Raw genomic sequence first — 140029 nt, 5'->3', positions numbered from 1 at the left:
GCCTGAGACCACAGACTATACTAAATCCTCTATGTATTGTGTATTTTTCCCTGTGGCTACATACCTATGGTGCATTAAGGTTAGACATTAGGCACAGTGAGAGGTTAATAACAACCAATAATAGAACAATTACAGACAAAAGATTGGAATAAAGGCCATGAGAGTGTGGCCATCCCCCCCTAAAATATTGTTCATCATATTCTCTGACCACAGTTGACTGTGAGTAACTGAAACCACAGGAAGCGGAGCCGTGAAGCAAGGAGAACTCTAGTAGCAAAAATGTGGCTAATGCAACATGCTGTTGTGTAAGAACATGTGACCTGTGGGGCCAGATCGGGAATACAGTGGGTAGGACACTTGCCTTGCACACGGCCAACCCAGGTTTGAACCCTGGCACTCCATTTGCTTCCCTGAGCCCTGCAAAGAGTGATCCCTGAGAGAGGAGCCAGGAGTAAGCCCTGAGCACCACCAGGGTGGCCCAAAATCAAATGAAAACAATTAAAACAAATAAATTAAAAAGAAGATGAACCTGACCAAGAACCAGAGTAGAGGAAAAGGTGCAAGGCAATCCAGCGTTGGTCATAGATCATTGTGGATCATTGGGTAAATGTTGTGGACTCAGGAATGGTCTGGGGACACGGGAAGCAATTAAGTTGGGCTTTTATTGCTGATGCTCTTACTTCCTGAAAAGAGAATTCAGAAGGGAATTTTTATTTTTTATTTTTCGGTGGCTAACTGTCGGACTTGCAGGGAGTACTGGAGTAAAGGCTTTTTGGTTCAGCTTTCCTGAACGACTTCCCAGTCCACAGTGTGGAACTGAACTGCTGTGGCAGGCGCTGGGGCCGTGGCTCTGCAGTGGCCAAACCACATCACCCCTGTGAGGGTCTGTGGTAGTGACTGTGCTGTCATCTGCTCCATGTGATGCAGTTATGCGAGCTGTGTTTGCATCAGTGTTCTACGAGTGGACACCAAGATGCGCTTAGAAGACAGGAAACTCCTGGGGGAGACACAGAGAAGGGGTAAGACTCCCAGGGAGACCCTTCAGATGATGCCACAGATCTGGCAGCTCTGAGAAAAAGGGAGAAGGAGGAAGGAGTGGGTCGAAATGGTCGAAATGAGGCTGCTGGGAGAAAGTCTTGGACACCACAAGCATTGTGCAGAGGAGTCCATTAGGTGGGAAAGAAATGTTCAGGACCCAGTTCTCTCTTTATTCTCAGTCATAAACATCGAGTATGGCAGATAGCAAAGAAATCTAAGTGCAGGCTCTCCACCATATATTAAATACCAGGTTCCAAGGAGATTCTGTAAGGTAGACGGGACAGACAAAGATGCATAGGAATTTTGGTCTGTCCAACCTATAGTACGCATCCACTCTAGACCCCTACCTTCCACCACATACACCATGTATAAAGCAAATTTCAGACAGATTAAAGAGTTGCAGGTAAAAAACTTTTGCACTCATTAGAAGAAAATGAAGAGCGTCTAGGGATCTATTTCTGTAACTTTCAATCTGGATGGCTCCTTTAATTTAAAAACACAAAATCTAGAAAAACATGGAGGCATTTAAGATTAGCTTGTATTCATTTGTTTAAAAAAGTAATTCTCACCAACAACATACTTAATGGTGTGAAACTAGATACTTTTTCTAAGGCTGGGAATAAGACTTCTCACCAGTTCCATTCTGCATGCATCATGCTGAAAGAACTAATTAATGCAATAAGACAAGAAAAAGGAAATATAAAAGACACATAATAGGAATGAAGAAGTCTTTGTGGATATCTGTGGCCATCCAAAGAATCGACAACCCCGCCCCTCCCCATAACTACTAGGTCATTATAGCATGATTGCAAGATACAAGATTAATATACAAGAGTCAATTGGTTTTCTACATACCAGCAGTGAGTGAATAATTAGAATATGACACTTTAAAAAATACCATTTACCTTAGCACCATAAAATGTAAGGAAATAAATACTTATGTGTAGGATAACATTGGGTTTATCCTTTTAGCCTTGCCGCAGGGAACTTAGTTTACCTTAGAGCAATGTCCTTTTTGTATGGACACAGGAAGACAGTTAATATTATACTTTGTAACTTGGGAGCTGATTGACTCCAGTAATATTTACTCTTGGGCATCTGCTTTCTAAACTCAGTTGCCCTTAGTTCCTAGCACCCCAAAAGCAGGTTCCTGATGAGGGACAGAATGGACCCAGGGCAAGCTGTGAACTACCCTGGCATCAAAATGGGCCAGGCCAAAGCACCACAATACTCAACTATAAGTTGAGAACATGGTCATAGACAAATGTCATGATCCAAAAGTAACGACGAGACTAGGACCCTGCTGGGATTAGGAAGACTAACCTGGCCTGAGGACTGTGGTCTGGAATATATAGTGAATGTCCTCAGGAAGAACCAAACTTTAAGTTTGATATATCTCTTACTGTGCTCATACAGAATTACATGGCTAGAAATATTAGAAGTAAATTTACTATAACTATTTAAATGTATTACTAGCTGAGGAAAGACGAAAGCGACACACCCTTGTTTGGATCCCACACTTGAGCGGATCTCCTAGAATCTGGAGTAATCTCCTTAGATGAGATTTTGTTAATCTCCTGGAGGAGTGGTCTTACCCCTCTTTGTTGATTTGTTAATGTTCAACCCACCTTTGTGTCACCACCCTATGTGATTGCTATATAAACTAAGACTATGGGGGAAGAGACGGAAGCATCAGAGAAGACAAAGAAGTGAGAGAGAAGACACAGAAGTGAGAGAGAAGACATAGAAGCAAGAGAGAAGATACAGAAGCGAGAGAGAAGACACAGAAGCAAGAGAAAGACACAGAGGGGAGAAGACACAGAAGCAGAGCACAGAGTGAACGAGAATCATCAGAGCCAGAAACAGGGGAAAGAAAGAGCACAAAGTGAGAGAGAAGTGAGAGCGAGTGGGGCTCCAGAGACTGAAGCAGAAGGGCTCTGGAGAGAGATCAGAAGAAGAGAGATCGGAAGAGACCAGAGGAGAGACGACAGACAGAGAGAGGTCAGAAGAGACCAGAGGAGAGACTACAGAGACAGAGACAGAGATAGAGACAGACAGAAGAGAGCACAGTGGCACACACAGAAGCAGAGCACAAGAAGGAGCCATCCTGATCCGGTCCATACACAGCGGCTTGAGAGCAATGAATGTGAGCGGCGAGAGAAAGAGAGAGAGAGAGAGAGAGAGAGAGAGAGAGAGAGAGAGAGAGAGAGAGGGAGAGAGAGAGAGAGAGAGAGGGAGAGAGAGAGAGAGAGAGGGAGAGCGCCGCCCACACATCACATCATCCACCTCCCGCGCGCGCTTGTATTTTTTACACTTACATATAAATATAACACAACATACACAGGATATAAATGGAGAAGTCTGGAAAATTCCAATGAGAGAAATAAACAAGACTTATGTTACTAGATAGAAAGACTCAATATTGTTAAGATGCCAATTCTTGGGGCCAAAGTGATAGTACAGCTGGTACTTGCCTTGCACAAGGACAACCTGGGTTCTATTTGTGGCTCCCTATGTGGCTCCCGGAGCCGCTCCAGGAGCCAGACCGGAGGGCAAAGTCAGGAGTAAGTGCTCTATGTCACTTTTCACGTGTGGCCTGAGAAGTTGGTTCTTCCCATATTGATCCAAACATTCAATACAGACACTATCAAAATCCCACCAGGTGATTTTGTGGGTCACAAACTGATCCCAAAGTTTCTACGGAAAGGTGAAAGACCCAGAATAACCATCACACCATTGAAGAACCAAGTTGGAAGACTGATACTTAATATCCAACTTTGAGATCTTAAAAAAACTATAGTGATCAAGACATCATGAAGGTGAAAGAATGAACCAGAATGAAAATAAAACTATAAACAGACCCATAGATATATTGTCAAATAGCCTTTGAAAAAGGAACAAGAGAGAAAGAATAGTCTTTTCAACCTTGTGATGTTGGAACAACCAGATATTTCCATACAAAATAATGATTCTACACTCAGACTCAAATCTTTCACAAAATAATTCAAAATTGATTGTAAAACTGAACACAAAATTCAAATTAAAAATTTGAGAGGACAATATAGGAGAGAATCAAAGTGCCCTTGAGTTTGGCAAAGAATTTTTTCTAGATACAATATCATTTCATAAAAGAAAAAAATTGCCAAATTGAACTTCATTAAAATGAAAAAAATTTTGTTCTTGTGTCCTGTAAAGGGCAAGAGGATGAAAAGCCATGCCATGGGCTAAGAGAAAAAAATCTTTGTAAAGGACTTGTATCCCAGTATGTAAAGAACTCTTAAAACTGAATTAACCAACCAACTCAACTTGAAAACAGGTTAAAGATCTGAATAGTTACCTCAACAAAGAGGAAAAGAAAGGGCAAATAAACACATAATAAGATGCTCAATATCATGTCACTAGAGAATTTCAAATTAAAATAACAGTGTAATGCTACTCCATACTTTTAAAATGTCCAAAGTGGGCTGGAGCAATAGCACAGTGGGTAAGGCGTTTGCCTTGCACGCAGCCAACCCGGGTTCAATTTCCAGCATCCCATATGGTCCCCTGAGCATCGCCAGGGGTGATTCCTGAGTGCAGAGCCAGGAGTAACCCCTGTGCATTGCAAAAAATAAATAAATAATGCCCAAAGTGAAAAACACCAGCAACACCAAGTGCTGGCGAAGGTGTGGAGAAATACAATTTTCTTTCACAGTTAGTGGTATGCAAATAGAATGACTACTTTAGGAAGACAGCATGGTAGTCTTTTGCACAGCGAAAATAGATTTATCCTACAACCCAAGAGTTCCATTCCTAGGTAATGACCCAGATGAATGGAAAACTTTTTGTTTGTACAAGATCTTGCACAAAAACATTTATAGCAGCTTTGTTGATATTTGCCAATAATGAAAGCCACCATATTTTCCTTTAATGGGCAAGTGGATGAACACACCACGGCACAGCCAAACAGTAGAATATTATTCAGCAATACCAATTAAGAATACCAATTATCAACTCACAGAAAGGCACAGAGGAAATGACATAAAAGCTAAGTGAAAAGGCTAAGTGGCTCTGAAAAGGCCATATACATTCAACGAGATGGCGTCCTGGGGTAAAAGCAAGACACCAGAGATGGTAATAGTGTCAGTGGTTCTCCGGGATTCTGAGGGAGAAAGGAGGGATGGTAAGGTGGAGGACAGGCAGTGTTTAGGGCGTTGACGCTTGTCTGAAGCATACGATCATGGTGGCAACCTGTCAGGATGCATTTGCTAAATCTATTGGACAGCAGAACCCAGAGTCAATCCTACAATCCTAATGTCAACTATGTGTTTTTGTTAATAATCATAAACCAGTTTTTGGCCCATCAGTTGTTACAAACGTGCCACAGTAACGAAGATGTTAATCGTGGAAACAACTGTGCATGTGTGGTTGAGCAAGCGAGCGAGCGAGAAGAGAGAGAGAGAGAGAGAGAGAGAGAGAGAGAGAGAGAGAGAGAGAGAGAGTTTCTATTTTTCTATTTACAGGAACTCTACTTCATGCTTGATTTTTCTGTAAACCAAAAGCTATCCCCTAAATAAAATCCATTATAATTTTGCAAGTAATGAATACATTTGGAGCAATTTGGCAGCAAACACAACAGACGATGGTCAGGCAGCCACAGCATCTAATATTCCCAGGATATTCCTGGCCTAAGCTTGCTGTTCCAGTGTTCCACTTGGCTTAGTGTTAGCATGACCGAAGTGTCCTGGTTTAAGCGATCAATTAAATGGCCATCACAGACAAATGGTCATTATTGATACTATCTAAAGAATTCCTAGAAGAGCAACACGAAAAAGGTACTCAGTCCAGGAGAATAATGAGCACTCTAGATGAAGTGGCATATTTATTTGGTTCTCCCTAACGAGCGTGCACACTGGGCAGCTCCCCAGCAGGGCTTCATTCTCTCACAGCGGTTGGGCATGAGTAAACGTCCAAGTTCAAGGTGTTGGCAGGTTTGGTCTCTGTCCAGACGCTTGGCTCTGCCCCTGTGTGCACAAGGGCTTGCTTTGCACGCATGCACACCTGTATCCTGAGCACTTCTTCTCATGAGGTCTAACCATGAGGAGTTGGAGGGACCACGTGCATGTATTAAATCCCTGAGGACCTCTCTGAAGAGCCTGTTTTCAAAGAGCATCCTAGCCAAGGGCGGGGGGCGGGGGTGGTGGCTGGAGAGATCGTACAGTGGGTAAGCTAACGGTCTTGCCTTGCTGTGTCTGACCCACATTCATGGCCCAGGTATTCATGGCTCAGATCATCCTCCTAGCTCAGCCAGGAGGGACCCCTCAGTACAGAGCCAGGAGTAAGTCCTGAACACCAGCTGGTGTGGAAAACAAAAGCAAAGACAGATAATCAAATCTGGACTCCACTCTGTGAATTTGGGCACCCGGGGATGACTTGAAGGCAAACCTGAGGTCGTTGAGATCACGAGTTCCAACACGGCCACCGTCCTACATACCCACATGTCTCTCCAGAGCTCCGCCGTTTGGCCCCAGAGCCACTGCACAGTGTTACAGCTCTGGCTCGCTACAACCAGAGTGTGTGCTCACACAGCTAAGTGTGACCCCCGCCCCACACGCTGAGCTCTGTCATAGAAAACGTGAGCAAGAGCCACGAGTAAAGGATGCAGCCTGCACGGGGCTGGGGGCACCACGGCCAAGTGCTCATCCTTCTGTGTCTCTGTCTCTCTGTTTGCGCTTCAGTCCTTACAGCAACAATAGCTACAAAAGGGAGGGAGAATTTAAAATATAGTTGTATCAAAACAACAGAGAATGTGAACGCATATGTGTGTGTTGGGGGGGAGGGCAGGGGGCAAACACTATTCAGAGATGACATCGAACAAGTCACAGAAGTCTAAACGGTCCTTGAGCACAAGCCTAGATGTCAACTATTCGCTAAACCCAGACACTGGCAAATTAGAAGTGATAAGAGCTGATCCCCACCCCACCCCCAAGTAGAAAGTATTGGAAAATTCATTTTGCCCAGGGCTGGTAAGGACGCAGGAACTGCTCATTGTTGGTGAAGCAAACCGCCTTTGCCCTCTGTGGTGAACCTCCACAGTCTGTCAGAGTGTGCAAAGCACATGTGACCCACGTTTTTATTATTAGTGTTATTGAATCACCGTGAGATACACAGTTACAAAGTCGTTCATGGTTGGGTTTCAGTCGTTCAACGCTCCATCCCCCATTCCTTCACCAGTGCACATTTCCCACCACCAATGTTCCCAGTTTCCCTCCCGTTCACTCTCCTTTCCTCAGCTGCCTCTGTGAATGACATTTTCTTCTCTCTCTTTCCTTTTGGACACTATGCTACTGTAAGGTTATCATGTTTGTCCCTCTACCCACTTTCAGCACTCAGTTCTTGTCCAGGGTGATCATTTACAACTACCTTTGTCATAGTGATCCTTTCTCTATTTTAACTTCCCTCGCCCCACCACCACTTGTGGCAGGCTTCCAACTGTGGACCAATCCTCCTCGCCCTTGTTTCTACTGTCTGTGGGTATTAGTCTCATACTATGTGTTTTTATATCCCACAAAGGAGTCCAATCATTCTATGTCTGTCCCTCTCCCCCTGATGCATCTCACTGTACGATACTCTCCTTGTCCATCCATTTATATGCAAATTTCATGATTTAATTTTTTCCTATTGGCTGCATGGTATTCCGTTGTGTACATGTGCCATAGTTTCTTTATCCAGTTATCTGTTCTCGGGCACTCGGGTTGTCTCCAGATTCTGGCTATTGTGATTAGTGCTATTGTGGTTACTGTGCTTTCTGGATATTGTGAACATAGAAGTGCATATGGCTTTGGGGACCACGGGGCATATTCCCAGAAGTGGCATTGCTAAGTCAGATGGAAGCTCAATTTCTATTTTTTCGAGGAATTCCCATAGTGTTTTCCCAAAAGGCTGGACCAGTTGGCATTCCTACCAACAATGAAGGAGAGTACCTTTCTCCCTGTATCCGTGCCAGCACTGGGTGCTTTTGTTGTTTTTGATGTGTGCCAGTCTCTGTGGTGGTGTGAGATGATATCTCATTGTTGTTTTGATTTGCATCTCCCTGATGATTAGTGATGTCGAGCATTTTTTCATTGCCATTCGGTCATTTGTATTTCTTCTTTGGGGAAGTTCAGTTCATTTCTTCTCCCCATTTTTTAATGGGTTGGATTTTTTCTTGTAAAGTTCTACCAGTGCCTTCTATATCTTGTATACTAACCCCTTATCAGATGGATATTGGGTAAATAATTTTTCCCATTCTGTGGGCTGTCTCTGTATCTTGGTTACTGTTTCTTTTGAGGTACAGAGCTTCTTAGTTTAATGTTGTCCCATTACTTTGTGTTTGCTTTCACTTGCTTGGTCAGTGGTGTTGGAAGCCTCACTTCTGAGATGTGATCTTATAGACTAACTCCTAATCTGGAGAGAGAGTCCAAGGGGTACTGTGTTGCCTTGCATGCAACCCACCTGGGTTTGATCCCCAGAACTGCATTGCTAAGAGTGATCGCTGAGCACGGGGCCAGGAGTAAGCCCTAAGCACAGCTGGGTGTGCCCCCCCCCAAAAAAAAAGCAAAAACAATATTCCCAGAGGTACAAAAAGGCGTGCACAGAGAGGTATCTGGCATTTTGGGTAATATGTGAAATTTTAAAAACATTTTTTTGGTTTAGTTTGTGAACCATACCTAGCAGTGCTCAGGGGCTACTCCTGGCTCTGTGCTTGGGAGTCACTCTTGGCAGTGCTCCCGGGATCATATGGTGTCAGTGATTGAACCTAAATTTGGACTCCTGCATGCAAAACACGCGCTCTAGCCCAAGTAACTACTATGAATTAGCAGATCAATAAACCCTGATAAAGTCATACGCTGGTGCATTATTATATTGGGTTTGTTAGAAAGAATGAGGCAGATGCAATAAAGCAAATATCAGGTGAGATCCGGGGATGCAGTAGATCTGTGATGAAGTGGAGTGAGACATGAAACATATTCGGTTACTCCACAAAGAGAAAACAGAGAAGAAAGGACAGATCAGAACGCGGGGGCAGAACGGTAGCCCCAAGCACAACCAAAGCAGCAACCAGATTCAAGGTAAATGCTCTGAGCTGTCGTCAGAAGGCAGAGCTGAGGAAATTGGAGTTTTTAAAAGATGCGTGCGCCAACCCGTGGGATCTAGGGCAGGCTGCCCCCAAAATACGCCACTTAGGCATATCGATTATTTTAAATTAAAGTTACTTGAGAAACAGCTGGTGCAAGAAGGCCACTGTGACCTTCCTCTGTCCCTGGAAGAGAGATAAGTCAGCCACATGAGAGGGGCCCTCCCTGAGCTGGGAGGTAGAGAGACTTTATCACGGGAGACAGGGAATCTAGTCTCCTGTCACTGAATCAACTCACTGCTTTTTATATTTTATTTTTTTTTCCATTTCCGGTTATGCTCAGGGCTTACTCATGGGTTTGCACTCAGGGATCACTCCTGGTGGTGTTCAGGGTACCATGTTGGGTGCCAGGGATCAAAGCCAGGATAGCCACATGCAAGGCAAGTGCCCGAGCTGCCCGTTCTATCTCTCCAGTCCCTACCATGGCTTTTGACTCCTTAGTACCCAAGCTCAAGTTGTATGTGTTATTTCCTTGTCCAAAGGAATGAAAAACTGCCTGGTTTGGCCCCTTCTCAGAATTCTACATCTGTGGCATAAACAGGAAATTGAATTGGTGTTTGCCCGCTCCTGTTAATCTGTTTCATGTCCATTTAATTACTAGACCAGTCAAAGAGACTGGAAGGGGATATATAAAAGCAATTGTTTCTTCCCCTACATGACTGCATACTGTCTACAAGAAATCCACTTTATTTATTTATGGTTTGGGGGCCATACCTGGTGGTGGTCAAGGTTTGCTCCTGGCTCTGTGCCCAGGGATCACTCCCGGCAGGATTCAGGGGACCATACCTAGTGCCGTGGATCAAACCTGCTTGGCTCCATACAAGCAAGTGCCCTAGCTGCTGTACTATCTCTTGGGTCCAAGAAACCCCCTTTAAATACAGTCTCTAAGTAGAACCCCCCCCCACACACACACACTATGTAAACAGTCCAGCTTCACCGCTTCCCAACTATTCTCAGAAGAGATGCCAAGCCAAGCCAATAAAACTCCAGGTACACCGGTCTTCAGGCTGAAAACTCTGGCAGTGCTCGGGGGAACAGATGGGTTGCTGGGAATGGAACCTGGGTCTGCTGCATGCAAGGCAAGTATCCTGCCCATTGTACTATGGCTCTGGGCCCTTCGAAATTTTCTTTTACTGACCTACTTTTTGATAATGCCACTTACCGTTTTGTTGTACTAAAGCACTATAAAAGAAACTATTTTTGCCTGCCAAAGGGACAGCCTTGGGGTGGGGGTGGAGGGTGGAAAAGGTCACCCAGGTGGTAGGATTGGTGTTGGAACACTGAATGCCTGAAACAACTATATGATGAAAATCTCTGTAAACTATAGCGTTTAAATACAGTGTTTAGATTAAATGTTTAAAGTTTTTGAAAGATAAATACAGTCATAAGTAGATTAAAGTGAAAGTTGGCATAAAATATTCTTGCTACTAGAGAAAAGGTCACACTGGTGGTGGGATTGGTTTTGGAACGTTATAAACCAGAAACAACTGTGTTATAAAAAACTCTATAAACCTTTGAATAAAGTTTTTTAAAAATAAATAAACACAGTCATAAGTAGATTAAAGTGAAAGCTCACATTAAAATATACCTGATATTAGGAGGTATACTAGGGGCTGGAGTGATAGCACAGCGGTAGAGCGTTCTCCTTGCACGCGGCCGACCTGGGTTCGATTGCTCCGCCCCTCTCAGAGAGCCCAGCAAGCTACCGAGAATATGTCACCCGCACCGCAGAGCCTGGCAAGCTACCCATGGGTTATTTGATATGCCAAAAACAGTACATAATGGAGACGTTACTGGTGCCCACTCGAGCAAATCGATGAGCAATGGGATGACAGTGATAGTGACAGTGACTAGGAGGCATAAGAAAATGAGGGTGATTATATTCACAGACAAGACAGGTTTCAGAACGAAGGCTCTCTCTGGGGTCAAAGAAGGCCATTGAATAGTGAGAAAGGAATCGATTCCTCCAGAGGACTTAGTTATCCTAAATAGAGATGTGTCCCTATTTATCACACAGGCAGAGCAACAGAGCTATGAAGAGTGAGCGACAGACCCCAAATCAGAGATGGCAGAGCCTTTGGCGCTGGTTTCACAAGTGCCTCCTCCGCTCTTTGGGTTTCTATGTGTTTGAGCTCATCTTCAAACACAAGGGTTTATCCAGATCACGGTCAGGCTCTCATCTCTCTGGGCTACAAGATCTCAGCTGTGGACTCAGTGGGAGGCCTGGCCTGGCGCCGGCCTTTCCCCTCTCTTTCATCATTTTGTCCAAGAGCTAATCTGTAGCAGGGCTAATTTGTCCTGACTTTGGAAATTCTGGCCTTTGGCTTCTTAGAACTTGTGATGGGGTAGAGAAGCAGGGTTGAACTCTGATTTCCTCTTTCAGATTTGTTTCTTAGACGGTGCCTACGGACAGTTAGAAGGTGCTTCTGCAAGGTCTGCTCTCTGCCTTAAGAGTTTTTTTTTCTTTTTCTTTTTCTTTTTTTGTTGATTCACCGTGAGGTACAGTAACACAGCTTTCATGTTTGGGCTTCAAATATACAGTCATCAAACACCCTTCCCTTCACTAGTGCACGTTTTCCACCACCCAAATCCCCAGTATCCCCCCGCCACCCCACCACCCATTCCACACCTCCCCCTGCCTGTGTGGCAGACAATTTGCAAAATACTCTCTTTCCCTACTCTAGTTACCTTGGATATTTCGAGCCCAGTCCCACCACCACTCAAACCTGCAGAAAATGCAATGCTAGACAATGTGTTTTGTATTGCTTGTTATGGACACAATATAATGTTGCTCTAGGAATTCTAAAAATTTTAGTAATTAGGGTCTGAAGAGATCACTGCAGCAAGTTGCTTGGGTCTGAGATTCGTTTGTGTGTCTCTGGATCATGGCTGTGTGGGAGCTTAAGTAGATGGTGGCCGGTTGTGGTGTCATCTCGGAGTCCCATTGGGGTGGGGGGCAGGTGGGGGGAGGAGAAGGGCCGACTCCTCCCGTCCCGTGAGGCCTGTCTGTCTGCCCTAGGAGTTGAGGCAGCTATTGTCTCAGCACCGGCCCAAGCACTGGAGTTTGAAAACCTCCATTAGAAAGCTCAGGCCAGGCTCTGGGTCAAGCGCCCAGGCCTGTCGGTTCTGGGTTCAGTGATACCGGGGGAGAACTGGACTGAGTGAAGTGGAGCAGGTGGCCAGAACCAGGGCACAAAGGGGTCTGCAGGGCTTTCCAAGAGCCAGACTTCCTGTCGGCCATGGGGAGAAGAAGGCAAGATGGGACTCGCTCAGACTCCCAGCAGATAGAGAGAAGCAGAATGTCTCCTGGACGTGTCCACAGTTGTCGAGGCAACACCTCTTCCACCCTCTGTGGTCGCATCCCCTCAGGCCCGGAGCCCCACCAACCCTCAGCACCCCTGACCTCCGCCCACAGGTTCTGGTTCAGGAAAGAGTCTGTGACTCCAGTTCAGGCCAGTGAATCGGGCCCGGAACCTTCCCCATAGAGCTGCCGGGAAAGAGCCTGTCTTGGTCTCAGTGCCCTAGACGGTGGCAGGCCGGAGTCCAGGCTCCTGGAGAGAAATCGCCCGGGAGATGGCAGCAGGCCGAGCCCCGAGCCTGGAGGTGAGGCTCAGCGCACAGTCAAGGCATTTGTGCAAGTTGAAACAGGAAGTTGGAGGCGCAAGAGACAGAGAGCACCCCAAGGGGAGGACTCGGCCAGCCAGGCCTGCTGTCCAGGGCAAGGGCCCGCACGTGTGGTGCTGTTTGGGTCCTGTGGTGCCAGGAATTACCCAGGCCACCCCAGCAGTGGCCTCCAGAACTGTACCCTGTGTTGTTCCAGGGACTGTGTGGTGCTGGGAATCAAACCGGGGTCAGCTGCACACAAGACACACGCCCCGGCCTGGCCTCATCTGACTCTGATTTGCTGCCTCCCTCTTGGCCGTGAGCATTTGCGACAGGTGTGGGCGCTGACTTGCTCTTCCCTAGAGAGAGACGAGCACTTCCGACCGTGCATTTGGCACTCGGGATGGCTCCCAGGGCCCCTTCTCCAGACTCCTGTCCCCGGAAGGCTCTCTTGGTGGGGGCTGTCACAGCGAAGCACACGACGGACTTGCCCTGACGAAGCTGCGCGGGGCCCGTGCGCCTGGAGCCGGAGTGCTGGGGGCAGGCGGGGAGCTCCTGGTCGTGCCAATTTAGGACTTGAGGTTCCGACTTTTTTCCACGGAAGAGGAAGCCACTTGGCTCGACCTCGGACTTCTCAGAGGCCAGAACCTCAAGTGACCTCCGTTTCTCCGGTAGGAAGGAGCGTATTCTGGATTATGGCCGAGAGGACTCCGGGACTGCCCTGAAATGTAGATCAACCGGCTCTGTCATGGTCACTGCCCTTCACACGGTCACTGCCCTTCACAAGCGGATCCCTACTGGACAGGTGGCTCTGAGCAGGGGCAGGAGACGCAGGACAGACTGACCGGCTCCTCTCATTACTTGCAGGGGGCGTGTTGTGTGGCCCCTCAGTTAGTGCATGTTGTGGGATGTGAGATGTGTGGTGTGTGCGATTATGCCGTGTGTATTGCGTGTGCATGCACATGTTGTGTAAGTATTGTTGTGCCGTCTGTTGTATTGTGTGTATACGTGCCTGTTGTGTTGTGTGCAAGCTGTGAGGTGCTGCATACATTGTGTGTGTGTGTGTTATATGTGTGAGTGTGTAGACGGGAACAGTGAGGTCACACCCTTCTGGATGAGGCTGTCCAATCCCTGTGGTCTATGCAGGCCTGGCAGAGGACAGGGTTGGCGCTGCCCAGCTTACAGTTCTCTGTACCCCACCAGAAGGCTGCTCTGAACCCCTCTGAGTCCTGTTTCTGTTGGTTCTTCTTCTCCCTGGTGGTTCTTGGGGATGGTTCAAGTCTTTGGGCCTCACTGCATCTCCTAATCTTTAAATATTCCATAAATATGGACGCCGCCCCCCCCCCCCACCCGCCCCGCCACCAACCAGGATCTACCATCGGAATCTCAGTTTCCGGTGACACACTTCCGGGCATTTGCTCTCATGCCCCTTGGTCTCATCCTTTGATTTCCTCCTCTCCTCCCTCCTTCCCTCCCCACCTCCTCCTTCCTTTCTCCTCCCCCATTATCCTCTTTCCCTTCTTGCCTCCAAGTTTGTTCTCTCCTCTCCGTCTTGCGTCAAGACAGATGAAGCAGAGGTCCTTTTTTGATCCCCTGAGAAATGCCAGCTCAAGCACATGTGACGTGTCCCCCCACTGCACTGAGAGGCCGTGTGCTGATCTCAGCGCAGGAAACACCATGAAGTGCAGTATCGGGCTCCGAACCCGCCCCACGCAACATCTTGTCTCCCTGGACACCCCCCAGAGAGGAGATTTTCTCCAGCAGGCCAGCGCCTGCCCCCTGACACCGTGTCTGGCGCAATCTCGGCCTGCCCAGGAGGCGGGAGCCCGGCTCCATGATGGACTGTGCCTTGGATCCACCCAGAAGCTGCGCCCTGGCCCCTGCACTGCCAGTCTCCGTGGCACGGGACGTTCTTTATCTCTCTGCCACGGCTTATGCCAACACCCGCCATGGCAGGGGGAAATGGCTGAAGAAATCTGTCAGCTGGGCTGCAGCTTTCCTCTCCCGCTGCTCGAGCTCCACCCCTGCCAGAGACACCGCCGTGACCTGGTCAGCGCCCCCCTGTCCCCCCTTCCAGGCCCTCGTCTCCCACTCAGGCTGGCCCGAGAGGCCGGGAGCCAGACAGGCCAGCTTCTCCCCACCCCAGGGCTCACTGTGAAGCTGAGGGGCTCGCAGGGTGATCAGAGCCCTGGGTGCCAGCTGATGGAAGCTTTCCAGAAACTTCCATTGATCTAGACCACAGATCCCGGGTGTCCCCAGCCCAGGAAGTGGTCGAACCTCACACCCAGCTCTCTCCTTCTTGGGCTGCCCTGTGGGCTCTGGCCACCCAGGTACGGCATTTGGGCTGCTCCGTCCTTTTAGCTGTGCCCCAGCTCTGAGCGGCAAGAGGAAGGGCCCAAAGCAGGCCGCCTGCTCTCGTGACCAGGCGTGTGTGTGTCTGTCTTGTGAGTGTGTGAGTTTGTGGGTGTGAGTCTGTGTTGAGGGCATTAGGTGTGTGGCATGAATGTGTGAGAATGTGTGCTGTTTGTTTGTGAATGCATTGGTGTGAACATGGGGTGTTTTGTGAGTGTTTGTGAATGTGTGCCATGCTGAGCATGGAGGAGGATGTGGGTTTGAGTATGTGTGTGTGTGTGTGTGTGTGTGTGAAAGTGTATGCTATGCTCACATGTGAGTATGAGCCTGTGTGTTTGAGTGTGTGTGAGTGTATTTGTGTGTGAATGTGTTGAGCGTGTGTTTTGTGAGTGTGAATGTGTTGCAGTGTGTTTTTGTGAGTGTGTGAATGCATTGGAGTGTGTGCTTGTGAGTGTGAATGTGTTGGAGTGAGTGTGTGTTTGTGGGAGGGAATAGTGTGTCTTCTTCCTTGTTGATGGGCTTCTTTAACCCCCTTGGCCAAGGAAAACTGAGCACCTGCCTTGGAAGCCATCTGGATTTTGCTGTAGACTTTTTGTTTTTAACACAGCAAACTCTGCAGATCTGGGTGTGCAGAGGGGTCCGGGGTGACTTGTGGGTGTGAGCCCGGTGTGTTGTGTGTGGTTCGGGCTCGAGCTCAGGGGAGGCATGTGCTTTACAACGAGCCGGTTCCCAGGCCTGGACTCCAGACCTTAGACGGGGAATCTCCTCACCTAACGAGATGAGGCCCAGTCCAGGGGTGGCGTCTGCAGGTGGCCTTTGGGGGCATAGTGAGGCCTGCAGTAGAGGTTCGGGGCTGGAATTCGGGCACCCCAGGGGAGACTAAGGGAGTTACAGGGGTTGCTGTGGAGCCAGGAGGCAGCCGCAGAGGCCGTGTCAAGGAGCCCCCGCTGGCTGGAAGTGCCAAAAAAATAAAATTAAAATTCAAGTTTTTTCAATAGGACCCACCTGATTCTTTTTTTTTTTTTTTTTTTTTTTTGCATTTTGGGTCACACCTGGCGATGTACAGGGGTTACTCCTGGCTCTGCACTCAGAAATCACCCCTGGCGGTGCTCAGGGGACCATATGGGATGCTGGGAATCGAACCCGGGTTGGCCGCGTGCAAGGCAAACGCCCTACCCGCTGTGCTATCGCTCCAGCCCCCCACCTGATCCTTTTAAGCATGTGGTTTTGTGGACCAGGGGGCGGGGAGTGGGGAGGAGGGTGGACCTGTCCCTGGGGAGACTGGTGCCACGGTCCAGGCATGAGAGGAGGGTCCTGTGGGCAGGGGGAAGCAGCATCTGTGTGGGAGTCAGGGGGGCGGTGGGGAGGATGCGGGGAGCCACTGGGAATCGGGGTCCTCCTCTATGTCAGCGGGGGCAGGCCTCTGGAAGAACGGTGCAGGGAGAACCCGGCCCCCACATTCCCCTCAGCGGCACCAGGAAAGGCAGGAAGTGGTAGGAGCAGCGGGTGGGGGCCTCTGGGAGGGAGTGTGATGCCTCAGTTTGCCTTGCATCCGGGACACCCCAAATGTCAGCCGCTTCCGATCCCTGAAACCGTGTCAGTTGCTGTCCGTCGAGGCACCAGCGTGAAGCAGCACCCCTCCGGCCAGTCTCTGGGTTCAGGGAACCCTCCTCTGCTCCCTCCATGTGGGGGGACGGGGGCCAATTTCCCACCGCAGGGTCCCTTGAGGCAGGGAGATGAGGGCTCCCGCGGGGGAGGCAGGTAGGGCGGGGCGGGAGAAGGGGGGCTCTTGCTCAGCGAGGTGCAAAGCCTTGCCACGCTTGCTGCCAAGACCGGGAAGAGGCTGATGGAAACCATCTGTCTCTCCTAAGTGGGGCGAGGGTCCTGCTTTGTGTGCGCCCGTGAAGGACGCGGCTGTGGGCCCACGCAATGGAAAAATCTCCATTCTAAAGAGGACGATGTTAAGAGGCTCTCCGAGCCCGGCTGCATCTCCCAATTAAGTCATTTACACGGCCAGGGAGGCAGGACAGAATAAACCAGCTGCAAAAGGCCTTGCTCAAGATCAGCCTTTGGTTTAAAAGTCAACTGCAGGGGGCTGGAGCGATAGCACAGCGGGTAGGGCGTTTGCCTTGCACGCAACCAATCCGGGTTCGAATCCCAGCTTCCCATATGGTCCCCTGAGCACCTCCAGGAGTGATTCCTGACTACATGAGCCAGGAGTGACTGACCCCTGTGCGTCACCGCGTGTGACTCCCCAAATAATAATAATTATAATAAAAAAATATTTGCAGCCCTTTTCTTAAAATAAAAAAAGAAAAAGTCAACTGCACCTCTCTCTCTGTCTCTCTGTCTCTGTCTCTCTCTCTCGGCATTATGGTTTGCAATACAGTGCTAAAAGGTTATCATGTATATCCCTTTACCTACTTTCAACATAGTTCTTGTCCAGAGCGATCATTTCCAACCAGTGTTGTCATAACGGACCCTCCTCTATCTTACCTACCCTCCGCTCCCCACACCCCTGTGGTAATTTCCAACCATTGACCAGTAGAGGCAGGCAGGGTGGGTGGGGTGGGTGGGAGGGAAACTGGGGGCGTGGGTACTGGGAAATTCCACTGATGGAGGAAAGGGTGTTGTCATGCTCTATTTCATGGTGATTCAATAAAATAAAATAATAATATAAAAAAAACCTCAAGTCTGAAATGGTAATGCCGGCTTATTCTATAGTTTTCAGGAAAATCATAAAAAAGGTGAGCCTTGGTGAGTGGAATAGAGAAGCAATTAAAAACACTTTAAGTGCAGGTGCGGAAATGGCATTTTCCTGCTAAACTGTCTTTTTTCATTGTTATTGGCCTTCATGTGCACAAGGCAAGTGAGCTACACCCAGTGGCAGTCCAGACCCTGAATACTGTGGCCTTGGGAGAAATGCAAGTGATGGATTTTGGGCCCTTTTCCTAAACTGACCCTGAGGCAAACTCAACCCCAGTGGGGGCTCCGATAAACCCAACTACCGTTAGCTCTGCAGAAGGGAGCTCGGGTTCTTCCTCCAGAATTCAGATTCCGACCCAAAGGGCCCGAGACCTCATGCTGCTGAGCTCCCTCTGCGATCTGGGGGGGTTTCCGGGGCACTTACCCGCCCCAGGGCCACCGATCCTTCTCCCGCAAGGTAGAACAGCGAGTGTCTCTGCAGGGATGTGCCTTTCCAGTCTCTCCTCAGCCCTGCCATTCCCAGCAGGTTTCCGTGCTCTGGGACCATCCTTCCTGGACCCTCGGTCCAGGTTTTGGCAATCTGCTGGTGCTGTGTGTGTGGTGGGGGACACGTGGTGCCCGGGATCCAACTCAGGGCCTTGGGGGCAGCTTCTGATGCACGGGAGAAGCTGCCCTTGGCTGTGGCCATTGCTACTCTTTTTTTTTTCTTTTTGGGTCACACCCGGCATTGCACAGGGGTTACTCCTGCCCTATGCATTCAGGAATTACTCCTGGCGGTGCTCGAGGGACCATATGGGATGCTGGGAATCGAACCCAGGTCGGCCGCATGGAAGTCAAACGCCCTCCCCGCTGTGCTATCGCTCCAGCCCCCATTGCTGCTTTTCATCAGAGGGTTTCTTGTGGCTTTCTGGAAGGCCGTCGGAGGATGGCAAGGCCGTCCTGGTCCAGCCGGGCTGGCAGCTGGCTGTCTGGACTCGGCAAAGCCCCAATCGCTTGGCCTTGTCTCTCTTCGCCACTTGGGCTGGGGAACCAGTACCTCAAAAATGAATTCTCCCGAGACCGGAGCGACAGTCCAGCAGGCAGGGAGCTTGCCTGGCACACAACCGACCTGGATTTGATCCCCAGAACCCCATAGGGTCTCCCGAACCCTGCCAGGGGTGAGCCCTGAGCACAAAGCCAGGAGAAAGGTCTGAGCACCACCGGTTGGGACCCAAAAGCCAATCAGTAATTGTCCCTTCTGTGCCTGGCTCAGGCTCCAGCAGGGGAGGCGAGGGGGGGTCTTCTGTCAGAACCCCCCCCACTCACTGCAGCAACATCCCTTCCTCAGCCCGTCATGTCCCCTCCGCCACCGTGGCAGCTGACGGTGGCTCGGGGGTCGGCGGGTGCAGGGCCTGCCCCATGGTCCCTCACGGTCCCTGCAGAGCGGCTCGGCAGTCTCCTCACACCCCTCCCGCTGCCGGGCTGGCCTCCTTCCAGCACGTTCTCCACTCACCCCATGGCAGGATGCTCCCTGAAAGCAAGACTCTGGTGATGTCATTTCTCTGCAGGGCACCTGCAATGACACGACTGTCACAGAGAGCAGAGCCGAGGAGGAGAGGCCCGGAGGCTCCGCGCTTCTCGCTCCCGTCCCCACAGTGCCAGACACCCCCCCCCCCACATCAGACCTTCTCACTTGCCCCCCACCCTGTCCCAGGCTCCTGCCCCCCCACCCCGACTCTCTGATTCCTGGGAGTCGTCCAGGCCTGCTCCAGCCCTAACTCTGCTCTGCCTCTCTCCTTCCAACCTTGGGGTCTCACCGAAATGCCTCCCGATCTGAGGGGAGGAAGAGGCGGCCTCGAGGTGACATCAGGACAGTGGCGGCGGGGAACAGTAACAGGAAATCACGACCTTAAAGGTCAGCACTACGGGAACCATGTTAAAAGGAAAGAATTTATCTAAAAAATTAAATAATGAAAAAAAGTCCCCCACACGCAGGCACCTCCCTGACCCTCCTCAAATGGCCAGGGGGGTCCCCGAAGCCACAGTCACTGTGTCCAGCAGCACCTGGGCCACACTCTGCACAGAGATGGGGGTGCTAGGGAGACCCAGAAACGCTGCTTTGAGTCAGTGAACAGAATCTGGACCATGACATTTGCCCCCCGACCCCAGCAGTGGCACCCCAAGGCAGGTGTGTGGGCAGCTGGGATGGAGTGCTGTTAGGGGAGAGAGACAGAGACAGAAACAGAGACAGAGAGAGGGAGGGAGACAGAGAGAGAGAGAGAGAGAGAGAGAGAGAGAGGGACAGAGATAGATACAGAGAGAGAGACAGAAGGAGAGACAGAGAGAGACAGAGATAGATATAGAGAGACAGAGATAGATATAGAGAGACAGAGAGACAGAAGGAGAGAGAGACAGAGAGAGGGAGAGAGAGAGGGGGAGGGAGGGAATGGGAGAGGGAGAGAAAGGGAGAGGGAGAGAGTGCACCCCTACAATGCAAGGACCTCCATCTACCACTAAACGTCACACCTGCAGATCTGGTCCGAGTCCCAGCTCGGGTCTGAATGAATCCCCACCCCAGCAATGGGAACACGCCCCAGGGGACGAGTCCTCCCCACAGCAGGCTCCAATCGGCTTGTCACCTCCAGCCAGTGGCTGTGAGAGCCAGGAGAGAAGGGGACATGCCACTGTCCCGCCTTACCACCCCCCTGGGCTCGAGGGGGTCATGCCTTGTGCAGTAAGTCAGGAGGAAGGGCGACCTGTTGAGAGCTTCCCTAGGCCTGGAATGTGAGACAGCAGGTGAATGAGGCGGACCAGACCCAAGGCCCTCCTGGGGGCAGGGAACAGATGAAGGGGCTAGCAGAGGAAAGGGGCCAACGGGTGACGCGGGGAAAGGAGGGGGGAGGCGGGGAGGGAGCTAGGGTTCTGCTGGAACCGGGTAGAGTGACTCTGAATGGCACTCAGGAGTTCGAGCTGTCAGACCAGGGCTACCCACGGTGTGCTGGGAGCCCACGAGAGCACCCCCCCACCCCCCGAGATGACTTTGTGGTCCTTGGGCTGGGCCTGGACAGGCTCTGGGAACCTCTCCGTGCCAAAGGTGGACTCGGGGCCTCATGCACATGGTCTGCACCTTGTCCGTTGAGCATCTGGGGGGGGGCCCTTTAAGGGGCTTCGTTGATCCTTAAGGGGCTTGGCTGCTGGCTCTTTTGTGTTGCTTTTGGTCCACAGGTGGCTGTGCTTAGGGCTTACTCCTGGCTCTGTGCTCAGGGGTCACTGACTGGGCTCAGGGGACCACATGGGAGAGAACTGAGGTCAGCTTCATGCAAGGCAATGGTTCTGTCGCTTCAGCCCGCCTGCAAGGTTTATCTGTGAACACTTAGAACCAAAAGCCAAGACTGTGCCAGTTCCAAAGCCCAACCTTTGGGGTGCTCCTTCTTCCCAAATGCCTGCTCCCCACTTTGCCCAAGCAGCAGGCAGCACCCGATACATCCCAGCATTCCACGGGTGTCCAGGGAGTAGTGGCCACTGCCACTCTCTGCGTTGGCCGGAGCCCCCAGGGCACGGTTTGTCTGGGCAGATGGTGGGGGTGGGGCCCGGGGCAGATCAGGCTAGAAGTGGGCTCTCTCCAGGTCACCCGGCCCGCTGAGAATTCCAGACCCCTGGAACAGTGGCCAGAAGCTCCCAGCCCATAAGGTGGTCAGTCCCTTCCCAAAGTGCCTCCTTGAACTTCCAGTTTGAGGAGGGGTCCTGGGGGGACAAAATCACTGAGGACCTTGAGGTCACACGTGGAACAAGGCTGACGCCTATCACTTGAGCAGTGTTGAGGTTGGGGTGGGGTCGGGGGGTGGGGGGACGTGGGAGCTGGGCTCTAACACGAAGGGGCAGGGGCACCCCTGTCCTGCCCCATGGAGGACACTGCCGGGGCTTTGCTCCCAGCACCCCCATCCTCTGCCGGCCCAGCCCCCTCCCTGTGGGCCACTGAAGTGGGGAGAGGGGTGTCCGGCGGGGTCCCACGGAGCATCCCCCATTGACTGGCTGGAGCGAGTCCCGACTCCCCGCATCCTTCCTCTCCACTTCTTTACACACTGCAGGTTTCCTGCTTTCCCTTCCGCTTCGAAGCTCAGAAGTCCGCTGTGTGAGTGAGAGAAGAGACCGTGGCAGTCGGAGCGGCTGGGAGCCGGGCGTGCCCCGCTGTCTCCCTCCAGCATGCGGGACTCACGGGAAACTGTGCAGAGAAAACGCAGGTTTCGACGTCAAGGTGTCATCCATCCCCATCCTTTCTCTGCGAGAATCTCTTTTTGGTGGGGGCAGGGGCTCCTATGCAGAAGGTCTGGGGACCCCACAGGCCATCCCTGGCAGAGCAGACTGGCAGGTCAGCGTAAGGGGCCGAGTGTGCTGGCTCTCCGGGGCCCACCCTGCCGTTGCTGGGGGCCTCAAGGGCTGCACCCAGCGATGCTCCGGGAATTAAACTCGGGGATCGCATGCACAGCGCGTGCCCTGACCGCAGAACCATCTCCCGAACTCTGGGCGAATCCTTTTAGCCCCTAAAGGAAGGTCCCGCTCTGGGGAAGGAAGGGGCCGCTGGCCTTCAAAGCGTTGGGTCTGGGTCTCTAGTCTCCTTATGGCGCTCACCCACCCACACCGCCCAGGGCTGCGTGATGGGCGACGGGGGGCTTGTGTCCCGGGCTCCCGGGCGGTCACCTTGACATCCCAGACCCAGGGCATGCTTGCTATTCACGGGGCCTGCTCAGACCGCATCTGCGCCTTCCCGACGAGATGAGTCAGGATGGGGCCGGCCTGCCCAGACCAGAGATGAGATTAGCGGGCCGCGCCTCCGCGCCAGATGATGATGTAACCCGCCTCGCGGCAGGGAGAGGGAGCCTCCGCTCATCCCGGAGAGAGGGTTCCATCGATCATGTGCACGGGAGGAAGTGCCAGCGAAGACTCCGGCTGGGGGCTCAGGCAGCCTCCCTGGGTGCCCCCCCCCCCGCCATTGCAGCCCCTTGATGTGACAGGAGGGGACACAGCCCCAGGACGCTTGAGGCTTAGCCAGCAAGAGACCCTCTCAGACCCCCAGACCGGGCCCTTCCTCTGCACGGCTGCTGACGGGTCCCCGTCTAAACTGGCTTCTGAGTCCAGAGCTCCCCTGAAGTCTGGGCATTGTTCTAGTGAATTCTCAAACCTGAGGGCCTCTCGACCACTTGGGCACCCATGTCTGGGTGGTCTGGGGCCCCAGGATCTGCCGCTGGAGAGTGAGGTGAGGAGGTCTGGCCTTGACCCTGAAATGGCAAGGTCAAGGCCACAGCCCATATCACTTTGAGGGACCTGCCTGCTCCCCCCAACACACACAGCCTGGGGGTCCCACCCATTTCTCAAGATGGGGTTCAGGCCTCTCCGTACACGGGCCTGAACCCAGCCACCCCCAGACACAGATGGGCACTTATCAGGGCCTGTCTAGCATAACCAGGGGGGCACATGCTGGGAGCAGCTGGTTCTCAGTGTGCGTGTGTGTATGTGTGTGTGTGTGTGTATGTGTAAGTGTATGAGTGTGTGTAAGGGCGTGTGTGAGTATGTGTTTGTGTAGGTGTGTGTGAGTGGGAATTTATGTAGGTGTGTGTATGTGTATGAATGTGTAGGTGTGTGTGAGTGTGGGGGGCTGTGTGTGAGTGTATAAGTGTGTGCAGGTGTATGTGAGTGTATAGATGACTGTACGTGTGTGTGGGTATATGAGTAGGTGTGTTTGGGTCAGGGTGTGTGTATGAGTGTGAGTTTTTAAGTGTGTAAGTGTGATTGTGTGTAGGTGTGTGTGGTGTAGGTGTGTATGAGTGCCATTGTCTATGAGTCTGTGTGTAGAGAGAGTGTGTGAGTCTGTTGTGAGAGGAGTGTGCAGGAGTGAATGTGTGGGAGAATGAGTGTGTGTGAGTCCATATGTATCAGTGCTTGTGTGAGTCTGAGTGTGAGTGTGTGTGAGGCTGTGTCTGCGTGAGCGAGTGTACACAAGTGTGTGAGTGTGTGTGTATGTGTATGTGGTATGTGGGTGTAGGGTGGGGTGGTACCTGGCCGTCCCTGCCCCAGGATCTGGGCCCCCCCCAGCTGAGGGTCCTCCCCGCTCCTCCCTCTCGGCCCCCCTCTCTCTGGCGTGCGCAGGGCAAGAAGAGCTCCCTGAGGGGCTGGAGCGATAGCACAGCGGGGAGGGTGTTTGCCTTGCACGCAACCGACCCGGGTTCGAATCCCAGCATCCCATATGGTCCCCTGAGCACCGCCAGGAGTGATTCCTGAGTGCAGAGCCAGGAGTAACCCCTGTACAATGCCAGGTGTGACCCAAAAAGCAAAAAAAAAAAAAAAAAGAAGAGCTCCCTGAGCTTTGGGCCTTTCCTCAGCTGCTTCCCCCGAGACTGGCCTTCAGCAGTATTTCTCCCAAGGCGAGAGATTTCTTCCTCATTCAAATATTCACTGCGCCCAAAGTTTGTTGTTTCTGTGTCCTGTGCTCCAGAAATAGCTCTCTCTGCCCTGACCTTGTACACGGAAACCCCAGGGCCTCTGTAGGTGCTCTTTTGGGGGAAGCATCCATTCGCCTCAAATGGAGCATCTCAGCGGTGCCCCTTGCCAGGGTCTGGGAGCCCGAGGGTCGCTCCTCTTCGGGGGGAGGCATCCAGGGCCCAAGCTTGTTTCTTGGTTTTGCAGGATTCCCATGAGGCGGGTGGGGCAGACCCTCCTGGCCTTTGGGTGATGTGCTGGCTGAGCCCCGGGTCTCTGTGATTTCTGGACATGCCGTAGGGACTCTTTCCCCCAGCCAGGCCTCGGGGGACTCTCCCTCACGCCAGGAAGACGAACCCACCCTGTTCTCAGCTTCCTGGAAATGGCCGAGAGTAGCAGGCAGGCTTATCCCCTGAAGCCCCCCCAACTCCATATCACGAGGTCTGGAAGCATGACGCAAGCAGGGGCCCCAGCTCTCAGCACCCAGTGGTGTTCTAGGCACCCGACACCCCGACCCTTGGGGAGTGATTGTCTGACCTCCCGGTTCCTAACACCATCTGCCTCTCTGTTTCTTAAGTCCCATGGGTAAATTTTAGCCTCTTCCTTCTGGCACAGGGCACCCTACCCCCAAACTACCAACTGCACCCCAAAGCCTGCTTCTGGCCCCTCCCAGGAGCCGGTACAGCAATCTAGCTGTAGTGCCAGAAAGAGACTGGCTTCAGGGTATACCCCAACCCCCACATCCAGTCCTGTGGTAGGAAGACCACACCCCAAACTCCCCAATTCCCACCAAACACTCCCAGGCAGTGGAAATTGACCTGAAATAATTTCTAATATCCCTAACATGCATGCCAACGGATATTTATGGGGTATCCGAGAGCAGGCACTAAGTTAAGACATAAATACTCCTCAAAATGACTTTTAATAACCGCTTGATTAAGATATGGTTGACATACCATACAATTCACTCGGAAATGTACTAGATTTTTTTTTTGCATATTCACAGAATCTTATAGCCATCACTACCATCTAATTCATTTTGGAATTTTTTTTCTTCCAAATATTCTGCAGCCCTAGGCTTGCCTCTTGACACCTGAGAGGTTTTCCAAAGAGCAACTCCATGTCCAGGCATGCACTGATCCTGCCCAGAGCTCCTGGCAGCCTTGGTCTCTCCGTGGTCTCTGGATTTGCTTGTTCTGGACATCACCTTTGCACGAATCACACCAAGACAGCCTGGGCATGTGCACCCAGCCTCACGTTTCCGAGACCCATCCGGGCCCTCTCTGATTGTTCCTGCTAAAGACCAATAGTTGCTGGTGTGGCAAAAAAACATTCTCTTTGGCTTGGTTTGGTTTGGTTTGGGTTTGGGTTTGGGGCCACACCGGGTGATGCTCCAGGGCTTACTCCTGACCCTGCACTGGGGAATCACCCCTGACAGTGCTCAGGAACCCATATGGAATGCCGGGGATCCCGGTTTGGATACATACAAGGCGCCCTCCCCACGGTGCAACCTCTCCGGCCCCCAAAACTCATCTTACTCACCTGTTCGTTCACCCTGGGTGAGCTCTAGGACCTCGTCCACTATTTGGCTCTCATGGGAAGTGTGACTGTCACATCCGTGAAGATTTTCCTGGGGATAAAGGATTTTACATCTCCGGATCTCGGCCCTGGAGTGGAGCTGGCTCGGCCTCTCGGCAGCCTTTCGAGGAGCTGCTCACTGTTCCCCGGAGGGGCGGCTCTGTCGAGCTCGCCGCCAGCTGTGCTTGAGAGCTGTGTCGCCACAGCCCGGCCGGTGTGGGCTTCTGTCTTCTTGAGTTTGCCCACCTGAGTCTGGGGCTGGCATCCTCCCGGGCTTGCACTTGCTTCTCCCTGATATTCATGACTTGAGCATCATTCCATAGGCTCCTCGACCCCTCCTGTGTGTCTTCATCCCTATTTGGGCGCCCGCCAGCAGTGCTCAGAACTATTCCCAGGATTGTCCTGGGTAGGACGAAGCTGTTCCAGGTGGTGCTGGGAGACCCCGTGGTTTCAGGGAGGGAGCCTGGGCGTCCTGCATGCAAAGTGTGTGCCCAGCTCATTGAGCCATCTCCTGGGCCCACTCCGGGATCTGCCTTGGAGAACAGATCCTTTGCCCGTGTTTGAGTTGATTTGTCTTCTTGCGGGTGAGTTGTAAAGCTCCCTTATATATTGTGGATTCAAGATCCTTTTTCAGTGTTGAGGAGAAAGTCAAGGCTGGGGTATGTGTGTGCACATAGGCATGTGTGTGTGCATGTGTGTATATGTATGGTGCGTGTATGTTTGTGTGTGTGCAGGTGTGTATGTATGGTGCCTGTGTGTGTACACAAGTATGTGTGTGTGTGTGTGATGGGAACATACACACACTTTTGTGGAGGGATGCTTTGGCATCATGGGTGTGACCCTTTGCCACCTGTATAATTACGTAGTTGATGTTTTCTTTAAGCGGGCTCCTATTTCTTTCCATTAAACAACTCTATTTATAAAGGAAACTTGAGATCACAGTTATAAATGGCAACTTTAATGGGCAGCTTTAACGGCAGTGAAGTTCCTTGAGGGTGAGAGAAACCTCGCAGAGAATGCATTCCTTCCCAGCCAGGGGGCCGGTGCCACGCGGCAGGCGGGATGGTGCCTGCCCGGGCCTGCCATGCTCAGTGGCACCCACTTCAAAGCCCCCTGCTGAAGAGGAACTGGAAAAAATGAACAGGCAGAAACAGGTTGAAGGCAGAACCATGGCAAGATTTTTTTCTTCCCTTTGTTTTAAAATGACTGTAAGTTTTTTATTCCTTCAGCAAATGAGACCATGCTTTAAAAAAACCTGACATTAGAAAGAAATTTGCAAATGGAAGGCAATCTTAATGCCGTTATGTGTAGGAACCAATAAAAACCAACCCTGGATGAGATAAATGAGTCCTGGTGTATGTGTGTGTGTGTGGGGGGAGGGGTGCACGCATGTGTGTATCATGTGCATGTGAGTGTTATGCATGTGTGTATGTGAATGTGATAAAAACATAGTTTGAAAACCTTGATTTGAGGGAAGGGGATGCTTTGGGATCGTGGCATGTTCATTTCCCACCTGCCTAATTGGTGGATGCTTTCCTGAAGTGGGCTTCTACTTCTTTTAATTAAACAGCTACACGTATAAAGGAAACTCAGAATCACGGTTATAAGCAGCAAACATGCCTCATTTTCAGAATGCGAGTCACCTATGAACAAACATAATGAAAACCCAAGTGTTATTAAGTTCCAGCTGACGCTGCTGCCTCGGGCCAGGAACAGTCTCCCATCCTGCCCGGCCCAGCACGACCCCCTCTCAGCGCTCTGCTCCTCCCAGGCCCAGCCCACCCCACCCCTGCGTCCTCAGCCTGGAACTTCGAAGGACCTCTCTGGGGGCGCAGCGCCTTGCTGGGGAGGTTGTTTCTAGGTGTTGGGCCATGCTGGGACCCTCTTACTCCCCAGGTAACAGCTGAGTGTGTAGCCATGAGGCCTGAGGCTCCTGTGTTCTCTCATGAGTGGGTTCCACACACGTGTTAAAGGCACACACGAGCCAGCGCCCGGGGAGCCTAAATGCACTGGGGGCGGCAGCAGCAGCTCCTGGGCTACGGCTCCAAATCTCACCTGCACCCTGGGGACCCCGCTTTCCCCACTTGCCGTTGCACGAATGAAAGGGGCCGTCCTTCTGGACCCCTCGAGGTTCCTCAGAGCCTGGACAGCAGGCAAGGTCGCCTCTTGACTCAGGGGAGAGGCCAGCAGAGGGGGCACAGCGGGCCCGAGACTGTCTAAGGCAGAGAGTGCACTGGGAGAAGGGACCCGCCCCGCAGATGCCTCACCCCGAGACGGTCTCTCTTGGCGGGGGGGACAGAGGGGACAGAGGGGAGCGGCCTTCTCGGGGAAACGTGTCCTTCTCAGGTCACTTCCCCCCTGCCTCAGGGCCCCTCCCAGGCAACCCGCCTTCAGCCGTAGACGTATTGGGGTGCCAAAGCTCTGCACCCCGACACATGGGGCTCAGCCCCGAGACGGACACCAGCAGGAAAGCGTGGGGCTGCTGGCGCCCTGCCCACCCGCAGGGCCGCGGGGAGGCACAGGGCGCACACTGGCCGCCGGCGGCTGCCCAGAGCACCGGAGGCTCGTGGGCTTCGCAGGAGCCGGGGCTGAATGGCGGCCCTGCCCGCTGCCAACCTCCCCTTCCTCCCGGCCAGGGCGGCAGACCAGTGTCGTCAGCCCGCGTGCCCGGCTTCACCTCACCGTCCGTCATCCTAGAAGTGACGTGCTAACACACCCATGTCCAGACGGGGAACTGAGGCCGACAGCCGGCCCAGGGCACTGTGACGGCCCTTAAATGCCACTGGCAGTGGCCACCTTAGCCGCCTTCCCTCTCCTAAACCCTCCAAGCTCCATCTCTCCCCTCTCTGCTTCCTCTCCCCAGGGACATGTGTGATGTCTATGTGAGTGGTGTGTGTGATGTGTGTGTGTGTGTGTGGCATGTGGTGTGTATATGTATGTAGTGGGTGTTTGTATGTATGTGGTATGCACATGTGTGTGGTGTGAATATGTGTGTATGTATGTGTGTAGTGTCTGGTGTATTGTGTGTGGTGTATGGTGTGGTATGTGGTGTATGTATGGTATGTGGTGTATGTTTGGTGTGTGTGAGTATGTGTGTGGTGTGTGGTGTATGTATGGTGTGTGTGTGGTACATATGTGGTATGTGTGGCAAATGTGTAGTGTGTATGTGTAGTGTGTGTGTGGCATGTGTGGTGTGTGTGGTATGTATGGCATATGTGTGGTATGTATGTGTGGTGTGTATATGGTATATGTATGGTACATGTGTGTTTGTATGAGGTATGTGTGGTATGTGTGGTGTATTATGGTGTGTGGTATATGTTTGGTGTATGTGTGGTGTGTATGTGTAGTTTGTGGTATATGTGTGGTGTGTATGGTATGTGTGGCATATGTGTGGTATGTATGTGTATGAGTGCTGTGCATGTGGTGTATGTATGGTATGTGTGTGGTGTGTGATGTATGTGTAGCATGTGTGGTGAGTGGTATGTGGTATATGTATGTATGGTGTGTGGTATAATGTGTATGTATGGTATAAGTACGCTGTACATATGTGTGTGGTATGTGTGATATGTGAGTAATATATGTGTGGGGTGTGTATGTGGGCTGTGTGTGTGTGTGTGATGTCTCCTTGAGCTCTCAGTGGGACAGTGTCCATGTCGTCACAGCCCAGGCCCGGGCTCTTGGGGCTGTTTTCCTTCATTTCTGAGCCTGGGGGCTGTGAGCTGGTGGCAGCAGTGATGGGCACAGCCGGGCACAGGCAGCTTCCGTGGCCGCATTGAGGAGGTCGGGGACAGTGGCCCTGGCTCGGGAAGGGCCGATTCTGCCCTGCCCTGCAGTGTCCCGCAGTCCCTGCCCAGGTCTCTTCTCGGGCCCGTGGCTGCGCGTGTGTCCGTCTGCTCCTGCCTGCAGCGGGCCCGGGGGACGGGCCCTTCCTATCCCCCGCGGGCCGAGCTGAGGTCAGATCTTCGCCCCACTAACGGCGTCCCCTGGCACTAACACTGAACCCTCGTTATTGCTAAATATTTCAGTATTTATTTTGGTTGGGGTTACACCTGGCTGGGGGTTCCCTGGCTCTGCCCTGAGGGTACTGTGGTGGCGCTCAAACCCGCACCTCTCTCCTGCAGCCCCTGAGCCGTCTTCCTGGCACTAAGTTGGCACTGTGCCTGTGTCCCTCAAACCACCCGAGTGGCGGCCCCCGAGGGGGAATGTGGGCGCAGAGGTGGGGTCGCTGGCACAGGGGCAGACGTGGGCCTCGTGGCCGGGCAGGGGTCCCTGAGCCAGCAGAGCCCCCTCCTCCTACCACAGCTGCCTTTCTGGGTGGGGGCGGGGGTCCGTAGTCCTGGCCACCCCGCCGGGCTCGGGGAGAATGTGCAGAAGGTGGAATGGTGCTTACCACGGCAACCTGCCCCTCTGGGAGTCGAGGTTCTGCTGTGGGCATGGGGCAGTGTCTGAGGCACCCCATGCTCTGGGAGGACCTGGAGGAGTACCAGGTGGACAGAGCGGCCGGCGGAGGGGCGGGCGAGTCTCAGAGCCGGTTTCCTGGGTGGGGAGGTGGGGCCTTGTCTGGCCAGACCTGTATGCTGTGTCACCACCTGCCCCCATCCTACCCCCTGTTCTGGGTCACCCCAGAACTTCGCTCTGGCATCTCACCCCTCCCCCTCCCACAGCTGCCTCCTGACTTGGGGCAGGAGGGCAGGGCACCCCCAGCCACCACCACGGCACAGGCCAGGAGCGGGCACCCACTCTCCCACTGGGGTCTGAGCCCACTGGGGAGCCCCCACCCCACCCTGCCCTGCGCAGGCAGCTGACTCTCTCTGCTTCCTGCAGGCACTGACCTTCCTGACCAGAAATGAGATCCTGTGGTGAGTGCGGGCCCCTCTCCCCTCTGAGCTGGGGGCCTACAGCTTTCCTGGGCCCTGTGGTTGAGGTCTCGACTTGAGTGAGATGTCGGGCGTCACGCTGCAGTGGGGACAGAGCTCAGTCAGTACCTCAGAGTCGGACGGGCCAGCTGGAACGGGGAGGGGAGGGAAGGCTTGTGGCGCCATTTTGGCCTTTGGCTGACTGGAGGGAGCGTCTTGTCCTTCCTTCCTTCTAGCCTCTCCTAGAGGCCGTGTCTTGGCTGACCCTGGGCCAGCACCAGGTCACAGGTCGCTGGTGAGTGGGTCACAGTCCTGTCTGGAGGGGAAGCGTTTCCCTTAAAGAGCTGCCACAGCCCCCTCAGCAATGTGAGGGGAGACTGCGCCCCAAGAACCTGCAAGATGAATGAGTGAGGGAATCGCTTGAGACCCTCAGGGCGGGGCATCTCCTCACTGTCTCCTCTAGGCTCCCCTTCTGCTCTATTAGGGCCCCCTAAAAGTCACCTCCAGCCCAGGGGTCTCAGCCTCATAAACTCCCAGCAGGGACAGAGAGGGAGAGGCGGGCGCAGGCAGCCGTGGGGACCGGGGACCCTTGGGGCGCTGTGGTTCTCCTCTGACTCTTCACTCGCCGCTTTTCATGTTTTGTCAGAAAAACATGACACCGCTCCAAATGACCTCTCTCCTGCTTCCCACTGAACCCTTACTGACATCTCTAAAAAGCAACGCAATTAAGAAGTTTTAAATATCATCTGTGAGAGGCCTGGAAAGTTCCAACGGCCTAGGAAGTTCTGAATAAAAAGTAAATCTCTCTCTCTCTCTCCTCTTCCCAGGCCTGAGGTAGCCACTGCTCACAGACTTGCCCTGGGCTCTCTGGAAAAGTCCTCGGCACTAGACCTACAGGGGTTACCCTCAAAGATGCCTCTCTTTCAGGGTCGCCTTCACCACAGGGCACACCTGGGTCTGACTCTCCACAGAGAGGGGTGAAATCCACACAGATGCACCTCTCTCCCACTTCTTTTTTTTTGAGGGGGGGTCTTTTCTCCCCTGCTGGAGCGATAGCACAGCGATAGGGCATTCGCCTTTCACGCTGCCGACCCACATTCGATTCCTCTGTCCCTCTCGGAGAGCCCGGCAAGCTACTGAGAGTATCTAGCCCGCACGGCAGAGCCTGGCAAGCTACCCGTGGTGTATTGGATATGCCAAAGACAGTAACAACAAGTCTCACAATGAGAGACGTTACTGGTGCCCCCTCGAACAAATCGACGAGCAACAGGATGACAGTGACAGTGACAGTGACAGTCTCCCCTGCTGTAGAGGAACCCTAACTCATCTTACCATCACCTCCAAAATGAACTAGAGAGCAGGAAATCCACAGGAGAAATTTCTAGTCCCAAAATGTGGGCTCTGAGGGGCTGTGCTCAAAGGTTCAATAGTCCCGAAGACGCTAACACATGGGTGGCACAGTTTGTTCCCTTGCCCGCTGGGCATGCCCACGCCTGCTCCTTTGGCCACTCCAGATGATTCGAGTTGTATTCTCCGGTGCCCAGGGAGCCTGGCACATAACCCCACGGGCGGCCGAGGCTGAGGCTGGTGGGCGGGAGAGGGTTGAACACCGCCCCTCCAGCTCCCCGGGCTCTGGGGAGCTTCCCGAGGGGGAGCCAGGCTGGGGCAGCGTGCCCTCTGGACAGTCGCCCAGGCCAGGAGCCAGCCCCCTCCCTCCCCTCGCTGCCCTGGGATCTGTTTCCCACCTGCTCACCCGCCTCCCAAGGGAAGGCCACGTTGTTGTTCTGGGGAGCCGGTGCCAGGGAGAAGGGGCAGGCAGGGAAACATCTGCTCACGTCCCCGAGGGGGCCCCGGGGCCTGCTGGCCCTTCTCAGCCTCTGCTGCTCGGGAAGGGCCGTGCCCACACCGGGCACTGCTGCCCAGACCGCTGCTGCTGAAACAACTCAGGGGCGCCCCTTTGCTCACAGACGGTAGAGAGGGAGGCGCGGGGGGGGGCTCTCCCTATGTCCCGCACATGGGGGGCTCGAGGACAGGGCAGGGCGGACAGGGAGCAGGGCAGCGATGCTCCAGTGAGCGTTCAGGTGCTCCTGGCTGAGTGCTTCTGTATCGAGGACCACATCTGGGAGGGGCGTGGGGCCCGCTGAGGGTCTGGAGTGGCAGCGGAGAGTCAGGGAGAGTGGACGGAGCCCGGGCAGCTGTCAGGCGGCTTCAGGCCGGGACAGATGCTTGGCCTGGCCTCCGCATCGGCATCGGGAGGGCCCGACGCAGTCGTGCCTGAGAACGCTGGGCCAGGCTCTCTGTCCGGGCGGCGCCAGCCCCGAGGGCTACGGAGTAAGGACAGTGCAGAGCGGGCAGCGGGCAGCTGGCCTGTGGGGCACAGGGGCAGCACGTCACAGAGGCCCGGCAGGATCTGCAGTGGCTCTGGGAGCAGCAGACACGTGGTGCCAGGGGACAGTGTGGCCGTGCCAGGGTGCCTGGGCCTGGGATGTCACGGGGACAATTCTCCTGCCAAAGGGACACTTGTGATCCAGGTGGTGGCACAGCTGGGTGGACTGAGCTGGCTGCAAAGGGATCCAGAACGGGGTCCAGGAGAGAGGGGGCACTGAGGGGCCCTTGGACCACACGCCCCCACCATTTGGACCCCTGGGGCCCTCTTGCCGGGGCTCCTGGGTGTGCCGTCGCATCTGGGGACCCATGAGGTCACTCTTCTCCCTGGCCCTGAGCACCCCCTGCCTCCCAGTCTCCCCACCTGGGCTGGCTGGCAGCTCCTGGTGCTGGGGGCCAGTTACGGTCACGGTGGTGGTGACAGGCTGGCCACTGGGGTTGGTGCTCAGCTTCCCACTTGGCTGTGTGGGCCGGGTTGGGGGGTCCCAGGATTCCCCCTTCCACATGGGTGGACTGCGGTGTCCGGTCCTGCAGAGTTGGGGCTTGGGGCAGTTAAAGAAATGCCTGTCAGGAGTCAAAGAAGCGTTTCCTGGTGTCTCCGTGTCTGTTGGGCAATGGAGGCCAGCACTGGTCATGACTTCATGGCTGGGCAGTGAGGAAGGAACCAGTGGCTCGGGGCACTCTGGACATGGGGTGAGCCCGGGCAGTGGGGCCGGGGCTCTGTGTACAGCACAGAAGCCGGAAGCGGCAGGACCAGCCGGGCCTGGGCCCTCCCAGGCCTCTAAAGTGCATCTCCGAGGCGGGGCGCAGGCCTTGGACAAGCCGCACACTTGATTCTCCTACGGGTCCCCCTTGATTCTAATTTAGTGGAAACTCACTAGCGAGGAGATTGGGTCCCAGGGCTGTGTGGCAGTTACTGGTTCCCCAGAGCGTGAGCAGTGGAGTGACCTCCCCCTCCACCCCTACAAGGCCTCGGACAGCACGGCCCCTCACCTTGTCCGCTTTGTGAGGAAGGCAGCCCCCCGCAACACCCCCTACCCCTGCCACCGAGGGCCTGCTGGTTTTCTGGCAGGCTGAACGTGTGAGTTTTGCAAATGGCTGGTCCTGGTGAGTCCATCAGTGATTAATTCCGAGTTGCATCTCAAGCCGCTGATCCGTATTTAGAGGCGGGATCGTCGTGTGGCTGAGCAGACGCAGTCACCGCTCCCGTGCGGGCAGCCCTCACTGGCAGGCTGGGGTGCAGCCGGGAGACCCTCCCCTGGGTAACAGCGGAGGGGAGGCAGCTAGCCCCCTCTGTCTCTCCCCACCCACGTGACTTGGGCATTACCCTCTTGCTTCCCTGAGCCTCAGTTTACCTATTTATAGACATGCTCATGCCACCCACCCTCTTCCCGGATGGTTGGAAGTTTGTGGGCACCTCGGGCACAGAGCCTGGTGAGGGCTAGAAGGGGCGTCCTCCCACCCCAAGCCCTCCCCAGCAGGCAGCACAGGAAGCTCCAGTCCCTGACCTCAGTTTCCCCAATTGGAAATGACAGTGGCTCTGTGAAAGTGTTCCTGAGAGTCTCTGTGAGGAGCCTCAGAGGGGGACACAAGGGACAGTCCCCCACCCGGGCCCCCATGTGGGTGTATGACCTCAGGGGCAATAGTATCCTGGGTTCAAATCCCGCCTCCTCCCGACTTGGGCATAGGGACTGGTGGGGCCTCAGGCCTCCCCGCAGCCCTCCCCGGCCTCCCCTCCCGGTCCCCCCAGGCTGCTTCCCCAGCTGGAAACGAGGGCTCTGGGGTTTGTGATAGTGGGCATGGCAGGTGTGTGCCAGGCCACAGGGCACATCCTGCCTTTGCACCCGGCCTGCGGCAGCCAGGAAGCCTCAGCGACGCTTCTAGCAGGGTGAACAGTTCCCATCTCCCTGCGTCCGTGGCTCTTAGCTTCTCTGTAGGAAGCCGGCGGGAGAGGGGCCCAGCCTGTCACATCTCTCCGCAGCATCCACGACACCTTCCTGAAGCTCTGTCCCTCCGCGAAGTACTACAAGGACGCGACTCTGACCGTGGACCAGGTCAGCTCCCTGCCGGCCCTCCGGGTGAGTCCTGCGGGTGAAGCGATGGGGGTGGGGTGGGGACAGAGCTGAGGGCCCCGTGACCCTCCAGCCCCAGGAGGGGCCCAGCTGTGAGAATGTCACATGCCTGATGCCACCCGAGGCCACACTGGTGACAGATCTCTTGGGTGGGCTGTCCCGGGCCTGCTGACCCACTGTCCCGTCCTCCGGGGGCTGCGGGTGTCTTTGAGCCACGCTGAGCCCCTCCTCCTGCCTGGCTCTCCCTCTCGAGCTCTTGGGCCCTGACCTAGGAGTGGGAAGGTGGAGGGGTCCCCCGCGGGAGCAGGCCAGCCTTGGGAAGCGGGGGGTGACCGGCCATTGCCCAGGCCCTCCTCAGTCCTCTTCTGCCCAGCTGCACTGGGAGCCTGGGCTTGTCTAGAAGGACAGAATCTTCTCAGCCTCTTTGCTGAGAACCAGGAGCAAAGTCTGGAGCTGGGGAGATGGGCACCCCACCCGCATCCTCCAGGCAGGAAAGGAAGGAAGCCCCCTCGCTGGCCCCCAGCACTTCCGGGAGCAACCCCGAACTCTGAGTCAGGGGCAGCCTCCAACACACAAACAATAGTGAAATGAGTCTAGGGGCCGGAGCGATAGCACAGCAGGTAGGGCATTTGCCTTGCATGCGGCTGACCCGGGTTCGATCCCCGGCATCCCATATGGTCCCCCAAGCACTGCCAGGAGTAATTCCTGAGTGCAAAGCCAGGAGTAACCCCTGAGCATCGCTGGGTGTGACCCAAAAAGCAAAAAAAAAAAAAAAAAAAGTGAAATGAGTGTCTGCTCCACCCCTGTCCTCATAAGCGCACGCCCCCTCACACCCCTTGGGGTGCCCCCCCTCTCTCCCTCCCGTCCACCCCGGGCTGCCCTGTTCCTGGGGTTGGGGGTTCTTGTAACCAGAAATGTCAGACTTCTCAGTCTAGTGGCCATGGAATGCTCCTGCCCAGGTTCTACCTTTCGGAAAACAGGTCGGGGAGGGCTGGGACTGGCTCCCGGTCATGGGTCAGGCCATGGGGACCCTCACTTCCACGCATCTAACCAGGCCTGGCTCATGGCCCGCGATGTCCCTGAGTGCCCTGACAGTGGTTATTCTGGCACGGGGGTGCCCCTGGCGCGTGCTCCCCGCCCTCCGCATGGACCCAGGGCACTGGCTCTGTTCTGCGCCCAGAGGAGCAAGCAGCCACCTGGGTAGGAGCAGGAAGGCTGGTCTGGGCCCGGCTCCATCACAGCCAGGATGACACAACTCCCTTCGATGCGTCACTTTCCTCCCCGTGAAACAATCTGCGCGCTGTGCTGGGGAACAGCCGGCGAGGGGCGAGCCAGCATCCTCCGCGCCCTGCACCCCACCCACGCCCAGCTCGGGGGAGAGCGGCAGGTGCGCTGGGGGAGAGGGGTGCACAGTTCCAGGCAGCACACACAGCGACCCCGGGGACTGGGGCGGGGGTCTGTGGTGAGCAGGGTTGGGGCCCCCTCGGGCAGCAGACAGATGCAGCAGGAAACATCAGGTTGCTGTGGAGAGGAGTGAGGGAAAAGCCTTGCCAGGGTCTGCGGCAGGCCACGCCCAGTCCGTGACTGACCACGCCCAATGCGGCAGGCCACGCCCATGGCGCGATTGGCCACACCCACGGGGCAGGGTCAGGTGGGGGAGCTGAGGTGGGCCATTTCGGTTTCTCTAGGAGCTGCAGACCCCCAGGACCTTGTTTACAGGACAGTGGTCAGGAACTGAAATGAGTTTTGGGAAGGAGATTAATTTTACTTTTCTTATTACATTTCTCTCAATGGTCATTATATAAACTAACATGCCAGTAAAAAACAGATTATTGTAGAAAAGCTAGGAACCAGAAAAGCAAAAATATGACAAAGCCATCTAGTAGCCCACCTCAAGGGATGGTTGCAATTTTGCCTGGTTTTCTTCAGGGTGTTTTTCCTTTTCTGTGAATCTAGAGAAATGTTTATTGGAGCCACACTTAAAAAAAAATATTGCCATACCATTTCTGTTTGTTTCCTCTTGCATTTCTAATGGCTCTGAGCAGTCAGAGACATCTCATGAATAGAGGCCTCCAAGCTGTTGCCATACCTAAAGGAGTGGGAGAATCAGGCTTGAACTCAGCTAAGGCTGAGTTTGAACTTGTTAGCAAAGTGATTTTAGATAAGTTCCCTCTGAAAGGAATGACTGGTGCTGGGCAGAACAAATAAAGTCCTACCAAAGAAGGCAGGATGGCAGGGGAGGGGTGTGGTGGCAGAAGGTATGGGCTTCTCCTTGGTTAAAGCTTACAGCGGGGAGGCCAAAGCAATCGGATAGCAGGAAGGGCTCTTGACTTGCGCAGGATTGCACAGGCTGGACCCCGACATCCCATATGGTCCCCTGAGCCCTGCCTAGAGTGATCCCTGAGCGCAGAACCAGGAGTAAACCCTGAGCACCACTGTGTGCAGGCCCCCTAAAATCCCTTCCCCCAAATAAATCAAAAGTAAAGCTAGGCATCAGATGCCCAAGGTGGTGGCCAAGGCCCAAGCAAGCAAGTGTTTGACAATACTGGGAAGTCGTGTATAGAAGAAATGAGGTCCTTGTCACTGAACGGTACGGAGTTGGCACATGGTCGGCCAAGTATTTAGTTAGAATGTTCTAGAACACACAACCATCACAGGAAGACTAGAAGACAAGCACTGATACCCTCCCTGCCCTCTGGATTCATTTGTATTGTCTACCACAGAATGTTCCAGACTTTGGATTCAAATAAAATTTCTCCAAAACATATTTTTGGAGGACAGAGTAGAGGTGCCAAACTTTTCAATTTGGCCAAGTAAGGACATTTTTTAAAAAAAAAAAATTGTCATCTGCAATCACCATCATTTCGTTGTCTGGTTTTGTTTTTTAAACTTTGTTTTAGAACACAAGTATTAGAAAGATTTGAGAATCATTCTTTCCCTACACATCCCCTTTGGACCCTGTTTGCTCGCCTTATGCCAGATGACCAGGAAACTTATCACTGACTGTCGCTTATCCTCAGACTGGCGTTGGGGAATTTAGATCTAGGATTGCTCTGTTGTGTGTCCTTCCATCCTGGCCAGGCTCAACGCCTGCTTCCCCAAGCGAGCTGGGAGATGCTGGCTGCGAGGCAGGGGCCCCAGAGTTCCTGTGTCCTCTGAGCCCCAAGGTCATTGCTGTGTGAGTCACACTGCCCAGATACCATCTTTGGAAAATCTTTGAGAATGGGGCCCCAGGGAACGCTGGGTCCAGCACTGACTTGGCTCAGGGGCTTAAGTGGTCTGGGAAGAAACTTCTGCTTCCTTAACTTGGATTCACTCGTGGAAAAAGTAGGTTGGTTAACACTGGGAAGGGTCTGGCTGTCGGAGGACAGGATCCGGGCAGTCAAGGGCCGGGAGATAAGTGTGGCGATGAGAATGCCCTGCCTTGCCTGGACACAGCACCCCTTTCTCACTCAACAGTTTCCGGGGTTGTTTGAAGTTCTTTTTTTTTTTTTTTTTGGTCTACTGATCTGTTTGATATATGTGAATGAGTTCAGTGTTTCTGTCCCAGTAAATAATGATCTTGCTTTCTGCAAACACAGATGAGTAGTGGTGTGTGTGTGTGTGTGTGTGTGTGTGTGTGTGTGAATGAGTGAGACACCAGAATTCTGGTTTCCAGGCTCAGTTGGGGAGATGGCAGGACCCCAGGGAAGATGCAGACTGTAGCCATGCCCAGTGCTCCTGGCCTTCCTTTACAGGATGTCCCTATACAGCTCGACCGATCATTATCCCAGCATAGCTGCTAGAAAACACAGCATTTCCGGATTCCACACGGGGTGTGAGAGGTCCGAGCATGGGGTCCTGAGATCTCAGTGGGACCCGGGTTTCCGTCCATCTGCTGTTTCTCGGGACCTTTCTGAGGCTGGCCTCGAGGCTGGGCCTAGGAGAGCTCTGGAAGAAGCCAGGCTTTCTGCGACCAAGAAATCCTGCGGCTGGAGAAATGGCGGGGGATGAACGGCAGGGATGGGAATATACTTTCTCAGTGTTTTAACTTTATAGATCAAAATGATTCATGCACGCCCAGAGTCGAGTTGCCGGATGAGTTTACCCCCTGTGCTTTCCCTGGAGACAACTATTCTCAGCTCTTAGCCAATTCTGGCATTTGCTTCCACGTATCACAAGAACACACTTACTGCCCCTGCTCCCAGCTCAGCCACCGACTCCCCCCAGAATAGAGCTCCTTCCCAGCGCCCCCCAGCACCCCCACAAGCATGTACCCAGCACTACCCATTGTCCTGCCTGGCTTTACCAGTCCCGAATTACAGCCAGTGAGCGGAGCTGTGTCTTCCTTGCAAGTTTTTTGGTGTCATTCGCATCTTTCCTGGATGTAATCGTTGTTTTAAACAGGTAAAATCCTGCTTACCTACAAGCAGTCAACACCAAAGCCCTGCCAGCCCCCTTCATCTCCCAAGGGCCTTCAGAAGTGAGGTGTTTCCTACACATCCTGGGTTCCTGGCGTATTTTCTCTTGTGGCTGCTCTGGTAGGGGCATGGGGCCGCGTTTGTCCGGGAGCAACTGTCCTGCTCGACTCATCGCCTTTCCAGTTCCACATTGAACAGAAGCGGCCTCATAAGAGGGGCCGGGGCCGGGGCAAGGGGAGGAAGGGAGCACAGACACCTCGAAGCTCTAAAACAGTCTTTTGTCTCCTTCTCGCTTGACTGAGTGTAGAGCAAGCTGGGTCTCGTTTTTCTTTGGAAATTAGGAAGTACCGCTCGGCTGCATTTTCACGTCTACTGATTTTCAAGAAGTCCGGTCTTCCTCTTGCTTCATTTTTGCTATGGGACTACTGTTGTTCGCCTTTCTGGAAGCCCCTCAGCTCTCTTTGACCCCTGCATTAGGAACTTTCCTGACTCATGTGGTGCTTGGGCCCCTGAGCCAGGCCCTGGAAAGCGGCGTGTGTGTGTGTGTGTGTGTGGGGGGGGTGCTTCAGTCTGGGCCCCCACCTTCCATTCTGCTGTTTCGTGCATTTCACTCTCATTTCCAGGAGCTCACAGTTCTCAGTGGACGTTCCTCTGGAAACGTTTCCTCTGAGCTTCCCTGCAGGTCATTCCCACCTGCTTGGTTGTCTGTCCTTGGATCTCACAGGCTCGGGCCGGTGCTGAAAAGCTCGTCAAAGCAGGAGTCCCAAGTGGGGCTGGAGTCTGTGGGGAGACCTGGGGGCCTAGAGAGAAGATGGGAGTCAGAGCCCGCCTCGGGCTCTCTGGTGAAGTTGGGAAAGAGGGCTGGGGGCCTCCCAGCTCAGCACGGCGTAGTTATGTTGGATGCCCAGTTTCCTCAGGGTGGCTGACACCCCAAGGCAGAAAGCCTCCTGCATTTCCTTGCCCCCCACACCCAGGACAGCCCCTCTGGCTTTCTGTAGGATCGGGGAAGAGGTGATTAGCCCACAGAGTAAGTGAGGCTATGAGGGAAGCTTCTAGAACCCCAACTGCTGGTCAACACTTTCGAGCTCCCAATCACAGTGTGAGTGAGGCTATGAGGGAAGCTTCTAGAATCCCAACTGCTGGTCAACACTTTTGAGCTCCTTTTTGAACAACTTCTGCTTCCCGTGGGAGTCGGGGATTCTGTCGGAGGATTCTGAATTGTCCCTCGGGTGGCAGATCCCCACGCGGCACCCAGTGTTCCCTGAAGCTCCAGGTCCTGCTCCCCCAAGGTTGCTGGGCTGCGCCCCCCACAACCTCATTCCCTCCACCAGAGCTGCTCAGGCTGTCTCGACTTCTTGGTTTGGTGTTAAGTGGGTGTTGGGAGAGAAACAGCTCAGGCTGCTGTGAGGCACCTGGTGACTTGGTGTCAGGAAGCGTCTCAGAGCTCTGTCCATGCATGTGTCTGTGTGTGCCCACATTCGTATCTACTTGTGTGTCCACCCTTCCGTCTGTGTATGTGTCTACACGGGGTCTACCTGTATGTCCCTGCTTGTCTGCCCATGTGTCTGGGTCACGCCTGGTGGTGCTGTGGGGTTACTCCTGGATCTGCCCTCAGGAATCATTCCTGACAGTGCTTGGGGGACCATATGGGATGCTGGGGATTGAACCCGGGAATCGAACTCAGGAATCAAAACAGGTCAGCAGCATGCAAGGCAAGTGCTCTCTCCACCGTGCTACCGCTGTGGCCCCAAGCACTTACCTACTTGTGTGCCTGTGCTCATGTCTACATGTCCACCCTCACGACTATGTGCTGTATGTGTCCCCATGCTCATGTCCATGCGTGTGTCCAACTCAAGTGCACATGTGCATGGTCTGTGATTGTGTCTACATATACACCCATGCTCTCTCTATGTACATGTGTGTCTGCACTTGTCTACAGGTGCATCCATGTGTGTATGTACACATGTGTCCATACGTGTATGTACATGTGCATCCATATTTTGGTGCATGTATATGTATCCTGCTCATGCGTACATGCTTGCCTACATGTGTCTACATGTGTGTGTCCATGCTCTTGGATACATGTGTGTTTGTGCTCGTGTCTATGTGTGTGTCGGACAGGAGGGGAGGGCAGGAAGCAGCTCGTGGCTCTGGGCCCTGGGTGTCTGAGCTGAAGGGCCTTTACCACCCCTCGCAGCCAGCGGGGCTGGGGCTGGGGTGCTGTGCTGAGTCTCTCGGGGTCCTTCCTGGGAAATGTCTGACTCCCGGGTCCCCGAGCCAGGACTTTGGAGTGGGAAAGGGGAGAGGCTGCGCACCCGAGCTCCGCCTCCCAGGGTCCCACCCCACCTGCTCCTCTCTGCAGGCCAGGGGTCACTGGGTGCCTGTCGTGTGTCAGTGACGGCACCCTCCCCCAGGAGAATTGCCGGGGGCCACAGACCCAGCGCCACCTGAAATGGAGCTGCGGAATGGAGCCTCAGCTCACCCCAGACTGCAGGCTGGGCCCCCCACCCCCCATACTAGGCGGGAATCTCCTCTGCACTGGTGCTGGGCTTGCTCGGTTCCCCAGGTAGCCAGGTCAGGACCCTCCTTTACAGCCGGAACCGAGGATCAAAGGGGTCCAGGAGCCCTCAGCAGTCTCCCAGCTGGCCAGCGGCAGGCCCTCCCGCCCCTCCCCGCCCAGCGCCCCCCCTCCCTGATGCAGAGTCAGAGCTGGGAGGGCAGTTCGACAGCTGGCTCACGCCCTGCATTTTCAAGCATCATTAGATCTTTTTCTGACAACTTCATCAGTTAGCAGGGCTCGGAATTGGCAAAAATCCTTATTTAGACATTCAGCCAAAGAATTAAGAAGTGGTTGCTTTTAGAAAACGCTCCGTGATGTAGGACGCAGTGGGGCTGGGGCGATGCCACCGTCAGCAGACTGAGGGCGGGCCTGGGGGGAGGCGCTGTTCTGTTCCAGCCTCAGTTTCCCAGATGCGGGTGTCTGGCCGCTCGTCTTCGCTTTCGCCCCGAGAACTGACTGGCTGGAGCTGACACCTTCCTGCTCTCTCCTGGGCCTCAACTTCACCTCTGGACCCCAAGACAAGGCCCAGATGGCCGGAAGCTCTTTCTTGGGGGTGATGGGGTCCTTGGGGCGGGACAAGGGCAGCCCCCACCCCCGCCTCCCGGTAGGGGACTCTGTTTTGCAGGGCCAGTCTGTGTGTGGCCCTTCCAGAAATGGGTGGTGGGAGGAGCCCCACTGTTGCCAGCGTGAGTGTGCCCGGCCCCTTCCTTGAGCCCCACATTCCTGCTCCCCTGGCTTCTCCCGCCCCTCCGCCTCTCGCCCGGCTGGACCCGCAGGTCCTGACCTGGCTGCAGCTCTGACTCGTGATTTCCCTCCTCAGACATGGAGAGGCGGGATTGGGTCCGGGCCCCGAGCCCTTCAGGTCTGTCTGGCTGCTCCTCGGGGCCGTGAGGTCCCATACCTTTAGGTACGGGAGCAGCAAGTTGTTGTCAGACACCCCCCACCCCCAGGACTCTGGGAGTCACGTGTTGCTGGCCTCCCTGGGCCCGTGGGAGGCCAGGCAGGAGTGACCAGGCCCCTGGACGGCGCAGGACTCGAAGGCCGGGTGGTGTGTGGGTGGATGGGTGACCCCCAGTCTACGGTGAGAAGCAAATCCACGCTTCCTTTCCAAGCGGCTCCGCCTCCCTCCGCACACCCCCCGTGGGCTCATTTGCCCCCCCTAATTCCCGGGGGGCAGCCAGGGAACAGGCCTCCCAGGGCTGGGGGACATGCCCCTCCGGCACCCCGGGCCCAGTGCTCGGAGCTCAGATCACAAGATAAACAAACTCCATCTCAGATTTTCGAGTCTCTGCTCCCAGGGGCCCCGGCGGCCTGCTGGCTCGGGGCTTTATTCCGCTGTTTCTTTACTGATAACTTCATTTGTGCCCCCAGAGACCTCAGACGGACTAAAATTAGAAAAACAAACAACCGTTGTTTCTGAACTAACCCCTTGCTCACTGGGGAGGTGCCAGCACCCCCCCAGTCCCCTGCTATGTTTCCAGGATTTGCAACCCCTGTAAGCTGCCCCAGAGGGGACAGCGCCCCCCACCTCCGCCCGCCCCAGCCAAGCCTGAGTGCTGGGGAGACGCACTGTCACCCGTGTGGAACAGCTGGCACCGCGGTTCCACGTAACGGGGGTGCAGCACCGAGACACCTCGGCCCGGAAGGCCCAACGGTGGGGTCTGGTGGGAGAAGGGGGTGTCAGCCCCACGTGAGCCATGGGCCCTCTAAGCGCCTGCCCTAGAGAGGGTCTTGGTTTGGCCCCTCACATCTCCCAGACCCACCAGACTCGAGCCTGCTGTTTGGAGACCTCAACATCCCCCGCTGAGAAATGGGCCCCATCACGGCACCCCTACGTGTCTGGGAGGGTCGATGGGGAAATGCGGGGACCCCAGGAGGGTGAGGGATCTGTGGCGTGTGTTGAACCTCATATTAGGAGGTCAGAGGGCAAGGGGCAAGGCAGATGGCAGGACCAGGTCACTGCACTGGGACAGTGGCTCAGAAAGGAGGGTCGGGGTCTCACTGAATAGAGACTCAGGGGCACAGAAGCCCAGACCTGCCTGTGCTGGGGGGGCGGGAAGGATTCGGTTTGTCCCAGTGCTAATGATCCTGGCCCTTTAGGCAACCTCTCCTGTTTGCTTGGTCGGTTTTGGTTTTATCGGCCACACCTGGTAATTCTCAGGGCTTACTCCCGTCTCGGTGCTCACGGATTATTCCTGGTGGTGCTGGGGATGAAACCCAGGTCACACGTATGCAAGGCAAGATCCCTGCCTCTTCTGTCACTCCAGCCCCCCCCCCCTTTTTTTGTTTATTTTTAATTCTTTTATTGATTCACCATGTGGAAAGTTACAAAGCTTTTAGGTTTAAGTCTCAGTTATACAATGCTCAAACATCCATCCCTTCACCAGTGCACATATTCCACCACCAAGAATCACAATATACCTCCCCCCTTCCCCCCACCTCCCCAACCCCCCACCCCGCATGTGTAACTGGTAAATTTCACTTTACTTTCACTTTACTTTGATTACATTCAATATTTCAACAAAAAAATTCACTATTATTGATTTGGAGTCTCTCCCCCCTAAAGTCGAACTGCTGAAAAGAAAGCATTTGGTAATATATTTTCCATTGCTGAGAATGAAGAGATATGAGGTCCGGAGGCCGCACTAGCAGCTCCAGCCCCCTTTTTGTTGCTGTTTTTTTTTTTTTGTTGTTGTTGTTGGGTTTGGCTTGGGGGCCACATCCAGTGGTGTCCCGGGCTTACTCCTGGCTCAGGGATCACTCCTGGCAGGACTCGGGGGACCAAATGGGGAGCTGATCTAATCCAAGCTGGATCCATGCCTGGCGAGCGCCTTACCTGCCGCTGTCCTCTCTCCAGGGAGGCAAAGCTTCCTGCACCCCGAGCTCTGAGGCTGAGGACGGGCTTCCTGTCCAGGGCACAGCTGGCTGAGGGCTGCAGGCCCCGGTGGGACCGGGGAGACCAGGCAGAGCCTCAGCGTGGAGCTGTCACTGTGCCAATGTCCCGCTGTCCTCTGGGTGTCCCCTCATCCCCGGCACCGGCCTAGCTTCCTGGGAGGACTCACCCCTTCCTCTCCCTGAGGCCATTGCCAGTGCAGAAGGGCCCCTACGAGGGCCTGGTGCAGTGGTCTGACCAACACCCCACCTCTCAGGAGCCAGAGAAGGCGACAATCAGAAGCAGGTTCTCTTCGGAAATGGCAAGAGGCACCATCTGGCCTCCCCCCTGCCCCTCCTCTTACCCCTCAGGCAGGGAGTGCCCCCAGGGTTCCGGTGGGTTCTGCCCTTCGGGAGAAGGCACTTGGCCTCCAGGACTAGGGCCGGCCAGTTGTGGTGGCTCCACTTCCACCCTCAAGTGCTCAGCCAGCCGGAACCGGAAGTGGGGTCAGAACTGGATATAAAACCAGAACCCGAAGCCTCAGCCCAGGTGCTTTCTCAGGCGTGCAGCTGCAGAGAGACCCCAGGAGACGCCAAACCCTCAGGAGCATCGTCAGGATGTGAGAAAGGCACAAGGCCTGCTAGGGACGAGCATTGATTGACCAGAGGGCACTGGCCAGATGGACACAGCGGAAGCTTCCAGAGAGGCAGAGACGCGCTTAGCACAGTCTGTGGGGCAGGGTGGGGAGGTGGGGCATGGGGTTGGTCTTTTATTGTGTGTCTCTGAGCGGCTTTGAGGGGGGGTTTTGCTGTCTGTGGGCGAGTCCATCTGGAAGGTGAGTGGACAGGAGACCTGTGGCCAGTTTAGGGAACTGAGCAGCAGAACTGAGCCGCAGGTGGCCTCTGGCGTCCTCTGGGCTCAGCTGATGCTGGGGAGTTGCGCGGATGGGCTCAGCCCGCTGGGCACAGGGGACTTCAACTAGGCAGCTTGCCAGAGCGCGCCAGCATGTGTCTGAGAAGGCACGGGAATGTGAGATGAACCAGGCAGCCAAGCCCCCGTGTCCTGCCCCTCAGCCTGGGCAGGAGACCCCCAGGGCCCTCGCCCGAGGAGGGCAACGCTGAGAAGACAAGCCGAAGCGCCTCCTTTGGCCGCCTAGGAAGGAGAGCTGAATGGCTGGGCGAGTTCTTTGGAAGCCAGTTTCCCTTTCGAATCTCATTTTTGTTGTGAAAAGAGCGTATGAAAATTAAAATGCATTTTCTCGGGGCTGGAGCGATGTGCAGTGGGTAAGGCCTGTGCCCGACCTAGATTCGATCCCCAGATCCCAGGAGCACCACTGGGTGTGACCCAAAAACCAAAGAAAACAGGAAGGAGAAGGCCCAAGAGAAATAAAAGCACGCCCATAAAAGATTGATAAAAGGTTGATAAAAATAAACATTATGAATTTTTTTTTAAATGCATTTCCTGAAAACTAGCTTCTGGGCATCCCAGCCTCCCAATCTTTTCCTTTTCCCACCTTTTCCCCACGGGCCCCTTTCTTTCACAGCACTATCGACTCTCATAGACTGGCTTTTCCCAGCAGGCGGACGTGTTCTTCCACATTGCTATACAGTCTGTGTCATTAGCATTTCCAAGGGCGCCTAATTGCTCTGAGTTCCGATCTACTGGGCTCTCCCTTTGGGTGTGGCCCTGTTGGGGTTCTTCGCTGCTGTTCTTTTCTGCACCTAATCCTACTTCTGCAGTGAATACCCGCGCACATTAGTTTCTTCATTAAAAACAAACATGTGTTTTCTGAGTTTCGATGTCTTGGTCGGGCTCAGAGGCACCAGCCGGGGCGGACCGTGCTCGGAATGTGAACTATGCGACTATTAAAGTCATCGTTATCCTGGCACTGTGGCAGCAGAGAGACACACACACAGCACAACAGCCTGGGCTCTCAACACCCGCAACCACGTCCCGGAGCCCGGCTGCCTCCGAAGTGGCCTAGATTCACCGACTCGGCTTCCCCTGGGCGGCCCCTGCTGCGGCCGATCCACCTCCTCCATCCCTTGCCCAGATGCGCTCTCCATTATATCAACATCTGCTGAGCGTCAGCACCCCCGGCCACGGGACACCCCCATCCAGTGCTCTGCAGCAGGCAGCAGCCTGGGCAGGGTTGTTGCTCACCCTCCCAGGACAGGAAGGATGCTGTGGCACCTCCTCTTGGTCCTCTTCCTCCTCCTCTTCCTCCTCTCCCTCCTCCTCCTCCCCCTCGTCCTCCTTTTCCTTCTCTTCAGACTCCTTCCTAGGCGCCACCTCCCTGCCCGCATCCCAGAGAGTTTTTCCATTTCGATGCAGCAGCTTCCAAGGAAATTGCCCCAGACCTTCCCTCAGAGTCTTCCTCTCCTTCACCCGAGTGACTTTCCTTCATCTAAATATCATTTAGTACAAGCCACCCCTGGGAGTGTCCATGGAGACCCGGAGTGACCCCTGGCTACAGAGCCAGGAGCAGCCCCCTGGGCACTGCCGGGTGGGGCCCAACCTCCAATGCCCCCACTAAGAACAGCACGAAGAACAGAAGGGCCAGGGCCAGAGAGATAGTGAGGGGGTGAAGTTCTTGCCTTGAACAGAGTTGACCCTCATTCCCTCCCCAGCACCACATATGGTCCCCCTGAGCACTGCCAGGAGTGATCCCTGAGCACAACGTCAGGAAAAAGCCCTGAGCACTGCCAAGTGTGGCCCAGCCACCCCCTCCAAAGAAGCACAGGGGCGCTGACAGGTGGGACATGAGGCCAGTTCGAGTTTCAGGCGTCCCGGGGCCTGTCTGCGGTCCCTTAGGCTCGGTGCCTGAGGTCCGGCCTGCCATAGGTGCTGATGGACCAGGCACGGCTGGGGGCTTCACAGCCAAGGGCAGCCTGCTGGGGTGGGGCTGAAGGTGGGGGACACAATCTTTTCAGGACCCAGGGAGACAAGCAGGGGTTGGCGTGGGGGTGGGGGAGGGGTGGAGGTGGGGTCCAAATTCCAAACATCTGCGCTGTGGGGTCCTGGATGATCAGGGTTGCTTCTGTCTGGGCCCGGTGGGGTTTCATGGGGGCTGAGCCTGGGGTGGGCGGCCGAGAGCTAGGGGCTTGCTCTTCGTGGGAGGCGGCAGGGGGGCCGATCTACTCTGCTCTTTATTGGGGGGAGCTTGTGAAGGACAGAGCAGAGGAGACTTCAGGCCTCTCGTCCACCAACACTCTGGGCACTGCCTGACACGTGACCCCCACTGAGGGCTGGGTGCGGGCAGGCAGGGGTCTTAGAAAGGCTGCCACACACCATTCACTCCCCCCACTGCTCTCTCTACCGTTTGAGGGCCCCACCTATCCGCCCATCTGCGGGCAAACAGCTGCTCTCTCGAGTCAGGCCACCAAGAGAGGGGTCTTCCCACGCACGGAGTCACCCCTACCCCCGGGCTGGTGGCTTGCTTGCTCTCCTGGTAACTTCATCCAGCGGCAAAGCTCAGAGAAGGGTTGAACCCAAGTGTCTGTCAGAGAGAGAGAGAGAGAGAGGGAGAGGGACGGAGGGACGGAGGGAGACAGAGGGGGAGGAGAGAGAAGAGAGAGCCAGGCGGGAGATGCAGAGAGCCTTGTTTACCGCTCAGGGCTGCTGGTCCAGAGGAAGATGCTGTGTTTCGGGAGTTTCTCCCCATTCCCCAGCGCAGGGAGGTTCCCCACAGAGGAAACTTGCCCACTGGAAGCGTTTGCCACTTGGCATTTGGCTTGGCAATGGCCACCTCCTGACTAAGAAAAGGAAGACAAAATGTATCTGGACTTTGGGATCCTTACAGAGGAAGAAGTGCTCTCGGCACGGGATGCGAGCTGAGAGAGACGGGTGTCTGAGACAGGCCGTTGGCGGGCCCCGGGCAGCTGCAGGGGTCTCAGCCGCTGGGTGGGCTGCCAGGGGCCTTCCCGCTCTTGAGACCTGACTTTAGAAAGGGCTCTGCAAAACGGCCAGATTCTGGTCTGCACACACGGGGGAGGGGAGGACAGTGGGAGCAAAGGGGTTGGCCTGGCGCGGGCTGGGGGTCTGCTGGGAGGCGGGAGGAGAGGGGCGGGAAGGGCACATTCTGGAAAGAATTCTGTAGGGATCACGGGTGTTCAGTGGGGTAAGCCGGGGAGCAGCTGGGGGCGGGGGTCCCCCCTGCGCCTGCTGTCCTTTCTCTGTCTTCTGTCACCAGTGACTGAGCACACCCGTCATGCACATTCTGGGACCCTCCTCCTGGGCTTCCGGCTCAGACACCCCTGGCCGGGGTCCCAGGAATGTGGGCTCGGGTTGTGGGGGGGGGGGGCTGAGGGGTGCCCGACCTGTCTGCTCCCCTCACCCTCCTATTTTGAGGGCCCTGGAGGACTCATGTGAACACAGTCTCACAGTTAGCGACTCACCCCAAGGCCACCCTACTGCTGGCACCCACAGGCACCAGCGCTGACCATGGGCACTGCCCCCCCCGCCCCCCCCACCACCAAGCACATGGGCCTGTTCCTGGGGCAGGAGGGGTGTCAGAAGATCCCCGGGCTTGGGATCTTCCATTTACAGGCTGAGTAGGGGGCCTGGTGATGCTGACAGGGAGCAGTGAAGATGGGGTGGGTGCAGCTGCTGGGAGGTGGGCTGCCAATTTTAGGGGTCTGGCCAACACGCAGAGTTGTGACCCATTTTGTTGTTTACATTTTTGCTTTTGGGGTCACACCCGGCCATGCACAGGGGTCACTCCTGGCTCTGCACTCGGGAATTACTCTCGGTGGTACTCAGGGGACCATATGGGATGCTGGGAATCGAACCTGGGTGCAAGGCAAACGCCCTCCCTGCTGTGCTATCGCTCCAGCCCCATGACCCATTTTACAGCTGGGGAAGTGGAGGCCATCTCCTCATGCGTCTCCACTGTCGGTGATGTTTTCCGGCTACCTAAATTGTTCGGTGGGTTCGAGGATCTGGTAGAGTCGATCTCAAGCTGTTAAAAATGACACGCTTGCCAGTGTAGACATGACGGATGTCACTAGCCAGGTGGGGACAGTTGGCCTCGTTGGGGAACGGGTATATTCAGTGGAGGAGAGGTGAGGTGTCTGTGGACAGCGACCCCGGAAGAGTCAGCCCAGGGATAAGCATGTAACCAAACTATAAGTTCATTCGAAAAGAGTAAGTTGCTAAGGGGGTAGGGAGGAGGAGGGAAACTTGGGTCCCTGGTGGGGGGACCCTGGAGCTGGTAATGGGTTCGGGGTTGGTACAATATATGCCCCAAACTATGTTACCAGCACCTTGGTCGATCTCGGTGCCTAAACAGAAAGAGAAGGAAGAGAAAAATGAGGCCATAAACCTCAATCGCTACAAGCTTGTGGCTGCCAACGGAAAAATTTGCCCTTCAGACCCCCCAACCCTCTGCTCCCGCCCGCAGCCCAATGCCCTGCCTCAGGGTCACCCCCAAAACCAAAGCCTCCGGCCCCAAGCTCCTCTGTGCTGGCAGCAAGCCCGTCTGGAAGGTTCCTGGGGACATTGGCAGGTCCCCGTGGACCTGGAATCTGGGAGGAGAAGGGCCTGGTGGTTCCGCGCCAGCTTCAGGCCACGTGCTGCCCGAGTAGCATGGCTGTTTAATAACATCGAACATTTTTATGGCCTCGCCCGCCTATTTGTTCCATTAGCAACCTGCCTGCCGCTGTCGGCAGGACACATCCTCGGCCACCCTGCCAGCCCATCTGTCACCGGCAGACAGCTCCCTCACGGGCCCCTCCCCCGGGCTGTGTCAGGAAGATGTCACCTAACACTCAGGGACCGTCCCTGTCCTGTGAGGACCTGGCGCGAAAGCAGCCTCGGGGGCTGGGCCCACAGAAGGACACTGTCCCCCGCCCCAGCCCCCAGCAGGCTCAGGCTTCTTGGCATCCAGTGAGGCTCTTCCTTCTCATCTTCCTCCTCCTTCTCCTTTTCCTCCTTCTCCTCTTCCTCCTCCCCCTCTTCCTCCTCCTCTTCTCCCTCATCATCCTCACAGTTGGCTCCAGCTGTGTTCAGGGCACACTCCTGGCTCTGTGCTCAGGGATCACTCCCAGCTATCTTCTGCCGCTCACAGGCAGTGCCAGGGATCGAACCAGATCCCTTAACCCCAATACTATCTCTCCGAACCTAGTTTCCTCCTTGTACAGATCAGAATAGAAATATATGACCAGGTTATACATAAGCCAGAGACACCTTAAGTCTAACCAGAACCTTGCTGGCAATTGGTGCTCACTCCCATTGGTTTGTGAAATGACTGACAGACTTCAGCTCAACACTGCCACCTTCTGGTGGAGTATCTCCAGTGCCGGGTGGACCAGAACTTCTGCTGTGGAAGAGAAGACTTCCCTAATGGGGCGTCCTTCTCGTTGGTCTCTGTTCAGTCCAGAACAGCCCTCTGGCTTCCAAGACACTAGGTGATCTCTGATAAGCTCATTCACATCCTGAGATGCAGCCACATTCCAAGGATGCCCAGTGCCCGGACTGGAGTGAACTCCATACCATAGATTTCCAATTCCTGATCCCCCTCTATTTCCTTTTGGTGCCCCACACCCACAAGAAATGAAGGAGCTTTTATTTTCAGTTAACTAAACATTTCCCTTATTTCTTCTCTGTAAGAAGCACTTAATGCTTGTAACTGCCTGAGGCACATTGCTCTCCGGAACCCTGCAAGTTTGGCTATGTTGTGGTTCCATTTTCACTTAGTTCAAATTATTTTCTCATTTCCCTTGCGATTTCTTTATGGATTTTCAAAATATCCTCTATCGTTATTTCTAATTCAATCTTGTTGCGACCAGAGAGCCTATTTTTGTATCATTTCAATCTTCTAAATTTGTTGAGATGTGCTTTATGATCCAGAATATGGTCTGTTGTGAAAATGTCCTAAGTGCACTTGAAGATAATGTCTGTGCTACTGTGTTGGGTGAAGTATCAAGTATGTCAAAATGATCAATCGCCTTTTCAACTTTTTAATATCCTGATGCATTGCTTTTTGGTTCACTCGTTCGATTGATGTCTTTATGGCCTATTACTGGTGATGTCCACCTTAATCAGTTAGTATATTTCCAGGTTTCTCCAGGTAAAACAGAACTAGAATGTGTGTGTCTTAATCTCCACATCCCACACACTGGTATGATTTTGGTGTGTATTTATCTTTTATATATGAACACCACAAGTTCATACTGATGTCTCTAACCCAGCACCACATCTAGACTCCACTTGTGCCTTTATGAATTTGAGTGTGTGTGATGCGAAACTTTATCTTCCTATCTGTTCTTATGTCTTAGTTCAGCCCAGCATCCAGATTGTTTCAGGGTTGTCAATCCCTGCCCCTGTGAGAAAGGTATTTACCGGAGAGAGGCCAGAGTTCATTTACGGCTCTCTTGGGCTTTAGACTTAAAATCATCCCATCAAAAGTCTTTAAAAGTCATTTGGTCTGCCCCTCTTTTCCTTTCAGTGACATTGTGCCACCCTTTGGAAATGTAGTTACTTGTACTTGTCATGATCTGCATTTTGTCCTGGATTCAGCAGCCTCCTGTGGTTTTAAGGTTTTAATTCGCACTCAGTTAACTTCATTCATAGTGGTTTACGGTGCTGTGGGTTCAAACAAAAGCACTAAGGCATGGTCCGCTGCCACGTTTAGATCACCCCCGCCCCATCCCTCCTCAATTTCCTTCTGAGTAGGGGAAAAGGCTACACGGGTCCAAGGGAATGTAGTGGAGGGATATGGCCCTCGGGCGGTTGGTGTTATCTCAATCAAAATTAAAAGCAGATTAATAAAAACCCGGTGCACACGGGGCTGCTGGGCATGAAACCCAAGTCGCCATGTGCAAGGCAAATTCCCTACCCACGGTCCTATCTCTTGGTTACTCAGGGATTATTTTTTTTTAATTTTTTATTCTTTTATAGAATCACCATGTGGAAAGTTACAAAGCTTTCAGGTTTAAGTCTCAGTTATACAATGCTCAAACACCCATCCCTTCACCAGTGCACATATTCCACCACCAAGAATCACAGTATACCTCCCCTCCCCCCGAACCTCAGGGATTATTTTAAAATAAATTTTAGTCATGATTTCATTAGGAAATCCTTTCTTCTGCTTTGTTTGTTTTTGGTTTTCGTTTTGGTTTTGGGCCACACCCAAGCAGTGCCCAGGGGCTATTCCTGGCTCTGTTCTCTGGGGTTGTCTCCAGTAGTGCTCTGGGAAGTGCTGGGCCTCCGACATGCAGATATACTTAGTGTATGCTCAGTCCTCAGTCTGAATTTAGCCTTTAATCTTCTTTCATGTCCAGGGTCTGAAGAGATAGTACAGTGGGTAGGGCACTTGCCTTGCACACAGTCGACCCAGGTTCAGGCACCACATATGGATGGTCCCCCAGCCCTACCTTGAACCCTGAGCACAGAGCCAGGAGTAAGCCCTGAGCATCAGCCCCTCAATAAAAAGACCCTAAACAAACTGGACATGGTTTACATTGCACCTTGGCTGCTCCAGTTTTCCAGCTAAGTTTTGCATTAATATAATATACATATACATTATGTATAGTAATATACATATACGCTCCCTGTGGCGTGTATGTATATTCATATCCTAAATACAGTAACAGATATATACATACCTCTTGGAGAGCCTGGCAAGCTACCCGTAGCGTATGCCAAAAACAGTAACGATAGGTCTCATTCTCCTGACTCTGAAAGAGCCTCCAATCGTGGGGAGAGACGAGTAAGAAGAGGCTGCTAAAATCTCAGGGCTGAGTGTAATAGAAACGTTATTGGTGCCCGCTCGAGTAAATCGTTGAACAACGGGATGACAGTGACAGTGACAGTGATAATAAAAACCCTGACATTTGTTCCCTAGCAAGGTTCCTTTGTATTCTATTCCTTCCCCTCCTCCAGCGACTAGCAGCCCCCCAGTCTGTTTTCTGTCCTCATAGTTTTACCAGGTCCAGAATATCTTACAAACGGGTGCCTAGCGCCTGTTGATTATAGCCCTTTGGGTCTGATTTCTTTCCCTTGGTAGAATAAGTTGAAGCATCACCCACATCATTGTAGGAATGAAGCGTTTGCTCTTTTTGCTTGCTGGGAAGTATCCCATTGTCTGGATTTGTAGTGTTTGTTTATCGATTCTCTCTTGAAGTGTGTATTGATTGTTGTGACTTGCCTTTTTCTTCTCTTACTGGGACTTTTTGAATGGTACAAATGTGTGATTTTAATAATTTCAATTGATGAAATGTTATCACTTGTGGCTTTTCTATTTTGCCATTGGTAGACTGTCAAAGAATCTTTGCCCCAAGGTCGTGAAGATGCTTCTTGCTAAAAGTTTTCTTATTAGTGTCCAACATTAAACCTGTGGCCAATCTGAATTTATTTTTTTTTCTTTTTGGGTCACACCCGGCGATGCACAGGAGTCACTCCTGGATCTGCACTCAGGAATTACCCCTGGCGGTGCTCAGGGGACCATATGGGATGCTGGGAATTGAACCTGGGTCAGCCGCGTGCAAGGCAAATGCCCTACCCACTGTGCTATGTCTCCAGCCCCAATCTGAATTGATTTTTATGTATAGTGTGAGGTTGGAATCAAGACTCAATTTTTCCTCCACACGGATGAAGCTCTAAACCTAACACCATTTGCTGGAAAGACCCACCTTTCCCCTAACCCATTACAACATCATCTTTCTTATAAATCAGGCACCCACATATGTGCATGTCTGTGTCGAGAATCTCTACGTGGTCATCGGTATGTTTGTCTCTCCTGGCATTAGAACCACACCCCAGAATTGATTACTAAAGTTTTCGTGTAGATCCAGTAGTAGAAAAACTTCAAGTTTGCCCCTATTCTTTTAGACTGCTGTTCTTTGACCTTTGTGTTGTCATATGTTTAACATCTATTTGTCAATTGATCTTTGATCTGCCAAGTTGGAAGACTTGAATTAGAACGTCACGAATGCCGCAGATCACTTGAGGACGAATCACTATCTTGAGAATATTGAGTTTTCCAGTCAATAAATATGGTAATAGCTGAAGGATTTTTTTTTTTCCTTTTGGAAATGCACAGGGGTTACTCCTGTCTCTGCACTCAGGAATTACTCCAGGAATTACTCCTGGCGGTGCTCAGGGGACCATATAGGATGCTGGGAATCGAACTCGGGTCGGCCGAGTGCAAGGCAAACACTCTCCTCACTGTGCTATCGCTCCAGCCCCTGATTTGGTTGGTTTTGTAGTGGTGGAGATCTAGCCCAGGATCTCGCACACAGAAGCTCTCCCGCTGAGCTGCTTCCCCGATCCCTGAGGAAGTGGTTTTATTTTCGGTTTTATTTAATGAGAGCACCATGATTTACAAAGTTATTAACAATTGAGTTTTATTTTTTTAATTTATATTATTATTATTATTATTGCTTTTGGGTCACACCCAGCGATGCACAGGGCTTACTCCTGGCTCTACACTCAGGAATTACTCCTGGCACTGCTGGGGGACTATATGGGATGCTGGGAATCGAACCCGGGTCGGCCACGTGCAAGGCAAACGCCCTACCCGCTGTGCTATAGCTCCAGCCCCCACAATTGAGTTTTAGACATACGATGTTCTAGCCCTGATCCCGACACCAATGTCAACTTCCTCCCACTGGTGTCCCCAGGTTCCTTCCCCTACCCTCCTCCACCCCCAATCCACCACCCCATGCCTCCCCCGTCCCAGCCTGAAAGCTCAGTAGTTAAATTTTTGCTTTCTTGATTTCACTGCTGTTGACTCTGTGGCCGTTTAGCTCCGTCATTCCTTCACACCATCCATGTATCCGAACCCCCTTGACCCCTGCTGCTTCTCACGTGTTCCCCCGCTCCTTCTATTTCATTCCTTCTCCTCCCTATACTCTGAGGCTGAGGGTGATCTAGGCATCCCCAATTAAACCATTCATTTCCTCATCCAGTTATTCTAAATACCACATGTAAGTGAAATAACCCTGTGTTTATCCTTCTGCTTCTGGCTTACTTCATTTACATGATGTCTTACAGTTCTATCCATGATGCAGCAAATTGCATGATTCCATCATTCCTTAGAGCTGTGTAGTATTCCACTGTGTATATATATATGCCACATCTTCATGATCCACTGATTTGTCAGTGGATATTGATTGTATTGAGCGCTGTAATGAATACTGACATGCATATGTTCTTTTGAATTAATGTTTTGGCACTAAATCTCAAATCTTGCTCCCCCCTCTTTCCAGGACTCAGGTATTTCTTGCCTTGGTTTGAGGGATCTCTAAGACCACCCTACCTCAGTGAGAATTTCTCCACCAGAAGCCTCAGGTCTGCATCTAAGACCTACGAAGGGATGGACACTTACATCCCACGCCCCACAGACACCTCTATCTGCTCTATTCCTGGACAGATGCTGGACATCAGTCCAAATGTTTACAAATATAAACATCCATTGTATCATCTTAGTAAGAGTTGGGAGTAGACAAAAATGAACAAAAAACAGAACCTTGTTCAAGAATAAGCACTAAAAGAGACAAAGATGAATTAGCAATGAGAAATTTTAAATAAAAGTATTACTTGACCTTAAAGAGAGAGGAGGGAGGAGAGAGAGAGAGAGAGAGAGAGAGAGAGAGAGGCCCCCATGATGTCAGTACTGAATCGTTCATGTATTTTGGTGCGAATTTTTTCCAGCAACTGTAAAAATCTCTTTTTGACTGCTCTCATTGGAGAAATGGTGAAGAGATATTTTTAAGCTCAATCCAAATATTTTCCCTCTGACTTTCTTCAAATCAAATCTCTTGTTCAATAACTTTGAGATTTTTTTTTAAGCCTGAATAATCTCCCTCCCTTATTTTTGGACGGGGACTGCAACCTTTTTGTTCTCAACACTGTAGTTTCTGCTCCTCTCCCCTGCCCCCATTGGGGGCTTATTTTCATCTCCCGTTGCTTGGTTGGCCGTGCTGTGAGGTCACACTCAGGAGCTACCTGTGTGAATTCCCATGAGGACAGACATGTTTAGCATCCCTTGTTCCAGCCACCGCCCCGCCCCCCCTCGCCCCCCAGGGTGTGCGCTATCCCTAAAGGAGAAAGGCTGTGCTCTCTGTTGTCACCTTCTTCCTCCTCTGAGAGCCCTTCTAAACGAGTGTGAAATTTAATGCAGACTGTAACTCTCTGGATTGCTCCCAAAACGCTTTGGCAAAGGCTTCAGGTTGTTAAGAGACACCACAAAAGTCTGGAAGATGCACCGCGCTGGGCCTGAGCAGGCTCCGCGCTCGGGCTGCTGCCTCTGGTCCTGTCTGCCTGGCGGTGGGGCTGGGCCGGAGGGCAGCAGCTGGGCTGGCCCTTTGCTGGGACACACGGGGCAGGGGAAGGCAGAGCAGAGCACGTTCCAGTGACACTTGTCGCAAGAGAAGTCTGTGTCCTGGCCTGTCCCGCAGGCAGCTGTGACGCCGGGAGCCTGGGTGGAGGGTGCTGACCGCGCTGGAGTGGACACAGGCCAGGCTCTCTGCCTGTGCCCCACGTGGCCCAGACCATCAGGCCCTCGCCCTGTGGCCTGACCTCGCCCCGGCACTCTGAACCTCCCCATTGCCCCTCCCACCCCCCACCCCCCATTCCCAGGCCAACTGGCTGCTTCCTGCCTCACCTCCAGGGGCTCTGGTGCAGTTCCTGCGTCTGCAGCCAGGCACAGAGCAGCCAGAGGCCCAGGCTCTGAGCCACTGAATCTAGGCTCTGCCTGGTGCACTTTCTATTAAACAAGACCCTTTTCTCCTTCCTTGCCAGTAGACTTTTTAAGAGGGCGCCGCTTCTTTATTGGATTTGTTTTGTTTTATTTTATTTTAGGAATTTCTCGAGTCGTGCTCAGTGGTTCACTGTGAGCCCGAGGATGTGGTGCTGGCCAGGACAATCTGGACCACACCCAGCAGTGCTGGGGACCGCCACCAGGACTGCACCTGGGAATGCCAGGGGACTGGATGGTGCCTGGGACCAAAGTGGGGTTCGCCACATGAGAGGCACTGACCTACCCCCTGTATTATCGCTCCACCCCCCACTTCCATATTTTAATGGGCTCCTGCTTGGCTTCGTCCTTTGTCTCTCTCTTTTTTTTTTTTTTTTTTTTGCTTTTTGGGTCACACCCGGCGATGCACAGGGGTTACTCCTGGTTCTGCACTCAGGAATTACTCCTGGCGGTGCTCAGGGAACCATATGGGAAGCTGGGATTCGAACCCGGGTCGGCCGCGTGCAAGGCAAATGCCCTACTCGCTTTGCTATCGCTCCAGCCCCCTTGGCTTTGTCCTTTGGCACAGGGCGCCTGAGTGGGAAGGGGGCAGGCGACCCAGGAGACCAGGTCTGAGGCCTCCCCTCCCCTCTGGGCATGCGCTCTCCAGTCCCCAGGCTCCCTGCCCACGCCTGCGACGAGAGATTAGTCTCCATCAGCCAGCTCGAACCTTCTGCATCAGGAAAATGGCTTAGGCACCTGGGACGCACAGATACTCCTTTATAAACCGTGCGCCCCTCTCCTCCAAACCTACCGTGTTGCAAAACAAACGTGCCAAGTGAAAACCCCTCAGAGCTCAAGAATACATGAAGTATTTTGAAAAGTAAAGTTCTCTTTATGTCGCACAGCAAAATGTCCTTTTGTGTTCTCCTGCTAATAGTTAGGAACAGCAGGTAGTGAGCAAGCTATGCTGCTGGACCCACATGGGTATTCTCTGAAATCTTGCTTGAGCACTCCAAGATGAAGTCAGTTGGAAGGTCTGGTTCAAGTGGGTTTATTTTTAACAGCTGTTAGAGCTGATCCAAAGTGGAAAAATGAACCATCAGTTGCATGTATTAAATTATGAGACTCATTTTCAGCCCCATCTACCAATTACAGGCTTTTTGTTGAAATTAAGCAAGTAAATGTCCATCTTCCTTTCTGCCAATCAGCGACTCTTCTAAGCTAATTGGGAAATGCTGTCTTTTGCGTATTTTCAACAAATGGACTCAGAAGCCCTGGTCACTCTTCATTTGGATGATTTTCAAACAGTTTGGAGAAATCTTTATGTAATATTTCCAGGTGTGATTTTATAGGAGGTACCACATTGTCAACAACAAATGAATTTCCTTTTCCACTGATTTCCCCCCCGAAGCACAGTTTCTTTGGGAAAGCACGGACTTTCTCACTCGTTGTCAAAACAACTCACTGTCACCTCGAAGAGTGGTCAGAAGAATTTAAGTCCATTTTTGGTGGCTTTCTGCAAGGAAGCAAAACTGCCAGCCGTCACTTGTCATCCTAAGAAGCTCAACAAATTGCCTGGACTCATCGAGTTGTACAAAAACATCTTGAATTTCTCTTTTAGTCTGATGGTTATTGGAAGCGCTCTGTTGAAATAACTAGAAAACCTTGTGATTCGAAAGATTTGCATAGTCGCTTGTTTTTGGTGAGGGAGAGGAAACCACATCTAGTGGTACTTGGGGCTCTGTGCTCAGAGGTAGTGTTTGGGGGACCATTCAGGACCAATCGTTGGTATGATTGAACCCAGGTCCAGTACCCTACCGGCCGTACTAGCACTCTGACCTGTTTGTATTTTTAATTTTTTATTTTTTATAATAAATTATATGTGTAGCGAGAGAGAGACAGAGAGTTTGGTTATTGGGTTTTGGTTTGGGGCGATATTGGGAAGTGCTCGGGGCCTACTCCTGGCTCATTGCTTTGGGATCATTCCATGGGCCCTCGGGTGCCTGGGATAGAACCTGGTTGGCCACACGCAAAGCAAGCATCTTACCTGCTGAGTTGTGTCTCCGTGTGGGCCTCAGCCTGTCTCTCACACTCAGTCAAGCTCAGCATGTTCCACCAGGCCCACAAGGGGTCGAGGAAAAAGTCACCAGGCCCTGTGGGAAGATTCGAGGTTTTCTGCTAGCCCCCCACCCCCACCCCGACCACTCCATCACTACCACCACCACCACCCCCGGAGGTGGACATTGCCTTGGATGTTGTCTCCAAGTTGTCGTGATGTCGCTGCCTGGTTTGGGGACCACACCCAACCAGGGGGCGGGACACACACTATGGCACTCTAGCGCGCGTGGGGATTGTTTGTCGTCTGGGGCTGTGGGTGCTCTGGGGCTAGTCCTGGCTCGGTGCCTTTGCAGTTCCGCCCTGTCCCAGCCCCAGCACCCCACGGCACTCTGTATACTTGGGAGTCCAGCATCTTTGGCTTCGTCATTTCCCTTTTTGTTGTTACTCTCGGGCTGGAGCGATAGCACAGCGGTTGGGTGTTTGCCTTGCACGCAGCCGACCCGAGTTCAATTCCTCCGCCCCTCTCGGAGAGCCCAGCAAGCTACCGAGAGTATCGAGCCCATGTGGCAGAGCCTGGCAAGCTACCCGTGCGTATCAGAAATGCCAAAAACGGTAACAATAAGTCTTACAATGAGAGACGTTACTGGTGCCTGCTCGAACAAATCAATGAGCAACGGGATGACAGTGACAGTGACAGTTGTTACTCTCATGATAATCAGGTGCACGCTTGGTTCCCGGGCTCCCGCGTTTTGGTTGTGGTACTCGTGTGACTACAGGGCGCTGGCAGTCACACACACCTCAGCGTGGCCCTGGGCTCCCAGCCGGCCTTTCTGCGGCCATCTGGCTCCACACGTGAGGCCGTGCTGGGGATTGAGCTTTGGCCTCGGACTGCAAGGCTGAGCCACGTCCCTGTGCCTCTGGGTTGAGCTGTCGAAAGCCAGGAACCCGCAGACAGCCCCGCCGGGAGGGTGGTTTTCATGCTGTCCTGCACCTGGCCCCGCGTCGCTCTCAGCCCCTGCTGCTCTGTGATGAGGAGCAGCCGTCTCCACATAAACGACGTTCTCACGAAAGCAATGCTGTAGGCCCGGGCCCAGTGCGCCTGCCTTAGCAACGCAGAGAAACACGATTCTTCATGTGCTTCATTATGAAATAGAACCAAGACAAAGCACAGTAGAAACCCGGGGCTCTCTGCAGCACCTTCTGCACGGGGAGATTTGTCTTGAGGCGTCTTTCTCTACCTCTTCAACATGCCCACTGCCTCGGGACCAGAGCAGGCAGGGGAGAGAGAGAAAGAGAGATATAAAGAAAGAGAGAAAGAGAGGGAGAGAGAGAGAAAGAGAGGGAAGACAGAAGGAGAAAGGGAGAGAAAGAGGGAGAGATAGGGGGAGAGATAGGGGGAGAGATAGGGGGAGAGAGAGGAAGAGAAGAGGGACAGGGAGAGCAAGAGGGAGAGGGAGAGAGGGAGAAAGGGGAAGAAGAGAAGAGAGGGGGAGAGAGTGAGAGGGAGAGATTGAGAGAGAGAGAAAGGGAGAGAAAGGGAGAGATTGAGAGAGGGAGAGGGATAGAGAGGGAGAGATTGAGAGAGGGAGAGAGGGAGAGGGGGGGAGAGAGGGAGAGAATGAGAGAGGGGGAGAGAGAGGGAGAGAATGAGAGAGGGGGAGAGAGAGGGAGAGATTGAGAGGGAGGGGGAGGGAGAGAGAGAGTGGGTAGGGCACTTGCCTTGCATGCATCTGACCAGGCTCATTCCCTGGAACCTCATACAATCCCCAGAACCCTGCTAGGAGTGATCCCTGAATATCTCCAGATGTGACTCTCTCCCTCTCTCCTTCTCCCTCTCCTTCTCTCCCTCCCTCTCTTTCTCTCTCCCATCCTTTCTCTCTCTCTCTCTCTCTCTCTCTCTCTCCCTCTCCCTCTCTCTTTACCTCATTTCTCCTTCTGCACAATTAGTTCCTGCGCTTACCATGTCGTGCTCCACAAACTGTTGTTGTCACCACTAGCAGCCTACTGTCCCCTTCTCCAGTGAGACCAGGCACCTGTGTGGATAGCAGTCACGTGCCATGTGTCTCAGGCAGGGTGGGTGGGCTCCCTGGCAGCCAACCCTGCCCTCCACCTCTGCCAGCAAAGCCCTCGGGAGACACCAGGGAAGGGAAGCTCGGAACCCCCGGGCACTCTCTTCTGGTTGGCTCTGAAGCCCCAGGAGAAGACTCTCTTCCCTGGACTTGCTATTCCCTTGCCGGCGCAGTCTAAGCCTTGTCTTCCACTGCAGTTTGCTAGCAGGAAGGAGTCTTGCTTAACCTAGTTCACTGTAAGAATGAACTGACTGAGATGTTGGCAAAGTACTCTGTAAAGCCACTTAGTTCTGCCCGGTGATCCAGAACCTTCCCAGGAGGTGACCCTCGGCAGCATCACTGAGACCATCAACCTGCGTCTTCCTGGTAGGGGCTGGAGTGTGGAGAAAGAACCGAGGACGGGGCGGTGGTTGCAAGCACCTCCTAACAGCAGGCAACCAGGATTGTCCTGGAACACATACATGTGCATGTGTGATTTTATAATGTGTCTAAAGTGGCTCACTAGCAAAGTGCAGAGCCAGGGTTTCAACCCAGACCTGACATCCACATCAGGATGTGGGTGGGGCAGAAGGGGTAGCTCTGGGTGTGCATTGCAGACAATTGCTATGCCATTCTTTGCATCTTTATTCCATTCTTTGCACTTTGGGGGTGAACATTAATTTTCAACTTTTATGCATAGATAAAAATGGGGGGAGGGGCTGGAGCAATAGCACAACATGTAGGGCGTTTGTCTCGCACACAGGTGAGCCGTGTTCAATTCCTAGCACCCCATATGGTCCCTTGAGCACCGCCAGGAGTTAATTCCTGAGTACATAAGCCAGGAGTAACCCCTGTGCATCACTGGGTGTGACCCAAAAAAGCAAAACGACTAAGAGGACCCCAGATGATCCTTTGCCAATGCAGGAGGAGAGTTGACTCCAATAGTTGAGGTTCTCGCTATTCTTTTCGTCTGAGACCCAGGCACTGTGCTCGGGAAAGGACAATGAGGCAGGCGGGATGGAGAGACGGTACAGCGGGCAGAGAGTTTGCTGTGCACACAGCTGACCCCGGTTCAATCCCCGGCATCCCTTAGGGTCCCCCAAGCCTGGGAGTGATTCCTGAGAGCAGAGCTAGGAGTAAGCCCTGAGCACTGCCAGGTGTGACCCCAAAACAAGAACAAACAAAAACTGAAGGAGGCAGGCCAGCCCCTGACATTGATGGGGCTCCTTCCTCCTCCCCCTGCCCCGCCCCACCACTCCCCCTGCAGGTCAACCCTTTCAGAGACCGAATCTGCAGCGTCTTCTCCCACGACGGCCTGTTCTCCTTTGAGGACGTGCTGGGCATGGCGTCAGTGTTCAGCGAGCAGGCCTGCCCCAGCCTGAAGATCGAGTATGCCTTTCGCATCTACGGTAGGCGCTGGGAGAGAGTGGGCTCACTCTGGGCTCCACCCACGGCGACACCTCCGTGGGCTGGTGGCTGTCTGGGCTGGCTTGGGTACAGGGGTTTGTATCACGCTGCTCAGTCGCCACGGATTGAAAACAAAACAAAACAAAAAAAAGATAAAAGGAAGGGGAAGGTGAGAAGGGGCTAGATTCTGGTGGCTGCAGACTCACCTCTGCCTTGAGAGAGACGAATGCGGGTCCCGTGTGCAGTGAAGCCCGTTCCACGGACCGATCAGAACACGCAGCTAACTGGCTCCTAACGGGAGGGGAACCTTGGGGGAACCAGTACACATGCGCCTCACCCGGGGACAGTCGAGTTTGGTTGATCCGTCAGTCTTCTTCCTGCTTCACCTATTTCCTAGAGGCCCAGCGCGTTTCCAATGCTTACATGCAGCCAGCCAGCCCAGATTCTGTCTCTGGCATCCCATTTGGTCCCCCCGAGCACCACCAGGAGTAACCCCTGAGTTCAGCTGGGAGTGGCCCTTCAGAACAAAAGCAAACAAACATGAAGAAACCCCAAAGCACTTCAGGACCTTAGGAGAGCAGCAGGATCTCCTGAGGCTCCAAGGCACCCGAGCAGAAGTGTGTTCAGCTCAGGAGATCTGCCTTCCTTCCCAAGCCGTCACACTGCAGGGCCTGAGATCAACGAGGATCAGTCCTTGCTACCTGTCCCCACTGTCTTCCCCTTGGTCCCCCATTTACCCATGCGGATCTCTTCCACCTTGAGCTCAAACACAAAAGCAAAAATCCGAGCCAGAGCGATAGTACAGCAGGTAGGGCATTTGCCTTGCACATGGCCGAACTGGGCTGAATCCCCGGCGTCCCATACGGTCCCCCGAGCACCACCAGGAGTGATTTCTGAGTGCAGAGCCAGGAGTAACCCCTGAGCATCACCGGGTGTGACCCAAAAAGAAGGGGAAAAAAGCAAGCAAAAATCGCAAAGTCGGGGCTGGAGCAATAGCACAGCGGGTAGGGCGTTTGCCTTGCACTCGGCCGACCCGGGTTCAAATCCCAGCATCCCATATGGTCCCCTGAGCACAGCCAGGAGTAATTCCTGAGTGCATGAGCCAGGAGTAACCCCTGTGCATCGCCGGGTGTGACCCAAAAAACAAAAATAATGATAATAATTCACAAAGCCTTTGGAATGGACACCCCCTAGGGGTTCATAAACTCCACGGCTTCCTGAGCTGGACCCAAACAACCAGACTTCTCTTTGGGCTGCAAAGTCTTGTTCTGCTCTAGGGCTGGCAGCACAATTAGGATCTGACCATGCCACTCTCTGAGTCTGGGGCCTGGCCAGGAGACTGCTGAGCAAAGAGAGGGGATCGTGATGGTGTGAAGGAAGAAGCGGAGGCAAAGGAAGGCAGCTGACACGGCGAGGGGAAGGGCAGATGTCCTGGAGAGGCTCCTGCAGAGCAGCCTTTGTCACAGTTCAAGGACGGAGCTCCGAGCTGACACAGGACCCCGCCAAGAGGGGCCTCTGTGTCAGCATTTCTCTGCATCGAATCCATCTGCACTGCCAGGAGACTTGGAGGAAGGCAGAATCTCAGCCCTCAGCACTCACCGAGACAGAATCCGCATTTGAACAGGAGCACAGTGACCCCTTGGCACCTTCATGTCTCAGAAGCGCCCAGGGTGCTCTGAAATCACCCGGGAAGTTTCTGTGGGTGAGGAATGCTTGGCCCCCCACTGCGGAGGTCTGATGCCGTGATGTCAGGGGGTCACTACCAGAAGCCAACCGTCCCTGTGGCAGGATATTCTGATGGGGAACACTAATGAGCCACTAGCACCAGAGTCACCCGCCAAAACTGCCAGAAAGACTCAGACACGGAGGCAACGGCCCCTACCTGGCAGGAAGTGGCTCAACCAGCCAGAGTATTTGCTCTGCGTGCAGGAGCTCGGGATTCGATTCCTGCCACCACAGGGTCCCCCAACCATGGCTAAGGGACACCCAGGCACTGAGCTGGGAGTAGCCCCTGCACACCACCAGGTGTGGCCCTGGAACCTTCCAGGCCAGAATCCATCCTGAGGGATGTATATGCCTCACCAGCAAAGATTCTGAACCAGACGACATCCGGGCACAGCCAGGGATAACAAATGTCCATTCCTCTTCCAAGACAGAACAGGGTCCCTGGAGGGCCTGGTTTGCTTCTCTCCGGCTGAGCAAACACCTTACTTTGAAGCACATGAGTCTCATCTGAAATAACTCTCCTGAGAGAGACACAGCCCATATGAGGGCATGAGAGGGGGCGGGGGGCTGGGGTGGGAGATGGGGCTCCCCTGGAATGATGGCATTGTGTCTAACCTGGGACTGGGTTTTTGCAAAGCTCCCCGTGGGGAGTCCCCAAGTTCCTCCACGTTTGAGACCCTCTACTAAAACCTGCCCCATCAGTCTGGATTGCATTCAGCTACGTGCGCGCGTAACTTGATTGTTTGGTTGTTCAGGGTTCAGGGGCCACACCTCTCGGTTCTTAGGACCTACTCCCAGCTCTGTGCTCGGAGCTCACTCCATGGCGTTCCGAAGACCATGCAGTGCTAAGGGTGGGACTCAGATCTACTGCACTCGAAGTCTGTGCTCCCGATCCTGGAACCATCGCCGGCCCAGGGACCATGGTTTTTAAAATACTGGAGTCTGGAGATGGGTGGGCTCCAGCAAGGAACCCAGGGACCCCGTTCCTTGAAGTCTCTTTGCTCTGAGACGACAGTGCTCCAAAGGGTTTCTCTGCTGCAGCCGTCTCCTCTGAACTCCAGGCAGGAAGGAAAAGAAATAGAGGCGGGGTCAGGACACCGCGTACACCGACAGCACAGATCAAGTCTATAACAGATTTTCCTCAGGAGCCTCGCCCAGCATCTCTGCCTCACGCCGCCCCATGGACATGCGCAGATGCAGGGGAGCTTGGGAAGCCGGGCTCGGAGGCTGAATGCAGTTGCCCCGAACAAGAATTGCAGGAGAAGGGGTTGGAGCGATAGCACAGCGGGGAGGGCGTTTGCCTTGCACGCGGCCGACCCGGGTTCGATCCCTGGCATCCCATATTGTCCCCCAAGCACTGCCAGGAGTAATTCCTGAGTGCAAAGCCAGGAGTAACCCCTGAGCATCACTGGGTGTGACCCAAAAAGAAAAAAAAAAAAGAATTGCAGGAGAGACCGCTTGGGGGAACGGAAGGGGCCAGACCATGGCCCAAGGATGCCCTTGGGCTCAGCTTCCGCTTGGCAGGACACTCAGGACCTCCATCTCGTCCATCCCCGACTCCCCACAACCTCAGGGCAGAGACCGGATGCCGTCCTGTCCTCTGCTCCCTCCAGCCACCCCTCAGGCAGGTGCCCCAGGCCGGTGCAGCTACAGGGGGTGAGGGGCGTGGCCTACCTCGCTCAACCCAGCAGCTGACTTCTGTGACCGCGGTTGGCGTGTCGGAGGGGACGTGAGGACAGCCCCGAGAGTCGTCCTTGGGAAGCAGCAGAAGAAGCCCCTGCGCTCCCCGCACGCCCAGAAGCCTGACCGCAAGCGTGAGAGTGCTGAGGCTTCCGGGACTGGCGGGGCCCCAGCACTCCCCGTCCCCGGCCCGTTCCCAGGCTGCTCTGCCCTCGCACCCCCAAAGGAGACCGGCTGCCCAGAACCACATTTCACTCCAGCAAAGCGCTCTGTGTCCAGATGGCTTGCGACCAAAGTCGTGTCACTTTACTGCAGTCTCCGCATATGGGAACGGGGCCAGCGGGACGCCTGGGGACACTGCGGGGTCTCTGGGAGAGGCTCAGGGTCTCTCCCCAGCAGGGTCCCTCTGCCGGCCACCGCCTCTGAACCGAGCTGACGGGGCAGCTGGGGCAAGGCCTCGGGTCCTAGCCGCCGCTCGGCAGTGCCAAGAGGGGAAGAAGCATTCTGGACTGTTTGTACCTCATACTTCACCTCCCACCTTGGGGCAGAGCCCCCCAAGGCCTGGGCTGTACCACAGAAGGATTCTGGGACATCAGTCACATCATTCTGTCTCCCCCTCCTGGCCCCCTAGGCCCAGCACTCATTCTTCAAACCTTACACCATTTCTTTTATTTATTTATTTATTTATTTATTTATTTATTTATTTATTTTTTGCGTTTTGGGTCACACCCAGCGATGCTCAGGGGTTACTCCTGGCTTTGCACTCAGGAATTACTCCTGGCAGTGCTTGGGGGACCATATGGGATGCCGAGGATCGAACCCGGGTCAGCCGCGTGCAAGGCAAACGCCCTACCCGCTGTGCTATCGCTCCGGCCCCCATTACACCATTTCTAAGGCTTGAATTTGGAATGGGGGCCACTCCCCAGCAATACCAAGAATGGAGCCCGGACCTCCCACATGCAAAGCCTGTGCTCCAGCCCTTTGACCTGCCTCGACCCAGAAGGGCCCAATGGGCCTGACGGTTGAGTGTTCAGACCCAGCGAGGCAGGGTGCACCCAGTGGTGCTCAGGACTGTGTTTTGGGGGTGTAGTGCTGAGGAGTCCAACGTGGGACCTTGTTGGACCACGCACTCCATCCTCCCTCTAAGGCAGAGCCCAAACTCCGGAGTTTGTGTTTTTGGCATTTAACAGTCACCAAGGGGTGCAGGGTGCAGCCTGCACGGTTTGTAACAAGCAGGGGCTTTGTTTGTTCCTTTGGTTTTTGGTTTTGGGCACTCAGGGATCTCCTGGTGGGACCATCTGGGATGCAGGGGAGCAAACGCAGGTTGCCACCTGCAAATCGAGCATCCTGCCCTCTGACTACCGGCCCAGCCCCTCTCAGATCAGCAGTCTCTGCACAGTCTCCCAGACCTGGAACCCCAGGCCAGCTGCCGTGGGGCCTGCAGGGCCCTCCCTGGGGCATGCTAGCGCTCTCTGTTTCCTGAAGAAAAACTGGGGCTCAGTTGACAAATCAGGGTTAACCCTGGCAGAAAAAAAAAATACAGGGAGGCCAAGTGCTTGTCTCCAGATAATGTCCGGGCCACTGGAAGCCACGGCTCTTCCCCCAGCAGGCAGTGTTCCGGGGGCAGCGGCGCTGTGGCCACGCAGTGTCCGGAACTCAGCCGCATCTGCGGCATCATCGTCCCCCACACAGCTGCGGGAGCAGAGGCGCCGCCCGACACAAGGGTTACACGCTCTCTGTAGTCATTTATTTATTTTTAATTTTAATTGAATTACCATGAGTTATAAATGGTAATTTATAACCATTAATTATAAAGTATAATCAGAAATATACACTGTGAAGGGACAGGTGTTAGAACATTGCATGACGGAAACGCAGCCCAACAGTATTGCGATGTTCCAACGCCTGTCCCTTCACCAGTGTATATTTCCCACCACCCATGTCCCCAGTTTCCCTCCTGCCTCGTCACCCCCCCGCCCCTGCCTGCCTCTACAGCAGACACTTATCTCTCTCTGTCTCTGTCTCTCTGTCTCTGCCTCTCTCTGTCTCTCTTTCTGTCTCTCCCTCTCTCTCTCCCCCGCCCCTTGGGCCCCCATCCTCCCTGCAGACCCTGTGATCCCCGAAGCTGTGCCAGGCGGGGCCCTTCCCCAGATTACTCTCTGCTCAATACCAGGGTCCTGATGTAGGTAATATAGGCACTGAGAGGTTATCATGTATGTCCCTTTTCCTACTTTCACCGAGTGCTTGTCCAGAGTGATCATCCTAACCACACACTTTCCCTCTAAAGACATTTCCAGAAGCTTTTGAGGGCCTCTGCTACTTACATCTCACTGGGCAGAACTTAGTCATGTGGCCATGCCCAGCCGAAAGGAAATCTGGGAAATGCAGTGTTCATTTAAGTGGCGCCAATAACCGGCGAGCGCCTGGGCATTGCGTGACAATGAAAGCAGTCACGTGGGACTGGGGACATAGGCTGCCCACAAACTGAGACCACGGATGTCCACTCTTGTCACCATCACTCACTGATGCGTGACTCTAGGCGGCTCATCCGTTCACGGATATACAAGGCAGAATACCATAAAGCCAAGATGCACTGACTACCGTGGGTGCCTAGAAACAAACATCTCTGGCCTTGTGCAATTTGCTTTTCGCCAGGGGAATAAAGGAGCTGATAAGTGAAGTGGGCAGGTGGGGAGCATGGCTAGAGGCGCTGGGGCAGGTCAGACCCGACCTTGCAAAGCGGCCCAACGGGAGGCACCCCAGAAGGGAGTATTGGGGCAAAATTGGCAAGAACAGGGTGTCAGCACCAGGTGTCTGGCCTTGAGCCTCATTCCACTCCTAGTCACATGTGCCCAAGACACAGAAACTGTCACATTCGCTTAGCAAGTCATCCTAGCCACGGCACCTAGCCTCACTGGGATTGGACAGGGCAGAGCAGGAAAGGTCACAGGCCAATAATGCTGAACTTTATGGGACTGGACCTTCCTGTAAGCCGAGACCCTCTATAAAATGTGCATTTGGCAATGAGGTGAACAGCCCTCGGCTGCTCCCGGAGGGTGTTTTCTCCGCGCACCCGGCATCCTTTGTGCCGTGTCTGCCCAGACCCAGTACACAGCGTGTCCGGGCACGTTGGGGCAAAGTGCTCCCCAACAGACAGGGTAGTAGGTGTGGCCGGGCTGGGGGTGGGGGCAAGAAGGCAGGGACAGGTGGGAAGAGGAAGGACCCTGGAACTGAGCAGAGAGTACTCCGGGAAAGGGCCCCGCCTGGCGCAGCCTCGGGGGGTCACAGTCAGGGTCCGAGGGGAGGATGGAGGCCCAGAAGAAGAGGCACAGTGGGAGGGACACAGCACGATGCCGACCTGAGCGCGAGAGACGGTGTGGCTGGTGACGGCCATCCTGCTCTACCGCCCTGTCAGGCCACACGGAGACCCCGCAGGTCTGCTCCGCCTGGGAGTGGACCCCCCACCCCGAGCCCCGGGGAGCCTTGGCTGGGGTGAGGCAGGAGAGAGAACGCCTGGCCCTACCCTGGGTCCACAGTGCTGGTGCGACTCCTGAGAGCAGACGCGGAGGGAAAAGATCGCGGGCGCTGCTGTGAGCTCCTGCACAACTGGGGGTGAGGCCTGGCAGCCCCAGGGGAGCTCCTCGGGCTGCACCCCCAGTCCCGCCGAGCTCGAAGCCTGCCCCCTGAAGCTCAGGGGCGGTGTCTCAACCAAGGACGAGTTCTGGCTCTTTGTGGAGGACGCGGGGAAAGGACGCGGGGCTGCCCGCACACAGAGCCGGGCTCGGGGTTTGTCTAGAGAGAATCCCACGCAGCAGAGTGTTGGCGGGAGTGGAAAGATCTGTGGAAACACACCGGAAAGTGAGTGACAGCTGGGCTTGGGGACAAGGGGTTTAGGAGAAGGACAAGGGACAAGGAGACATGAGGCTTGGCGATACCCTCCATCTGTGCGAGCTGTAAGAACAACCTGGGTACGTTCCTCCGTGGCCAGGGAGCCTGTGAGTTAGCGCAGACTTTGGGCATAATGAAGAGCAAAGTGAGGTGGGGGTCAAGGTTCTAGTCTCTGCACACGTTCTAGGAACTGGCTGCGGGCGGGGGGGAGGGAGTTTCAGGGGTGCCACCTCACCAGGAAGTTGGTGATGCCAGGCTGTGAGGCTCAGGGTCCCACTGCCTTTCTTCCTCCGGTCCCATGAGGCCACACCTTTGTTCTCCACACCCCTCCCCAACCTCAAAGGGACAGAGTCGTCAGGAGGCTTCTGGGGGCCCCTCCGGAGAGCTGGTGGGGGATGGGAGCAGGGCAGGGGAGGGGGAAAGCCCCCAAGGCCCTGGAGGGGCAGCTGGAAGGGCCTATGAGCTGTTAGCTGGTAGAAATGAGGGAAGGGGACAGCAAGAGCCACCCTGCCTGGCCACTCGTGCAGAGGACCCCAAACTTATTCACTGCCACTGTTTTAGAAAACAGAAGGTTTCACCCAGCGCTTCCTGGAAATCTACCTTCTTTAAGAGAACAAGCAGAGAATGTTCCCATATGACACCCAGAGTGACTACAGACCCCCCAAGCCCCGTCGGTCAGCCCAGCACCAGCCACGAGAGTGTTGCCCACTAGGGAATCACTGGGACCCAAGAGAGAGAGACAGAGAGACAGAGACAGAGACGACAGAGACAGATGCAGAAAGACACAGAGAGAGAGAGAGAGAGAGAGAGAGAGAGAGAGAGAGAGAGAGAGAGAGAGAGAGTGCAGTAGGGAAGGCACCTGCCTTGCATGCAGCCAACCCTGGTGGCAGCCCTGCCACCGCCTACGGTCCCCAGAGCCGGGAGAGATCCCTGAGCAGCCCCAGGCACTGCTGGTTGTGCCCCCAAGGACTAGAGTGTTGGTTGCACCTTTGCTAAGGACACGGGCTGAGCACAGCGGGTGGCGTCTGGGCTCAGGAGGCTGAGTGGACAGGGCAGGAAGGCAGGCGGCACTGGGCACAGAGTCCAGGAGAAGCCGGGCTGGTGTGTATGTGTGTGTGTGTTGGGGGGGGGGTGTTTGGGGTTTGAGCAGGTGGTATTTAAAGGCCAGAGGCGGGAGGGGCACAAAGGAAGCGTTGTGTGTTCATTTCCAGCCCGGCTGCCTCGGGTTGGGCATCTGTGTTATGAGAAGCGAACGCAGGGAGGTACCAAACACCCAGACTGTGGTTTGCTGCCGTCGTTTTTCTTACCTGGTTTATTACACACCAGCTGGCTGGCGAGCAGCTCGGGAGCTGTTGGGTGCTCGGGGCAGCTGCCAGGAATATGCACACGATCGTCTCAGCCGCCGGCAAGGCCCTTTACAGCCTCCGTCTCCGAATCAAGCTCCGACTCTTTCTCCTACAGCTTCTCACACTGGGCTGGGCTGCTTCTCCGCTGCCCGCCTTCCCTGGGCCACCAGGACCCAGCCTTTTACTTTCCCTCTCATGCTTCCTCCTCCTCCAAGAAGTCTTCCTCACTAACACCCTCACTCCCCCACTGACATGAGTGCACGCATCTGGAAATCCTCGGTGTTCGTCTGATTCTCTCCGCCTCTCCGAAGCCCAGACCCCCCATCTGGGGAGCTCCTAGTGGGCAGGACCAGCCTGGTTCCTGTCTCACCCGAACCCTGAGTCCCGTCTGCTTGCAGGGGGCAGCAGAGAGCAAGTCTGGAGAATGGGGGGGGGAGGGGCGGTGGCCGGAAGTTGGGAGGCAGGCAAGGCTCACTTTCACTTGGGGGAGAACAGCGCCTGTCTGGAGGGCCTGAGGGGGCTGGAGAGACACTAGGGAGGGAGGAGTCCACCCCAGGCTGCTTTCTGCAAAGGCCGGGCAGTGGGATCTGGGACCATTGGCCACCTGCGGTCACCCAGGAACCCCTGCCACGTTCCCCATAGCACACAGGGAGAAGCCCCGGTCCTGGAATGAAGATATCTTTTTTTTTTTTTTTTTTTTGCTTTTTGGGTCACACCTGGCAATGCACAGGGGTTCCTCCTGGCTCTTCACTCAGGAATTACTCCTGGCGGTGCTCAGGGGACCATATGGGATGCTGGGATTCGAACCCGGGTCGATCGCGTGCAAGGCAAACGCCCTCCCCACTGTGCTATCGCTCCAGCCCCTGGAATGAAGATATCTTAGGCTCGAAAGGGGACCCCGGTCCGGCTGGCGGGGGGCGGGGGGGTTCTCGGGGAGCAGAGGCCGAGGCTTGTCCTCAGAACCGAGGGCCTGAGAGGGACTGGCCCTCCGGCACTGTGTCAGCACGCCAACTCGTGTCACTTCCCACGGCTTCCCGCAGCCTGCCCTGCCCCCACGGCACCCGGCTCTAGGCTTGGGGCTCAGGGTGTCCCCTGGACACCCCCCGGAGCAGCCCCCGCCCCGCGCTGACCGGGAGGACGGATCCAGCTGTGGCAAAGGTGCTTGCTCCCAGCTCTGTTCTCTTTGCTGCTGGTTTGCTTTTAGGTTCCTACCTTGGTCCTGAGGAGCTGCTCACAGCTGGGTGCTCAGGAATGACTCCCGTAGGTTCAAGGGCGGGCGGAGCTGCTGTTCCCGCCCACCCCACAGCCCCGCTGAGTCCGTTCCCCCTCCCCGCTGCAGATTTCAATGAGAACGGCTTCATCGACGAGGAGGACCTGCGGAGTATCGTCTTCCGGCTCCTCAACAGTGATGACGTGTCGGAGGACCTGCTTACCGGCCTCACGAGCCATGTGTGTGCATGTGTGCATGTGTGTGTGCACGCATGCATGGGGCTATGTGCTCATCTAGGTGCATGTGCCTGTGCACATGTGCATGCCTATGTCTGTGCACATTTGTCTGTGCATGTGTGTCCGTGAACATCTCTGTGTGTGCCTGTGTGTGCCTGTGTATGTGCATGGCACAAGCATGTGTCTGTGCACATCTATGTGTGCGTGTATGCCTGTGTGAATGACTGTGTGCCTTGTACACTCACATGTCTTCTGCATGTGTGCATGCTTGAGCACTCGTGTGTGTGTGTGCATGTGTAAGTTCATGTGTATTTTCGTGCTCCTCTGTGTGTGCCCGTGTGTCACGCCTGTGTGCGCATGTGTGCCTGCATGGCGCTCGGGCTGCGGGGGGCTGGAAGTGACCCCCCAGCCTTCCCCAGCATCACATCCCACATGCCTGGGCCACCCGTCTGACCCTCCCTGCAGACAGGGCACCCGCCCACTCACACCAGAGGGCATCAGAGTCCCCTTGGGTCCGGGTGCACCTGTGCCCCACTAAGACAGCTGGGGGTGGGGGGCAGCCCCAGGGGGTGGGGCGCTATTTGTGTTCAGACCTGGGGAGTCCGCTAGGGCTTGGGCCTTGAGGGAGCCAAAGCAAGACAGAGCTGGAGGCTGGCACTGCCCCGCCCGCACCCTGCAAGGGACACTCTGCGGCCCAGGCCTGGAGCGGGTGGGGCACCAGCTGGTCACCCACACCCACTCTCAGGGCCCAGCTCCCCCAGCACCCACCCCAGACACCCCATGGGGCTCCTCCCACTCTACCCAGCCCCGCCCTCACTCTCTGCTCCCCCTGGAGCTCCCCCTGCTCCTATGCAGCCCCCACCCCCTCTGCCCCCAGGTCCTGAGGGAGTCGGATCTGGACGATGACCACATGCTGTCCTTCTCGGAGTTCGAGCACGCCATGGCCAAGTCTCCCGACTTCATGACGTGAGCTGCGCGGAGGGGAGGGGAGGGGAGGGGAAGGGTGGGGAAGGGAAGGGGCAGGGAAGGCCCCCAGCCTCCCTTGGTTGGGGGCTCCTCTCTTTCCCCAAGGGGCCATGAGCTTGTTTTAGAGTCAGCCAAACTGGAGCTTCTGGGAATCGGGGGTCAAGGGGCCGGGTGGGCCCCAGCCTGGGGTTCATGGGGCTCCCCCTCTCCCACCTCAAGGAGTTGGGGGGAATTGCATGCTCTAAAGGCCCTGGGGGTTTCCAACCTCTGTTCCGGGTATAAATGGGCCTTCACCCAGCCCCCTGCAAGAGATGGACGGACGGACAGACAGACGGACAGACGGGCTCCAAATCGGCCCTTTCCCAAGGCTCACCCTGCTGGCCTGGTCTGCCACCCCGTCCGCCTGAGCCCGGGGGTGCTGGGACCCCGGAAGGGCATCGTCAGGATGAGTGAACACGGCAGAGGAGACTGTCCTCTCCCGCCTCTGCCCCTCCCCCATCTCTCCGGGCTCCCTCCCCTCCCCCCCTCCCCTCCCGAGCTCTGCCTCCCCAGCTCCTCCGCTCCCACCACAGCCTCTCTCTCTCTCTCTCTCTCTGGGTCCCAAGTCTCTCCCTCTCTCCCTACTCCGGCTTGCGCCCCCTGGAGACACGCCTCCCCTTCCAGTGACGCCAGCGGCTGGCCTCGGGCAGGCCCCCTAAAAGAGGGTCACACTGGGGCCTCCAGCCCCGGGGCCTTACTCTTCCTGACAGCCTGACACACAGTTGAGCTGGACCTCTTTCCTCCTTGGGGTGCCCCCCACCGGCCTTCCCCCCTCGGGCCCAGACACCCGCCGGCTTCCTCCCGAGGCCGCGCTCCCAAAGGGCCGGGTGCCCACGCAGCCGGGAGCCGCACGTGAGGCCCCAGGGTAGTTCCCTGAATTCTCTTCCAGCTCCTTTCGGATTCACTTCTGGGGATGCTGACGGGGTCCCAGCAGGCCGCTGGGGGCCGAAACTTGACGTTCACGCCTCACGCCCTCACTCCTGGGGCCACGTTCCTGCCCCCCGCCCCTCCCCCACCTCCTCGTGTTACCATAATAAAACCAAAGAAATACGGTTCCGCCTGATGCGAGTGAGCGGGGGCCAGGGCTCCGGGGACGGGGCGTCCGGCGGGTCCAGCAGGCCTAGGCCAGGGCTGAGGCCCGCGGGGACTCTCAGCCTTCCTCCCCTCCCAGCCTGTCTTCCGGGAAGGCCCGGCTAGACACAGAGGGTGGGGTTCCTAGGGCCCCGTCTTCACAGAGGGCGGGCACCTCTCTCCACCCCCCCACCGGACCGCATGGCAGCAGCTGGGCTGCGCTCTCGGTGCCACTCAGCCTGCGGTAGATTTGGCCTCCACGGGACCACCCTTGGGTTGCAGCTTGGACGGAGATTCTGGAAGCCAGGAGAACCTTCTGGGGTGCTCTGAGAGGAGCTGCACCGCTGGCTTATCTCACTGACGCTGGCTTAGGGGTGTGGGGTCGTTCACCGCCTCCCCCCTCCGCCCCCGGACTTGACTCCCTGGCTGGCCCCTTGAATGATGGAGACCATATCCAGAAGGTTCTGGAAAGTCGGAGAACTCCTGGGGGGTGGGTCCACGCCTGCCCCGAGGTGCCCAGCCCAGACCCTCAGTGTGGGGGGTCACCCACTTGCAATCCCCAGGGCACACACCCCAACCCCGGAGGCTCCTGAGATACTTTCTCCCCCCCAGAGTGGCACCGTCCTGGCCCGGCCCCGACTGTGGTTCAAGGCCAAGATAACCCGCCTACACCACCTAAAGGTGGCTGCTCCCCCCTGCCTCCTCCCTCGGGCTCCCGGGCTCTGTGGGGACCCCACATCCTGGGCCATTCCAACCCCTCAGTCTCTGGGACAGGGCGGGACTCAGCAGCCGGCAACCTCTCCCAGCCCCGGTGCGGTTCTCAGTGTCGGGGGACACAGCCCCTCACCTCCCGGCTCACAGGGCTTCTTCCCTGGTGCCTGTGGAAGCAGGAGGGAGGGGGCTGGAGTCCCCCATTTCTCAGTCCCGGGCCAGAACCCTGGGGCGGGTGACCCCAGGCCCTTTGCCCGGCACCGTGGGAGCACAGTGCCCATGTCAGAGACGAGAACTGGAAGGTCTGGGCTAGATTTTATTTCCCACGGCCAAGGGGCTCGCGACCGTCATGCGCGGAACTCAAAGTAAAGGTTTCTTCTCCTTCGCTCCTGCGGGGACACCCTCTTCCCCGACGGGAACGTCTGGTAGGTGTGCAGGTTCTCGGGGGACACTCTCAAAATGTGCCACTTCTCCTTCGAGGTCAGGGGAGGCCTGTGGGCGGGCGAGGACAGAGCTGGCGTGAGGCTGTGTTTCCCGGAGGGAGGGGCCAGGCCCCGCTGCCAGCCCCGGCCATGCCAGCTCACGGCGCCCAGAGGCAGGGATCGGGACGGCCTGTGTCTGAGCCATAGTCCACGGGAAGAGGCCGCGTGGGTGCGAGACGTGCCGGACGCACCCTAGCTCACTCCTGCTAAGAGTCCCCTGTGAGGGTTGGGGCGGTTCCGGCCCTGGCAGCCCTGGAAACCCCGAGGAGTGAGGCACGGACTTAGCCTGGCGCTGGGCACGCAGCGAGCACCCGAGAGAGTGAGGGGAAATGGGTGAGGATGGAGAAGGGGCAGGTCACTGGTCACAGTGGCGACAGTGGTGGCGAGGATGGTGTGACCGACCGTGACGGCGGTGACGGCGGGGGTGTCAATGCCAACAGTGGTGGGCACAGGGCTAGGGATGGTGACCTGATGGAGACGGGGGCGCTGTGATCATGGCGGTGACCGAGACGGGTGATGACAGGAATGGTGACGGGGGTCACGGTGGTGATTATGATGGGAGGGTGGGGACCAGGGGCGGGGATCATGGGCACGGTGGTGGCTGTGATGATGAGGATGGGGATGGTGGTCATGATGGGGTTGGTGCTCCCTGCAGCGATGATGGGATGGTGGAGACTGTGGTGATGGGGATGAGGGTGACCAGAGATGGTGGTGATAGGTGAGTGAGGATGTTGAGATGACGGGGAGGAGGGTGAGTGGGGATGGTGGGTTGGGGAGGAGGGTGAGCGGGGATGGTGAGGGTGGGGAGGAGGGTGAGTGGAGATGGTGGGGGTGGGGAGGAGGGTGAGTGGAGATGGTGGGGGTGGGGAGGAGGGTGAGTGGTGATTGTGGGGTGGGGAGGAGGGTGAGCAGGGATGGCGGGGTGGGGAAGAGGGTGAGCAGGGATGGCGGGGTGGGGAAGAGGGTGAGCGGGGACGGTGGGGGTGGGGAGGAGGGTGAGTGGGGACGGTGGGGGGGATGAGGGTGAGCGGGGATGATGGGGATGAGGGTGAGTGGTAATTGTGGGGTGGGGAGTAGGGTGAGCGGGGATGGTGGGGGTGGGGAGTAGGGTGAGCGGGGACGGTGGGGGCGGGGATGAGGGTGAGTGGTAATTGTGGGGTGGGGAGGAGGGTGAGCGGGGATGGTGAGGGTGGGGATGAGGGTCAGCGGGGATGGTGGGGTGGGGAGGAGGGTGAGCGGGGATAGTGGGGTGGGGAGGAGGGTGAGCGGGACGGTGGGGACGGGGAGGATGGTGAATGGGGACGGTGGGGGTGGGGAGGAGGGTGAGCGGGAATGGTGAGGGTGGGGATGAGCGTGAGTGGTGATTGTGGGGCAGGGAGGAGGGTGAATGGGGGTGGCGGGGTGGGGAGGAGGGTGAGCGGGGATGGTGGGGTGGGGAGGAGGGTGAGCGGGGATGGTGGGGTGAGGAGGATGGTGAACGGGGACGGTGGGGGCGGGGAGGAGGGTGAACGGGGGTGGTGGGATGGAGATGAGGGTGAGCGGGGATGATGGGGATGGGGATGAGGGTGAGTGGTAATTGTGGGGTGGGGAGGAGGGTGAATGGGGGTGGTGGGGGTGGGGAGGAGGGTGAGCGGGGATGGTGGGTGGGGAGGAGGGTGAGCGGGACGGTGGGTGGGGAGGAGGGTGAGTGGTGATTGTGGGGCAGGGAGGAGGGTGAGCGGGATGGTGGGTGGGGAGGAGGGTGAGCGGGGATGGTGGCGTTGGGGAGGAGGGTGAGTGGGGATGGTGGGTGGGGAGGAGGGTGAGCGGGACGGTGGGTGGGGAGGAGGGTGAGTGGGGATGGTGGGGTTGGGGAGGAGAGTGAGTGGGGATGGTGGGTGGGGAGGAGAGTGAGTGGGGATGGTGGGTGGGGAGGAGGGTGAGCGGGACGGTGGGTGGGGAGGAGGGTGAGCGGGATGGTGGGTGGGGAGGAGGGTGACTGGTGTTAGTGGTTTTGTTGATGGTGGTGGTGATGTGGATGAAGACAGCAGTGTCGGTGCTGGAACTTGGGGCAGGGAATTTCCGCAGGCTGCAGAGTCCAGGAAGGAAAGGACTGAGCTGAGCACTGAGCCCTCCTCCAGCCACCTGGCGGGTCCTCGGAGCCAGGTGTGCAGCTGCGGGTAGCAGTGCAGCAGTGCGGGCTGCGGGTGTCGCGGAGGACGAGGGGGGCTGGGCGAGCTGCCCCGCCCCGGGTACAAGCCCCTGCCCAGAGCACCCCTGAGAACAGCTGTCCTGGGGAGGGGCCCCCGTGCCTCAGTGACACAGTGACTTCAAGCCACCCGAGGGGTGGACATGACCACCTCAAGTCCTACGTCTGGCTTCAGGGGCCTGCGTTCCATCCAGGGACCCTCCAGCAATACGTGTCCCCTGCCAGCCTGTCCCCTGCCCAGTTCCAGAGGCTCAGTGTCATTCCAGTCTCAGTTTCCCCTTCCCGAGGCCCCATCCGACCTTCCGGAGGACCCTGGAAAGGCGGTCGCACCCATTTCCCTGAAACGCCCTTCAAGGCTCCAAACAGGGGTTGCTTCTGTGTCAGTACCAAGGACGGTGATGGGTCAGAGAGACACAGCGGGCAGGGCATGTGCCTTGCATGCAGCCACCCTGAGTTCTACCCCTGGCATCTCCTAGGGTCCCCCGAGCACTGCCAGGAGTGATTCTTGAGTGCAGAGCCAGGAGTAACCCTGAGCATGACAAGGTGTGACCTCAACCAAACCAAAGTAAATAAATGAACAATAACAAGGATGGCGAGTCTTCGGGTTCTCAGAAAACGGGGTCTTCGTGGACCGGAAACTCAGCGCTTGCCCTTGGAGCCCTTCCACCCCTCCCCCACAGTGAGCTCACCCACTTGGTGCCAGGAGAGAGGGACGGAAACCAAGGGCCCAGATGAGCGAGGCGGGCGGAGCTGCCCTTCCCTGGGAACAGGAGCTGTCCCATTTGCAAGCAGGAGGGCCAGGTGGCCAGGCGCTGCCCCGACAGAACTCTGGAGGACGGGGACAAGTCCTCGGAGCCCTGCTTCTCAGTCCAATCGATCGAAGGGACGCGATCCCGCCCTTGCAGTGCTCACTGGGTCCACAAGAGGGCAGCAGCTCCTCGCCGCTCCGCGTCGTCTCCTCTGCCTTCAGCAAGGGTCGCGCAAGGCCGCCCGGGGAGCTGCCTGCAGATTCCCGCCAACCCGGCGGGGTTGCCGCCCACCCCGAGCAACCGGGCGGAAAACACCCTCCGGTTCCCTGCACGGGCTCCCTGGCATCTCTCCAGAGCTTGCCCTGCCCCCAAAGCCGCGGCCCCAGCCTCTGGCCACCACCCTCTGCACCCCAAGCTGGGTGCCCGCGTGGGCGGGGACGTGTTTGTGGGGAGCACGGCTGGGGGGTGGGCACTCACAGGTCGGTGGGGAGGGGGTACCGATCCTCCTCCTTCACGGGCAGCACGAAGTAGGGGACGCGCGGCACAGCACCCGTCTGGTCCAGGTACTGTGTCCGGTGCTGCTGGACTTGCTGCAGACCGGAGAGACCCATGGTCAGCGCGGGCACAGCAGGGCTGCGCCACTGCCCCACTGCTGTCCACTCCTGTCTCCCCACCTCCCCCAGCTCCTCTCCCCATCTGGCCGTGGAGCCACTGGGACTCTCTGCCCAGGGGTCGTGTCCTGGGATGGGCAGGGGCTGGGGGAGCTTCTTGAGGGGACCCAGGGGCCAGAGGGTACACAGGTGTGCCTGGGGTCTACGGGGGCACACCTGGGCAGGGTCCAGCCAGACCTCGGAGCCCAGACAAGGACGGGAGGGAGGGTCCCCCTCCCACTCGCTTCTACAGTAGCTGGGCTCCATGAGGGCGGGCTGGACGCAGGCACATCCGGGGTCTGCAGACAGGGAGGGGGAAGCAGTGGGGTCGGGAAAATGAGTGTGTCGGGGGCTGCTGCCTCTGACTTGGGAGGCAGCGAAGTGATGAGGGTCCCTACAGCCCAGTGGGGGCAGAGGGGAGGGCGTGGGCACACCCAAGCCCAATTCTGCTTGGGGACTGAGTCCTGAACACAGCGTATACGCGCGTGCACACACACACACACACGGGGATCCCTGCTGGCCCTTACTTGTAGAAGTGCGTGGACACACCGAAGCCCCCATTCCACTCCACCGCGTGCACACACACACACACACACACCACACACCACACACACACACACACACACACACACACACATCCTGGGCCCCTGCTGGCCCTTATGTGGTAGAAGTGCGTGAGCTGCCCCAAGCGGCGCCTGCACACACACACACATACACACACACACACCACCCGGGGCCCCTGCTGGCCCTTACGTGGTAGAAGTGCGTGAGCTGCCCCAAGCGGCGCCTGCACATACACACGCACACACACACACACACACACACATCCTGGGCCCCTGCTGGCCCTTACGTGGTAGAAGTGCGTGAGCTGCCCCAAGCGGCGCCTGCACATACACACGCACACACACACACACACACACACACACACACACACACACACACACACACACACACACACACACACACACACACACACACCCGGGGCCCCTGCTGGCCCTTACGTGGTAGAAGTGCGTGAGCTGCCCGGAGCGGCCGAAGTCGAGGTTGAAGCGCGTGTGCGGCCGGTAGGGGGCGCTGAGCAGCAGCGCGGGCGCGGGCCCGGGGACGGCGGGCAGGCGGCCCTCCCGGGAGCGGCGCGAGGTCCTCTCCATGGCCGCCCGGCGCTCGTCCTGGAAGTGCTTGAAGGTGGTGGAGCCGTAGGGCGAGCCGAAGGAGAAGGCCACCCCGGGGATGTGGCCCTGGTACCTGCGGGCGCGGGCAGGTGGCTGAGGCCGACCACGCCGCCCCGGGGCCGCGACGGACCCACCCGCGGGAGCCCGCTGGTGCCCGCGCCCCTGACCGAGGCTTACGGGGCGCTGAGCTCCTCCCCTGGGGGTCCCACCCCACAGTGCTTCCCCACCTCTTCCAGGTCCACCCTCTGATCTGGGGCATCCGAGCCCCGCCCACCTCCGGCCACAGCTGCTCTGGGCTGCCTGCCCCCGCGGCCCCCCTGGTTCCCTGGGCCTCCCGGAGCCAGAGGCAGGTGGCCTCACCTTGCTCATCCCTGCAAGTACAGGCATTGGGCAGGGCCAGAAATCCCGCTGGCTGATGAGCCAACGGTGCCCCGAAGGGTCACATCCCGACCTCCACCCACACACCAAAGGTGGGCCACTCAGCGGGAGCACAGAGCCACCCGCGCCTGAGTGAGGCCCCAGCCCTGCACGCCTGGAGCACTGCTGGGTCCCAGCACTGAGTCCGGCCCCAGGTGGGCTTGAGCATCACCAGGAGTGGCCGGAGAGGGGCAGGGAGGGCCCCACTTCAGGCCAGCCTGAAGAGGGTGAGGCAGATGGATACAGAAATACACACATGCTCGGTAGAACAGAACCAGACTAGAGGCACTCAGCCCTTGCCCTTCGACCCAATCCTTCCACGCAGTGGGAACTCCCCACCGAGGTGACCGTGTCCCCACGGAAGTGACTGTGACCCCACAGACATGAATGCATTCCCTCCCCCCCCACCCCCCGCCACCTGCTCTCTCCATGAGCAAAGCGAGCATCTGACTGGCAGGTGGAGGGTAAGCCTGGGGGTTCTTTCCCACCAGCTCCCCCCGGGAGCCAGAAGCCAGGCTGACCCTTGACACCAGGTTTGAGGGGAACATCCTGTCCTTCAAGAGGAAAACCTGCCCGGCCCAGCCCCGCTGTCCCCTCCTGGGGGGTCAGCATCACTCCGTTCTCCATCACCCTCTCGCCTTATTCCTCAGGGAATGTAAGGCATGAGAGATGCTGGTCACCAGAAGCTGCCGGGCCCCAGTAAAGGAAACAGAGACAGACAGACAGACAGACAGTGCAGGCACACGGCTCCTGCAAGTAGCCCTCCGTCCTTCCCGAGCACAGGAGCCCCCGCTGGCTCGTCTCAAAAGCAGGGCTCAGTGATGAGATCCCGCCAAAAAGAGACGATTCAAAAGGAACCCGGCACTCGGGAAGCGTGGAAGCTTCGTGACTGGTGTGGGGAGTGTCACGTATCTCTCAGATCGGCCTGGGAATAGCAACTAGGTGAAGGCTGCGCGCTGCACAGAACAGAAATGGCATGAAACCTGTCAAAGGAACCGCTATTTTAAGCAACAGAAATTGGGGGTGGGCGGAGGGGGCCGGGCGTGTGCGAAGGCAGAGAGTCGACGTCTGTATCCAAAATCGAACATGTCGTTTTAAAAAGCAGTTTCATTGCTCCCAGCCCTCAGTGGCTACTGGTCTTTTTCCCTCTTTCCCTCTCCTTCCTTTCTCTCCGCCTCCCTCCCTCCCTGTCCTTTGCTCCTTGGCAAGGATCTTGTAAAAACTAGTATTTCATATGACAAATGAGCATCGACCCAAAGCCTCGCTTTCCGTTCATGGTCCTGGAGGGCCCTTCTCTCCTGTTAAGTTCTCGAAGATTCAATTTCATGTTTTTCCTTTTCAAGGCATAAACATGGAATGGTCCTATCAATAAATGTGCAGGCTCTATCTATTCACCCAAAATAGACATATTTTATCTGAACACACACCTAAAGAGAACCCTAGAATGAAGTTCACCAAGTACTAGCCCTGGTGAATCTCAGTATTTTGTTTTTTTTTTTTTTTTCCTTTTTGGGTCACACCAGGTGATGCTCAGGGGTTACTCCTGGCTCTGCATTCAGGAAACACCCCTGGCGGTGCTCAGCGGACCCTATGGGATGCTGGGAATCGAACCCGAGTTGGCCATGTGCAAGGCAAACGCCCTCCCCGCTGTGCTATCACTCCGGTTGCATATTTAGTCAGGGCAGGAGAGAGAACAGCACTTACTTCACTTGCATCTCACCCCAGTTGACCCCCAGGACTATGTCTCCCAAGGTCTGCTGGGAGCAAACCCCAAGTCCAGAGCCAGGAGAAGTCCGTGAGCACCACCAGGGGTGACCCCAAGTAAAGAAATGCATAAAAGGAGAGAGTCGGTGGTGTGAGGAGATGCATCACCCAGAGCCTACTGTGGGCGTGGGCAGTGTGGCCAGCATCCAGCCCCGCCTCCAGTCTCGAGCCTCCGCATATCATGGAGTTGTGTGGGTGGGTTCCGGTGCCCAGGGCCCCGGGACTGTCAAACACAGGGCGGGGGGGGCTATTCCCAGGGGCGCAGCACTGCTGGGGTCCCATGGAGGGCTGTTTCTATTAGGGTGAGATTAGGAAGGCGTCCCACTGGGGTGGGGAGTCACATGAAGGGGTGCCAGGGGGCGGGGAGTCCCATGGAGGGGTGCCATGGGGTAAGGAGCTCCCACTGGGGTGAGTTCCATGAGGGGTTTCCGTTGGGGGGTGGGTCCATGAAGGGGTCTCCACTGCGAGGAGGCTGAGGAGAACCTCAGTGCAGAGGGACCAGGCTTCCCTTGGTGTCCCCTATGTGTGGGTGTCACCCCTGTAGTGGTCTTTCCCGGGACCCCACTTCCTTGGGGAGTGCTTCTAGACTCCAGTGCCCAGGGCAGCGGCTCCGTGTCTCTGCCCTGCCTGCCACCCCCGCCCTGTCCCCCGCCTGCAGCCGGGCCCTACAGCCAGCCGACTGTTAGGGCGCGGATCAGGATCTCCCCACCCAGGGCAGTCCTGCTCTAACCCTACCACCCAACTCCACCAACCCTGTGAGACCCCCAGCCTGCCCCGCCATCTCCCTTCCCCCACCCAGGTCTGCCAGCCCCACTTCCTCCCGCTCTGGCACTGGTGCCAGAGGCCCTCCCCAGTCTGATGGCCTTAGTTCACGTCCCCCTCACGGTCTGCGGATGCCCTGTGCCCCGGAAGCGCTTCTCACAGCTGGCTAAGGAAGCCTCTGAGCCTTCACACGCACTTCCTAGCTCCTCCTGCAATTGGAGGGGTCCCCCTCCCTATGCCCCTCACCCTCTATCCCATTGGAACCCCCCTCCCCTCCACCACACACACTCAGCGCTTCCTTCAGGCCGCCAACTTCCCTCCTGCCCCTGGCTCCTCAGCACCTACACACACTTGACACAGATTCCCTGGGGGAGGGGCAGCGGCCCAGGAACTCCAGGAAGGAGGGCTGTTTTCAGGGGGGCTACCGCCAGGTGCAAGGTGGTGGCACAAAACTCTCTCTCTATGCACAAAGGCCTTTGCACACCCCAAGAAAGGAACTAGAGCAACTAAGTGATGAATCTGCCCTCCCCTCCCCCCCCATCCCTCCCCTCTCCCCACCAGCTCCCATATTTGCATCCCAATAGGAGACACCCCTCCCCCCACAGCCACCTGGTTCCTTTCCACTCCTTAGGGGGAGGGGGCGTGTGAGGAGCTGTGAGGTGTGTACGTCTGTGTGTGTGAAATGTGTAGGTCTATATGCACATATGTGCATATGTGAATGGTGTACACACACACCATATGTGTACATGAACACACACGTGTGTGCTGTACATACATAGACACTTTATGGATATACATATACATGTATGTATGTGTGTGCGCACATGCGCAGATACACAAGCTCGCATTCCTTCACTGCCAGGGCCCACGCCTGGGCCTCAGGGCCCTGTCCTTGCATTTTTGTCCCCTGAGCTCCCAGGCGGCCTGGGTGGGGAGGAGCAGCAGGGAGGACGGACAGGGCTCCACTGAACAAGCCCCTCACTCCTTCTGCTTCCTGCCCCTCCCCCACTGCACCCCTCAGGAGGGAGAGTGCTCTTGCAACGCCTGAGCCCACGTGTGACAGACCCCAGGAGGCCTAGAGTGAATGACAGGGACTCTATCCCAGGAGTGGCCTGATGAGCTCATTGCCAGTTCCCAGTTCCCAGTCCGCCCCCCCTCCCCCGCACCTCTGGCCCTGGGGTGCAAGGGTGCAGGGCTGCAGCGGAGCTTCCTCTGTCTTCTCACCCCCGCGGGGGGCTCGGCTTTCTCCCCAGTAAAGGGCCACCCAGTGTGGCTGGCCACACTCCCCCCAAACGCTTTCCCAGAACCCCCACATCTAAACGCACTTTCCTCCCCTAGCCATGCTTTGAAGCACCCCCTTCCGCGGGACCCCTTCCTGTGGGACCCCCTCCCAGCCCTGTGAGTTCCAGAGCCCCCCCCCCCCCCCGGGGGCTCTGCTCTGGCTGCCGCTCGCTCTCCCCGGCCTGGAGCTGCATCTTCCCCCGGGGACTTCTGAGCGGGGTGTCCCCCGCTCTGCTGAGCTGAGTGACACGGAGGGAGAGGAGGGCCCTCCCGGGCACCAGGTTCTTCTGAGGGGTCCCTGTCTGGACTGGTGAGGCCTTCCCCTCCCCACTGCCCCCGCCTCATTCCCCAGTGACTCTGGCCCAACAGTGGGGGCTGCAGCCCCATCCAGGCGCCTGCGCAGACAAGCAGTGGCTGCAGAAATGCAGCTGCCCAGCCTTGTCCCAGGAGACGAGGTCTCGCGTGCCGTGGGCCGGGGTCCTGGCCTAGCCTGATAAATCTGAGCGCCCCGTTTGCAGGTGTGTTCCGAACCAGGCACTAAGCTGGAGGGGCCGCGGGCTGGCCCAAGGGTGGGGGCAGAGCCGGCGTGAGGCTTGGGCTCGCGTCTCCCAGTGGGGCCGCCCTACGCACCTACACGGTCTGGGATCACTGACCAGGTGTGGAAGAGCGGCCCAGGGAGCCCGGTCTCATCCCTGAGAGCCTGAAGGTGTCGGGGTGCCCAGATCTTGGTCCCCGCAGGGGCGGCTCCCAGCTAATAAGGCTGGGCTGCACCCCTGCCCCCCCCACAGCCAAGAAGTTAGACCCCTGCACCTCCGGCACCTCATGCCAGATCATGGGCCAGGTGGGAGCAGGTTTGCTGGGGTGCAGATAAGCCTGTCACAGTCCCGCACAGCCTCACCCCTGCTTGCCAGAGAGGGGAGTGAGGCCAGGAGAGGATCATGAGACATAAACGGCCCCGGAATCACAGCCAGGGAGCCCGGCGCCAGCTCTACTCCGTGTCCTCCGAGCCACCTGCTCAGTGGGGCAGCAGCTGAGGGTTAGGAGGGGCTGGGAAGGTCGGCGTGGACATCCCCCGGCCCCACCCCGGTCCCGGTCCCGGTCCCACGGGCAGTGTGCCGGACGGTCACTCTCACTGGGGTTGTCGTGAGGGTTGTAGGTACCGGAGCTTGCAGAGAGGCTGGCAGAACCTGGCACATGGTGAGTGATTCGGGGTGCTCCCACGGACTGTAGGAAGCTGCCCCCAGCCCAGCTCTCGCATCATCAGCCAGGGGCTTTGGCAGCCCCCACCCCGCCCCAGACCTCAGGGACCCCCTCCTGGAGGGAGGGGGCAGGGCTTCTGCTCTGAACAAAACTGGTAAAAGGGAGAATGAAGTGTCGGAGCAGCTATGCTCACCAGCCCAGGGGACGCTGGAAACACGCAAATAGGGGCAGAGCGATAGGACAGCGAGAAAGCCTGCATGCAGCCGACCTGGGGTCAATCCCTGGCACCCCATATGGCCCCCTGAACACTGCCAGGGGTGATTCCTGGGTGCAGAGACAGGAGCAACTCCTGAGCACAGCTGGGTATGGCCAACAATGAAATGGAAAGGAAAAGGAATTATGATCAAGTGTGGTAGGGGGAGCTTGGATTCTTCCAGAAACAGCCAATGAATTAGCCTTTAGGAACACAGTCCAGTTCAGTGCAGTTCCTGCCTTTGGACCTCTTTCAGGGGCATCTCTCCCTTCTAGAAAGATCCAGCTGGGGCTGGAGCGATAGCACAGTGGGTAGGGTGTTTGCCTTGCACGCGGCTGACCCAGATTCGATTCCCAGCATCCCATATGGTCCCCTGAGCACCGCCAGGGGTAATTCCTGAGAGCAGAGCCAGGAGTGACCCCTGTGCATAGCTGGGTATGACCAAAAAATAAAATAAAATAGAAAGATGCAGCTAAGAAAGCAGGAGGACCGGGCACAGCTGCACAGTGGCTCAGCCTGGCCCTGTCCTCGCCTGGGGTCTTATTTAGGCCTCGCTTGTCAATTTCTAGATCAATTGTAGAGATGGGCCTGCAGGGCACTGTAGACAAGGAGCGGGTAGACACTCCCGCTGGGGTCACATCCCCCAACCCGAGACAGGGGGGGGGGGGCCTCAGCCCAGAGTTTTTAACTGGAAATTGTAAAGACTTAAGAGAAGAAACAGAAGAGGAAGACTGAGAGCCAGCGAGACAGCTGGTGCGTTGCCTTTGCTGAGCCTCGACTCTGCCATCACACGTCCCTCCAGCACGTCCGTGAGTGGGCCTGAGGACTCCAGGCATCGGGGGAGGGGGGCTGGTGGTCCCTGGCACCAATGGGCCCAAGTAGCACCACAATCTTTGAACCAACTAACTTACTCTTCAAGAGTAGCCCCAGAGGGGCTGGAGTGATAGCACAGCGGGTAGGGCGTTTGCCTTGCACGTGGCCGACCCGGGTTCAAATCCCAGCATCCCATATGGTCCCTTGAGCACCGCCAGGGATAATTCCTGAGTGCATGAGCCAGGAATGACTCCTGTGCATCGCCTGGTGTGACCCAAAAAGAAAAAAAAAAGAGTAGCCCCAGAGAAGTCCCCAAGCCCCCCAAATCATTTTTTTAAAAAAAAAATAGCTCATGATAATCCCCCGAAGGTGGCATGAATGCCACTATCCAAGGCTGCTAAGCGGAACCTGGTGATTGAGCCGGTCACCCATGTGTCCAGCACATCCCGGCCGCTTGCTCCTTCTCTCCTGGCCAGGGCGGCGCGGCAGTTTGAGAGTTAGATCCTGAATCCTTTTCTAAGGCACTTGGCTTCGCGCAGGGAAAACCATCGCGGGGGTCAGCCTTATCTGATGAGACTCGGGGAGCTCTGGGGCAGGTCCCCGTGTGCTGCCACCAAGCATCCCTGACCTTCCCGCTGGACCCGCCTGTTCTGCAGGCTCCTTGCCCAGCGGGAGGCGACAGCCGGCTTTAGCCTACACGGCAAGGTCCGCAGGGCTTCTCCAGCAGGTCCCTGTCCTTGTCTCAACCCGGGAAGCAGCGGCTGGGTGGAGAGGGGACAGGCTGGGCACGTGGGAAAGCAGCAGAACAGCCTCGTCTTATACTCTGGGGGGATGAAAACACCAAGGAGCCGAGAAAGAGCTTTGCTCTGAGTCTTGAAAGCTGGGCGGGAGGGCCACAGCGGAAGGCAGATTCTGGGGGCGACAAAAGGAGAACTTATGCTTGGAACCAAGACCCCGAACCCTGGGGCCTGATTAGAGCCAGGGCGCCCACCTGCTTCCCTTCGCCTCTGAAATGCAAACACTAATCTTTGCGCAGACCTTGGGGGTCGGAGGCTGGGTGCCCACCGCCCCGCCTTCCCCCAACGCACACACAGCACAGCCCTCTGCCTTCTGGTGGGGTCCCCAATACCGCCCCTGCTCGCTCTCCCTGCCCGATGTGTGCTGGGGATTGACACCCTACGAAAAGGGGGGTTCTGGCGAGCACCGTCCCGCAGAGCCCGCGGCGCGTGGGGGGAGGGGCGCAGCCTCGGGGAGGGGCCGGGGTTTGCGACCCCCCTGAGATCCGAGGAGGGCGGCGGCCTTACCCGGGCATGAGGCCGGGGGGCAGGAAGGCGGCATTGAAGTCGGTGAGCAAAGTGCCCGCGCTGCGGAAGGCCATGGTAGCTGCGCGCCCCGCCCCTGCGCTCTGCACCCGCCCGGCAGTAAACAACCCGGTTACCCGGCAACCGCGCGCCTGGCCACGCCCCCGGCCGCGCGCCCCGGGGTCCCCCCCCCCTCCCGCTCCCCAGCCAGGCCTCGCTTTCGCTCGAGGACCAGCTCTCTGCAGGCTGGGCTGGGACGGGGCTTGGGTGGCCCGGCTGGAGGCAACCCGGGTGACCTTCTGCAGGCCCCGCGGTGGGCCCGCTCGGAACCTGCTCGCTCGGGCGGGCGAGTGGCCGTAGGGTCATCGCTCCCCGCCCTGAGGCTGCCCCGCGCGCGCGGCCTCTGGTCCCCAGGGAAGTTCCCTTTCACGGATCACTCCTGCCTCTCCGGAATTCTTCCTGCTCGCCTCGCCTTGCCCAGCAAACTGGCCTTGCAAACGTGGTTCTGGAGATCAGGAGCAAGGAGCAAATTGTGCTGGCCGGGATGGGGGGGTGAGGTTGGAGGCGTGCCCCAGTCCCGCTGATGTAACCCTGGACGCACCCTGAGGGCGAGGGTTCCCCGTGGCCGGGTGCTGGGGGGTCGGGGTGACAGTCTCCCAATCGCATGCTGTCCCTGACAGGAGCCCTGAGCTGCCTCCCCCGCCGCCCTGGAGCGGTCCGGGTCCCCGGAGGGCTTCGCACTTGCCCTTCCTGCCAGGCTCGCCCCCACCCGCCAGCGGAGAAGGGTTGTGGACAGAATGACAGCGGGTGAGACCAGCCCCGGGAGCTGGCCTGGCCTGCATCCAGCCTCTCCCTGACAGATGCCGATGGAAAGGAGACCCAAGAAGCAGAACGGTGGCCTGGGGAAGAAGGAAATGTGATAGGAGCTTGCGGGACAGCTGGATCAACCCAGATTTCCCCCCATGGCACACGCTGCAATAAGGAAAACGCCCCCAGATCTCCCCGCCCTCCTAGCCCTGCACCCCCACCCCACCCTGCGGGCAGGGGCGCCCACACGTCCGTCCTCATCCCTAATTCTGAGCCCCTCTGCCGCCAATCCTTCACCCTCAGTTCAAGGGTGTCTGTCTCTTCTATGTCTGGACCAGTCCTGGGTCATACTTGTCCCTAACCCACCAAGTATTCCTGACACTGCCTCTGAACGCATCACAGCGGGTCCGAGGCACCCGTGGGGGAGAGGGGGCCTGGCTTAGAGATCAGCCAAGGGGTGCTCTGCATGGGCCCACAGTAGAAGCTGAGATTTAGTGTAGCTGGTTGCCTGCCTTGGACAAGTTTATGGATTCTTCTGGAAAGATGGGCATGCAACCCCTCCAGACCTCCACGGGACCTCGCGAGGTGGACTGTTTTCCCAATGAAGTGCCACCAAGCCCCACAAACACAGATGGATAGATAAAAGATGTTAATGATTTTTTTTTAATGACACATTAAATGATTCTGCTTCAGGGCCGGGGCAATGTTTGCCTCTCACACGGCCCACCCAGGTTTAATCCCCAGCATCCCACGCGGTCTGCTGAGCCCAGTCAGCAGTAATCTCTGAGCATAGGACCAAAAGCAAGCCCTGAGCATCACCTAGTGTGGCCCCAAAACAAACAAAAAAGTTTCTATTTCATTACAACTGTAGACAACTATTTGCATCTGATCAATACACTATTCTAAATAGTCTTTCTTTCAATTCGGTGAAATGAAAGTTGAGGATCAAGGGCCAGGCTTAAGGAAAGAAGGAGAAGGAAATAGAACATAAACAGAGGGGGGAATGGGACCATGGAGCAAAGAAGCATCTAGAAGGAGGGGAGGGGCTCTGTGGCACCCTGCAGGTCACTCTGGGTGTGGACTGGGAAGGGCGTGGCTTCTTGCTAGCAGAAAGTTTCTCTAAACCCTGAGACCCTGTTTTAGATTGGTCACCCCGATCTTTCTGCTACCTGATGGGGGTGTGTGCATGGAAGGTTCTAGGGTCTCTTGGAAGGGAGGGGAGCAGAGAGATGAGGGGTGAAGGCAGAGAGAGAGAGGACCCTAACCCCATCCCACCGTGGGTGTGGGGCGCAGAGCACATCTGGAAGAGACAGCGGTGGGGTGGAGGCAGGGGTTGTATGAGCCCCAATTACAGGAGCAAGGATACAGGACCCAGGGGACGGGGACAGTCAGGTCCTTTCTCTCAGGTTCCCAGGGCACAGCTCAGCTGCAGGGTCCTGGGCTGGGCTTCTGCGCCCCCTGGCACCTCACTGGCACCAGCAGCCCCAGTGCCCAACTGGATTCTGGGGGAGAGGCTCCGAGCAGCAGCCCTGCGTGGGCACGAAGGTGCTCAAGTTCCCTGGGCCCCCCTCCCCCCCACGTGCATGCCAGCTCCCCCTTCCCTTCCCTTCCCTTCCCTTCCCTTCCCTGCAGAGACCGGGAGAGGTGGGCCAGGGGCCTGGCATTGGGGAGACCCGAGAAGTCGCTGAAGTGGTGTGGGCGCTGCTGAATAATGAATCCTGGGTGGCTGCACCCCCTGCAGGGCTGCACACGCACACGCGCGGGCTGGCAGTGGGAGGGGCGGGGGCTGCGGGGCTGCCAGTCTCCTCGGGAGTAGCTGGCAGGAGCAGCTCAGCTCTGCTCCGTGGCTGTGGTCTCTGCGGGGGGCAAGTGGAGGAGGAGGAGGAGGAGGAGGAGGAGGAGGAGGAGGACTCGGCAGCTGCGGAGGAAGAGGAGGCGGTGGAGGTGTGCGGGTGCTCCCAGCTCGCTCCTTCCTCCTCGCTCCCTCCCGCCTCGCCCGGCATGGCTCTGCTCGTGCACCTCAAGAGGGTCTCAGAGCTGCGCGGCAGGGGCGACCGGATCGCCAAAGTGACTTTCCGAGGTAGGGATGCCCCTGTCCTGTGCTGGTGCTAGGGGTGGGGGGGGAGGCCCCAGCCTGGGCCATGGGACGGGGCGGGGCAGGGCAGGAAGGTTTTATGCGAAAAGTTTCAGCCAGGGGGGACGAGGCTTTCCCCGAGCCAGGCTCCAGCCCTTGGCCCCACTGGTCTTGGGGGCCCCTGGAGAATCCGCCCTGGCTGCGTCCATGTCCGGCTCCTTTGCGACTGTGCCGGTGCCCCCTGGGGATGCCGAGGTCTGTCTGCGCAGGGGGAGGAGAGGGGGGGTCTGGAAAGGCGGGAGTAAGGACCCCCAGCCCGGGCTCAGGGAAGCCCCACGGTGGGAGCCTTCCAGGGTCCTGTCTTCCCTCCCACAGGCTGGGGGTGGGACCTTCAGCCTGAAAGACGCCAGGAGGCTTCTAGAAACGGGCAGCCAGAGGCTGACTGGGACGGGGTGGGGACCCACAGGCTCCCACAGCCCTAGTCGTGAACAGGGATCCTCGGACCTTCTCGGCTCCCCTCCGCATCCATGCACCCAGCGGTCCTTTCCCCGGATCCCTGTGCAAGGCTGGGGCAAGGAGCACATCTCTCCTCCTAAGTGGCCCTCGTCCCATGGGGCAGGAGGGCTAGTGGGAAGGCAGGAAGGCCTGGTGTATGGTGTGACACGAACAGGGACGAGGGCAGCATGCAAGCTACAGTGTGCTAGCTCCTGGAGTTAGATGTAGGGTGGTCAGGGAAGGCTTCCTGAAGGAGGTGACACTTCAGCTGCAGCACCAGGGACCAGCAGGAGGTGTGTGCATGGAAGGTTAGAGGAAGGTGAGGTCAGAGGAGGCTGATGGGGGACAGATGTCGAGTTTGGAAGAGTGGCTGGGAATACGGGGGCTCTAGGCTGGGGGGGGCCAGGGAGGTGCCAGAGCTGAGTGTGCGGTTGGGGGTTGAAGTCCAACAGAGCCAGGCGGTGAGGTCGGCCTTCACCCCATGGACAGTGGGGAAGGTGGGCCAGGCTGGCCACTGCTCTTCAGTCACCTCAGCTTTTGCCTGTCCCCAGCTCTGTCCCCTGGCCCACAGCCTCCCCTCGGCCCATCTCCCAAAGAGGCAGAGTGGGGATGAGCCGGAGGAGCCCCCTCAGATTGCAGCGAGCCTTGGGCCGCTGGACTCACACCTCCCCTGTGCCAGGGGGGAGACGGGGCCCCTCAGTGCTCCCCCAGGTCAGGTCAGCACTGGGCATGCTGGTCTAGACCGTGATCCCAGAGGTGCTGGCCCAAGAAGCGAGTGCATCCTTCATCCAAGGTTGCCGTGGCAAAGTTCATCATTGGTCTTTCAGCTATGCGGGGCTCCAGGCCCTGGAAAATCCCCCTTTTGTAGCCAGAGAAACTGAGGTCTGAGACACACACCTGCACGGTGAGGCTGGGGGCTGAGGCAGAGGCCCCAGCTCACACAACCTCGCGCCTGCCCTGGAGCCGCGTCCTGCCCGCCCCTGTCTCTCCTCTGCTTACCAGAGGGTGGTCCGCGGTGCCCACCTTGTTCTCTGAGCAGTGGGGCTGGTCCTGGGCCCCCCACTCTGACCATTCAGAGATACCCCCAGTGTGTCCTTCTGGGGGCCCGGAGACCCCTTCCAGCTGGGAGCCAGCGGTAGGAGGCCAGACGCAGTGCCCTGGGGAAGGGGTGGCCTGCAGGATCAAGAGGGTCTCCAGAATGATGCAAGCTACATCTCTGTGGCACCAGAGAGGCCGCAGCCGGCCGCAGCCACAGTCAACAACCCCAGAGACATCCTCCCCAAAGGCCAACACTAAGAGGAATTGGGAGGAATTGGATCTATCCTAGAATGTTCCACAGCATCTTCTGCACCGCCCCCCGCCCCCAACAACCACTGACCTCCCAGCAAACACTCTGTAATGAGAAACGAGACACAGGAGAAGAGTCGGGCGGAGAAGCAGGCCCAGAGCTTCCTGGGCCCCGGAGCGAAGGCCAGCGTGGGTCAGGAGTCCGAGGTCAGCGGTGCCTCCTGCCCCGCTAGGCCAGACCACCTCGGGGACAGGCACCCTGACTCAGGCCAGACACCTCAGGGATATACACACACCCTGACTCCGGCCAGACACCTCAGGGATATACACCCTAACTCCGGCCAGACACCTCACGGCTCCTCGGAAAGAGGTGTGGCTCTGGTGGGGAAAGTACTAGATCGGGGCTGGGAAGCCCTGGGCCTGTCCTGGTTCTGCCACTTCTCCTGCCCCTCTGAGTTTCTGTCCTTGGGGTGAGAGTAGAGAGAACAGGAGGGGGGCGCTGAGGACGGGGTCTGGGGGAGAGCCGGCGGGGGTTCCTGCATCCTCTCTCCTCTCCCCTGTGGGGTCCTCCCTGCGGGCGTCATCCTGTCCTGCAGGGAGGACCCTTCACAGGGCTAAGGAGGGGACACAGCCGAATGAACAGATGCAGAGCCAGAAGGAGGAGGAGAGAAAGAGAGAGTTTATTCTACTGCAGTTAAATACTTATACCTCTTGGTGGGAGGGGGTGGTATGCATGCTTGGACCCCCATAGGAACAGTAGTAAAATGTTGATCAGGCATGGCCGTTGGCTAGTGAGACAAGTGGTGAAATGATAAGATCACAGGAATCCCAAGCAGCCGATAAGAGCCAAGCTCTGTAAGATGGCTCCCTACATCTCCCCCAAGCCCTGTGGTCAGCCAGGAGTGAGCAGGGGTGAGCAGAGCTGCAGAGTTCTGAGGGAAGCGGGAAGAGCCAGCCGGCCTGGCCTCTGCTCACTAGCAACGCGGAGACTCCTGGGTTAGGTCATTCCTGGACTTCTGTGGCCCGGTGGCTGCTGACCAGCGCTCTGGTCCCTAACCCCCTTCCTGCACCCCACTCTTACACGGCTCAGCGCCCCTAGCTGCCTGTCCGGCTCTCCTCTCTGTTCCCACAGCCCCTGGCGTGGCCTGCTGCACGCGTGTGAGGGCCTGACCCCAGCAGCACAGAGTCACGGTGCTCTGGGTCAGGCATGCATCAGGCATGCGGCATGCATGGAGATCCAGGCTCGCTGGAACGCAGAGGCCACACCAGGACCACTGGGGGCCTTCTGGGAAGGCGCCATCCCGGCCACTAGGGTCAGAGCTGTTGTAACCAGCCCCGACCCCACCCCCAGTCCCTCGACACCCGCGTCCTTCGCTCGCACACATTTCTGCTCAGGGCCTCAGCGGCTCCTCGCCAGGCCTGGACAGGAAGTGGCTCCAGAAATCAGGAATCAAGCTGCCCAAGCTCGCTCCAAACAGCCCACAGCCTGGCGGATATTCCGGGGCGGCACAGGGAGGCTGGTCGCCTCCTCCAGCACATTTGGGGGAGTCCAGCTGGTGTCCACAGGCCAGCAGCAAAAGGGGCTACAGGCACCCCACCCTTCCTCCCATCACCCCATTGGCCCACAGCCCACAGGAAGGGGTGGGGCTTCTGGGAGCAGTGCTCTCACAGTCTGATGGAGGAGGTATGAGTGTGTGTGTGTGTGTGTGTGTGTGTGTGTGTGTGTATGCACGCGCGCGCGTGCGTGCGTGCATGGGGGAGCCCTCAGGGCAGGTGGACTGGGAGGAAGCAGAAGTGGCCACTGTGGTAGCGGGAGGGCAGCTGGGTCCCAGACATGAGGGAGGTTTTGTTACCGCAGACAGGAAGAGCAGGGAAGGGGCTATTCCCTCAGCCTCGAGGTCACATTGATTCTCTCCCATAAGATGGGGCACTGCTGCTCTCTCTCTCTTTCTTTCTTTCTTTCTTTCTTTCTTTCTTTCTTTCTTTCTTTCTTTCTTTCTTTCTTTCTTTCTTTCTTTCTTTCTTTCTTTTCTTTTCTTTTCTTTTTTTTTTTTTTGCTTTTTGGGTCACACCTGGCAATGCACAGGGGTTACTCCTGGCTCTGCACTCAGGAATTACTCCTGGCAGTGCTCCGGGGACTATATGGGATGCTGGGAATCGAACCCAGGTGGGCCGCATGCAAGCTACCCGCTGTGCTATCGCTCCAGCCCCCAGACTTGCTTTCAATGTGGCAGGTCTGGGATCCATCCCCAGCACTGCGTGGTCCACCGCGCGCCAAGCCAGGAGTAACTCCTTCACACTACTGGCAAGACCCCAAAAGCAACAGCAAAGGGGAGCTGTCTCTCCTGACAGTGAATAGCATTTTGGTTTTTGTTATTCGTTTTCACCAGCTGTGCTCAGAGTTTCCCCCTGGCTCTGTGCCCAGGGACCACTCCTGGGGGGGCTGAGGGGACCCTACGGGGTACTGGGGACTGGGGTTGAACCCAGGGCAGCTGCATGCAAGGCAGGAGTCTCAGTCCCGGACTACCAGGACTTGTAGCTGAAATATTCTCTGCCACCCCCGAGCAGGAGGCAGAGTACCCATGGCTCATGCCCAGCTCTGAAGTCCTGGGGGAAAGCTAGGACCCCCATACACAGTTTCCTGGACCCCACCCCAGGAATTAAAGGTGGCAGGCAGGACTGTGCAACCCCCAGAGTGCATGACAGGGGCTGAGCTCTGTGCACGCCACCCAGGGCGGGACCCACCTGCTTTCTCTACACAGGGGACCCTCAGCACCCCAACCCCATCAGCTCTGATGGCCCCCTTCTCCTCTCTCCAGAGACACAGGGGAGATCCCCCAGCCCCTGCTGAGATGAGCCCGGAGCGTTTGTGCGATATGGAAATGACCATCCAACCATGACTATCTCTCCAGGGGAGACGCAGTCGGGACAAGGGAGAACAGTCCCGACTGCACACTGTCCCCTTCCCCGAGCTGCTGGCGGGGTTCCGTGCAAGGTTCACAGGCGCAATGCTGCACAGGCCTGGTGGCTCTGGGGACAAATAAGCTACCCCAGTGATGTGGGCTCTCCAGGGCTGCACTATGGATGCTTGAAGGACTGTGTGGTGTCAGGAATCAAACCAGGGCCAAACCAGGAATCAAACCAAATGCATGCTAGGCACTTGCCCTAACTCTGCACTATCTCCACACACACACACACACACACACACACACACACACACAATTAATGTACTAAAGGGAAAGAAAAAAATTTATACTCATCTTTGAAAAAAAAAAACCATTGTACTAGCTGAAAGAAGCACAGAGAGGGGGGGAAAAAGATGAGCTATCACAGAGTTCCATTTAAATGAAACGCCTATAATAGACAAATCCATGGAGGCAAAAAAAAATAGATTAGTAGTTGCCAGTGGGTGGGAAGAGAGAATGGGGAGTGACTGCTAATGAGTATGGGGTTTCTTTAGGGGATAATACAAATATTCTGGAATAAAAAGTGATGACAGTTACACAACTTTGTGAATATGAATTGTGCAATTTAAATGGGTGAATTTTATGGTCTGTGTATTATGTTTCAGTACATAAAAATAAATACATTCAATCCCCAGTACCTAAAAAGAAATGAAACCCAAGGAAAGCAAAATTAAAGAGAATAAAAGAAATAGAGGACAGACAAAAAACTAAACCTAAAGTTGTTCTTTTAATTAATAAATTAGATGAAATGCAGTTAGAAAGACACAGGTTTAAAAAAAAGGCAAGAAAACACAAATTGCCAGTATCAGGAATAAAGAGGAGATATATAATGATATTTTTAAAAAAATTAGGGAGTAGGGAAATAGCTCAAAGGACTATAATGCCAGAGTGATAATACAGTGGGTAGGGAACTTGCCTTGCAGGCAACTAACCCAGGTTCCATCCCTGGCACCCCATCCTCATATTGTAGTGATTCTTGAGCACAGAGCCAGGAGTAAGCCTTGAGTACCACCAGGTATGACCCCAAAACAAGCAAAAAAAAAAAAAACCTCATTGGAGGTTCTGAGCAGCAGAATAACAACAGTTGAGGAAAAGATTAAGCAGCTCTAAGGTCAGATAATGGAAACTTCTAGAAAACAATGGAGATGGAAAAAACATCTGAAAAGAAATGAACAGCACACCAGAGAATTCTGGAAAGAGCACATGAGGAGCAAATTAAGATTCCTTAGTGTCCAGGAGGCATTGAGGAGCAGGAAGGCAAAATGGATGAGAACCATAGTTAGAGAGATTGTAGTTAAGAAGTTCCCGGAGACGAGGTATACAAGGAACCAAATACAAGAGGCCTGATGGGTCCCAGCAAAAATAAACTCAATGTAGAAAAGCCCAAGACACACTGTTCTCAGAATGACAAAACCCAACGACAGAGACAGAACGTTGAAAGCAGCAAGATTGAAAAGACTCAATGACATGAATATGTCAGCAAAGATTCTCTGTCCAGCTAGATAATCCCTCTGACTTGAAGGAACAAGACAGAGCTTCGTGGACAGGCAACAACTCTGGGGATTCATAGCTTTTAAACCATATTCGCAAGAAGCAGCAAGGAGATTCTTGAAAAGAAAGACAGGACAAACTTCCCAGCATGTGTTCTGCGCCTGGCACTCGCTCCTGGCACTAACGGCTGTCTTCTACTACATTGAGAAAGGTCTGTTTACTCCTAACTTGCATTTTATACATATTCAATAATGAATTAACATCTCATTTTCTGTTGTTTTTTGGCTTTTGGGACACACCCAGCAGTGCTCAGGCTACCTCCTGGTTCTGTGCTCCGGGATCACTCCTGGTGGGATCGGGGGACCAAATGGGGTGCTGGGGACCGAACCCAAGTCAGCTGCATGCAAGGCAAGCATCTTACCTACTGTACTATCCCTCTGACCCCTTAATGTCTCAACTATATTGAATGTCCTATGTCTGATTGGGTTTTTATTACATCCATAGTGTTTTTTTTAAACACCGTGATTTACAAAGTTGTTCACAATACAATTGTTTCAGGCATTCAACTTCTCAACACCTGTCCCACTACCAACGTGCCCTTCCCTCCACCAGCATCCTCAGTTTCCCACCCATCCCCAGGCGTGCTCCCCTGGCAGGGACAGTTGTTCCCCTCCTATTGCTTATTATAACACATATCTCGTCGTGATGTTGCTGAAGTCATGGCCTGAGGGTTGACTGAGCTGTCAGATGTGACCTGGGTTCTTTCCTGTGCGTCTGCTCAGCTCTGTGAAGTTTGTAGGTGTTGCATGGCTGCGTGTGTGGCTGCACGTCCCAGGGGCTTCGGAGCTGGGCTGAGCAGCTGCAGGGGTCTCTCTGGTGTCTCTGAGATCAGTCCTGAAGCTGGCCGACTCTCTGGCAGCGGCGGGAGCCAGATGTGGGTGGGTGGAGCTCTGAGGCCGCCATGTTTTAATCACATGTCCAGAGAGATTTTTATTACAATCCTTTATTTAATAATCCCGAAATTTAATATATTAAATATTAAATTTAATATTTACTATATTATTTAACATAGTATTTTCTAATATAAAGCCAGTATACCTTTTCTTAGGCTAAAACAGTACTTTACAAATCTATTCAGATTTTTCCCTTTAAATTTTTGAAGTTCTCTCCACTCTAAATAAATTTTACATTTGTAGGATTTACATATTTCTTATAAACTCTAACATACATTAGCACAGAATTATTCATAATGTTCATTTTTTTTAATTGAGTCACTGTAAGATACACAGTTACAAGGTTGTTCACGATTGGGTTTCAGTCATGCAGTGTTCCAACACCCATTCCTTCGACAGTGTACATTTCCTTCCTGCTACCCCTCCCAGCCTGTCTCTGACAGATACTTCTCTCTCTCTCCCTCCCTCTCTCTCTCTCTCTTTCTTTCTCTCTCTCTTTCTCTCTCTCCCTTCCCTCCTTTTTGGTATTCATAATATTCTTTAAATTTAAATACTTCTTTAAAAAAGATCTAATTTTGAAAAAATATTTATAATTTTGTGGAGTTTCAGATTAGCTCTATTCATCTCTGTGTGTGTGTCACCACCTCCACAGGAAAAGAGGGGAGAGAAAGAGAGTGGGATCACTCCTGTGTGGGGGACATAAAGAAACGTAGCAAGAGAACAACAAATGGCCCAAGTCCTCAGAACTGAAGATTTTGTCTCTCTAACTGAGCTTACTTGGGAGTGGGGGCAGGTGGGGTCCTTGGGGACACAGTGGAGGGAAGTGACTCTCTCATAATGGGTCTGGTATTGGATAATGTATGCGTAAAAATGTTATTAACTGTCTCATAAATCGTGGCACTCAACAAAAGAAATGGTTTTTTAAAAAATTAAAAACTTCTACTCATCCAAAAAAAGAGTCACATTTAAGATTGTAAGAAGCAGGTTGCTTGCCTTTCATACAGCCAACCACAATTCTATCCTTGGCATATATAGTCCCCCTGAGCACTGCCAGGAGTGATCCCTGAGCACAGAGCCAGGAGTTAGACCTGAGCACCTCCAGATGTAGAAGTGCTGGCCCCCTGGCCCCCTCAAAAATATGAAGAAGCATCAGGTGAAAATATTCACAATGCATTTTAACAAGTGGATTAGTAGTCAGTCTATATAAAGAACCCCTATAAAGTCACCACAACAATAAGTCAGATTTTTAAAATAAAGACTTGAGTAGACATTTTATACGTGGAATAGACTAACCACACAAAATCGTGATGATGTCATTAGTCACAAGGGAAATAGAAATTAGACCCCGGCTAAGAAACCATTTCTGTGTACTAACATGTGACCGACCATTTGCCCACAGCTGACACTGTGAGCACGTGGTTCCTGAGGCTCCTTTCTGTTGCCATGAGATTGTAAATGGTGCCACACTTTGTAAAGCAGGTGCCCTCTTCCACAGCGAAACCTAAATGTGCTCTATGGTCCGGAGACATTGTGTTGCTCACCTAAGAAATGAAAGTGTATGTCCACGTGAAGCACTCTTACCTGTTACTCTGAAAGTGCGTCTTTGGAAGCAACCTCAAGGGCATCACCAAGAGGGTGCCCCAACTGTGGTGGTATATATACGCACACAAGGGAATATTCCTCTGGGACGAAAATGAATGAATCACTGAAACACACGATAATATGGATTCATCACAAATTCCACTGACTGAAGAAGCCAGACACACACAAAAATTGTTCTTTTTTTGCTATGATGTATGCACAGATCAAAACAGGCAGGACTAAATTCTGGTAAGAAATCTGAGCCAGGGCTGGAGCAACAGCACAGCGGGCAGGGCGTTTGCCTTGCACGTGGCCAACCCAGGTTCGATTCCCGGCATCCCATATGGTCTCTTGAGCACTTCGAGGAGAAATTCCTGAGTGCAGAGCCAGGAATAACCCCTGTGCCTCACCAGGTATGACCCAAAAAGCAAAAATAGAAAAAAAAAAAAGAAAGAAACCTGAACTGTGATCTCTTGAGTGATCACCTTGAGTGGGGGCAGGCAGAGGTTGATAGGGAAGGGAGGGGGAGCAGGGGCCATTTGGAGGCAGTGGGCCTGTTTGCCAGCTTATGTGTGTGGTGAAGATGCCGACATATGCTTTGTTGGAGCTCACTGGCACGCTGGCTGGAGGGAGATCTGTGAATGTAAATCTTACCAAATTGAGAGTCAATCGCAAACGCCTAAAATCCCTAAAGCTGGAAGTGTTATATAAGATGAAGAGGAGCTTGCTCTTAATTACACGCTGCCGAAAATAAGCTACAAAGACGTGAGTCAGAGGAGACCGTTGTTCAATTTAAATTATAAATGTCAGAAGGAAAACCAGGACTCAACTGGCTTCACAGTCATTTCCCATCGGGGGTGAAGTGTGGAGCAGGGTCCACGCTTGCTCGTGTCTTTGTTTGTTTGGGGGCCACACCTGGGGCTGCCCACAGCCTACTCCTGGCTTTGTCCTAGGGATGGGTCCTGGACCCAAATCATGTCACCCTTGTGCAAGGCAAGCTCCCTGCCCACTGTACTCTTGCTCTGGTCCCTGCTTCTTATCTTATCATTGATGAGAAAACCAAGGGACATCGAGTCCCCTTCCTCTCTCTGTACATGCCAGTACATGGACGGCTGGGGTCAGAGCTGGGGTGGCCTTGCCCCTGAGCCTCACCCCAATCCCCTGGCCTTGCATTTTGAGGTCTTGGTGCTTCATTACAACAGTCTCTTTTGGACCCTCTCAATGGTCTGGGATGTCGCTGGCCCAGGGTTCAGAGGATGACCTGAAGGCCCAGAGATCCCTACGACCCCCCAAACTGCAGCCCAGGCCAGGCCGCAAGCCTGCATGTGCTGGTCCTTTTTCTGTTCCGGGGGCCAGCAAGAGCCGCTCACGGGAGCCTTTGGCTTTCCGGAAGCAACAGGCTGATCTGAGCTAGTGGGGAGGAAACGGGAGGCCCGGGCCCTGCAGAGTGCCCGTGAGCAGACTGGGGGGCTGCGGGCCCTGCAGAGGGAAGGGGTGCAGGGGAGACAGGGGTGCTACATCTCAGCTCACACGGGAAAAGAAAGAAGCAGAAGGTATGTAGGGGCGCGGCCGGAGGGCTGGATCCTGAGGCCTCCCCTGCAGCCTGTCCTCTGGGAAGCTGGTTCCAGACCCCCAAGGCCCCCAATTCTGTGCCCTACCAGGATCCCAGGAGCCCCTAGGGTGGGCGGCTCCCTGGGGGAGCCCCTTTCCCTCTTGGCCTCCACCCTCAGGACTCCATTCCCAGCCCCTTCCCCACTCTGCACTTCACACCTCTGCCCTGCCCCCCAGTGTTCTCGCCTGGATGTCCCTTCACCCCAGTCTCCACACCCGAGGGCCCGGCGGCTCGTCCAGAATCAGTGCTCAGCCTCGCCCCGTCTTCCTTCCGTTCTGCTCTAGGAGTTCTCACTTTCCAGGGACAGATTTACCTTCTACTGAGGTCTCTGACCAAGGCCCCTCGGGGACTGTAAAACAGTGCTCCAGGCCATGTGCATATCTAAGGGGTCTCTGCAGCACCCCAGCCCAGCCCCTGCCCAGGGCAGGTGCTGACAGAGATGAGGAGACCTTCCCACAGGTGGGCATGAACAAGCCCCCCACCCCCATGCTGCCTCTCCCCAACATCTGGCCCCTGTCGGGCCACTGTAGCAAAACTGGCTCTTGGTGCAGAGCTGACCTGGTGCCCCTTAAATCGGGTCGCATTAAGCTTAGCGTTTCCAGATGCATCTGAGACACTGCTCCTTCCCCTGGCGGTAGCTGCACTTTGAAAATGGCATGTGAGGGGCTGGAGTGAGAGATAGCACAGCGGGTAGGGTGCTCGCCCTGAATGCAGCTGACCCAGGTTCAATCTCCAGCATCCCACGTGGTCCCCAGAGCACCACCAGGAGTAGTTCTTGAATGCAAAGCCAGAAGTGACCCCTGAGCATCACCGGGGGTTACCCAAAAAGAAGGAAAAAGAGAATAAGGAAAAAAGAAAGAAAGAAAAAAATGAAAATGGCTAATGACTTAAAAGTGCCTTTGAATAAGCCTCAGGATTCTTTTTTTTTAATTGAATCACCATGAGGTACAGTTACAAGCTTTCATGTTTGGGTTTCAATCATACAATGATCAAACACCCATCCCTCCACCAGTGCACATTCCCCACCACCAGTGTCCCCAGTACCCCCCACTTTCCCACCCTCCCCCTGCCTCCATGGCAGACAATTTCCCCCATACTAGCCTCAGGATTCTTGAGCTCCCCCTTACCCCACCCCCAGTGTGGGTACATGTGAGGTCACAGGCTCTCCACTGCCCTCACCGTATTGACCAGATTCCCCAATGGAAGGCGGATAACCGATCCATCCCCAGCTCTCATCCCCCTGTCCGCAAACGCTTCCTCCCCTCTGCGGGAACACGCCATTTTCACTCTCAGTCCTAATGCTCTGTCTTCCTGGTGGCAAGGAAGGGGACTGGCTATTAGGGGTTAGAAACAGTTTCGTCTGGAAACCTCTTTGAAATGTCAACAAGAGGAGGAGGACTGGAGTGGACGTTCTGTGGAAATGAACCTGAGCCGTTCAGGTTCATTTCCACAGAAAATGAGGTCGCAGCTAGTCTCCCCCTCGGAGACCTCAGGAGGGAGGCGGGGGTCCCCGGGTTCTGTCCTGCTGAAGAGGAGAGGGAGGCCCTGGGAAGGCACCTTGTGGCCGTTTATCTAACCTGTCTAAAAGGCGGCTTTTCAGAAAGGCCACGGAGCATTCTGGTTTCTTAATAAGATGCCCTTTGCACTGTTTCTGTGCAATTTATTTGACTTGTTTCTGTGAACCGTATTTTTCCTCCCAGTATCTAGAGTTTAAATCCTCTTATTTGACAATATTCACCACATTCAAATCCCCAGGGTCTAAGGCAATGAGGTTTTACTGCATTAAGAACAGAGCCCTGATGTTTAAATTGTGCAGTGGTTAATTTCACTGCATTTCACTTCCTGTCTAACGAGACTACAGGAAACAGACAGGTGTGGGCTCCTTCAGCCTGGGGCCTCCTGGCCTGTCCCCCTACCCCCTACCCCCCCACCGCAGGGGAGTCTATATCCCAGGCTCATTTGTATCTTCAATCATGAAAAGACCTTTGATTACCCAGCACAACTCGTCCTGGGAGAAGCCTCGATACACGCATGAGCTCACCTGATTCTTGTGGGCATTGCTCATCGCCCATGGGAGAAATTATAAGGAACTCAGGTTCTATTGCTCATGCTGGTTCTCCTCCCCTGGCTGCTAGGGTTGAGAGTTTTTTCTTTTTCCGTTTTTCGTTTGTTTGGTCCCCAGTTAGTGCTAAAGAACCTTCCTTTCCCAGCTGCCTACTTCATACCTAGTTTCTGTGTACGTAGCTTCTGCTTTATAGCTTCTCCCCCCATTAAGCTTGGATGCAACTTCTTCCCACATGCCCACATGCTCCAAACACAAGCATAGACACACAGGTTATATATACATGCATGCATATACACACAGGTGACATATGCAAGCATGCATATGGTCATATAGGAACACACACACACACACACACACACACACACACACACACACACACACACACACACCCCTTTTTCATACTGGAGAGAAAAGGGACTTTCTGTCAGCATCCTGGCCCTGCAGGTACTAGTCATACAGTCTTCCAGAATTTCTGTGCGAGAGTGGCAGAGCGGTACTTTGTGTCCCCTCGAGTCCTGCCTCGTGCAAGGCAAACGCCCTACCCGCTGTGCTATCACTCCAGCCCCTAGAGCACTAACCTTAATCTTTCACTGTCACTGTCATCCCGTTGCTCATCGATTTGCTTGAGCAGGCACCAGTAACGTCTCCATCTTGAGACTTGTTGTTACTGTTTTTGGCATATCGAATACGCCACGGGGAGCTTGCCAGGCTCTGCCGTGTAGGCAGGATACTCTCGGTAGCTTGCCGGGCTCTCCAAGAAGGACAGAGGAATTGAACTCGGGTCTGCCACGTGCCAGGCAAATGCCCTACCGCTGTGCTATCAAGAAACTTAAACTTAATCTTTGGGGCATATAAATCAAGGTATTGAATTATAAGTTGGGGCATATGCTACAGATACTGAATTATATCAGGACTGCACATAGCTGGGTTCTTAATCATAACTTGGGGTGCATACTGCCGGGTGCTGAATCATACTGCAGGGTACTGAGACCAAGTTGTGCCTCGAGGTGCTGGTTGCAGGATATAAAGTTGTCTTGGGGTGTGTACCATACGGTCCTGGCGCCCTTGTTCACTGCCCCTCCTAGGTGTAGCTTCCTGAGCGTGGGGGCTGTGCCCTTCATTCTTCTCTTTACCCCAAGTCCCCAGGGTGGGGCCCCACATCGCTGACTCCAGGGATTGCTTCTCAGTGACGGGACCTGGGCTGAGGCTCCCACACAGCCCACTCAGCACCCCGCCCCCTCCTCTCTTGCTTGGTTCCGACTGGGTGGCTGGGAGAACTGGTGTCGGCCGCTGGGTGGGGCCTAGGTGGGGCTGGCTAGTGAGGGGCTGTGTATCCTTCTCACGGCGGTACCCACCAGTGAAGGGGCCCAGGTGTGCTGGGAGCGACCACATCTGGCTTCCCCTCTGTGCAGGCTGACAAGAAAACCGAGGGGCAAGTGGAGGGAAGCAACCAGGTATGACCCCAGGACATGGTCCAGGCATGGTCGCAGAGGGACAGACACCATCCTGGGGACCAGGGAAGGTCAGCAAAGCAGAGGAGACTGCCCACGAAGCCGAGAGAGCCTGAGGAGAAGTGCAAGGGGTGTCCCCCACTGTCTCCCTCACTGGCTTGTCCATCAGTCATGAAGTGGGTCACCTGGCCTTTGACCACTGCCCTGTGGGGCTGGGGGGACTTGCCGTTCTCTGGGCTCAAGGTCTGAGGCCCCAGGCTGAGGTGACGGCGGTGCTAGGCATCCCGGTGGGGAGTGGCTGCCCGGGCCTGACCCAGGAGGCTGACCCTGACCCTGACTCTCTCTCGCCCAGGCCAGTCCTTCTACTCCCGGGTCCTGGAGAACTGCGAGGATGTGGCGGACTTCGACGAGGTAGGATGCCCTGAGCCAGCGGGAGCCAGAACATCCTGCGTCTCCTTCCCCACCCCCCTCCCCCAGCCAACTCACACCCTCGGTGCCTCCTGAGGGGAGAGGGTGGGATGGAGGAGGCCCCCTGTACCCCCACCCCCACCACTTTAAGGGACCTCAAACTGGATGAGCCAGTTCCCCACCACGTTCCATCTCCCCACTCTGGCAGCCTGCCCCCACGCCCCACACGCGGACACACAATGTGCTCCCACATGCCTCCTTCAGAACAGCAAGAGCACTGCTCTAGGAGCTCCAGGGAAGGGTCTGGTGTCCGCTGGCGCATTTCACCAGTCCTGCGTGGTCCCCTGCCCCCAGCGGAGAGAGTGGACTCCTGTGTCCCTCCTATACCTGGGATTACCCAGGCTGGGTTTCTGATTTTCGCAGACCAGCAGGGAGCTGTCATTGTTCATGTCGGGACACGTGTGACACTTCCCCTTGGAATTCGCGCTTCCCCATCCAGCTGTCCTATCCCCACTGATTCGCAAGCGCCCCTGGCCTGTGGTCAGTGCCAACCCTCTGCCGGCCTCGGCTGTGAAAGCAGCTTCTCCCAGCTTCCATTCACCGACGGACGGTGTCCCACGTGATTCGAGCTGTTTGGTCCCAGTGTGCTTCCCTCCCCATGGCTGTAGTGCATGTGCCTTCGTTATCCGATGCTGGACCTCCGATGCCTTTTATGCTGCATGTGGTGTTACACTCGAGTCCCATTTTCTACTCCTTCCGGGAAGGAGACGGTTCTAACATGGACTCGCTCATCAGTCCCTCATTGGCCTTCTACATACTGTCCAATTCCTCCTGAGCCTTCTTTTACACACCATTAGTCTGCCCTTAGACCTTCCCATACTATGCACTGTATGGTGTGTGTGTGTGTGTGTGTGTGTGTGTGTGTGTGTGTGTGTGTGTGTGTGTGCGCGCGCGCGCGCGAGTTAACAAGTAGTGAGGCCCATTCCCTCTCTTTCCTCTTTCACAATTGATTTATTTTGGGCTTTATTCTTCCAGCTAGATTTTAAAGTTTATTAAGTTCCTCCAATAATGCAACAAGATGAGGGCACATGTCTAGAATGTACTTGGTCTGCATTCAATTCCCAGCACCATGTGGTCCCCCAAGTGCAGACCTGAAAGTCCCCAAACACATTATTTTTACTTTATTTAAACACCATAGCTTACAAAATTATTCATAATACAGTTGTTATGGGGTTTTGATGTTCCAACACTAATCCCACTATTGTCCGTATTTTTCCTACGACCCCTAAGCCTGCCCCAGTAATGGCACACAATAATTTGTTTTATATTTCTTGTTATAAGAAAATGGCTAAAAGAATTATCAAAGATAATTCAATTGAAAAATTTGTGAAAGTTGTCATATCTAACTATGGGGTTCTTAAGTCTTTGTCTGAAGATTCACCAAGCTGTTCGTCAGTAGTTGAGTTTTCTGTGCTATTGGTTTTGTTTGTTGAGGTTAGTTGCCTTCCTTGTTACTTTCCCATCTAACTTGGTGGGTTCCTTCCGGGATGTCAGTACTGTCGTGCAGCTGCGTATGTGGTCACACGGTTCAGAAGCTTCAGGCTCTGTAGAACTGTGATGAGCAGCGTGAGGCTTCTTAGTGAAGCCTGGGCAGGGGCCTTTGGCGTGGCAACAGCAGTGGGATGTGGATGCAGCTTCCAGGGCTTCTCTCCCAAGGGCGCCGAGAGTTCGCAAGCGAGAGACCAGAGTGCTCATGAATTTTAGCTGTTTCGCTTGCATCATCTCCTTGGAGATTTAGTTCATGAACCCGAAGAGCAGGGCTGGTGGGTTAGTCAACATGGTGGCAGCTATGGGAGGTGGGTGTGGCTGCCCGGGCTTCCAGAAGTACCCAGGGACGAGAGAAGGCTGTCCATCCTCACTCCAGGGAGCCCCCAGAGTTCTCAGCCCAGCACTGGAATGCCCCGAGTTTTCTCGGTTTGCGTGTCTGCAGAGATTGCTTTACTGAGGCCGTGCCCCAAGCGCTTCTGTCACTTCTGATCCGTCTCTTCCTTCCTAACCCCTCCCCCGCCACCCCTCTAATTGGCTTCCTCAATCCTGGAGTCAAAGTTGAAGAGTCTGTTATCATTAACGACCCTTTCCCTTGCCTTGTTTCTTTTTTGTTTTTCTTTTTGGGTCACACCTGGCAATGCACAGGGGTTATTCCTGGCTCTGCACTCAGGAATTACTCCTGGCGGTGCTCAGGGGACCATATGGGATGCTGGGAATCAAACCCAGGTCCGCCGCATGCAAAGCAAATGCCCGACCCGCTGTGCTATTGCTCCAGCCCCCGCCTTGTTTCTTTATATACAGCATGGAGTGAGGTCAACGTGTATTATTATCCTCCCAACCAAGTTGTAGCAAATAGCAGTATTTCATCTTTTCTTATAAGTAGGTAGTATTCCATTGTGTACACATGCCCTAACTTCTCTATCCACTCACCTGTCGTTGGGCTATTTCCGTATTTTGGCTGTTGTGAATAACAATGCAATGAGCATAAACATGCAGCTATTTTTTTAGGTTAAGATATTCATTTAAAAATAGTGAAGTGGGGCCAGAGTGATAGTACAGTGGGTAGGGTACTTGCTTTGCCTTGCACACAGTCTACCTGGGTTCAATTCCCACCACATATGGTCCCCAAAGTTTGCCAGAAGTGATTTCTGAGTGCAGAGCCCTGAGCATGGCTGGGTGTGGCCCAAAACCAAATAGTAGTAGTAGTAGTAGTAGTAGTAGTAGTAGTAGTAGTAGTAGTAGTAGTAGTAATATTAAAGAAGCTATTCAAACTGCCTACCCGCCTTTACTAATATTTGTGTATTTTCTACATGAAACTCTTAGGTAGTATTATTGATTTATTATCAAAATGCTTTGTTGTTTGGATGTTTATCTTTTAATATTTAGCTGATAAATCCTGAAATATATTAATGTTTTCTTTTTTTTAATGTTTTCTTATCCACTTATAAGTCCATCTTTTCTCTGTCAGATTGACTAAACTCAGTGGTTTTACTAGCCTATGCATCTGTACATTTACTACATATCTATACATATATGCATTGATGCATTTACTATTTTGTCTATGAAAAATCATATACACTTTTGGCATGATATTTACAGAAATAAGTGTTTTATATCTTATTTCCAATCCTAACTTGCTATGTCCTGACTGTTAGAGCATTGCCCATGATTTCTAGTTTGATATTAAGTAATAGAAGTGACAATAAGGGTCAGACAGTACAGAGGTTAAAGCAATTGACCTGTATGCGTCTGACCCCGATTCAATCCCTGGCACTCCATACAGTTCCCTGAGCACTGCCAGGAGTGATCCTCAGGAGTAATCCCACAGAACAGCTAGGTGTGGATCCCATGTCCCCCAAATAAATTAATTTAAAAATGTAAGTGATGGTAGACATCATTCCCCAGTTACTGGCGTTTAAGGAAGAGAGTGCATTTACTGGGGGCAGGGGCTCACTTGGCAGTGCTCAGGGCTTACTCCTGGCTTTTCATTCAGGGATCACTCCTGGCAGGGCTCACATGGGGACTATAAGGGGTGCCGGGGATCAAAGTCAGGCCAGTCATATACCAGGAAAGGGCCTTAACCCTCCCCTATCTCTCCAGTCACGAATGAGCACATTTAAAGTTTTGTCAAATCAAACCCAAACTGATTATTGTCATGGGGTCTTGTATTATGACTTTGACTTATTCACTAAGTTTTTAATTATAAAAAGGTTGTTGAAGTTTAGCAAAAGCTTTTTTCTGCTGCAGTTTAGACCATCATCATTTTTTCTCTCCCAGTATTCCTAATGTAATCATTTTCTATTCTGTTAGATGCAATTGGCCAATACTTTTGTTTAGGAGTTTTGCAGCTATGTCCATGAACTCGTAGGGCCTAGAATTAAGATTCCGCTTGCTTCAAACAGGAACTTGCTCTTACTTGATGTGTGCGAAGGATGAAATGTAAAACTCTTGGGTAAGAGAAATAGTACAGAGGGTAGGGCCTTTGCCTTTCATGTGGCCGACTTAGGGTAGATCCCCGGCATCTCCTGTTATCCCCTGAGCACTGCCAGGAATAATTCCTGAGTACAGAGCCAGGAGTGACACCTGAGCACAGCCAGGTCTGGCCCCCAAACAAACAAACAAACAAACAAAACAAATGTACAGCTCTTGAAGTTTGGCCAGGTCGGGAAGAGGACTCTAACTGCCTTTTCAATTTTTATGTTTTCTTGCACCCACTTGGGGTTTTTGTTTTTCTAAGCACTTTTTTTTTTTTTTTTTGCTCTTTGGGTCACACCCAGCAATGCTCGGGGGTTACTCCTGGCTTTGCACTCAGGAATTACTCCTGGCAGTGCTTGGGGGACCATATGGGATGCCGGGGATTGAACCCGGGTCGGCCGCGTGCAAGGCAAACGCCCTACCCGCTGTGCTATCGCTCCGGCCCCTCTAAGCACTTTTATATTTGATCTCTAGGTGCTAAATTAGCACCACTTTTGTAATGAAGCTTTTACATGGCTTTCAAATCTTCACTGGACCCAGACTCGTTCCCCCCTTCTGGTCCCTGTTTTATTTATCTATGTCTCTGTCTCTCAGTGACGCTATCGCACCATCAGTTTGTGTGTGTTTTTTTTAATATCTTAAATATCTTATGTAAACCTATTGATAAGGTTAACCAAAAATTACAGGTTTTTTTCTATCATAATAAGAGTTTTCATTGGAGGGCCAGAGTGATAGCACAACAGGTAAGCCATTTGCCTTGCACGTGGCAGACCCAGGTTCGATCCCCGCCATCCCATATGGTTCGCCAACACTGCCAGGAGTAATTCTTGAGTGCAGAGCCAGGACTAACCCCTGAGCATCGCTGGGTGTGACCCCAAAAGAAAAAAAGAGTTTTCATCAGGGGTGCTGGGGATTAAATCCAGGGTTTCCTGCATGTAAGGCATGTACTTTACCATTGAGACACATCCCAACCATTTTATGCCCTGTGATTCCCCCCTCCTGCCTCAGCCCATGTCCTTCTGGTCCCTGTTTTATTTATCTATGTCTCTGTCTCTCAGTGATGCTATTGCACCATCAGCTCATTGATCTTCCTAAAGAACCAGATTCATTAATCTCTGCTGTCGTTCTTCATTTCTTATTTCTCTTCTCTATGCTCGTTTCTCCTGGGCTCCTTTCCAACTTCTTGAGGCAAATGCTAAAATAGCTGTTTTAATTTTTTTTGTTGTTTCTTAATTAATGTATGTAAAGGTATCAACCTTGCCCTCGTGTAGCTTTTCCTCTTTTTAAATTGAGCCAGACCTGACACTCCCGATGTGGGGTGCAGTGTGTGGGGAGGCTCACGGTTTCAGGAATCAAACTCAAAACTATGAACACTTGGCATATTCCTTATCACTTATCACCCTGACCTCCTCTCTGTGCCGCTCTAACAGAATCCCACAGGGCTAGTGGTAGTGCCGTGGGTAGGGCGTTTGCTTTGCACACGGCTGAACCGATTTGATCTCCGACACACCATATGGTCCCTGGAATACTGCCAGGAGTAATTCCTGAGCGCACAGCCAGAAGTAACCCCTGAGCATTGCCCATATCCAAATAAATAAATAAATACAATCTTTAAAATAAAGATGAAGATGATGTATGTAGTGTTTTCACTATTCTTTTTAAAAATATTTATTTATTTATTTATTTTTAATGACTCACTGTGAGATACAGAGATACAAGGCTGTTCATGGTTGGGCTTCTGGGCCACAGTTCACTATTCCTCTTAAACATTTATTTTCCTTTCTAATTTTCTTTTAAATCCAGGTTAAATGTGTTCGTTTCCAAAGAGTTTCCAAACTTTTGAAAGTCTCTTTCTTTTAATGGATAAGTTGTATCCATTTATATTTACATGTACTACAACAGTTTTTACCTTAAAACTTCTTTCTCCTGCCATCTTATTTTTCCATTTTATTTAAATTTCTCACTACCCTCCCCCCTCTTTCTAGTTGTCTACTGGCTACATCAGCTTCTTTTGATTGGTTGACATTCTGTTTGTATGGGTTTTTTTTTTAATATCTTATGTAAGCCTATTGATAAGGTTAACCAAAATTTATAGGGTTTTTTTTTCTATCATAATAAGAGTTTTCATCAGAGGGCTGGAGTGATAGCACAATGGGTAGGGCATTTGCCTTGCACGTGGCAGACCCAGGTTCAATCCCCGCCATCCCATTTGGTCCCCCAGCACTGCCAGGAGTAATTCTTGAGTGCAGAGCCAGGGGTAACCCCTGAGCATCACTGGGTGTGACCCAAAAAGAAAAAAAAAGTTTTTATTGAGGGTGCTGGGGATTAAAGCCAGGGTTTCCTGCATATAAGGCATGTACTTTACCATTGAGACACATCCCAACCGTTTTATGCTCTGTGATTCCCCCATCCTGCCTCAGCCCATGTCCTCACGCTGATTCTGTCTACGTCTGAATTCCTACATTCAAATTTTAATTCTAGGCTCCTTTCAGTGTGCATCTGCCCCTTGCTCACCCCCACCTCTTTTTCAAATGTCCTAGCCCTTAGCCATATTTTATCACCTTTACAAGTCTCTTCAGAAACATCTCTCAGACTTTCTTTTTCTTTCTTTCTTTTTTTTTTTTTTTTTTGAGGCCCTCTCCAAGAGCGTTTTCCATTGGATTTTTGTAGAGGAAACCTAACCTAAAGCCTTGTAAACCTGAGGAGAGTTTATCTCATAAATTTGAAGGAGGCTTTCAGACAATAGATAAGAAATTCAAGGCTCAAAATTCTCTTCCTCCATAACCTCAAAATATCCCCTGTTAAGAGTTTAAAGCCGTTGATTTTTATATATTTGCGGGGGCTCTTTCCCTTCTCTCTGGAATAAAGGCTATAATCATTTTTATCTCTGATTGCCTTCAATTATATTACAATGCATCTAATTGTGGGTTTTTTTGTCTTTCCTATTTAACACTATTTTAAGAGTCCTTTCCAGTGGATGATTTTATGTCTTTGGTTAATTAGAAAAAATATCCTCTCCATCATTTTTCCCAAGCGTCCCTTTTACGCAGAATTTAAACTGTTCTTTCCTGTAACTCCGTACTTCTTGCCGCCCTTTCTCAGCTTTGACGTGTGTCTTTGTCTGCTAACCCTTTCCAACCTTCAGCTCAGGGAATTTTTCAAAGGGATTTTCCACCTTGACTCACTCTTTTCTTCAGCTTCTCAGGCCTTGATCCATATCTATTTTTTTTTATGACCCACCAGTTCTTGGAGCACCATGCCCCTGGGTCTAGACCCTGCGTGGATTCCTTTACTTTATTTATTTATTTATCTTAACTTGCAGGTGATGAATGCTTTAATTAATATTATAGTTGTAAACATTGTATGTCAATAACATTATAGCACTTTTGTCCCGTTGTTCATCAATTTGCTCGAGCGGACATCAGTAACTCTCATTGTGAGGCTTGTTGTTACTGTCTTTGGCATATTGAATACACCACGGTAACTTGTCAGTCTCTGCTGTGCAGGCGGGATACTCTCGGTAGCTTGCCAGGCTCTCCAAAAGGGACAGAGGAATTGAACCAGGTCGGCCGCGTGCAAGGCAAAAGCCCTACCCGCTGTGCTATTGCTCCTGTCCGACTGGAGCAACAAAATTAGGGAGAACAAAAAGAGAAGAGATTGTACCTTAAAACATGGGAATATTGCTTGAGTGTCTAACCTATAGATTTGGGGCTCGAGACTAAAACCTTACCTCTGTATCTTACCTTGTATCTCTGTTTCCTGAATATCAACTAAACCTGTAGGACTTTAGAACTGCGAACATTTGCAATTACATAAGCCAAATCCATATTGATGCCATATTGATTCTGTTTCTCTGAAAAATTCTATTATATTTACTGATTCACCATTTGACAAAAATTCTGAAAATTAATGCTGGTCTTGATTGAAGAACTTTTAACAAGATTCTGATTTTGTGACTATATAAAAATTATTTTGGATAATATGCTAATTTTCACAAATTGAAGCTGGGTGGCTTCCTTCACAGAGCACTTCTCTCCCGAGTCTCTACGTGGCCTGTCTGGCACCCCGGAATCTGCCTGGTTTTGTACTCTCGGGAGTGAACCCAGGGCCCAAGCACCCACAGAGGCAGGCCGAGAAACGGGCTTGACAGAGGCTCTCTCAGCCTTTCACAGATGAGATCTTGGAGCCCCTGAGAAGAGCAGCCTATTTATCTATCAAGGGGCGTCTGACTAAAATGGTGTCCAGGTTCCCCTTAAAGGGGGCGGTAGGGAGAACAGAACTCCCAAGCGTTGGCTCCCTGACGCCAACATATTTTTTTTTGCTTTTTCTTTTGGGGGGGGGGTCACACCCGGCGATGCACAGGGGTTACTCCTAGCTCTTCACTCAGGCATTACTCCTGGTGGTGCTCAGGGGACCATATGGGATGCTGGGATTTGAACCCGGGTCGGTCGAGTGCAAGGCAAACGCCCTACCCACTGTGCTATCGCTCCAGCCCCAATGACGCCAACATATTTTTAAGTACTGAATGTTTTCTGGGAGAAGTGTTTCCTCCCAGAGGGCCCAGGTTTCACCCCTGCCAATGCACCAATTTTCCCCTGGACCAACCAGATGCTGGGGCCCCGTGATGCAATGCTAGCCGCATCCTTCGGTATTGGGGGCCACCAAGATCATACCCATCAGTGCTCAGGGATTGTTCGTGCTATACCCAGTTGTGTCCGGGGCCCAAGTTCTCCCGCAGCCGGTGGCCCCCGCCTCTAGCCAGCCAGAGCCCCCCACAACGCAGCCAGCCGTGGCCTTTCAGGCCCCTCACGTCCTGGTCTAGTTGTTTGTCCCCTTGCTGGACCCTGTATTTCCCTTGGGCTTTTCTCTGGTGTTTGTCTCTTTGGAGTGGACTGTGGGGTGAGACCCTGTAACATCTGCTGTGACCCCCGGCACGGCTGACCCGCCCTTCCTAGGCTCCGGGTGGGCCCAGAAGGGCCTCACGGCAGCCCTACCCTTAGAGGGTGGGGTTTGACTGAGCAGCCTCAGACAGGAGGGCCACAGAGCCCGCCCACTTCCAGGGCCTCACCTTCTCACCTGGGCTGGGATTCCCCGGGGGGCTTCTCTTGCCCCTCCGGCGACACACTTGCCCAAGCCCCTGACCCCTACTCAGCAGCCTGGTTCCTCCACGCTCCCAGGACACTTGTCCACGCCGCCTGCGGCCAGTGAGCAACCCGATCCCCTTTCCAAGGGCCTCACCGCCCCTTTCCACTAACTTCCCGGGGACACCTGAGCTGCAAGTGTCCATGACGGTCAGAGTTAATCACCGTGTCGTCCTGCTTCCCAAAGCCACTGGGGCCCAGGCAGGTGGACAGCCCGGGGACCCTGAGCACCGCCACATGCCGAACAGAGCCCTAGCGGGGTAGAGGTGGGTGGAGAAGCCAACTCTGAGCCCCTTGGAGACCCCTACAGGCGCCCACCCTGCCAGACTACACGTCCTGCAGAGACCCGGCAGGGGCCAGAGGCCAGAGAGAGGGGCGCCGAGCAGAGCTGGGCTCAGAGCACCGTGCGGGGGGTCAGGGAAGGTTCTAGGTGTCATGACGAGGAAGGGTGGTGATTGACGGAACTCAGGCCCTTACACACACTGGCCCCCATGGTGGGCAGTCCCTGACACATCCCCTGCCATGCTGTCTCCACTGTAACTGACAGGCGATGATGAGGCACCTCCAGGGACAGCAGAGGGTGCGGTGAGGCCCTGGGAAAGCCCCCTGTGAGGCCAGCCGGGAACACGCGCCAGCCCCTCCTTCCCCTTGATTCCTCGTCCCCTTCTTCGCTGGGCCGGCTCCTGGCTGCTCCTGGTTGCTCCCGTAGGCCGGGCACCCCTCCCAGCCCCGCTCAGAGAGGTCCTGGCACCCACACTTGTGTCCCCACCCTCAGCTTCCCTTCTGCTCCTTCACCAGAGCCGAACTCTGTGTTTCTAGAACCCTCTGCAGGACCAGCGTGGAATAAGACCCTCTGCTCACAAAGCCTCAACAGCCCCGGGAATCCCCCCGGGACCACTGTCCTCACCCTCCTCGGGCACAGCGGCTGCAGGAACCCCTCAGCCGAGTGTGGGGGTCAGGGCCGCCTGGCTGTAATGAACCGAGATCTCGGTTAGGGGGTCCTGGGTGCCCCATCTGGTGGCGGAGACCTACTCCTGCTCTCTGGGCCTCAGCGCTGACCCCTGGACCCCTGGCTGGAAAACAAATCCAAGGCAGAAACGCCCAGGTGCCCCCACCTGGGCTCAGACAAGGGCCTAGGAGCCCTGGCCGGGCGGGGGCGGGGCAGGGGCGCTGGGATTGACAATGCAGGAAGACAATGGGTGGAAATGGAGCCCGGGGATGGTGTCATGGTGTCCCCTTTCCCAGGGAACCTGAGCACCAGCTGGGTGCTCCTCCCCCCCCCCCCCACGAGCAGAGCTGGGCATTGTGTCTGGCCAGCATCCAGCCCCCACACTGAGGAGATGGCGCCGCGCCCAGCCACCGCCGGCCTGCCAGGGGGTGTTCTAAGACCCCCACAGTCCACGCAGGACGGAGAGAGGAGCTCTCGGGGGCTGAGTCTGTGGCAGCAGTGACTCGGGGCTTCATCCTACACCTCCCAGAGCCCGAAACCCACGTGGCATTGGAACCCTGGTTGGATTCCACCACGGCTTCGTGCAAAGGGCCCAGGCCCAGCCCAGCACTGGGGAGCTCGGCTGGGGACAGCAGGCCCAGCACCAAGGTGGCCCACGGGCAGTGGGAGGCCAGGGGTCCTGGCTTCATCTTGACCTGGTCACGGGGGCCTTGGGTTCTGGAGGGCCCGGAACTTTCCCGCCTGCTACCCACTAGACCTGTCCCCAGCGCAACCTCCGGAATGGGGCTGCTTGAGAGAAATGGGGTGAACCCAGGTCTGTGGATAATCCCCAAGACAGGACCCTGGGCAGCGCAGCACGGCGTTTTCCGCTCCCGTTGACAAGACTGTCCCCTTCAGGACACGGTCTGGCCGGTCAGTGAACAAGGCCCAGGTAATCCAGGTCGCTCTGCGTCTGCCTCAGGAAGGCTTTCCGGGGAGTCTTCCATCGAGGGACCTGGGGTGCAGAGCACAGCCGTCCGGGTCAGCACCTTCCCCCGTCAGGGCAAGTCTAGAGCAGGCCCAGGGTCAGCCCCAGGGCTGCTGAGACGCCCCCAGACTCAGGGGGCATCTCCCTTATCTCCCACCACAAGGCTGACTCCTTCCTGCCAGCCTGCCCGTTACAGGCTGCGATTCTGCTCCGGGTCTGTCTCTAGAACAATCCAGATAGCCCTGCAGTTCTGAGGATCCCCTCCCCCACCCCAGCCCAGGCCTGGCACACACACAGTGCTCAGCCAAGATTTGCTCCTGGACGAGGCTTGCTGGCCCAGACAAATGGACACGGTTCATCAAAGAGAAGTACCCGAAAAGAAGGGTTTGACGCTGTCCCGGAGCAGGTGCCTAGAGCGTGTGGTGGTTTCCTTGGCCCTGTCTCTCCCTGCTGATGTTCAGGACCCCTCAGAAAGGGAAGGACGCCCCCCGCTGTTGTGTCCCAGGGAGATTATGAGGCTTGTGTTGGCTCAGGCTGGAGGGAGCCAGAAGCTTCTACCTCCCTGCAGTGTCCCCCGCACGGAAGGCAGGATTGTCCCCATGCCTGGAACTACTATGCAGCCACGAGTGTCCCCGTCACCCGCCGGCGCCCACACCAGCCTCTGTGCCCAGCTGGGGCCGCTGTGTGCCAGGCCCGTGGGAGGGGCAGAGAGGGCGCCCTGAAGCAGAGTGGATGGGCCCACGCGCTCCCATCAGGCTCAGAACTGCGCTGAGGACAGCTGAGCCGGGAGCAGGGCCAGGGAGGGCTGGGGGTGGGTGGGGGTGGGGTCGCTAGCAGGAATGTCAGTGACCCAGTGCCCTGCAGGAGACCCCCAGGCCTCAGGGGCTCTGTTGTGGGCACTGCAGAGCCGTCCTCGTCCTGCGGGCTGGCTGGGCTCAGCTGGGCGGTTGCCCTGCTCTGCCTGGTGCCACCTGCGCCCAGCTGGGAGTTGACGGGTGCTGGCGGTGGCCCGGACACTCTGTCTCCGTGCAACCTCACATCCTCCGAGACCCTGTGGCCTTTCCAGCAGGGTATCCTAGTGTAAGAAATACAAACGCACATGCAGAAGGGGTGATGTGTGATGTGTGTGTTGTTTGAAGGCTCTTGGGGCAGCTCACTCTCTCTTGCTCTCTTGCTGCTCATGTTCGGTGCTCTCGAGCCGCTGTGTATAGACTGGATCGGGATGGCTCCTCCATTGTGCTCTGCTTCTGTGTATGCCGCTGTGCTCTCTTCTGTCTGTCTCTCTGTCTCTGACTCTGCCTCTGTAGTCTCTCCCCTGGTCTCGTCCGACCTCTCTCTGTCTGTTGTCTCTCCTCTGGTCTCTTCCGATCTCTCTTCTTCTGATCTCTCTCTCCGGAGCCCTTCTGCTTCAGTCTCTGAGACCCACTCGCTCTCAGTTCTGACTCGGACTCTTACTTCTGACTCTGACCCTTACTCTGATTCTCACTTGCTCTCACTTCTGACTCTGTCCCTTACTTCTGACTCTCACTCGCTTTGTGCTCATTCTTTCCCCTGCTTCTGGCTCTGATGACTCCCTGATTCTCTTTCGCTTTGTGCTCTGCTTCTGTGTCTTCTCCCCCATTTCTGTTACAGTCTTAGTTTATATAGCAATCACATAGGGTGGTGACACAAAAGTGGGTTGAACATTAACAAATCAACAAAGAGGGGTAAAACCACTCCTCCAGGAGATTAACAAAATCTCATCTCAGGCGATTACTCTAGATTACTAGGAGATCCACTTAAGGGCAGGATCCATCCAGGGTGTGTTGCTTTCTTCTTTACTCAGCTAGTAATCCACTTAAATAGTTGTAGTAAATCTACTTCTAATATTTCTAGCAATGTCATTCTGTATGAGCACCTTAAGAGATATATCAAACTTAAAGTTTGGTTCTTCCTGAGGACATTCACTATATATTCCAGACCACAGTCCTCAGGCCAGGTTAGTCTTCCTAATCCCAGCAGGGTCTAGTCTCGTCGTTACTTTTGGGTCATGACAGCATTTGTCTATGACCATGCTCTCAATTTATAGTTGAATATTGTGCCGCTTTGGCCTGGCCCATTTTGATGCCAGGGTAGCTCACAGCTTGCCCTGGGCCCATTCCGTCCATCGTTGGGACCCTGCTTTTGGGGTGCTAGGAACTAAGGGCAACTGAGTTGAGAAAGCAGATGCCCAGGAGTAAATATTATTGGAGTCAATCAGCTCCCAAGTTACAAAGCATAATATTAACAGTCTTCCTGTGTCCATACAGAAAGGACATTGCTTTAAGGTAAACTAAGTTCCCTGTGGCAAGGCTAAGAGGACAAACCCACTGTTATCCTACATCCTAGATTTCTTACATCACCGCTCGCTGTCTTTCCAGGGTCTCCAGCACCCGCTGCGGCTGAGGAAACTGGCAAATTGATCTCTAGACCCCAAACCAGGGCTAAATTTTCACCCTAAGCTTTTGGTTTAACTAGGCTCAAAGGCACTTGAGACTGGGACTTGGTTTGGTTTTGGTTTTAAACTCCAAAGTGAAAAAGTGCAGCCAGGGTTGAGAACCACTTTTGGGGGAGAGAGAAAGGGAGGGGGAGGAAGTGGAGGAGGAGAGAGAGGGGGAGGGGGAGGGGGAAGAGAGAGGGAGAAGGAGGGGGGGAGTGTGGGGGGAGAGATGAGAGGGAGAGGGAAAGAGGGAGAGGGAGGAAAAGAGGGAGAGAGAAGGAGAGGGGTAGAGTGCGAGAGGGGGAGAGGGAGAGAGAAATCAACACAGAGAGACAGAGATAGAAACAGATCACTGTATCACTGTCATCCCGTTGCTCATCGATTTGTTCAAGCGGGCACCAGTAACATCTCCATTGTGAGACTTGTAGTTACCGTTTTTGGCATGTCGAATACGCCACGGGTAGCTTGCCAGGCTCTGCCGTGCGGGCGGAGCTTGCTGGGCTCTCCGAGAGGGAAAGAAAGAGGAATCGAACCTGGGTCAGCCAGTGGAAGGCGAACTCCCTACCCACTGTGCTATGGCTCCAGAATCACCACAGACTAAATTCCTAGCGACGCTTCTCTTTTTTTTTCCAGCCATGTGGCCTCGAGTGAAGATACTCACCCTCACTGGGCCTGTTTCCTCCTTCGTAAAATGGGGGTAGGGGGTCGTAAGCATTACCCTAAGCCAGGAGTAGTGAACCAACCTTTGTAAATTGGGCAGCTCGTTTAGAAGACACAAATATATTCTAGGTTATTCTTAAAAAATGGAAACCTGTTCATAATTCTAGTTTCTGGAGGCTAATCAGTGCTCCCCATTGCATTTGAGTCACTGGACTCCAGTGAAATAATTGAGCTGAATTCCTTGAAGGAATCCACTAATGAAAACAGAAAGGTCCAAATTGATATAATTATTTTAAAATTCTAAATGATATAGAAACAGGTAAAAGATTGAAGTGGACATGAGGAGCAGGAATCAAAAGAGGAAAAAGAAAATAAAATTTCAAAAAAGAAATGAAGGGCTGGAGAGATAGGCAAGGGGCCAAGGTGCTTACCTTACATGCAGCCAGCCCAGATTCAATCCCCAGCACCCTTCGGACCCCTAATTCCTGCCAGGAGTGATTCCTGGGGGTAGTGACAAGAGTAAGCCCTGAGCACTGCAGGGTGTGGCCTAAAATCAAAATATAAAATAAGATAAAAAAAAAGAAATTAGGTCATTTTGAATGACAAAAAGGTGAAGCAAGGGAAGAATAGGCTTGAAGGGCAAGATGTCTGAGGTCAAAGAAGGCTCTGGAATTCAGTCAGGACTTGGTCCTTCTGAGGAGGGGTCTGGGGCTGGAATGCAGCCCCCTCAGCTCTGGCACCCCCTTTCCAGTCAGTCCTTCCTCATCCCTCCCTCCAGGGGTGACCATGTTCCCTCCATCCCATCCCCTCCCTCCGTCCAGAAAGGGTACCTGGCAACTTCCCAGCTCCGTTAACCCTGTCCTCTCATCAGGACCCCCTTCTGGGCATGCAGACCCCACACAGGCCAGTCCTGTGACCCATTCCCTGCACCCCAATGACTGGGAGAGTAGCAGCCCCGGGCAGCGCCGTGCCCCGAGGGTCTGTCTCCCTCCGAAGGCTGCGCTCTCCTCAGGCTCTGGAATTCACCACCACGGCTCAGGAGGGACCTTTCCTCCCTCTCTGCCTTCCTAGTGTCAAATCCAACCAGAGCCCCTCTGGTGGCTCAAAGGGCAGCCCCCTGGACCCCAGGACTCAGGACGGAGAGTCCAGTTCCCAGCCCCCCACCCACCCTCAACCCCAAGAGGAAGGTGCTGGGCCTCCGTCCGCGCCTCGCTTCCTGCAGCAGGAGCAGGGAGCTGCGCCAGAGGCTGCAGGCCTGTGAGACGAGCGAGGCCTGCACTGCCAGCTGCCCCGGCCTCAGCTGCCCTCCCTCTGCTACCGCACCCACCCCGGGACCCTCCTCTGCTTCTTTCTCCCTTTGGGGCAGCTGGTGTGGGTAGGGCGTGCTGCCTGGGACACACAGGTCATCTTCCTGACGGGTGCTGGCCGCGGGGCCCGGTGCCTCCCACACTGCCCGCTCCCCAGCCTGGGCGCGGGAAGCAGCGCCTCAAACGGGGAAACTGGCAACAGGGACTCTCAGAGCCCTCCAGCGCCGGGACAGAGGTCCCAGTCTCCCGTGACGTCTCTGAGTCCCGTTTCCTGTCCGTAAAATCCAGCCAACCCCTGTAACGACCAGCCGCGGTGACAGGGCTGAGGGTTTCTGACAGAATGAAAAGTCCTCCACAGCCAGTGGCCGTGACTCCTCAGAGCGACCCGGGGAACAGCCTGAAGAGAAAAAACAGCCTGAAGAGACCCGGGGAACAGCCAGCAGAAGAGAAAAAAAAAACAAAATAAAAACATAAAACTGATGGACTCCCAAGTCACTGGCTGTCATCTGGGGCGGCTCTTAGGGCTCCCGGGTCATTTCCTGCCCCTCATTTCTGCTCCTCCACCCGTCCTCTGCCTTCCCTCACAACTGTGCATGGGACAGGGGCACCGGCCAGTCCCCTCGACTCCTTCCCCTCTTCCAGCTGGGATGGGGGACAGTGGTCCAGCTCTGGACAAGGCCCCACCCGTGCCAGGGACCGCTCTCTGGGAGCTGCGGAGACCTGCCTTCTCACGCAGCCGTGTGTGGAGAAGGTTCTGTGGCGTACCTGAGGCGTCTGCCCTTCATAGAGAGGCCAAACTAGGGGCCCTCCCCCACTCCGCCCCACCCAGGTCCCAGAGTGTGAAGCGATGCACCAACACACCCGGTTGTCCCCAGTCTCCTCAGCCTGTGGTGCTCTGAGGGTCTCCTGAGACTCGCGCGGGCAGAGCCCGTACTTGACTGGCTCCCTTTCCAGTGGGTGCCTCAGCCTCTCATACTGACCCCGGAAAAGTGCCGGGACATGAAGCTCTTCACCTCCCCAACACCCCCAAGAATGGGGTGCTGTGGGCAGCGGTGGGATAGGCCTTGGAGAAGGCCCCCAGGAAGTGCCCAGCTGAGGGGTTGCAGCTGTCTTAGAGGTGGATGTCTTGAGCCCTGGTTGCTGCTTCTCTGGCTCATCAGAGACAGGCACTTCCTGTCTGGGAGCATCCCTGATTCTTTGTGAAGAGGAGAGCGGGACCCTTTCAACCCCCTTCTGCGCCTGCGCTGGTGCCCGAGCCATCCTTGCCCTGAAACCAGCCCCCTGCTGACTCTGCCCACCCACACACTCGCCCCAGGGCTTGCACCCTAGGGCACTGGCCTGAGAGCCAGAAGTTCTGGGCTGCCCGAGGTCCTTGTGCTAGCCCAGACATTAGCCTACCCGGCAAGGTAACAGCTGTCCCTCTCTCCTCAGACCTTCCGGTGGCCAGTGGCCAGCAACGTGGACAGCAATGAGATGCTGGAGATTCAGATCTTCAACTACAGCAAAGTCTTCAGCAACAAGTAAGCCAGAGCCTGCCTGCCTCTCCCTGGGGGCGCCTCAGTCGGCCTCAGATGGACTCTCGAACTGTCATCTTGCCTTGAGAGTTCCCTTGATGTCCCATTGTCCCCAGGAACACCCCGGCCTCCTGCTCTTCCCTCTGTCCCTAGCCATGTCCCCCAGAAGGTCTCCCTCCTTGCCACACTGGGGGGTCAGTTATCCAGCAGAGAGGCTAAGCCATGGCTGACATTATTCTCGTAGACTCTCTGCCCGCTTGGTGGTCCTTCGTCCATCTGGTCAGTCCTGGTCACTTAGAGGTGAACCCTGTGCCTGAGAGACACAGTGATTTCAGGGGCAGGCCAGCCTTGTCTCAGTTCAGTCCCTACCGTGTGAGCCGGCGTCATACCTCGAGCCTGAGTTCCCACGGAGAGAGGACGTGCGCTTCCTGCAAAGGAAGGAAGGCTATGAGAATCGTGCTCTTTCATTCATTCGTCCTTCCCCAACTGTTTCCTGGCTCCTGCTGTGTGGAAGGAGCTGGGCACTGCGGAGAGGGAGATGCCCCCCCCCCCCCACGAGCAGTGAAGGGAGCGCCCGCCACTCTCCGGGCCAGCAGCGGCACTGGAAACAACCCAACCGTGAGGAGAGGGGGCCGAGTAGAATACATGCCAAGCCCTCTCTTGAGCTCAAAAACCAATTTCTTACCAGCGAGAGGTCAAATTGAATGGTAGCGAGGCTGAAAAGGTGTAGGGCATTGCCCACTCAGAGCTCAGCAGGACCAACAGGAGGAGAAGAAACAAAAGGAAACGCTGACCTGTTGCCAGGTCACACTGAGAGAGGGAGAGCAGTGGGACCAGCAAGGTCCCGCTAGCTCAGATTAATGGGGTTTAGTACCAGCAGGCTTTACCTTGAAGTTGCTGGGAAGGGGACAGGAAATCTTGCCTTATGCCAAAGATGAGAATCTAAAGAGGAAATGCCCCAGAGCACAGGCTCATACATTCTTCCATCTAGCCATCCTTTCATTCGCCCACCCGGTCATCCTTTATTACATCCATCCGTCCTTCCATCTATTGTCCATCCAACATCCCCTCTCTCCTTTTATCCATCCTTCCATCCATCATCCTTCCTTCCACCACGCATTCATTCATCCATTCACCCACCATCCATCCATCCATCCTTCCAACCACCCATCAATCATTTATTGAGCACATACTCTGTATCTGGCAAATACCGTGCTACGCAATGGAGCTACTAAGAGGAGAACTTAAGGAGTGACACCCCCCCGCTACCACCAATCACACACACACACACACACACACACACACACACACACACCAGGAAAGTTTCGGCCAGGTGGAAGAGGAAAGAGATCTATGTGCGAAGGGGTAAGACCAGGACCAGGAGGCGTTTCTAGGAGAGAGCCAAGTGCTGGGAGCTAGTCACGCTGCCCAGCCAATGCAGCCTTGAGAAGCAGTGAGCGCCCCTCACTAGGAAAAGGCGAGGAGATTGGAGCGTGGCATTGTGGCAATTTCTGAATTAGAAAGCATTGAACTGGGGGCCAGAGCGATAGCACAGTGGGTAGGGCATTTGCCTTGCATGCAGCCAACCCGGGTTTGATCCCCGGCATCCCATATGGTCCCCCAAGCACTGCCAGGAGTAATTCCTGAGTGCAAAGCCAGGAGTAACCCCTGAGCATCGCTGGGGTGTGACCCAAAAAGCAAAAAAAAAAAGAAAGCATTGAACCCTCTGAGCTCCCAGGGTTCTGTGTGTTTTACCAGGAGCCCACAGATCTCAGCAGAGGGCGGGCTGCAAACTCTTCATCCCAGGTGGGAGGGCCCCAGGGTAAGGAGCGTCTCTCCTGGTTTCCCAAGAACCACACCTCACTTGCAGCAACTCTTCCTGTTTGTTCGTTTGTTTGCTATTTTGGGGTGATGCTCAGGGCTCCGCACTCAGGAATCACTTCTAGCAGTGCTCAGGGCACCATATGGGGTGCCGGGGATCGAACCCAGGTCTGCTGCCATACACGGCAAGCCCCCTATCCTCTGTACGCTCTCTCCAGCCCCATATGCAACAACTCCTAAGAAAGTTTGGTGAGAATCTTAACCCCCATCCCAGGTACCCCTGAGATGAAGCCTCACCCTCTTCCCTGGGGTATAAGACGGGGTGAGCTGAGAGCAGAGGCAGAAGGAACCAGAGAGGGCGCACGCTCAGGTGGAAGTGAGCAGACGCACAAACAGAACCGGAAGCTGAGGGCCAGAAAGAACATCCAGGGTCCCCTCGTAGCTGTCAGAGCGTCCTGGGGCCCCCAGCTCAGTCACTACACCCCTCACTGTGCAGATGGAGAAACTGAGTCTCGCAGAGGTGTCAGGTCAGAGGCTATTGTGTGTCCCTCTGCCTATCCATGTCCCCTTTGTGTGAGCCGTACGCCAGTCTCCTAGGGCTCCTCAATTATTCAGGACCCGGGAGAATAGCGGGGCCTGGCCAGCCCTGGGCCACTCGACACCGGCTCCCAGGGGAGAGCCCTGAATTATTGACGGGCCCTGGAGCTATTGTGGCTCCTGTATGGGCCCCTCTGTGCCTGAAGCCCCACTTCCCGGCTCACTGCCCGGGCCTCCTGCCATGCCCGGCCAGCCTGGCCCAGAGGGTCGGCTGAGGGGAGGGGCCCTGAGTGACCGGTGGCCTGGGTGAGCCACACGAGGGGGGTGGTCAGGCAGAGAAGGTTAGGACACAGCCCTCTCTCCGGACAGCCTGGGGAAACTGAGGCCCTGAGGTGGGCCTTTGTCAGAGTCCCCAGCAGTGAACTGAAGTTGCTGCCTTCACTCAGACACAGCGCCAATTTGTAAAACGGGCAATAGCGTTTTGTCAGAACGCTTTCCCTCACACCTTCCCCCGGACTGGGATTGGATGGGTCGTCCACTTCCTTTTGGGGGTGGAGGGCCCCAAGCCGTGCTCAGGAGGCTCTGTGAGTGGTTCTCAGCCAGCTGGACGTTGGCAGGACAAGGGCCCACAGATGCCATGACGCGCGGTAGGATCAGCGGGCGCCTGGCTGCTGGCCTCCCCGCCCTCCACTCCAGAGAACACTACTGTATGTTTTCACGAGGGGAAGGAGGCCTGGAGCTATTAGGTGACCCCAAGCCACCCCAGGGCTGTGAAAACTGCTGCTTTAGTCCACCCTGCACAGGAGGCCAAGCCTGCCCCAGGCCTTCCGGACAAGACCCTCGCCCCTCAACCCCCGACACTCCCAGAGCACCCGGACCTTGTGCCTGGAGTGCCCACACTCTCGCCAGGTGAGGCAAATGGGTTCAGCTCCTCTGAGCAGACGGGGAGACAAGAGCAAAGGCTGGAGAACAACCCACGTCACACTACGGCCCACTTCCACCCTGTTGGGAAAGTGTGCTCTGAGCCCAGAGCCCTGCTCAGCTGTCCCCGGAGCACCCCTGAGCTGTCCCCAGGACCCCCTGAGCTGTCCCCAGGACCCCCTGAGCTGTCCCCGGAGCCCCCCTGAGCTGTCCCCAGGACCCCCTGAGCTGTCCCCAGAACCCCCCTAAGCTGTCTCCAGAAACCCCTGAGGCTGTCCCCAGAGCCCTCCTGAGCTGTCCCTAGACTCCCCTGAGCTGTCCCCAGAACCCCCGTGAGCTGTCCCCAGATCTCCCTGAGCTGTCCCCAGGGCCCCCCTGAGATGTCCCCAGGTTATGCCCCACCCCGGCCAGTGCCAGGCGTCCAGTGTGAAGCAGGGATCAGACCTGTGTGACACGGGCAATCTGCTGCCCCCCTGAGCTGCCCAGCTGTCCGCAGAGGCTCCGCTTGGCTGGGCTGGGAGCCCGCAGGCAGGAGGAGAGAGTCCACTAGGTGCTGGGGGTCCCTGCGGCAGCAGCAGGGGCTCCTGAGAGGATGTAGAAAGGACAAGGGCTCCTCTCAGCCCCCCAGGCCAGCTCTGAGACTCCCGCCTGGAAAGCCAGAAGCTGCCGGTCTTCTCCCAGCATCTGCGGAGAAACATGCTCCCTCCCGCCCTCTGGGGGCCACTTGGCGCATTGCAGCTTCTCGGCGGCTGGGGCGGGGGGGGGGGGGGGGGGGAGGTCCTTCCCTGAGGTTTGCAGGAGCTGCAGAGCAGCTGTGTGGGAGGAGCACTGAGGCCTGAGGATGCAGGGGGGCGTTGGAGGAGGGGAGTTGTTGGGGACTGCGTCCCCGCTTCACACTGGGCGCCTGGCACTGGCCGGGGTGGGCATAGCCACCCCCCCCCGCCGGCCACCCACACTCCCTCTCAGCCCCCCTTCGCCTCCCCCCGTGGGTCTGCTGCCTTGCCAGCGCAGCCTAGGGGTGTCCCAGGGAAAACACGTCTCCACAGACCCCCGGGTGACTCCAGCCCACCTCAGAGAAGCCCTGACTGAGAACCGCAAGAGTTGGGGTGCCAGTAAGCCAGAGTCCCCAACTCCGGCTCTGTGCAGCATATCCTCCCTGCGAGCCGGTGAAGACCACCCTCTCCCTTCGCGGGCGAGAGGGGACACTCGGAAGCAGTGACCCAGGGAGAGGTCAGGACTGAGGTAGCTGGGGAAGAAGCTGCCCAGGGAAGTTTCCAGAAGCTTCTTCAGGCTTCCGGAGTGGAGAACAGACTTGGGCATCCAGAGAGAGGTAGTCCCTAGGCGTCTCTCAGGCAGACACAAGAGGGTTTATAAGAAATAAAATAAAGTCGGGTTCGTGGCAGGGCGGCCTTGCTGATCCTCGCCGAGGCCGCATCACGTCTCTGCGCCTGAGCACTGGACCATCTGCGAGGAGCCAGGAGTGACCTCGGCCCCCTTGAGCACTGCTTGGGTCGCCCCTAGATCTTCCTCCTCCCTGAACCCGGCCGGCTCCCTGACCCCAGTGTCCAGCTCTCTGACCTGCTGTGTGTCTGCCCCCTTCAGCCTTATCGTGCAGCCGGAAACGTGTGTTTTCACCACCACCCGAGGGTCCCATGCAGGACCCCTTCTCAGAGCCCCGCGCTCCCTCCTAGAACAACAGTATGTGGGTTCCCTGGGGCCTGTCAACCAGCCCACCGCGCTCTTACCACCTGGCTCTAGCGCGCCTCAGACCCCAACATGGAGTCCTCCCGGCGCTCAGAGTGCTGTGGGAGTCAGCTCTGCCTCCCTCAGCCCCGCTCCCCCTCACCCCTGCTCCCCCTCAGCCCCCTCAGTCCCACTTCCCCTCAGCCCCCCTTCCACTTCCCCTGAGCCCTGCTCCCCCTGAGCCCTGCTCCCCCTCAACCCTGTTCCCCCTCAGCCCCATTCCCCCTCAGCCCTGCTCCCCCTCAACCCTGTTTCCCCTCAGCCCCATTCCCCCTCAGCCCTGCTCCCCCTCAACCCTGTTCCCCCTCAGCCCTGCTCCCCCTCAACCCTGTTCCCCCTCAGCCCCATTCCCCCTCAGCCCTGCTCCCCCTCAGCCCTCTCCCCCTCAACCCTGCTCCCCCTCAGCCCTCTCCCCCTCAACCCTGCTCCCCCTCAGCCCCCTCAGCCCCACTTCCCCTCAGCCCTTCTCCCTCTCAGCTCCATTCCCCCTCAGCCCCACTCCCCCTCAGCTCTGTTCCCCCTCAGCTCTGCTCCCCCTCAGCCCTCTCCCCCTCAACCCTGCTCCCCCTCAGCCCTCTCCCCCTCAACCCTGCTCCCCCTCAGCCCCCTCAGTCCCACTTCCCCTCAGCCCTTCTCCCTCTCAGCTCCATTCCCCCTCAGCCCCACTCCCCCTCAGCTCTGTTCCCCCTCAGCCCTGCTCCCCCTAAGCCCTGCTTCCCCTCAGCCCTGCTCCCCCTCAGCCCTCTCCCCCTCAACCCTGCTCCCCCTCAGCCCCCTCAGCCCCACTTCCCCTCAGCCCTTCTCCCTCTCAGCCCCATTCCCCCTCAGCCCCACTCCCCCTCAGCTCTGCTCCCCCTCAGCTCTGCTCCCCCTCAGCCCTGCACTCCCTCAGCCCTGCTCCCCCTAAGCCCTGCTTCCCCTCAGCCCTGCTCCCCCTCAGCCCTCTCCCCCTCAACCCTGCTCCCCCTCAGCCCCCTCAGCCCCACTTCCCCTCAGCCCTTCTCCCTCTCAGCCCCATTCCCCCTCAGCCCCACTCCCCCTCAGCCCCACTCCCCCTCAGCCCTCTCCCCCTCAACCCTGCTCCCCCTCAGCCCCCTCAGCCCCGCTTCCCCTCAGCCCTTCTCCCTCTCAGCCCCATTCCCTCTCAGCCCCACTCCCCCTCAGCCCTGCTCCCCCTCAGCTCTGCTTCCTCTCAACCCTGCTCCCCCACCCCCTCAGCCCTGCCCCAGTCCTCACAAAGAGTGTCCCCCCACCCCCCTCACTCATCACAGGCTCATCGGAACTTTCCGCATGGTACTGCAGAAGGTGGTGGAGGAGAACCACGTGGAGGTGACTGACACCCTGATCGATGACAACAATGCCACCCTCAAGGTGCGTGTGCCCCGGGCCCCCTGGACTCGCCCACCATGGGGTCACTGCAGGGCTGCAGCCTTTGGGTGGCTGGGTCTGGGTTCCAAAGTGGACAGCATCCCTTGAGCTTTCCCTTTTGACCCAGCTCCAGGGAGCACTAAACGATCCTCGGACCCAGAACCAGACTCTGCTCTGAACCTGGTCCTTCCCCTCGGGCATGTCCACAGCCCTTCAAGGGCAGTTTGACCAAGCTATGAGGAGCGAAGACCCTAGCCAGTCACTGCATGTGTGCCCCAGGCAGACTTAGAGCTGACCAGGGTGCAGTGGACATTCAGGTCCAAGAAGAAAATTATATTGTTTGCAACAGGTTCCTGGCCTCAGTTTACCCAGGTGTAAAATGGGTCAGCTCTGTCGGGATCAATGTCAGGGGCAGTGGGGAGGATGCCCTGTCCACAGGGCTGGGCAGAAATCCCAGGGTGTCTGGGTCTCCGGGCACTTCCTCGGCTCCCACAAACCATTCCTAGCATGGCCAGGACGGCTTCCTTGGTACCCGCCACTGTGGCCTGCAGGACAAGCTTTGGGCGCCAGAGGGACGGAGGACATGGGGGAGGATATGGGTGCCTGGAGGAGATCCCAGAGTGTGGGAGGGGGCAGGGGCTGGGCAGGGACCCACAGGCGGCACAGCCTACGCCCCGTATGTCCAGGATCAGACTTAGGCATCCGCCCAGGGGTCTGTGGTTCCAGGCTCTCGGAGCCTCGGTCTTCTCATCTGTGAAATGGGGCTGAACCCAGCTTGCCCCCTCTGCCGCCCCCGGCTCACTTGCTTCTCTCTCCCTGCAGACGCGCCTGTGTGTAGAGATACGCTATCAGGCCACCGACGGCTCGGTGGGGCCCTGGGATGATGGGGACTTCCTGGGGGACGAGTCCCTCCAGGAGGAAGAGAAGGACAGCCAGGAGACGGATGGGCTGCTGCCCGGCTCCCGGCCCGGCTCCCGGCCCGCCGGCCAGAAGAGCTTCCGGAGGTGAGGGGCAGGCGGGGCGCTGGGCGGGGCGGGGGGTCCTGGGAGGGTCCTCGGGGTGGGCTGGGCTCAGAGGGCCGTATGAGGTGGGGCTTCTGCAGTGGCCCCCGGGGGACCCCCACCCTGGGGCTCGCTGGGGAGGCAGCAGTGCCTTGAGGGGCCGGGCTCAGGGGCTGAGTTCTAGCAGGGAAGGGCCTCGGCCTGCTCAGCCTCTGGGCGGGGTCGGGGGAGCAGAGCTGACCCCTCTGGCTCCCCCCAGCTGTCCCCTTCTGGGGGCCCCTCCAGGGAGGCCCGACTCTGCCTCCAGCTGGCCTCCACCTCCAACGGGCGGCCCTGCCCCCCCCCCCCCCCAGCAAAGGCCCAAGAGACCACGGCCCCCTCGGCCCGGGCCGTGTGCTTCTGTGCAGAGGCCCAAGGCAGTGCCACAGCGGGGGGCAGCCGCCTCGTCTGGCCACTTGCTCCAGACGCACTCTGTGCCCAGAAAGAGAAGAAAGCGCAGCCCGGAGGCACCGGGTCTAGGCCGGGGGGCCCGGGGGCGGGCGGGATGCAGGGTGGTCTGCTGCATGCCTGCTCACCGACGCGGGAGGTCTGGGAAAAGGGCCCCAGAATTCTCTCCTCTCCTTCCATCCTCTTTCCACCCTTCCTCGCTCCTGTTCGTGAAAGGAGGTTCTCGGTCAGTTAGGGTGGGTGCGTGGGTCGCCGCACAGGGCTTTCCTTCTCCGCGCTCAGACCTTCTCCCCCCGAGAGACAGAGACAGAGACCGAGACGGAGACAGAGAGAGCAGAGGGGCTGGAGGGGGAAGGACACGCAGGGGCAGAGACACGCATGGAGGTCCCGGGGCCAGGGGAGCAGTAACCTGACCCGGTAGCAGCTCAGAGGAACCACCTCACCTGGGCTTGAGCAGCCGGGTACGTGACCTCCTCAGCCCCTAGGCTGGGGGTGCGAAGGGCCTGCCCATGGCTTCCGGGACCCCCAGGGAGGCCCAGCTCTGCCTCCACTGGCCTCAACCAAGTCTCCTCATGACAAGCCTTTGGGCCTGGACAGTGGGACCCGCGTGCTGTTGGCCGAGTCCAGGGAAGGCTGGAGGGACAGGCTGGGCGTGGGGTGCCCGGGGCTGGGTGGCCCTGAGGGGCCCAGGACTCCTGGAGAGCCAGGGGCCTGACACTGGTGTCTGGGTGCACACGTGGGAAGGAGCGAGGGGCGTCAGAGGCTGGAACAAGAGGGGAAGTCACGTGAGGCCCACCAGCCGCAGGAAGGAAAGGGCGGCCGCTCCCTGTCCACGCCGGAGCTACCCACCAATCACTGCCCCCCTTGGGGTCAGGGGCCGTGCTTCCTGCCCTCATCAGGCCTGGCGGACTCCAGATCCTGCGGCCACGGAGCACTAGAGTCAAGTGAGATTTCACAGTGGCTCCTCCTCCCTGAGAGCGAAGGGACAGGTCAGGCCTTTCTGTGTAGTGGGGACTTCCTCTCAGGGCACAGGGACACATGTCAGGATACATGGGGCATGTCAGGATACGTGGGGACACATGTCAGGATACATGGGGCATGTCAGATTACATGGGGGTACATGTCAGGATACATGGCCCATGTCAGGATACATGGGAACACATGTTAGGATACATGGGGGCATGAAAGAATACATGGGGCCACATATCAGAATATATGGGGCATGTCAGGACACATGGGGCATGTCAGGATACATGGGGCATGTCAGGACACATGTGGGCTTTTCAGTACACACGGGGGCATGTCTGCATACAAGGGGCATGTCAGTATCCATCGGGTGGGGGTGGGTGCATGAGGCATCCATCAGGCAACATGCTCACACAGAAACACACATGCACACGCACATGAGCATGTGTGTAGGCCTGCGTGTTTGTGCTCACACGCCCAGCCCCAGAGCTGCTACCGCTGATTTCCGGGCTCTGCCATTCGCCTGGAGTAGGAGCCCCTCCGAGGACAGCGAGGGGAACCCCAGTTCCAGGGGCTCCCCGAGGGTCCCTGTGACCCCCTCCACTCCCGGGACTGTGGGAGCCAGCGACCCTCCTCTCTGCTGGGGTGGGGGGCATGTGTGCAGGGCGGGGGACTCTGGCGGAGGGTCAGGGGCCGGTGCTCCCCCACCCCTCGGGGCCCAGAGGAGCAGATTCCGGGCTCTGCTGGGATTTGGGGTGAAGCATACTCAGAAGATTCCCCCACAAAGCCCCTGCACCTGAGGCCGGGGGTCTGCCCCACCGGGACTGAGTGCCTCAGCGAGTCCAGGGGGCACGAGGCGCCTGGTTCCCTGCGGGCTGCCTTATTGGTCCGGCTGCCGCTCGGACCCAGCCACCTTATCCATCCTCCCGCCCTGGGGCTTGCTCCTCACAGAGAAGGCGGCGTGAGACAGTGGCGGCAGGAAGCTGAGCCCCAGACACCGGGACTCACAGAGAGAACGGCGGCTGAGGAACTGCCCTTGGCCAGTCAGGCGAGGAAGCTAGAATCCCCATGTGGCCCAGGCAAAGCTTCCCAGGGTAGCTCTGAGGGAGGATCCCACCCGCCCAGTGGTGGCCTCTCTGGAAAGGGGGAGGATGACGTCACCCCCTCTGCCGGGAGCCGGAAGGCCTGGGTCAGCTGGTCACTCTCTCCATCCTAGCAGCCGGGGTGGGGGCTGGGCTTCCTTCCCACACTGGCTCATCCTTCCCTCCTCCGTGTCCACAGCGTGGCCTGGGTGGCCCCTGTTGGCAGCAGGGGGACGGCGTGGTTAGTGCCAGGCTGCAGGCCTGGGCCTGGGATGCAGTGACCTGACCCGGCTCCTCCCCACGCCAGCCTGCTGCTCTGTGGGGCCAGACACGCCTGCAGGGAAGGCGAGGAAAGTGTCTCGGACCAGTATCTGGGCACCGAGGTGCCATCTGCTACCCAGACCGCCTGCGACTTCTCAGGGCTGGAGAGTCCCGCTAAGATAGACAGACAGACCCGTGACAGATAGATAAATAATCAAGGACAGAATTTCCCCGAGTCTCTGGATTGGTGACTCAGGGGGAGGCGGCCCTGCCTGGATACAAACGAGGGTGAGGCCAGCTCGAACCCCCACCGGGCCCTTACTCCTGAGAAGTTCCAGTGGAACAGCCCGTGTGGGTGACCATAACTGGGCTCTGAGCAGCGCCTGCATCTCTGTGGGAGCTGCTCTGTCCTCGAGGGTCTCGGCTGCTTTGGGCCCTGAGCGCCAGGGCTGACAGAGGGGCCACCTTGCTCCCCGGAAAGTCAGTTTGGTGAGGTCACTGCAAGCTGGCATCAGGTGATGAGTGATCAAGGTCCGAGGCCTTGTCGACCTGGGCAAGTCATGCGCCAGGGCAGAGCGGAGAGCAGGAAGCGTGGCTCCCCTCCTTTCCTTTCCTTCTTTCCTCCTCACTGCCTCGGCAGCAGGGAAGCAGAGAGAGAACATTCCGGAGGGTGGTCTGGAAGCCCCCCTAAGGAGGCTGCCCTGCCCTGGGCCCTAGAGTCTTGTCTATTACTGGCACATTCCAGAACCTTCTCAGCCCACCTTTCCCCCTCACAGGCCTCCAGCCTGGGAACCCCACCGTCCCTGGGAAGGGTTTGAGTGGGGAGGGCAGAGGAGGAGCTGGGCGACCCCTATGGAGGGAGGCAGGTTCCTGGAGCCACGGCTTCCTGGAACCTTCTGGGCTCACCATAGGGGTCTTCAGGAGAGAAGGGGGCCGGGCCTGCTCCCTCACAGGGCCCCTCCCGGCTCCCCTACCCACCAGCTTCTGTGCTTCACAGTGCGAGGCGGTGGGGGCGGGCCCCGGGACGGGCCCCAGGTGTGGGGCACAGGGCCACTAGGTGTGCACGCATCTCCACCCCGGCCGCTCACTCGTGTCCCTTGTCTCCTCGTTTCTCCCCATGACTCAGCCAAGGCAGAGAGAAGACCAAGGGAGGCAGAGATGGCGAGCACAAGTAGGTGTCCCGGCCAGGAGAGCTGTCTCGGGGGGCCTCTCCCGCCGGCCACGGAGGGCGAGGGGCAGGGAGGGGTCAGGTCGGGGCGGGAGGCTGCGGGGCCCACAGATTCTGCCGGTCCTCTCTGTCTCGCGTCTGCTCCATGGCCCTGTCCAGCACCCCAGCCCCGAGGCCTGGCCCCGTGGGAGAGGGAAACTGAGGCAAGGAGGAGGGGAGGGGCCCGGGAGCCCATGGCCACTTCCCCTCACTCCACTCAGAGACCCGCTCTGGGTGTGAGCATCAAGACCCAGAGTGCTATTGGGGTGGCCCTCGGCACTTCCGTCCTTCCAAAGCGTCCCTGGGGGAGGGAGAGATCAAGCTCTGTCTCGGGGAATGACCCATCTGAGGGGCTGAGAGAGCTCAAGGCTCGGGGTTCGGGAGACTCGGACCCCCCAGAAGTGCATGGTCTCTCCCCACCTGGACATCCCCAAGAGCTGTGGGGTCAGTGCAGACCACCCTGGCGCGGACTCTGAGCCCCAGGCGGGGGAAGGACTCACCCCAGAACACAGCAGGGCTGCGGCCAAGTCCAGCATGTGCCCCTCCGGAGAGTCCCCACACGGACCCCCGAACAGGCCCGGGAGGGCTGGGCAGCCAGGCCTGGTTTCCTTAGTAGGAAATAGCCCCCCTGATGTCAGGGGCTTTGCTCAGAACTAAGGCCCCAGTAAATCAGGACGGGGTTGTGCTGCGGAGGGTAGAGTCAGGGTAGAGGGTCATGGGTGCCAGAGTCTGGGCTCGGGAGTCCCCTTCGGCCCCTCGGGCCCGCACTGTCTGACCCTACTAACATCCCGGCCAGCTCGGGATTCTAACCCCACCCCAGCCTGTCCCAAAGGTGCCGTGAAGAAGCAGCCTGGGCACAGCCTCGCTGGCAGGAGGAGGTGTGCCAGGTTGAGCGCAGGAGGGAGCCTCGGGCAGAGGGTGGGCTTGGCAAGGAAGCTGGGGGGATCAGGGGCTGTGAGAGAGGACCCCGGGGCCGGGGAGGAAGGGGGTCTAAAAGGCTTGTTGCACTTCAGTGCTAATAGCTCTCGTGTGGGATATGTGGGACACGAACTGCCCATCCGTCCCTGTCTGTCCCTCTGTCCATCCTGGTGCCCCCATCTTCCCGATCTGACACCAGCAAGGCTCTCAGGCTCTCTTGATTTCCAGCTCATGGGCTGAATCCCTCTTAGATGCCTCCCAGGGTGGGCACATGGTAGGTGCAGAGTAAAGGTTGGCACACATCCACCCTAACCCCTCGCCACCTCCATTTAGTATCGGAGATTAAGCCAGCTGGCATCGATCTTCCTCAAAGACGCAGCCCCAGGGAGGTGGAAGAGGCAGGAAAGGGGGATTTCTTCTTTTTTTTGGAGGGGGGTATGGAGGGGTCACACCTGGCAGTGTTCAGGGGTTATTCCTGGCTCTGCATTCAGGAATTACTCCTGGTGGTGCTCAGGGGACTGACTATATGGGATGCCGGGGATCGAACCCAGGTCAGCTGCATGCAAGGCAGACGCTCTACCCACTGTGCTATTGCTCCAGCCCTGAAAGGGGGATTTCTAAGGGGAGATTAGACAAGTTGAAACTCTTTAGCCTGGAGCTGGGAAACGTGGAGAACTCTCCGAATGTATCTGTGGGACAGCGCTGGTTCATTGGCAAAGTCAGAGTGCAAGCCGCAGTGTAGGGAATAAAGAATTGACCTGAGCCCCTGCAAGCAAGTGAGAGCAGTCTGGGGACACGGGCTTGGGACAGGGGTGGAGGTGCTGGGACCTTGCAAAGAGCCGGCCCTCCCTCCAGCCCCTGGAAAACCCAGGCAAAGCACGCCGGGCTCTCCCGTCTTCCCGCATATTGAAGGATGGGCTCCACCTTGCAGCCCAGAGGTGGGAAGTTTTTCAAAATATCAGAAATTCAACCCACTTGGGAAGACAACTTGCAAAACCATTGTCATGAAATCTAGGTATTGCGGGCACAGAAAATAAGACAAACGAGCCCTTCATGGCAAAGGGATGAGAGTTTTTAAGATGAGGTCCCCGAGACAGCGTAGAAAAGACCCACAACTGCTGCTTCCTTCCGACAGGTGTTCTTATCTCCTGAGCCCTGGGGTCTTCGAGGGCCTGATAGTCCTGTCAGAGGTGCACGAAGGCCACTAGGCGGGTATCTGCCCGAATTTTTCTCAGACACAACCTCTAAGTCACAGCAGCCAACACCCACCTTGGCCTGGGTCCCCCAGGACATGGAATCTAGTTTGGTGAATGGTGCTGAGTCACTGTGTACCCGCATCTCCCCAGTATCCCCTAAATGCATGAACCAACTGCCAGGATCTCCAAAGAAATCACTGGCTCCAGGGCCGCAGCGATACTACAGTGGGGAGGGCATTTGCTTTGCACGCGGCTGACCCAGGTTCAATCCCCATCACCCATATAGCCCCCTGAGCAGTGGCAGGAGTAATTCCTGAATGCAGAGCCAGAGTAACCCCTGAGCACCACTGGATATGACCCCAATCCTCCCTCCCCCCCCAAAAAAAGAATATATATAAAAAGAAATCTCTGGATCATGAGTGGAGAGCGTTCCCCAGAGGAACAGGCTTCAAACCTGCTGGTGTGAGGGGGAGTAAGCACATGGGTCACAGGCTGGCAGATGCTGAAGGCGATGCAGCCACATCAGGAAGCCCAGCGTGACCTAAACATCCTCCACAGGGCCCTTGACCCTGCACTCCGGCTTCTCGTTCTTCCCTGTGCCGTTAAGGGGCCACGGTCACCCACCCAAGGGTCTCTCTCCAAGTTCACTAGCTTTTTGGCTTCTCAGTGCCTCAATTCTAGAAATTGCAATTGTTGGCTAGAGACCAAATGCAAAACTAAAAAGAATAATAATACTCAGGGCCAGGACGGGGCTTGAGCAGTAGAGCCTGTGTGGGTCCCTCTGAGTTATGTTCCTGGTACTAAATGCCCACACCGTCCTCACCTGCAGGTGTGGCTCCCTAGGCAGTAGCAAAATAACAATAATAATCACTGTCACTGTCATCCTGTTGCTCATCGATCTACTCGAGCGGGCACTAGTAACGGCTCCATTGTGAGACTCATTGTTACTGTTTTTGGCATATCGAATACGCCATGGGGAGCTTGCCAGGCTCTGCTGTGCGGGCGAGATACTCTCAGAAGCTTGCCAGGCTCTCCGAGAGGGGCAGAGGAATCGAACCTGGGTCTACCGCATGCAAGGCAAACGCTCTACCCACTGCGCTATTGTTCCAGCCAACAGCAACAATAACAACAATAATAATATCAGAGCTAGAAAGAGAGAAAAGAAGAAACTTTTGAAGTCTAAGTCTATAGTACAAGTGCCTTCCACAGTTTCTGATGAAGTTAACATTGATTTTTTTCCTTTTTGTTTCTTAATGAATCCCTATGAGATACAGACTTACAAGCGTTCGTGCTTACGTTTCAATCATACAATGATCAAGTTCCCATCCCTCCTAGCATTGATTTCAATAATAGCCCTTGCCCTTTGCTGAGTAAAGTGGGAAAGTGAGTCTGTGTCGGGGACCGGGAACTGCAGGGGGCAGTGCAGGCCCTGTGTGGCCCACACCCCAGCTGACTGCCGAGCCCAGAGAAACTGAGGCAGCTGACAGCTCCAGTGCCCAAAGCTTGCCCGCTGCGTGGTCTACATTTCCCATAAAGGGCCCGTCGTCATGTTGCGGTTTTCCCAAGACTGCTTGGAACTGCAGGGTCTGAGGGGGAGATGGTTCCCTGGGAACTGCTTCACACTGTGGTAGAGAACGCTGGATAAGTGTGGGGGGTGGGGGGTGAGTGGGTATTTGTAGGCTGGTTTGTTTGGGGGGTTAAGGCCACCCCAGCTGTGCTCAGGGAACTCTGCAGTGATTTTCAGGGGCCGTGAGTGTCTGAGAGAAGCCTCAGACTAGAGGGTTCTCAGAACGGCTCTCTGAAGCCACACCCCCAGGGGGTTCTAGACCACCCCTACAGAGACAGAAATGCCCCCCAATCTCTCTCTGGCTTCTGGAAACCCTAACAGGGCAAAACAGGGAAATACACAACCCAAAAGTTGGGGGTGCTCCACTTTCGTGAGCCCAGGGTGGGGGTGCATACCTGGTCCCACTGGGCGAGCAGGGTGGCAGGGCCACACCCAGGGAGGGGCGTGGGACACGCAGGGAGTCGGGTGTCAGCTCCTGCAGTATTGATGGGTAACGGGATACTGCGCTACCCCCTGCCCGTCCTCCTCTTGGTCCCTCCCGGCACCGGCAAGCACAGCTCTGTCAATGAAGGGCCAGTGAGGTCCCCTCACCCTTTCCCTCGGGCCCCCTGACTGCAAGGCCACAGCAAGAAGAGGTAGGAGCCTCGGGGTCTGCCAGGTGTTCTGAGGGTCGGGGGGTTGGGGGAATTCGGCAGGATGGGGGTGGGGGGTGGACAAGAACACCCCCCTCTCCCCACCCCTCCCTCCTGGCCCCTCAGCCCCCTCCCTGTCCTTCTGCTCAGACAGTGCCCCTGTTGTCTGGCTGTCTGTCCTCCTAGCTAAAGTGGAGTTCGGGGCAGCGAGGCTGAGTCTGGGGACACCCAGGGAGTGAGGGGCTGAGATCAACCGGGAGCTAAAAGGGTTCCAGGCAAGTGTTCCCTCTAGCTAAGGACAGACCCTGTGGTGGCGAGGCCCCACCTGTGACCTTGGGGCCATACCAGTGATTTCGGGGCCCCACCTCTGCTCACAGGGCCCCACCTATGGTCGAGGGACCCCACCTACAGTCGCAGGACCCCACCTGTGTTCCTGGGACCTCACCTGTGATCCCAGTGCCCCACCTGCAATCTCAGGGTGCCACCTGTGATCTCGGGGCACCACCTGTGATCTTGGGGCACCACCTGTGATCTCGGGGTCCCATCTGTGATCTCGGGGCCCCACCTATGATCTTGACTCTCTGACCCAGGTGTCGTGAAGGCGTGAGGCAGGTGGACGTGTCCCTCGAGGCTGCTTGGGTGGCAGATCTGGCCTGCCTGTGGTCTCGGGAACTGCGAGTGAGGCGCTGGGGTGCCGAGACCCTTTGCTCTTACGTGTCCTCTCACTTTTGTTTCTTTCTCTTCTGGGTTTGTGTGTCTCCCCCCGGGCCTCCGTCTCCCCCTGCCTCGTCCTGCTGCTCCCACTCAGAGCCGGGAGGAGCGTGTTCTCCGCCATGAAGCTGGGCAAGACCCGCTCCCACAAGGAGGAGCCTCAGAGACCAGGTAAGTGGTGGCAGCCCCCCACCAAGCCCCGCCCCTCCACGGGCAGCGCCCTAACGGGCTCTCCGGCCACTGGTCAGCGGAGCCGCCTGGGCGGGCCTGACCTCGCCTTGGCTGCGGCAGGAGCTGGGTTTCGCCTGCACAC

At 55.7% G+C, this 140029-nt stretch overlaps 3 protein-coding genes across 4 annotated transcripts in view; 2 read left to right on the top strand and 1 right to left on the bottom strand.

The window, feature by feature from the left end:
* Positions 1–30318: 30318 nt before the first annotated feature.
* CIB4 (calcium and integrin binding family member 4) lies at positions 30319–75298 on the top strand. Its single transcript, XM_004618921.2, has 7 exons — positions 30319–30372; positions 30710–30744; positions 35108–35204; positions 63086–63227; positions 73204–73313; positions 74188–74276; positions 75205–75298. Exons 1-7 carry the CDS (start codon positions 30319–30321, stop codon positions 75233–75235), a joined length of 558 nt encoding a protein of 185 aa, XP_004618978.1. The 3' UTR covers positions 75236–75298.
* A 1146-nt stretch (positions 75299–76444) lies between these two features.
* FAM166C (family with sequence similarity 166 member C) lies at positions 76445–89256 on the bottom strand. The gene is made up of 4 exons (XM_055123480.1): positions 89133–89256; positions 81168–81411; positions 79994–80106; positions 76445–76589 (listed from the first exon to the last, which is right to left on the bottom strand). Exons 1-4 carry the CDS (start codon positions 89204–89206, stop codon positions 76445–76447), a joined length of 576 nt encoding a protein of 191 aa, XP_054979455.1. The 5' UTR covers positions 89207–89256.
* Positions 89257–91867: 2611 nt separating this feature from the next.
* The window catches only part of OTOF (otoferlin), an 83759-nt gene continuing 35597 nt past the window's right edge, over positions 91868–140029 (top strand). The window contains exons 1-7 of one of the 2 annotated variants that reach the window (XM_055123216.1): positions 91868–92016; positions 106264–106322; positions 123256–123344; positions 129632–129731; positions 130551–130732; positions 134612–134656; positions 139814–139887. In XM_055123216.1, the coding sequence (XP_054979191.1) occupies positions 91938–92016; positions 106264–106322; positions 123256–123344; positions 129632–129731; positions 130551–130732; positions 134612–134656; positions 139814–139887 (628 nt within the window). In that variant the 5' untranslated portion in view covers positions 91868–91937. The remainder of the gene's footprint in view (positions 92017–106263; positions 106323–123255; positions 123345–129631; positions 129732–130550; positions 130733–134611; positions 134657–139813; positions 139888–140029) is intronic. The other variant, XM_055123215.1, reaches the window with a different exon arrangement.

Source organism: Sorex araneus, chromosome X (genome assembly GCF_027595985.1).
Source record: "Sorex araneus isolate mSorAra2 chromosome X, mSorAra2.pri, whole genome shotgun sequence".
Classification (NCBI taxonomy): Eukaryota; Metazoa; Chordata; class Mammalia; order Eulipotyphla; family Soricidae; genus Sorex; species Sorex araneus.
Note: the sequence above shows the minus strand (reverse complement) of the source record. Positions and strands in the feature narration are given on the sequence as shown.

Coding starts and splice junctions, on each gene's coding strand:
- CIB4 (XM_004618921.2), top strand. CDS start 30,319: ATGGGGCAGTGTCTGAGGCACCCCATGCTCTGGGAGGACCTGGAGGAG. Junction 35,205..63,085: donor GCTCCCTGCCGGCCCTCCGG/GTGAGTCCTGCG, acceptor CTCCCCCTGCAG/GTCAACCCTTTCAGAGACCG. Junction 63,228..73,203: donor GTATGCCTTTCGCATCTACG/GTAGGCGCTGGG, acceptor TCCCCGCTGCAG/ATTTCAATGAGAACGGCTTC.
- FAM166C (XM_055123480.1), bottom strand. CDS start 89,206: ATGGCCTTCCGCAGCGCGGGCACTTTGCTCACCGACTTCAATGCCGCC. Junction 81,412..89,132: donor CCCCCCGGCCTCATGCCCGG/GTAAGGCCGCCG, acceptor CCGCGCCCGCAG/GTACCAGGGCCACATCCCCG. Junction 76,590..79,993: donor TACCCCCTCCCCACCGACCT/GTGAGTGCCCAC, acceptor GCCCGCCCACAG/GCCTCCCCTGACCTCGAAGG.